Here is a 115186-nt window from a genome sequence, read left to right as displayed (position 1 = left end):
AGTGTTGGAGGCTATTTTGTTAATTACATCGCCGAAGTCAAGGATCGGTAGGATAGTCAGTTTTACGAGGGTATGTTTGGCAGCATGAGTGAAGGAGGCTTTGTTGCGAAATAGGAAGCCAATTCTAGATTTAATTTTGGATTGGAGATGCTTGATGTGAGTCTGGAAGGAGAGTTTACAGTCTAATCAGACACCTAGGTATCTGTAGTTGTCCACATATTCTAGGTCAGAACCGTTCAGAGTAGTGATGCTAGTCGGGCGGGAGGGTGCGGGCAGCAATCGGTTGAAGAGCATGCACTTAGTTTTACTAGCATTTAAAAGCAGTTGGAGGCCACGGAAGGAGTGTTGTATGGCGTTGAAGCTTGTTTGGAGGTTTGTTAGCACAGTGTCCAAAGAAGGGCCAGATGTATACAGAATGGTGTCGTCTGCGTAGAGGTGGATCAGAGAATCACCAGAAGCAAGAGCAACGTCATTGATATATACAGAGAAAAGAGTCAGCCCGAGAATTGAACCCTATGGCACCCCCATAGAGACTGCAAAGGTCTGGACAACAGGCCCTCTGATTTGACACACTGAACTCTATCTGAGAAGTAGTTGGTGAACCAGTCATTTGAGAAGCAAAGGCTATTGAGTCTGCCGATAAGAATGCGGTGATTGACAGAGTCGAAAGCCTTGGCCAGGTCGGTGAAGACGGCTGCACAGTACTGTCTTTTATCGATGGCGGTTATGATATCGTTTAGGACCTTGAGCGTGGCTGAGGTGCACTCATGACCAGCTCGGAAACCAGATTGCATAGTGGAGAAGGTACGGTGGGATTCGAAATGGTCGGTGATCTGTTTGTTAACTTGGCTTTCGAAGATTTTAGAAATGCAGGGCAGGATGGATATAGGTCTATAGCAGTTTGGGTCTAGAGTGTCTCCCCCTTTGAAGAGGGGGGATGACCACGGCAGCTTTTCAATCTTCGGGGATTTCAGACGATACGAAAGAGGTTGACTAGGCTAGTAATAGGGGTTGCGACAATTTCGGCGGATAATTTTAGAAAGAGAGGATCCAGATTGTCTAGCCCAGCTGAGTTGTAGGGATCCAGACTTTACAGCTCTTTCTGAACGTCAGCTGTCTGGATTTCGGGGAAGGAGAAGCGATGGGGGGGGGGCTTGGGAAAGTTGCTGCAGGGGGTGCTGAGTTGTTGGCCGGGGTAGGGGTAGTCAGGTGGAAAACATGGCCAGCCGTAGAAAAATGCTTATTGAAATTCTCGATTATCGTAGATTTATCGGTGATGACAGTGTTTCCTATCCTCAGTGCAGTGGGCAGCTGGGAGGAGGTGCTCTTATTCTCCATGGACTTTAGTGTCCCACAACGTTTTGGAATTAGTACTACAGGAAAGAAATTTCTGCTTGAAAAAGCTAGCCTTAGCTTTCCCAACTGACTGAGTATATCGGTTCCTGACTTCCCTGAAAAGTTGCATATCGCGGGGGCTATTCGATGCTAATGCAGAACGCCACAGGATGTTTTTGTGTTCGTCAAGGGCAGTCAAGTCTGGGGTGAACCAAGGGCTATATCTGTTCTTAGTTCTACATTTTTAAATGGGGCATGCTTATTTAAGATGGTGAGGAAAGCACTTTTGAAGAGCAACCATGCATCCTCTACAGACGGGATGAGGTCAATATCCTTCCAGGATACCCGGGCCAGGTCGATTTGAAAGGCCTGCTCACTGAAGTGTTTTAGGGAGCGTTTGACAGTGATGAGGGGTGGTCGTTTGACCGTGGACCCATTACGTAACGCACGCAATGAGGCAGTGATCGCTGAGATCCTGGTTGAAGACAGCAGAGGTGTATTTAGAGGGCAAGTTGGTCAGGATGATATCTAAGAGGGTGCCCATGGTTACGGATTTAGGGTTGTACCTGGTAGGTTCCTTGATAATTTGTGTGAGATTGAGGGCATTTAGCTTAGATTGGAGGACGGCCGGGGTGTTAAGCATGTCCCAGTTTAGGTCACCTAACAGTACGAACTCCGAATATAGATGGGGGGCGATCAATTCACATATGGTGTCCAGGGCACAGCTGGGGGCTGAGGGGGGTCTATAGCAAGAGGCAACAGTGAGAGACTTGTTTCTGGAAAGGGGGATTTTTAAAAGTAGAAGCTCGAATTGTTTGGGCACAGACCTGGATAGCCTGCAGAGTTCTGTCATACTATCTCTGCAGTAGATTGCAACTCCACCCCCTTTGGCAGTTCTATCTTGTCTGGAAATGTTATAGTTAGGGATGGAAATGTCAGGTTTTTGGTGGCCTTCCTAAGACAGGATTCAGACACTGCTAGGACATCCGGGTTGGCGGAGTGTGCTAAAGCAGTGAATAAAACAACCTTAGGGAGGAGGCTTCTAATGTTAACATGCATGAAACCAAGGCTTTTACGGTTACAGAAGTCAACAAATGAGAGCACCTGGGGAATGGGAGTGATGCTGGGGGCTGCAGGGCCTGGTTTAACCTCTACATCATCAGAGGAACAGAGGAGGAGTAGGATAAGGGTACGGCTAAAGGCTATAAGAACTGGTTGTCTAGTGCGTTCGGAACAGAGAGTAAAAGGAGCAGATTTCTGGGTGTGGAAGAATAGATTCAAGGCATAATGTACAGACAAGGGTATGGTAGGATGTGAGTACAGTGGAGGTAAACCTAGGCATTGAGTGACTATGAGAGAGGTTTTGTCTCTAGAGGCACCATTTACGCCAGGTGAAGTCACCGCATGAGTGAGGGGTGGAACAAAAGGGCTAGCTAAGGAATATTGTGCAGGGCTGGAGGCTCTACGGTGAAATAAGACAATCACTAACCAAAACAGCAATAGACAAGGCATATTGACATTAGGGAGAGGCATGTGTAGCCGAGTGATCATAGGGCCCAGTGAGTAGCTAGGCGAGCTGGAGACATGGTGATTCAGACAGCTAGCAGGCCGGGGCTAGCAGGCTAACAGATGGGCCTCAGGGGGACGTCGCAACGGGAGAGCCTGATAAAACCCCCTCAAACGGCTACGTTGGCAGACCAGTCGTGATGGATCGGCGGGGCTCCGTGTCGGCAGCAAAGGGTCCAGGCCAATTGACAGAAGAGGAATTGAAACCCAGGAATTGTCTGATGGATATCTTCGGCTAGCCGGGAGATGGGCCTAGCTCGAGGCTAGCTCCAGGCTACCTGGTGCATGCATCGGGACAGAGACGTAAGCCAGGAGTAGCCACTCGGATAGCAGCTACCTAGCTGCGATGATCCAGTGTAAAGGTTCAAAGCTTGCGGTAGGAATCCGTAGATGAGGTAGAGAAAAAGCAGTCCAATATGCTCTGGGTTGATATCGCGCTGTGCAGACTGGCAGGAATTGACCGGACTGAGGCTGGCTGATGTCCTAGTTAACGCTGATGCCCACTAGCAGTGGCTAACTGACTACTAGCTAGTAAGCTGGCTAGCTGCTGATGGGGGTTCCGGTTCTAAAGTATAAAAAATAGCAGATCCATACCACATTGGGTGAGGCGGGTTGCAGGAGAGTATGTTGAGATTTTTAATATTTGTATATTATATTTTTTATATATATGAAATATATATGAAGAAAACGATTATACATGGGACGGGACAAGACAGGACAAAGACGTCTGACTGCTACACCATCTTGGATGTTCAGTGACGTCCTACCCCGGCCAAACCCTAACCCGGATGAAGCTGGGCCAATTGTGCACCGCCCTATGGGACTCCCAATCAGAGCCGGTTGTGATACAGCCTAGAATCAAACCAGAGTCTGTAATGACACCTCTAGAACTGAGATGCAGTGCCTTAGACCACTGCGCCACTCAGGAGCCCCTGTTAAGTAAATGAAAGCTGAAAAGTACCTGTGGCCTGGCTTTGGCTCCAAGTCAGAGCAGGTCTGCCGGAGCCATGGCCCAGTGAGACACGAGTGCTGGCCTGCGTAGATGGAAAAAGAAAAGTGTGAGCCCTTTGGGTTTCTTGTGTTCTTAATTCTATTTCTTGTATGTTTATGTTCTGCTTTACTTCATAGCACTACTCTTATTGATTACTGCATTGCTGTAAAATAGCATGCAAGAAAGGCATTTCACTCTACATGTGCACGTGACATTAAAACTTTAGACATAAAACACTGGGGTTAAATAAAAAATGTGAATAAAATGTTATTCATCACATTCTTCGTAAACAACAGGTGTAGACTGACAGTGAAATGCTTACTTACAGCCCCTTACTTACAGCCCTCAATGCAGAGAGAAAGAAAATGGAGAAATAATAGAAAAGTACACAATGAGTAACGATAACAGGGTAAATCCTGTATGGAAATGCGCCGACAGACAGACTGCAGCGGTAGGTTTCGGTGATACTATCAGTGTGAGATCTGCCTTGAGCAATACTGCAGTTCTCACTGTGTGAAGGCTGATGACAAAGAGAGTGTGCTGAAGCAGGAAACTCAAGCACAAGCATCAGGTTACACGGCTGCTCACACTTGAAAAGGCACCTTATTACTAAGACCTGCATTTTTTTTATTTTTAAGAACAAATTCAGTTATGAACAAATTCTTATTTACAATGTCGGCCTAGCCCTGCCAAACCCCAACGACGCTGGGCCAATTGTGCACCGCCCTATGGGACTCCAAATCACGGCTGGTTGTGATACAGCCTGGAATCGAACCATGGTCTGTAGTGAGACCTCTAGCACTGAGATGCAGTGCCTTAGACCGCTGCATCTCATCTCATCCAAATTTGTATACTTGGACTTCGATTTAGATTTTCCACTCTTAGTAGCCATGTTTTACTTTATCAGTTTTGAGAAAAGTTTGTAGAAGAGAAGGGACTGCTGTGTAACGTAAACTACCGTGCTTTCACCTGAGAATGTACACTGTTGCGCACAGCTCTAGCATGATGGCTGTTTGTCTTACAAAGGGCGTTCACATACTGCTGGAAAGCCCAACTCATTGGTTATTTCAAAACAATAGGTGCTCATTGGACCAAGACACTGTCAATCAAGTGAACACCGCTCATCTCATTGGTGCGTAATGATGGCTGACCTTCATGGGCTAATTGACGTGTTGTGTTGCCAATACGTAATGTAGAATGATGAAACACGTTTGGTTGCCTTCTAGAGTGTCTGAGGATTTCCCCCTAACCAACAATGTAGTTTAAAAAAAATACAAATAAGAAATAAAAGTAACAAGTAATTAAAGAGCAGCAGTAAAATAACAATAGTGAGACTATATACAGGGGGTACCGGTACAGAGTCAATGTGCGGGGTCCTTAGCTTATTGATGAGCTTTGAGGGCACTATGGTGTTGAACGCTGAGCTGTAGTCAATGAATAACATTCTCACATATATCCAGACAGATTATCAGTAATACGTTTCCTGACTGCCACCTCACAGTCCTGCACTATGAATGCTGACCCAGTACGTTCTGTCCTTAGATCTTTGGAACCATCTGTGTAAATGGCCACAAAATCCTGATGCACAGTATCCAGACGTCTATTAAACAAATCAGATGGATCAACACCCTCCCAATCTTTCTGTAGTCTTTACAACACTTCTAGATCAACTACTGGAGGCGGGAGTAGCCATGGAGGATTTACAGGAATATCTACCGTTGAACTAAACTCCATTCAGTCCCCTCGCATGAGTATTACCCACCCACCCAAAGCTTGTGTTCTGTCCTTGCTCATGTTCCCAGCATGTCTGTAGATTGACCCAATAATTAATTGCCAGCTGATGTCTCCTAATCAGCAATGGCATGTCCTCCATCTCCACCTGTAGTGCAGCCACTGGGGAGGTCTGAAACACCCCACTACATATTCTGAGTCCTTGCCCCTGTATGACATCTAGCCTTTCCAATGAGGTCTGGGCTGCAGAACCATACACTTTACTGCTATAGTCTATTACAGATCAGATCAATGCAACATACATGGTCTTCAATGAGGAACGCCCAGCCCCCCACTCCTTCCCCGTCAGACATCACATTTAGCACCTTCTTACACCACTCTCTCAATGTGTTCTGCCCAGAACAGTCTAGTGTCAAAATATACCACAAAGAACCTGAAGGCCCCCACCCTCTCCAAGTTTCTCCCATATAACGTCAAGCATACCTCACCTTCCTCCTGGTAAACAACACTGTCTGAGTTCTCTTGAGAACATGAATCGCCACAACTCTACTTAATCAATTGCTTCCTGTACCTTTCTGACTATGAGCATGTTGTGGGCACCACATTACATTACTTCTATCCTGGCCCTCCACCCAGCACTTGTTTTTTTTATTTAACTAGGCAAGTCCAATTCTTATTTACAATGATGGCTTACCCCAGCCAAACCCGGATGAGGCTGGGCCTATAGGACTCCCAATCACGGCCGGATGTGATTCAGCCTGGATTCGAATCAGGGACTGTAGTTACGCCTCTTGCACTGAGATGCAGTGCCTTAGACCGCTGTGCCACTCGGGAGCCCTTCCTGGTCCAATATCTGTCAAGGATTATAGCAGTTCACTACCACTGGCACCCCTCCTCCCCCACATATTCCTGTTCAATACCTTTGCCTAGCATCCTGTAAGGAAATCCTTGCTTTATGAAGGCGGCACATCCCGCAACATATCCCTGTATGATGAACTCCACAGTCGGTTTGAGCCATGTTTCCTGCACACAAATCACATCTGGTTTAGCTGGCATATCCAGAATTAGCTGCTTGAACTCCTGCCCATTTAACCAAGTAAGTGCCACTGACTGTAGAAGACTAATTAATTGGTTTATCTCGTCGCTTGGTAGTTACTCTGTTGCAATGTGCTAACTAGCTTGTTAATTTGTTTGTTAGCAAGCACAATCGGAATTTGTGACTAGCCAAAAATGAGTTTGATCATCTTAGAATTTGAGGGTTTACAATTGTAGCAAGCTACATATAGTACACTGTTTTGGGTTTACTACGAAAGTAAATCTAGTGATCTCAAACAAAATGTAAACCCCTCAAACTAATGGACCTCCTAATTTGAAATACCAGCACATGACTGGGAAAAATGCAAGGGCTGCATCAGCGTTACATACTGGAGCCTGTATTAAGTATGGGGGGATCGATTAATCCCGTCCGGGCGCCCGTGTAGGCTTGTTATGCATTGTCTGAAAGTTAATTTGCATGCGATTTGGAACCGCCAAACCGGGCTGACTCCCGGGTGTGAGCCAGATGCCCCTTTCAAAACCCACGGGGAAGTCGTCGCAAAACAAAAGTGACGTAATTAAGCACTTGTAGAAATTACTATTGTTTTGTTCCCATGTAAAATGGATTGCTTTTGATAAAAACGCATTGACTTCTCAATTAAAACTTGCTTGAAAATTCTAACATTTATTTTTCCTTGTTGAAAAAATTACCGAGGCGCAGATTAGGCCTACTGTTCGATTGGAGAAGGGCACGCTTCCCTCCCCGCTTTCGCCCTATAACATGACGGGCCTATGCCCCGCGGCTCAGTATAATCGAATCCGTCCTGTCATTCAAAGTAAAGTTTCTGCATGAATGTGTGCAGTTAGTGAGCGTGTCCGGTCCAATGGACACATGTTGTGCAACAACCACAAAGCAGCCCCTAGTCCATGAAGTTGACTGAGGACAGGTGTGGGGTTGCCTCATCAGACAGACACACACAGTAGACCTTGATCAAACAAGATGAACAAAAACATAACTGCATTGTTGTATTACATGCCCTCTTTTTGAAGAAAAAGCGGATAAAAAACACTTAATTATACCTGTCAAAAGGATTCCTCTAAGCCTAAAAGCTCTAAAAGTGAGTTTAAAAAATATTTGTCCTGTAGACATAAGCATGAAGTGCCCCCAAGTGGTTCATTTCCAAATGTATCCATGTTCAGCGGCATCCTCTTCACAATGCAACAACTTCCCCTCAAACTCTGCGTCACTTGTGGGTTTGCTGTCACCTGGGTCCGTATAACGCTTATCAATGTAATGACCTAATACACTCGTTCAAATTGAACAATAAAGTATTAGTTTCAATATTTACATTTCTGTTCCATTCGTTTAAATTGAATAATATAAAATTGGTTTCAACTTCTCACTGGTTTTCAATTTTACGAGTGGATCAGTATGTATGTATATATACATACATATATACATACATACTGATCCACTATATATATATATATATATATATGGGAATGCTATGAAATCAAAAAATGATGGGCGGATACTTTTTTCTTCGATCATCTTGAAAAAATGAATAATTAAAATCTGGAACTCAACCAATCCTCCATCGTTAACACAATGGAAAGGTCAAATGCTTTATTATCTACATTTTGAAAGCGCATGGGCCGTGTATAAAATATATATATATTTTTTTTTTTACAAAACATACACAAACATCCACAACATCACCCGCCCAGACCCACCTGCTCACACCCCCCATCTCCAGCGCAGCATCACTTTCCGCCACACGGCGGAAAGTGATGTGCTTTCAAAATGTAGATAATAAAGCATTTGACCTTTCCATTGTGTTAACGATGGAGGATTGGTTGAGTTCCAGATTTTAAGTATTCGTTTTTTGATTTCATAGCATTCCCAGAAGGCATGGATTATTGAGTCATTGTTAGATTTAGTTTTTATTTCATAGCATTCCCAGAAGGCATGGATTATTGAGTCATTGTTAGATTTAGTTTTTATTTCATAGCATTCCCAGAAGGCATGGATTATTGAGTCATTGTTAGATTTAGTTTTTATTTCATAGCATTCCCAGAAGGCATGGATTATTGAGTCATTGTTAGATTTAGTTTTTATTTCATAGCATTCCCAGAAGGCATGGATTATTGAGTCATTGTTAGATTTAGTTTTTATTTCATAGCATTCCCAGAAGGCATGGATTATTGAGTCATTGTTAGATTTAGTTTTTATTTCATAGCATTCCCAGAAGGCATGGATTATTGAGTCATTGTTAGTTTTAGTTTTTATTTCATAGCATTCCCAGAAGGCATGGATTATTGAGTCATTGTTAGTTTTGCACTGAAGGAATGACTGCCGTTGTGCTGTAGAATTTGTACATTTTGTCTCTTGTGTAATACATTCTATACATTAGTTTACACTGGATTAAGCGTACATGTATGTTAACTGTACTTTCTTTAGTCATGCTCCAACATTCCCTCCATTTTATGCCAATATCAGTTCTTTTTAAATCTGGGTTCCAATCGTTTTTTTTTCTAAGAGATTGTCTGTTGGATAGGCTCTCTGAAAGGTTTTGTATATACAGTGTATCTGACCTATCATATGATTATCCTTATCTGACTCAAATAGGATACCCTCAGATTGTTCTGATGTCTTGATATGAAACTTTGTTAAGTTGCATGTATTTTGAAATATCTACATTGGTCAGTCCTAGTTAAATAAAATAAAGGTAAAATAAATAAATTGCTTTTTAATTCTGTCATTGAAATAAATGTATTTCATATTACCAAGTCATTTATGGTTTCTATGCCTTTAGATTTCCATGCAGACCAATTTATCTGTGAATTCTTAAAAGCTATCCAAGGATTGTTCCATAGGGTTGTGTTTTTAGGGAGTGATATTGGTTCTTGTAGAATACATTTAATTTTCATCCATATTATTTATACTGTTCTTAACTATGAAGTTGTTAATGTTCTGAGCTTTATCCTTTGAAAATAGACATTTGAAAAGATTCTGGGGATGAGCATGAGCAACTTCAATATGTACCCATTGTTCCTCTTTAGTGCATTTAACTAAATGTCGCAAATAAAAGCCTTGGGTAGGGAGTTGATAGAATTCTATGTCTGGAAGGTTAAAAACACCCTCAGACTTAGGAAGATGTACAACTTTCCTTTTCATTCTATGAGTTTTATTTTATTTGCCCTTATAAAATCTGTTATGAATGCACCCTGTTGCCCTGTAAGCAGCAGGTGTGTGCAATTGTAATTAAGGGTGGGGCCTCTAAGTAGGCCTACCTTGTGCACACAATCTTGGCCATTCAGGAGGCCCCCCTTCACCTTGTGAAAGTTATTCTGTGAAAGGAGGATGAGAGTGGGGGCAGTGTACTTTAGTCCAAATTCTATGGATCAAGATTTGCTCATCCAGAAGCGGCGCTCCTAGTGGCCGGGGACTTTAATGCAGGCAAAATAAATCAGTTTTACCTCATTTCTACCAGCATGTCACATGTGCAATCAGAGGAATAAATACTCTAGACCACCTTTACTCCACACACAGAGATGCATATAAAGCTCTCCCCCGCCCTCCATTTGGCAAATCTGACCATAATTCTATCCTCCTGATTCCTGCTTACAAGCAAAAACTAAAGCAGGATGTACCAGCGAATCGCTCGATACGGAAGTGGTCAGATGATGCGGATGCTACACTACAGGGCTGTTTTGCTAGCACAGACTGGAATATGTTCCGGGATTCATCCAATGGCCATGAGGAGTATACTACCTCAGTCATCGGCTTCATCAATAGGTGCATCGACGTCGTCCCCACAGTGACCGTATGTACATATCCCAACCAGAAGCCATGGATTACAGGCAACGTCCGCATCGAGCTAAAGACTAGAGCTGCCTCTTTCAAGGAGCGGGACACTAATCCGGACGCTTATAAGAAATCCTGCTATGCCCTCAGACGAACCATCAAACAAGCAAAGCGTCAATAAAGGATTAAGATTGAATCCTACTACCTCGGCTCTGACGCTGTCGGATGTGGCAGGGCTTACAAACTATTACGGATTACAAAGGGAAACCCAGACGCGAGCTGCCCAGTGATGCGAGCCTACCAGACGAGATAAATGCCTTTTATGCTCACTTCGAGGCAAGCAACACTGAAGCATTCATGAGAGCACCAGCTGTTCTGGACGACTGTGTGATAACACTCTCAGTAGCCGATGTGAGCAAGACCTTTAAATAGGCCAACATTCACAAAGCCGCAGTGCCAGACGGATTACCAGGACGTGTACTCAAAGCATGCGCGGACCAACTGTGTCTTCACTGATATTTTCAACTTCTCCCTGACCGAGTCTGTAATACCAACATGTTTCAAGCAGACCACCATAGTCCCTGTGCCCAAGGAAGCGAAGGCAACCTGCCTAAATGATTACCGCCCCATAGCACTCACTTCGGTAGCAAGGAAGTGCTTTGAAAGGCTGGTCATGGCTCACATCAGCAGCATCCTCCCAGGTACCTTAGACCCACTCCAATTCGCATACCGCCCCAACAGATCCACAGATGACGCAATCTCAAACGCACTCCACAGTGCCCTTTCCCACCTGGACAAAAGGAACACCTATGTGAGAATGCTGTTCATTGTTACAGCTCAGCGTTCAACACCATAGTGCCCACAAAGCTCATCACTAAGCTAAGGACCCTGGGACTAAACCCTCTGCAACTGGATCCTGGACTTCCTGACGGGCCACCCCCAGGTGGTAAGGGTAGGCAACAACACGTCTGTCACGCTGATCCTCAACACAGGGTCCCTCAGGGGTGTGTACTTAGTCCCCTCCTGTACTCCCTGTTCACCCACGACTACGTGGCCAAACATGACTCCAACACCATCATGAAGTTTGCTGATGACACAACAGCGGTAGGCCTGATCACAGACAATGATGAGACCACCTATAGGGAGGAGGTCAGAGACCTGTCAGTGTGGTGCCAGGACAACAACCTCTCCCTCAATGTGAGCAAGATAAAGGTGCTGATCATGGACTACAGGAAAAGGCGGGCCTAACAGGCCTCCATTATCATCAACGAGGCTGTAGTGAAGCCGGTCGAGCGTTTCAAGTGCCTTGGTGTCCACATCACCAACGAACTATCATGGTCCAAGCACACCAAGACAGTCTTGAAGAGGGCTCAAAAAGTTCTACAGCTGCACCATCGAGCGCATCCTGACCGGTTGCATCACCGCCTGCTATGGCAACTGCTCGGCATCTGACCATAAGTCGCTATAGAGGGTAGTGCGTGCAGCCCAGTACATCACTTGGGCCAAGCTTCCTGCCATCCAGGACCTAAATACTTGGCGGTGTCAGAGGAAAGCCCCAAAAATTGTCAGACTCCAGTCACCCAAGTCATAGACTGTTTTCTCTGCTACCGCACGGCAAGCGTTACCGGAGCACCAAGTCTAGGACCAAAAGGCTCATTAACAGCTTCTACCCCCAAGCCATAAGACTGCTGCACAATTAATGAAATTGCCACTGGACTATTTACATTGATCCCCCCCCCCCCTTCCCCTCCATTTGTCTTGTACACTGCTGCTACTCGCTGTTTATTATCTATGCATAGTCACTTCACCCCTACCTACATGTACAAATTACCTCGACTAACCTGTACCCCCGCACATTGACTCTGTACCGGTAATCCCAGTATATAGCCTTGTTATTGGTATTTTATTGTTACATTTTATTATTTTTTACTTTATTTGGTTTATTTGGTAAATATTTTCTTGAACTGCACTGTTGGTTAAGGGCTTGTAAGTAAGCATTTCACGGGAAGGTCTACACTTATTGAATTCGGAGCATGTGACAAATAACGTTTGATTTGATTTGAGTGTGCATGCCCTGGGATGTTGTCACTGTTCCACCCTTCTCCTCACTTCCCTTTCCCCTTCCCCCACTGTGGCCAGAGAGGCCAGCTGTGGGGAGTGTGTGCTCTGTTTATTGAAAAAGTGGTGGGAGAACAAGACAGTGGTTTATGGAGCAGCACAGTTTCTCACTAATCGAGGGGGTATTAGTTTCAGTCTTTTCAAAGTTAGCTGTTAGTCTAAACAAATTAGTTGCTGGATTTGTATTTACATTTTAGTGAAAGATTATTTTGTTTCAGATCTGTGCTCTCGTTGGCTAACAAATTCAATTGAAGTTGACAAATTCCTTCTTTGTATCAAACCTCATAAATTCACATTTTATACAGCCTGATCTGTGACGGTGATCATTTTCCAGAGAAACAAAGAACATTGTTTCATAGTAAGTTAACAATATATACCCTGATAATGTTTTAAGCCCTGTCATATAGTTCAATCGTCTTGTTTGTGTTTTGTTAAGTAAGATGAGTGGCCCCTCCCTTGATTCTCTGGTTTTCTGGAAGTAGGCCACCACCCACACCACTCCCTCTCCACCACTCCCCCTTCTCTCTAGTCACAGTCAGACACGAACAGACTGGTTGAGTGGAAACACACTACGAGAGGGGGAACAAATCTGTGGCAGCCCTAGCTAGCCTCCCTCTGAGCCTAGGAAGTGGGAAACGTGAGACAAGCTGCACCTATTCTCTGTGAGTAGTTCTGAAAGGAGCACAAGGGGGAAATACCATATCTAGAACATTGACTCCCTTCAAACCCCTGGAGCTGTGACTGTCCTGAGGAGAACTCTCCCCTCACACGTACTCGCCAACGGACCGTGGAGGTGTGAGAAGAACCGTGGCGATAAGCCGCTGATGTGAAACAGACGAAGAACAAGGAAAAGAGTAAAAAGAGGGGTAGGAGAAGAAAATGGAGGCCTTGCTTCCTGTGTTGCAGCGGCACCCTGGACTGTCTGTGTTGGTGTGCGCTCTGATGTTCCGGGTGGCCCACCGACTACTACAGAACCTGTCTGTGCCCAAAGCGGTGGCGGTGGATGACTTCCGTTCCTGGAAGTGGAGGAACCTCTCGGTCTCTATGGTCCACTCCCTCCTGACAGGGACTTGGGCTGTGACCTGGTGAGTCACTCTCTGCACTGGGACACCATTGTTCATTCATAGTGGATCCACATGATGTTATGTTATTTAAGGGTGTGTGGTGCAAAGCAGTAACACTCACTGGCAGGGGAGATGGAGGAGACAGGGGAAGGGGTGGGGAGACTAAGTCATTCTCAAGTGGGGAGTTAAATACCACAGTACAGCCTACAAAATGGCATCCTCAGGAAATAAATACTTGTTGAGCTCTGCAATACCACAGATAGAACAATGAGACAGATATTTCACCAAATGCATAAATGTGAAGCATCCGCTTCACAGAGAAAGCATTCCCTAATGGAAATATGCAAACGTATGCTAGAACACACCAGTAGGATCTCGCTAGCTCGTGCTTGGCTCTGCCCACCTCCTTGCTTATTCTGCCCACTATGACTAATTTGTTACCATTTGAAAACAACAGGCTGTGGTCTAGATGAGCAAGATGAGGTGTTAATGTCATGCTTGTAGTTTAGAGTAGCTGATTAGGGCAGTAAATGTTCCTCTTTGTAGTTAATAACCATCAATATGTGTCAGAGGTTAGCCAAATATTGAGTCAGCAACGATGGCGCCTTAATCAGATTCAGATTGTGGCAGTTTAGAAAGCACATCTGTTTTGACATAAGAAAAATGGCCTATTCTTGAGTATCCACTCAAGTCAATTAGCCTACCTTTAGCATCACGCCATAGACAAATGAATAAACGATCCAATCATAAGAGTGGTGAAGTAGCCTATTTCAAAGAGAGCAAGTAGGTGAAGATCAGATCAGAGCCAGTTTCAGAGCCATAAATTATTTAATTGTTACACACATTGTTTTTGTAATACAAGTATAATTTTTTTAACATATATAGCTATGCTACTTGTATAGCTAGCTGACTACAACACATGCATACATTGGCAGGCTACACAATATAGTATACTAATAGATGTATCAACAGTTGTTTCATAAGAAAGTGAAAGCAGCTATATTCAACAAGCTGCTTGGACAAGCTGTTGTTCATGTAGTTCACTGATTATTGCCATACACATGTTTACCCTGACCTGCTAGAAAGCACCAGGTTACTCAATAACAAGGGAATGTACTGTCTTACCATAGACTTTGCTATAGACCTTGTTAAGGCACGAATCATCTCGTAAAGAAGCAGGAGAATATGTTACCAGATAGTGATACTAAGGTGTGAGCTACAGGCTCACATGGTTTCCCAAACTCGGTCCTGGGGCCTCCCCTGGATGCATGTTTTGGTTTTTAGACTCAGGGGAGGCCCCAGGACCGAGTTTGGGAAACCATGTGCTACAGGAGTGAGCCATGTACGTCTGAATGAGAAGAACTCAGACCTAACTGTCCATAACCATGAATCCCTGTCCTCTCCAGTGTGATCATCTGGCCTGAGATGGCAACCAACATTCACTCCTTCTACACGGCCCCAGCCTACATACTCATCTGCATCTCATCAGGTCAGTCACTACCCCTTTAAGATGGCTGCTAAAAGAGCTGTGTGTGAAATAGTTAATTCATTCCCAGTTTACCTTTATTGAACTATGAACATTGACCACCACTGGCATGGGAGAGTAGGGTTCATCGTGGGGAATCTGATATGCTATTTTGAGGCTATCTCACTCCAATGTTGAACTTTGTTATAAAGGCTTCAGTCTGGCTTGATCAAATAAAAAAATAAGTTAAAAGGCATGGAATGAATTCGGAGCTCGTGCTCACACACAACACACTATACTATCCCCTCCTTCCCTTTTTCCTAGTAAAAGCTGGTATATCCTGGGAAACTAGATACTCTCCCACATTTCAGTGGCAACCAGATTGAGAGAATGAACAATGCAGATCCGCCCATCTCACCGGGCTTAAATAGGGGATGGGCCACACCCTCAGATCGCTATGGGCACCAAAACTAATCCCCTCAAGACCCAGCAGTCAAGAGCGCTGCTGAAATATGTGATGACAAGATGTGACTAGTGTTGGGTGTTATTATTCCGTGTGTCTCGCATGCATGCAGGCCTAAGGAGAGCCAGCCTGACAACCACAAACCTTCCATTCCATTGAGACAGTTTGGCATATATAGAGGTTCACACAACACTCATTTAGAAATCCAGTTTAAAGCGGTTTCCCTGTGTTTGCCTATCAAGTGTAATACATATGATAACTAGGATGGACTATGCCAGTACAGTCCAATATATTTCTCTACACTAATGTACGTAGGACAGGGAAGTCCTGACCCTTTCTTTCTGGTACCACTGTTATCAACCATTTAGATGGCCTCCATCTGTTGTTTGGACCTTGATAAGTAATCCATAGAAATAGAATCTCAGGCTCTGTTCCAATATCCATACTGCATAGAATTTGGAATGAAGCAATGTATTGGGCATGCATTCAAAGGGGTATGCTGGTATGCACATTGGAACGTGGCCTAATATTAGATACTGTATCTAAGAGCTATCTAATATATCTGCACATTGACTTGGTACTGGTACTCCATGTACAGTATATAGCCAAGTTATCGTTACTCATTGTGTATTTATTATTACACATTTTACTTTTCTATTGTTTCTCTATTTTCTTTCTCATAATTTTTTGGAAGGGCCCATAATGAAGCATTTCACTGTTAGTCTACATCTGTTCATGTGATGAATAAAATTTGATTTAGGGCACTCCAAAAGGCCTTGAGAGACTGAGGCATTGATTTTTACTCTCCTTTGACAGGATACTTTGTTCAGGATGCAGGTGACATCATCCTAACTGGACACGCAAGAGGATCCTGGGAGTTCTTAATTCATCATGTCCTGGTAAGATAATTTACTTTTTATTGTTTCAGTTTGTACAGTGGGGGAAAAAAGTATTTGATCCCCTGCTGATTTTGTACGTTTGCCCACTGACAAAGAAAGGATCCGTCTATAATTTTAATGGTAGGTTTATTTGAACAGTGAGAGATAGAATAACAACAAAAATATCCAGAATAAGAACAAAAATATCCAGAAAAACGCATGTCAAAAAAGTTATAAATTGATTTGCATTTTAATGAGGGAAATAAGTATTTGACCCCCTCTCAATCGGAAAGATTTCTGGCTCCCAGGTGTCTTTTATACAGGTAACGAGCTGAGATTAGGAGCACACACTTAAAGAGAGTGCTCCTAACCGCAGCTTGTTACCTGTTAAAAAGACACCTGTCCACAGAAGCAATCAATCAATCAGATTCCAAACTCTCCACCATGGCCAAGACCAAAGAGCTCTCCAAGGATGTCAGGGACAAGATTGTAGACCTACACAAGGCTGGAATGGGCTACAAGACCATCGCCAAGCAGCTTGGTGAGAAGGTGACAACATTTGGTGCGATTATTCGCAAATGGAAGAAACAAAAGAACTGTCAATCTCCCTCGGCCTGGGGCTCCATGCAAGATCTCACCTCGTGGAGTTGCAATGATCATGAGAACGGTGAGGAATCAGCCCAGAACTACACAGGAGGATCTTGTCAATGATCTCAAGGCAGCTGGGACCATAGTCACCAAGAAAACAATTGGTAACACACTACGCCGTGAACGACTGAAATACTGCAGCGCCCGCATGGTCCCCCTGCTCAAGAATACATATACATGCCCGTCTGAAGTTTGCCAATGAACATCTGAATGACTCAGAGGACAACTGGGTGAAAGTGTTGTGGTCAGACCAAAATGGAGCTCTTTGGCATCAACTCAACTCGCTGTGTTTGGAGGAGGAGGAATGCTGCCTATGACCCCAAGAACACCATCTCCACCGTCAAACATGGAGGTGGAAACATTATTCTTTGGCGGTGTTTTTCTGCTAAGGGGACAGGACAACTTCACCGCATCAAAGGGACGATGGACGGGGCCATGTACCGTCAAATCTTGGATGAGAACCTCCTTCCCTCAGCCAGGGCATTGAAAATGGGTCGTGGATGGGTATTCCAGCATGACAAGGACCCAAAACACACGGCCAACGCAACAAAGGAGTGGCTCAATAAGAAGCACATTAAGGTCCTGGAGTGGCCTAGCCAGTCTCCAGACCTTAATCCCATAGAAAATCTGTGGAGGGAGCTGAAGGTTCGAGTTGCCAAACATCAGCCTCGAAACCTTAATGACTTGGAGAAGATCTGCAAAGAGGAGTGGGACAAAATCTCTCCTGAGATGTGTGCAAACCTGGTGGCCAACTACAAGAAACGTCTGACCTCTGTGATTGCCAACAAGGGTTTTGCCACCAAGTACTAAGTCATGTTTTGCAGAGGGGTCAAATACTTATTTCCCTCATTAAAATGCAAATAATTGTATAACATTTTTGACATGCGTTTTTCTGGATTTTTTTGTTGTTATTCTGTCTCTCACTGTTCAAATAAACCTACCATTAAAATTATAGACTGATCATTTCTTTGTAAGGGGGCAAACGTACAAAATCATCAGGGGATCAAATACATTTCCCCCCCCCACTGTACCTACTACCTGGTATGATAATAAAAAAAGAGACCATAGGTAAATTGTTACAGCAGCTTCTGGTAGATTGTGTCTGAAGGTTAGATACACAGTATTTAAATGTTGTTTTATGGCCTTGTGAAACCAGACTGATCGCGCTCACACTTTGTTTCAATTCACTTCTATGGAAGTGAAACAATGTGAGCTGTGAAGGAATTTTAATATTGTATGGTGCTAAGAGATATCGCACTCCTCCTTGGGGGATATTAATGTGTCAGTAGTGGAATTTTAAAGGTGCCACAGCAAGGGCCTATTCTAAATGAATGCTCCTGTGTGCCTGTCCCCTGACTGCAGGGGAACAACACCCACCATTGTGTGGGGGGATCTGTGTTGTGTTGAACACAGGGCATCTTGCCACTGATCAGAGGCACACACTGAGCTTTGCTTCCCTGTGTCTCTGGTCAGTCAGTGGGCATGTATGTCCCAACTTCTCTAACATGGCACATACTGGAACACCTAAAGACCACTAGTTGGTTGATAGTGTTTTTTGGGGATCCATTAATCAATCATACAGTATATTCAATAAATTCAATATAAATAGTTTTTCCCCAGTTTTACTATTGCAAAGATTACGGTATCCCAATAGCCTTACTGCTGTAAGGTGGCAGAGTGTCATTGGTATATACTAACCCCTTTTTCTCTGTCCTTCCCTTCCTCAGGTGCTCTGGTGCTTCCTGTATTCTCTGTACTCGCACCTCTACGTGGCCGGTGCTGTGGTGGCTCTCTTTGTGGAGGTTAACAGTGTCACCCTGCATTTGAGGCTAATGTTGAAGCTAGCATCACAGCAGTCGTCCCCTCTGTACCAAATCAACAAGTTCCTCAACGTCTTCACATATGTCGTCTTCCGCCTCAGCGCACAGTTCTACCTCACGTATTACATTGTCCAGAACTACTCCTGGATGGACAAAGGAGGCTACTTCCTCGTTACCATGACCCTAATGAACACCATGATCCTGATCTACTTTTATCGTCTTCTCCGTGCCGACTTCTTCCCCCGGACCAGGCCTCGCATGGCGCAAAATGGCACCCACAACAACAACGTCAAAAAGTTCCTCACTGAATGACTCCGAGAGCGACATGGCTGTAAACTGGCGCTTGTGTTTGTTTTTTGTTTTGTTCGGTTACTGATATCATTCCTCATCAAGACGTCTCATCTGGTTGCATTGTCAAGCTGTGTCTTCACATAAACAACCATAACAAAGCTCTATCTCTCAACAGCTCGTGTTGTAGTGAGAGGCAGCCAGGAAAGGATGGGGACAGTGGTACAATCCCTATAGTGATGCTTCTCTACTGATGATTATGCCCACTGTGGCTGAAGATCCCTCACAGACACCCAAACAGGGCAGCATAGAGTTAGAGACTGGTCCATTCACACTGGCTGGGAGAATCCTACTAACTTACCTCCAGGATACTGTGGCACTTTTGCTTCTGATCATAGCTAATACATATATTTAAAATATAGGAATGTATGTGATTCATGTGGAATGCTCTTTAACAGGAAAAATACTTATAAATGCTAACATAATGTTGTGAATATATACAGTAAAGAAACTAACTGCCAGAGATATATCAGGCATCACCTTGGTGTTGTACATCCCACCCCACAAACTCTGTCAGGTGTAGCTTAGCAACATAGTTTTATTGAAATTTCCACTAATAGGATTTTGTTATATATACAGTATATACTATTCATAACTATAGTACAATCAATATTTTTGACTTTGTAACAAACTGTCAGACAACATCATTTTACTTTCATTCCTCCCTGCTTGGTCTCAACAGGTCAACACCAATACGTGGGTGACCAGCATTCTTACAACAGCGACCATTCATTCCATAAATCTAACATAGTGAAATGCATGTATCCCATTGAAAGTAGCTGAAGGTACGGTCAGGTCTACATTTTCTTGAGGTTACAAGAATCACTTATATTTCTCTTTAAATTATTTATCAAAGTGAACCAAACCAAAACGGACAGGTCCAGAGGATGGGTTAGCAACGGGTTTTGGTAAGTCATAGTAGTGCCTATACCACAGTTCCTTCTCAACAACCTTCCCTAGATAGCCCGTCCAGTATGTTTATAGATGCAGTGTTGGGGAAGATACCAATTACTTCACATTAGAAGTTAAGGTGGACTAAAGCTACCCTCAAGAAAATATAGTTTATCTAACTAAAGTTACTTTGAAAAAGTAGTACATTTTTCATGAAGTAGTTTAGATGAAGTTATGTAAATTTGAAATGTCATAGACTCTACAAATTGCAAGAACAGATGATCACTTTGGGGTCATATTGTAACATAAAGTGTAATTTAACATATTAAATGCAACAATGTTTCAAGTGTGAATGAGGCAGGTCTGATGCTGAAAAAGAAAGGAAATGATTGGTGAAGTAGGCAATCTTATATTTTTGCAAATAAAAGTAGTGTGTAGTTCCAGTTGAAGTTTGCATTCACCTTAGCCAAATACATTTAAACTCAGTTTTTCACAATTCCTGACATTTAATCCTAGTAAAAATTCCCTGTCTTAGGTCAGTTAGGATCACCACTTTATTTTAAGAATGTGAAATGTCAGAATAATAGTAGAGAGAATGATTTATTTCAGCTTCTATTTCTTTCATCACATCCCCAATGGGTCAGAAGTTTACATTACACTCAATTAGTATTTGGTAGCATTGCCTTTAAATTGTTTAACTTCGGTCAAACGTTTCGGGTAGCCTTCCACAAACTTCCCACAATAAGTTGGGTGAATTTTGACCCATTCCTCCTGACAGAGCTGGTGTAACTGAGTGAGGTTTGTAGGCCTCCTTGCTCGCACACGCTTTTTCTGTTCTGCCCACAAATTGGCTATAGGATTGAGGTCAGGGCTTTGTGATGGCCACTCCAATACCTTGACTTTGTTGTCCTTAAGCCATTTTTCCACAACTTTGGAAGTATGCTTGGGGTCATTGTCCATTTGGAGTACCCATTTGCGACCAAGCTTTAACTTCCTGACTGATGTCTTGAGATGTTGCTTCAATATATCCACATCTTTGTCCCTTCTCATGATGCCATCTCTTTTGTGAAGTGCACCAGTCCCTCCTGCAGCAAAGCACCCCCACAACATGATGCTGCCACCCCTGTGCTTCACGGTTGGGATGGTGTTCTTCGGCTTGCAAGCCTCCCCCTTTTTCCTCCAAACATAACGATGGTCATTATGGCCAAACAGTTCTATTTTTGTTTCATCAGACCAGAGGACATTTGTCCAAAAAGTACAATCTTTGTCCCCATGTGCAGTTTCAAACCGTAGTCTGGCTTTTGTATGGTGGTTTTGGAGCAGTGGCTTCTTCCTTGCTGAGCGGCCTTTCAGGTTATGTCGATATAGGACTCGTTTTACTGTTGATATAGATACTTTTGTACCTGTTTCCTCCAGCATCTTCACAAGGTAATTTGCTGTTGTTCTGGGATTGATTTGCACTTTTTGCACCAAAGTACGTTCATCTCTAGGAGACAGAATGCGTCTCCTTCCTGAGCGGTATGACGGCTGCGTGGTCCCATGGTGTTTATACTTGCGTACTATTGTTTGTACAGATGAACGTAGTACCTTCAGGCGTTTGGAAATTGCTCCCAAGGATGAACCAGACTTGTGGAGGTCTACAAATCTTTTTCTGAGGTCTTTGCTGATTTCTTTTGATTTTCCCATAATGTCAAGTAAAGAGGCACTGAGTTTGGAGGTAGGCCTTGAAATACAATAAAAATTAGTATATTGCGATTACAAACTGTGTGTCTCTGAAGTGTGAGGGTTGTAATTAATTTGCATCTGAGCTTATGGTTTCTTTATTTTCTAACCTTGATATCCACAGGTACACCTCCAATTGACTCAAATGATGTCAATTAGCCTATCAGAAGCTTCTAAAGCCATGACATAATTTTCTGGAATTTTCCAAGCTGTTTAAAGGCACAGTCAACTTAGTGTATGTAAACTTCTGAACCACTGGAATTGTGATACAGTGAAATAATCTGTCTGTAAACAATTGTTGAAAAATGACTTATGTCATGCACAAAGTAGATGTCCTAACTGACTTGCCAAAACTATAGTTTGTTAACAAGACATTTGTGGAGTGGTTGAAAAACGAGTTTTAATGACTCCAACCTAAGTGTATGTAAACTTCCGACTTCAACTGTAGCTTCACCGTTACATGGAAAAAGTTATAAATTACTGAAAACACTACATAGATTTGAATTTAGTTCAACTACCACCAAGCTGCTGCAAAATGTAGTTAAATTACAAGTTAAACTACATGTACACTAAACAAAAATGTAAACGCAACATGTGTTGCTCCCATGTTTCATGAGCTGAAATAAAAGATCCCAGAAATGTTCCATACAAACAAAAAGCTTATTTCTCTCATTTTGTGCACAAATTTGTTTACATCCCTGTTAACAAGCATTTCTCCTTTGCCACGATAATCCATCCAGCTGACAGGTGTGGCCTATCAAGAAGCTGATTAAACAGCATGATCATTACACAGGTGCACCTTGTGCTGGGGACAATAAAAGGACACTCTAAAATGTGCAGTTTTGTCACAAAAAACAATGCCACAGATGTCTCAAGTTTTCAGGGAGCGTGCAATTGGCATGCTGACTGCAGGAATGTCCACCAGGGCTGTTGCCAGAGAATATAATGTGCATTTTTCTACCATAAGCCACCTCCAACTTTGTTTTAGAGAATTTGGCAGTATGTCCAGCCAGCCTCACAACCGCAGACCACATGTACGGCGTCGTGTGGGCGAGCGGTTTGCTAATGTCAATGTGGTGAACAGAGTGCCCCAAGGTGCCGGTGCGGTTAAGGTATGGGCAGGCATATGCTTCAGACAACAAACACAATTACATTTTATCAATGGCAATTTGAATGCACAGAAATACTGTGACGAGATCCAGAGTACCATTGACATGCCTTTTTTTAAGGTATGCTTTGAACGGATGTGGGTGGGGCAATGTCTACATAAGGGTGCAAATTAAAAACACTCACAAAAGCTCTGATGAAGGCCTTGAAGCTGATACGTAAGGCTTAATAAAGAGCAGTGATACTAGCAAGAGCAGTGTACGGGTTTCTTCTTTTTTCTCTCATGTTATTCAATTGTTACCATGCACCTGCAACATAGATAACTCAAATGTGCGAGTGCCTTTTGCATTTTGAAGGTATCTGTAATTTATTTATTTCAATTGACTGATTTCTTTATACGAACTGTAACTCAGTAAAATCTTTGAAATTGTTGCATCTTGCATTTATATTTTTGTTCAGTATAGTTAGTTCACTACTCTCAAACACTGTATATATGTGACACTGGGCTGGCTGGACTGAATTTTATTTTACCTTTATTTAACTAGGCAAGTCAGTTAAGAAAAAATTCTTGAATTTGTCCACATCTTGAATGATGTGGACACAAATATATGTAGAACTGTGTACAATAAATGGTCAGTGCCTTGTTTTGTTGTTTTTGGGGCTCATGAGTGGCGCAGCCGTCTAAGGAACTGCATCTCAGTGCTAGAGGTGTCACTACAGACCCTGGTTCGATTCCAGGCTGTATCACAACCGGACGTGATTGGGAGTGCCATAGGGTGGCGCACATTTGGCCCAGCTTCGTCCGGGTTAGGGTTTGGCCAGGGTAGGCTATCTTTGTAAATAAGAATTTGTTCTTAACTGACTCGCCTAATTAAATAAAGGTTAAATAAATACAATTTAAAAACATTTTTTGAAGAGCTATATGGGCTTTTGGCAAATAGTAAAAATAATAAAAACATTGCAGAATACAACCAAACAGATATTGAAATGTAATGGTATTCCGTGAACATTTACAGAACATGCCTTATGGTTATTTACTGTAAAAAGTCTAATATAGCTTAAGATATAATAAATTATAAAGCAATTGAGTGACTCGAAGATGACATCTCTGATTTTAATTGTTTATTTTATGTGCCTTATTAAAGCTTTGTAAAAGCCATTGTTTTTTTAATGCAACTTCATGATCTGTTAAACAAATAAAGACAATTTGTTAAGGAAGGAATACATTGCCTAACTGTTTTGAATTATAGTCCCATTCATAAAGATAAAATATTTCATGGATCTATGCTGCCCTCTAGAGCTATTTTGTATGAACTAAAGCAGGAGTTGTTAAACTTTTTCAGCCTGGAACCCAAATGAGAAATTCTGTGTTTTCCTGGACCCAAGTTTAAGAAAATATGCAACTATACATTAATATCGGTACATTTCATTGCCCGTATGCCTAAAACAGATGCAATATAGTCAAAAACAAACAACAATGATATTAAATATCCATATAAATAGCTATTAATGTTTATTTTGCCTCCATTAAAAACACTTACATATCTGTCTAGGTTGGAACTGTTGCTGTTAAAATAAAATAAATAATTTTCATTCTGAACTGGAATAAATGGATTGATCACATCACACAGATGAAAAACAGAACACTCAGTTTTTGATAGTGCAACCCTAAGTAACAGTACAGATGAAATATGTTCAGGCCTACTGTACATGTTACTGTATAAATTATTGTTGAAAGAAAGTCTAGGTTGGAACTGTTGCTGTTAAAATACAATACATATTTTTTATTCTGAACTGGAATAAACTGATTGATCACGTCACACAGATGTAGACCAGAAAACACACACACAGTCCTAATGAGAGCATGTCTATTCTGGGCTCTGTTTTTGACAGTGCAACACTGAGGTTATGCTCAGCCTTGAAACGGTTTCTGTACTTATTTTTTAAATATGTCAGAGTTGAGAACCCTGACTCGCATATGTACAGTTGAAGTCGGAAGTTTACATACACCTTAGACAAATACATATAAACTCAGTTTTTCATAATTCCTGACATTTAATCCTAGTAAAAATTATCTGTTTTAGGTCAGTTAGGATCACCACTTTATTTTAAGAATGTGAAATGTCAGAATAATAGTAGAGAATTATTTATTTCAGCTTTAATTTTTTTCATCACATTCCCAGAAGTTTACATACACTCAATTAGTATTTGGGTCAAACGTTTCAGTTCGCCTTCCACAAGCTTCCCACAATAAGTTGGGTGAAGTTTGGCCCATTCCTCCTGACAGAGCTGGTGTAACTGAGTCAGGTTTATAGGCCTCCTTGCTCGCACACGCTTTTTCAATTCCGCCCACACATTTTCTATGGGATTGAGGTCAGGGCTTTGAGATGGCCACTACAAATACCTTGACTCTGTTGTCCTTAAGCCATTTTTCCACAACTTTGGAAGTATGCTTGGGGTCATTGTCCATTTGGAAGACCCATTTGCGACCAAGCTTAAACTAAAACGAGTTTTAATGACTCCAACCTAAGTGTATGTAAACTTCCGACTTCAACTGTATGTGGTGCCTAACTGGCCCAGAACATATACCGCTTTCTCAGTCAGGCAGGGACCGCTTCCTGCTGTAGATGAGCAACCCAGAACTGTGTGTTTGCCTCAAAAGCATCTTGCTTCAATCAGTTAATTCCAGTTAAGAATAACAATTATTATTGTATTTTAACAGCAACAGTTCCAACCTAGAGTAGTTTTCAACAATAATTTATACTGTAAGATGTACATTTTTCATCTTCATCTGTACCGTTACTACGGTTACGCTATCAGTAGCTAGCTTGCTTTGGCGAATGTTGGCTATTAGCTGTGTACAAGGCCAGCGGATTGTTTGAAAGAGAAACTCACATTTACTACTATGAGAGTTAGTTAGTACTCCCCTTATTTCTGCTTACCATCACCTGTTATAAAATGACAGCAATGGCTTACTAGCTAACTTACTTTTCCACTGTCGAAGCACTGTTTCCTGAAGCATTATGCCGTTTTGAAATAACTCCCAGAGTTTACCATCATACTGTGGATGTTTGGTCAAGACGTGTCGTTTTATTAATTTGTTCGTTAAGAGACTCATTACTAGGCCCTTCCACACACAAAACACATTGTGGGCGCTCTTCGTTATACGTTTGTATGAAAGAGAGAGAAATTCATCGCTGTATATGCGTTTCATAACAACTGAGCTCAGTAAGTCAGAACTTGTAGCTAGCATGAGTCCATTTGATGACAGCGGCGAGTGATGGCGAGTGGGAATGACAAGTCGATGGCAGACAGCGCATCATCTGCTGCTGAACCATAGAGCTGCATCGTGTGTGTGTCGCGGAGTGATCTTCAAGAAAACGGCAGAAAAATATCCGGTAAACCGCGCAAAGACCGCTGCTTAAGCAGAGAGCGCAGATGCACTTGGCTAAATCAATTCCAGTAATTAATGAAATAATTATACATTTACTCTCACTCGTCCGCGACCCACTTTAAGAAAAGCTGAACTAAAGAGTTTATGAATGCTGGTGCAAATGCAAGACGAATATACCAAAACTAAATGTACTGTATTTTGCAAGATTTGGAGTTAAAACCCTGCCTAATTGTAATTTTCCATTGGCTACTACTGGTAAGACACCCGTTACACCTCCCTGTATCCACGAGACAGGAAGTGTCGATGAGCATGGAATATAGAAAAAGTGGCAAAGCAACGTAGGTCTACAGTAAATATCAAAGGTCAGAAAACCTAGCGTTCTATCATCGGATAATGGTGCCAATGACTATAATGTTGGATTGTAGCCTACATGATTCTGTATAATAAACAATGTTGGCAAAAAAAAGAAAATAATAATGCATGTTTGTGCTACACTGTGTCCAATGATATCTGCCGCCAGGGGGACTCGACCCGCGCTGAACATACTTCCCAAATTCCAACGAGAACCTGGAGGTGAGTCAGAGTCAGTGGTCCGCCTAAAAAACAAAATCATTCGCAGACTACTTTTTCCCCACTCACTTCCGTAGATCGAGTCTATTTGGTGTAAACAAATACGGTGAGTGTTTTTGGAAAGATTTGGGTTAATTTATGTGAAATCCTCAAATCTAGAAACCAAACTAAAAGTCAAAGCATTGTTTTTATTGACTGAAAGACGCTTACTGCTCCGTGACGAAAGAACCTCATCCCGTCCCGTTACAAGGTATGTAGCTCCAGTGACATCCCAGTTTAGACTCTGTTCCAGTTAGCAGCTTTTTTATTTTGCCTTTGTAGACAAAACTTCGGTTTTGTTTAACCATCTTAGGGAGGTCATGTTTCAATGTGTCCCCGTGTTTTGGTTCTTGAAGAGCATGATTACAATTATAAAAAAGCAGCAAGACTATTTTTTACAATCTATTCTTGGTTCAATATGAATTAGCTATATTGTTGTAAACAGCTTCCAGTAAATATGTGTCTTTGTGCACAGAACAATAGGATTAAAATAGAGATTAGTGGATCATCTCCAGAATGTAGGAGTTACTGGCTACTGACTCATAGGCTAATCATGTAGTGGCTTGTCATACCACGTGGCATAGGCTACTCTTTCTCGTAATTGTCATGTTAATAAAATCTAAATTTCTCTCTCCCCTTATTTGTTTTTTACCCTGTAGGTCTCTTTGATCACTGTTATCTTGGCCTAATGTCTGTCCGAGTGCCATCCATGAGTGTTCTGCCTCCTGTTCGAAGGGACCGCATCATTGCCCAGCTTCCTCAGGTAAGCATCTTACATGCTAGCAGTCAAACAATAATTTGAATGTGTTAACCTTGTCTGAGATTGTAAAGCCGACACTCAGCGTCATAACACGTATGTCATAACATGTCATAACAGCTGACATAACTTGTCATAACCTGTAATAATATGGTCATAACACTATCATGACACATATTTAGACCTGTTGTGACATATTGTGTTATTTTAGGGCTGGTTATGACACCTACATAAGAGTGTCAAAACCTACCACACAAGGCAAACATTCCATTACACCATAGCCTATGTGTCAACAGTATGTTTATGTTATATATGTTTTTTTGCAATTGACCATATTAAATTAACATTGTAATTGTGCACACGTTGATGTCAGACATGCACCTACCCCAATGCTCTGTTGCTGATGAGTGGGATGAATGCAGGAGCAGATTTCAGGAGCAAGACCCAACACCCACTTTTAGACTAATAACTGACATAAGGGCATGTACAGTACGTAATAGGCCTATCTTTCTTATATGATAATGATGGTCATAATGCTTCTTGACAGTGTCATAAAGTGCATTTTCTACAAGTTATTTAAAATATGATGAAAAAAACATGACTGAAGAATTCATTACAACATCAACGAAACAAAGGATTTAAGAAACAAACTTTAAAACGAAAGGAAATGTCTTGGCATGGCAAAAACTAAATTGAATAAATGTGAGTTTTGACACTCTTATGTAGGTGTCATAACCAGCCATAAAATAATGCAACATATGTCACAACAGGTGTAAATATATGGGTCATGACAGTGTTATGACTATATTATGACAGGTTATGACAAGTTATGTCAGCTGTTATGACACATTATGACATGGTTATGGCCGTGTCATAATGTGCTATGACACTGGGTGTCAAGTAAAGTGTTACCAAGCCACCAATCTCATAACGCTGTGTTCATTATGTTCTAATCTAGTTTTACAGTAAGAAGGCTGCTGTGCATACTAAAGATGAGTTCAACTCCAAAGTGAAGACTGCCTGCCAGGAGCAACGCACTGGCACAGTAGGGTGGGTAGGCCACAAAACCTTTTCATGTTCAAGATATACAGGTAGTTCCCTTATGGCATTATGGGGATGAGGTTGGTATGTGTCTCATTGGGATCTTTGATTGTCTCTCTGTCTGTGTCTCCTTCTCCTCCAGTAGGTTTAAAATTGCTAAGGTCATAGTGGTTGGTGACCTGGCTGTGGGAAAAACATGTCTGATTAATAGGTAAGCAAAGCTTGGATACTGCTGATGCGTAGTAGTTGATTGCAGTATGAGTCAACTGGGCAGTTTTGGTGAATCAATAACCGGATGGAATGCACGGCGTACAGCAAACTTGAATACCGTAGGTTGTATTTTTTCTAGGTTGTTTGTAAGTACAGATTGTCAGCCAATTTTCCTAATATTTCACGCTTTTATCATTAGGTTTTGCAAGGATGCATTTGACAAGAACTACAAGGCGACCATTGGCGTTGACTTTGAGATGGAGCGGTTTGAAGTGTTGGGGGTGCCTTTCAGCTTACAGTTGTGAGTCTCTTTCTACTGGTGTGTTCTACAGTATTAATCCCCAGAGCTAACCTGTGTCCCTTCACTCACCAATATCTTTCTCCTCTATAGGTGGGACACTGCGGGGCAGGAGAGGTTCAAGTGTATTGCTTCCACATACTACAGGGGAGCTCAGAGTAAGGGGAGTTTCTCTTTTGACCAGTTTTTATGTTTCCATATCATTCATTATGACCTATAACATGTTGCCATGTTCTTTGGGACAGATGTGATGAGGTTTGAGTTTACTAATGAAGTTAATTTTGTTTTCCAGCTATTGTTATTGTGTTCGATGTAAATGATGTGGCATCTTTGGGCCATGCAAGGTAAAATACATTAGAATCACCTGACATGACTATGGATGTGCATTTCAGCTGCATGTGTGCTCTGTAAACTCTATTTAACATATCTGAATGTCGCTATGTTTATCCACAGGCAGTGGCTTGAAGATGCCTTGAAGGAGAATGATCCTACCAATGTCCAGCTTTTCCTGGTGGGCACAAAGAAAGACCTAAGTGTATGTGTTTACTCTTTTGATATACATTCTTCAGAGGCACAATTGATCCGTTTTAGTCTCTCCATTTCAAGATCATACTTCATGATGAGGATACAACTTAGCCACTTCTTAACCACTGTTCCAGTATTCACCTCTGTTCCAGTGGTATGGTGATGCTTTAGGGAAGGTCAAATATGGATTATTTGGATAAAGGCCAACGGCATCAAGTATCCATGTGTTATTAAACACCGTACCACAGGAATCCATATATACTGGATACTAAGATATTGAAAAAGCTTCTGTATAAATGCATGGAGTACTGTATATTATTATTATACTGTATGTTTGTTTTCTATTGGGTTTGTATTTTCCTCTTCTCTATGCTATTTCCTCAGTCTCCTGCTCAGTACTCTCAGATTGAACAGGATGCCATCGAACTGGCTGAGGAAATCAAAGCAGAATATTGGGCCTTGTCATCATTGACTGGTGGGTGGGCTAATACATCAGATCAATGTTGAGATTGGTAGCAATATGACAGGATGCAGCCTACTTGTTTATAAGGCGGTATTATCAATTATCATAAACTAATTGTTTAAACATCTGAGGAACAAATGTGACTTCATGTTTTTCTCCTCCTGTTTTTGTTGTAGGGGAAAATGTGAGGGAGTTTTTCTTCCGTATTGCATCATTGGCATTTGAGGCCAACGTTCTGGCAGAGCTAGAGAAGAGTGGATCAAGGCACATTGGGGACGTTATCAGTGAGTATACAGCTGTGCACTGTTAAAATATGGAAACAAGCGTTACAGTGCCTTGCAAAAGTATTCATCCCCCTTGGTGTTTTTCCTATTTTGTTGCATTACAACCTGTAATTTAAATTGATTTTTATTTGGATTTCATGTAATGGACATACACAAAATAGTCAAAATTCTGGGAAACTGGTCAGAATTAAAGGAATGATGGAGGGCGCTAAATACAGGGAAATTCTTGAGGGAAACCTGTTTCAGTCATCCAGAGATTTGAGACTGGGACGGAGGTTCACCTTCAAGCAGGACAATGACCCTAAGCATACTGCTAAAGCAACACTCGAGTGATTTAAGGGGAAACATTTAAATGTATTGGAATGGCCTAGTCAAAGCCCAGACCTCAATCCAATTGAGAATCTGTGGTATGACTTAAAGATTGCTGTATACCAGCGAAACCCATCCAACTTGAAGGAGCTGGAACAGTTTTGCCTTGAAGAATGGGCAAAAATCCCAGTGGGTAGAGGTGCCAAGCTTGTAGAGACATACCCAAGAGACTTGCAGCTGTAATTGCTGCAAAAGGTGACTCTACAAAGTATTGACTTTGGTGAGGTGAATAGTTATGCACGCTTAAGTTTTCTGTTTTTTTGTCTTATTTCTTGTTTGTTTCACAATAAAAAATATTTTGCATCTTCAAAGTGGTAGGCATGTTGTGTAAATCAAATTATACAAACCCCCCCAAAAATGTTAATTCCAGGTTGTATGGCAACAAAATAGGAAAAATGCCAAGGGGGGTGAATACTTTCGCACGCCACTGTATGTAACATTAATAACATCACTTCTCTCGCCATGTTAACCCTGACTAGGTTACAGACAGGCCGTTGCATGAGTAACATAAGAAACACATAAGAGTCTTTTTTCATGCAAGTTTATTTGTTTGTTTCAGAAATTAACAGTAATTCAAACAACGTGTATGCAACATCAAAGAAGAAACAGTCAAACTGTTGTCAATGAAGACAAACACGTGACTACTACAGTAAAAAGGTACCAAAGCAAAAAGCATAATTTCCTCAGAAGAGAAACTGAGAACCACGGACCACTCCCAGACACATGGAATTTGCAGTGGGAGCTAGCAGACAGGACAGCGACTTTTGGATTCACAGGCATTTGATTTTCATTTCTGCTGGCCCGGAAAGAACAGCTCCTTGGTTAGATGTGGATTCCTGTGGTGCTTGGTTTATTTTTGCCTATCTATAGTTTCGGAATGAAATTTATTCTATGTCATTGCACTCCATACTGTACAATTCCAGTTTTTGAGTGTTGACAGATTATCGCGTTACTGCTTAAATGGCTATGGAGTATGGACAATCATGGATGTCTTCAAATACCTAATATGGATATTTTTAAGACACCACCATTAGGCCTATTAGATTTTTTACAGTGTTGTTTTGTCTAGTGTTTGCATGCTATATGTTTTTTGCACAATTTGTAACAATAGCATACAGTGAGGGAAAAATGTATTTGATCCCCTGCTGATTTTGTACGTTTGCCCACTGACAAAGAAATGATCAGTCTATAATTTTAATGGTAGGTTTATTTGAACAGTGAGAGACAGAATAACAACAAAAAAATCCAGAAAAACACATGTCAAAAATGTTATAAAATGATTAGCATTTTAATGAGGGAAATAAGTATTTGACCACTTTGCAAAACATAACTTAGTACTTGGTGGCAAAACCCTTGTTGGCAATCACAGAGGTCAGACGTTTCTTATAGTTGGCCACCAGGTTTGCACACATCTCAGGAGGGATTTTGTCCCACTCATCTTTGCAGATCTTCTCCAAGTCATTAAGGTTTCGAGGCTGACGTTTGGCAACTCGAACCTTCAGCTCCCTCCACAGATTTTCTATGGGATTAAGGTCTGGAGACTGGCTAGGCCACTCCAGGACCTTAATATGCTTCTTCTTGAGCCACTCCTTTGTTGCCTTGGCCGTGTGTTTTGGGTCATTGTCATGCTGGAATACCCATCCACGACCCATTTTCAATGCCCTGGCTGAGGGAAGGAGGTTCTCACCCAGGATTTGACGGTACATGGCCCCGTCCAACGTCCCTTTGATGCGGTGAAGTTGTCCTGTCCCCTTAGCAGAAAAACACCCAAAGCATAATGTTTCCACCTCCATGTTTGACGGTGGGGATGGTGTTCTTGGGGTCATAGGCAGCATTCCTCCTCCTCCAAACACGGCGAGTTGAGTTGATGCCAAAGAGCTCCATTTTGGTCTCATCCGACCACAACTCTTTCACCCAGTTGTCCTCTGAATCATTCAGATGTTCATTGGCAAACTTCAGACGGGCATGTATATGTGCTTTCTTGAGCAGGGGGACCTTGCGGGCGCTGCATGATTTCAGTCCTTCACGGCGTAGTGTGTTACTAATTGTTTTCTTGGTGACTATGGTCCCAGCTGCCTTGAGATCATTGACAAGATCCTCCCGTGTAGTTCTGGGCTGATTCCTCACCGTTCTCATGATCATTGCAACTCCACGAGGTGAGATCTTGCATGGAGCCCCAGGCCGAGGGAGATTGACAGTTCTTTTGTGTTTCTTCCATTTGCGAATAATCGCACCAACTGTTGTCACCTTCTCACCAAGCTGCTTGGCGATGGTCTTGTAGCCCATTCCAGCCTTGTGTAGGTCTACAATCTTGTCCCTGACATCCTTGGAGAGCTCTTTGGTCTTGGCCATGGTGGAGAGTTTGGATTCTGATTGATTGATTGCTTCTGTGGACAGGTGTCTTTTATACAGGTAACAAACTGAGATTAGGAGCACTCCCTTTAAGAGTGTGCTCCTAATCTCAGCTCGTAACCTGTATAAAAGACACCTGGGAGCCAGAAATCTTTCTGATTTCCCTCATTAAAATGCAAATCAATTTATAACATTTTTGACATGCGTTTTTCTGGATTTTTTTGTTGTTATTATGTCTCTCACTGTTCAAATAAACCTACCATTCAAATTATAGACGGATCCTTTCTTTGTCAGTGGGCAAACGTACAAAATCAGCAGGGGATCAAATACTTTTTCCCCTCACTGTAGATGGAAACTCATGACTCCATCCTGGGAGGTTATATTATGCTAGCTAAGTAGTATCATTGCTTTGTTTGGATAGTCCTATTTTTAACAGCACAGAGGTGTTCATACAGTATGAGAGATGTGTATTAGTCAGATGTACCTCGTCTAGGTTAGATAGAGACAATAATATAACTGCGAATTGTTCATTTTGAATTATATGCGATATTTGAATGACTGATCTTATATTATCCCTCTAGTTGAATATCATTAGAGTGAAATGTGCATACATATGTCTAGTTATCCTTTTAGACAATAAAGATTATTTAAAAAAAAAATCTAATATGTTTAATTGCAGATGTAAGTTTTGACTCTATAAAGATATACTATATATCAAAAACTACTGCACTTAGCTCAAAATATAGATAAGCTTTAAAATCACTGCTCTATATCAAATCAAACTGCTGTTTACCGGTAATTAGACTAATTCAAAGTTATTATTAAAAGTTCTATATAGGATGAGTCACTAATCTGTTATTCAATTATGTTTTATAACTGTTTGTCATATTAGCCAGGGCCTCCTAATATGAAACAATAATACATATAGTCGCTAGTGAAAGTCTACACACCCGTTGCACAATCTTCACATTTTGCTTCCTTAAAATTAATACAAAACATTTATTCAATTAAATATTTTTTCCTGTCAATCTACACAACCTACTCCACATTTTCAAAGTTATTTTTGTTGTTGTTTCTAAATGACTAAGAAATACAAAATTAGGATTTTTTGTTGTTGTTGTATTTAACCTTTATTTAACTAGGAAAGTCAGTTAAGAACAAGTTCTTATTACGGGGGCTGGGATTAAATATATATATTTTTAAATAGGTATATATATATGACAAAACACAGATCACAACAAGAGAGACAACACAACACTACATATAGAGAGACCTAAGACAACAACATAGCTAGGTAGCAACACATGACAACACAGCATGGTAGAAACACAACATGACAACAACATGGTAGCAACACAACATGGCAGCAGCACAAAACATGGTGCAAACATTATTGGGCACAGACAACAGCACAAAGGGCAAGAAGGTAGAGACAACAATTCATCACGTAAAGCAGTCACAACTGTCAGTAAGAGTGTCCATGATTGAAGAGATGGAGATAAAACTGTCCAGTTTGAGTGTTTGTTGCAGCTCGTTCCAGTCGCTAGCTGCAGCGAACTGAAAAGACGAGCGAAGCAGGGATGTGTGTGCTTTGGGGACCTTTTGTAACGTCTGCTTCCATCTCACACTCTCAAACACATAGATCCCCTGAATGCAGCTCACTCTCCGGATCCCAATCACCTGAATTCTGATCACCTGTTCACACACACCTGTATGTCATTTACACACATTTACACACATGTGTCATTTACACACAAGCGCCCTGCGCTTGAAACCAGCACTCTGTCTCCCATCTCATTACACCTTTAACAGAGTGTGATTGGCAGAATGGGTGTTGTATGTGGAGGATGTGGGCTGCAGTAGATATCACAGATAGGGGGAGTGAGGCCTAAGAGGGTTTTATAAATAAGCATTAACCAGTGGGTCTTGCGACGGGTTTACAGAGATGACCAGTTTACAGAGGAGTATAGAGTGCAGTGATGTGTCCTATAAGGAGCATTGGTGGCAAATCTGCATTGATTGCATACTGTATGTTAATAAACTCCGCAAAAAAAGACATGTCCTCTCACTCAACTGTGTTTTTTTCAGCAAACTTAACTTGTGTAAATATTTGTTTGAACATAAGATTCAACAACTGAGACATAAACTCAACAAGTTCCACAGACATGTGACTAACATAAATGGAATAATGTGTCCCTGAACAAAGGGGGGGGGTCAAAATCAAAAGTAACAGTCAGTATCTGGTGTGGCCACCAGCTGCATTAAGTACTGCAGTGCATCTCCTCCTAATGGACTGCACCAGATTTGCCAGTTCTTGCTGTGAGATGTTACCCACTCTTCTACCAAGGCACCTGCAAGTTCCTGGACATTTCTTGAGGGAATGGCCCTAGCCCTCACCCTCCGATCCAACAGGTCCCAGACGTGCTCAATGGGATTGAGATCTGGGCTCTTTGCTGGCTATGGCAGAACACTGACATTCCAGTCTTGCAGGAAATGACACGCAGAATGAGCAGTATGGCTGATGGCATTGTCATGCTGGAGGGTCATGTCAGGATGAGCCTGCAGGAAGGGTACCAAATGAGGGAGGAGGATGTCTTCCCTGTAACGCACAGCGTTAAGATTGCCTGCAATGACAACAAGCTCACTCCGATGATGCTGTGACACACCGCCCCAGACCATGACGGACCCTCCACCTCCAAATCGGTCCCGCTCCAGAGTACAGGCCTCGGTGTAACGCTCATTCCTTCGACGATAAACGCGAATCCGACCATCACCCCTGGTGAGACAAAACTGCGACTCATCAGTGAAGAGCACTTTTTGCCAGTCCTGTCAGGTCCAGCGATGGTGGGTTTGTGCCTATAGGTGACATTGTTGCCGGTGATGTCTGGTGAGGACCTGCCTTACAACAGGCCTCAGTCTTAGCGACTGTTCCACAGGTGCATGTTCATTAATTGTTTATGGTTCATTGAACAAGCATGGGAAACAGTGTTTAAACTGTTTACAATGAAGATCTGTGAAGTTATTTGGATTTTTACGAAAGACATGGTCCTGAAAAGGGACGTTTTTTTGTTGTTGGTGAGTTTACTTAATGGAAGCACCTTTGGCAGCTATTACAGATGTAAATAATTTTTCATAAGATTCTACCAGCCTTACACAACTCTAGGGTAACATACTGTATATCCATTGTTTTTGTCAAAATTGCTCAAGCTCAGTAAATTTGGTTGGGAATCATTGATGGACAGCAATATTCAAACATTGTCTTGTTTTTCTTTAAGTCAGGACTGAGACTGGACTATTTAGAAACAGTCAACACCTCCTGGTAAGCCATTCTGTGCATATTTGGCATTACAATTTGGGTAATTGTTGCGCACAATTTTTTTTTATATATCCCGGGGTTAGGTTTTCAGAAGACTGAGGTAATGTAATGGGCTATGCTTACATTACATTTAAAAGAAAATCCTAACAAACTCCCCAGCCCTGCCAGTGACAAGCATACCCAACATGGTGCTGCCACCACAAACCTGTAGTTTATTTTTCAACCACTCTCATCGACAAGCTGTTTTCGCCCACAGGACTGTCGCTGTTGACTAGATTTTTTTTTTCTTTGTCGCACCATTCTCGGTGAACCCGAGACACTGCACTGTCGTGTGTGAAAAGCCCAAGAGGCCGGCCATTTCTGCTTTATATAGCAAGCCACGGTGGTGTACCTAGTAGGTCTTGGGCTTCCACCAAGTATTAACTCTGGGGTATGAAGAACATTTTTCTAACTTTCTTTCACTTTGAATTTGTGGAGGAGGTTGTGTAGATCTGTAGCAAAAAAATTAAATGTCATCCCATTTTAATGCAACAAAATGTGAAGACTGTGCAACAGGTGTGTAGACTTTCACTAGGCACTGTATATACAATATGCTTGTATAGAAGCAAAAAAGCATTGAATGCATTGCCACTCCAAGGCAATATATGATCTTCATGACTTCTTGGACAAAGCACCATGCAAGAGTAACATAGAATCCTGGTCAGCACAGTTGGAGATAGCCTACCCTACTCTGAATTGCGTGACCTTGAGTTTGAGCACTTAACTGGCGAAGCTCTTGAAGGAGTCAAGATATTGTTTGTCAATTTGACTCTGTAGTTCCTCCGGGATGCAGTGAGAGTGTTTGTATTTCTCCTTGATCCACTTCCCTCCCTCGCTGTTCTCAATGGCCACAGCAGCAACACCTGCAAATATGCATTACTTTTACTTGATAATAAATAAAGGAAGAAGAAAACTTTAAAGTATACAGTTGTGATTAAAGTATACATATTTTTTCACTTCTCAGTGATACAACAAGTTAAATTAAGTCTAGCAATGAGACACATTATCTGGCGCTGTGATTACACACTGACCTACAACAGTCGCTCCCTGCCTCTCCACCAGTTTGATAGCAGCCTTCATGGTTCCTCCGGTCTCTATCCACTGGTCCACTATCAGCACCTGGAGCCCTGAAGCACAGAGACAGACCAACTAGTGATTGTGTCTGTATCCCAAATGGCACCCTATTCCCTACATAGTGCATTACTAGCTCTATGGGCACTGGTCAAAATAAGGGAATAGGGTGCCATTTGGGATCTACACCGCATTTCTATTCAAACTCCTAACTCACAGTATGCACACTGGCAGTCCTACTGAGATACAGGACAAAACACATTCAGAGAATCACCTTGAAGGGCAAATGTTTCCTTAAATATTTGCTATACAGAGTAGGGCCCTTGGTTCCTGCACCAACACTAGAGGGCATTATGTCACAGGAAATAAGAGGGAATGAGGCCATGGTTGCATTCATTGAAACAAATACAGAGTCAGAGGCAAAACAGGCTATACTGCCTCTGCTTGTGGGTTCATTGAGCTTGTCTATCACACTGTATGTTGTCCATTGCTACATTCATGTTAATGAGTCTGTCTCTTTATCCTTCACCTCAAGATTTTACAAACAAGGCAGGACTCTTGAAACCTTAGACGAGTGGTGTCCGTTCATTGGCCATAGACTCAAAATGGTGACTTATTCACCAAGGACAGATATCCTGTCAGACTGTGATGGTGACTCACCTGGCCTTAACACATCCAGGCGAACCTCCACCATCTTCTCTCTGCCTGAGTAGTCACTGTACTCTTGGCTCTGGGTTTGTATGCACAGGTGTCCTGCTTTGCGGATAGCCAGAAAGCCCTTTCCAAGGGTGGTGGCCACAGCCGATCCTGAAAACCACCAAGATAAAAATTACATCTTAGAAACAGCACAGATAGACTGTTATTGTATTGATGAGATTGTGAGAGTTCATTTCACCAATCAATATTTTCTCTCAGAAGAAATTGAAGTGATTGAAGTGACAGCAGCATTCCATATAGATCAATCCATACAGATCCACTTCACACATACTGTGATTGATTTAGCAAGGCTTTTATTTTGAATTGCATGGTGTGATATCGTACTCTTAAAGTGTGTCCTTGGTGACGCAAATCCCCAAGCAGGACCTATGTGTACTACCCCTAAATTAAGTATCATTGCCAAGGGGGTTAGGTTTCCTGCCCTTTCAGTGGAGCTTGCTGGATATGAAATAAAATTAGTATCAAGTAAGTAGCATGGAGCCACACTTCAGCAACAACACATGAGCAGATTGGTTGAGATTGTATGTTTTCCTAAAACATTATTGACTGGTTGTTTACCGAGGATGAATCCCATTGCATCTATACCCACTACCAGGTCAATGGCCTCTTTCTGGAATGGATAGAGAAGGTCCTTCACACAATCTGACAGAGCCTGGATTAGAGACAAAATAAACCAGAATGAACCAGATTGACCACCCGGACTGCTATGGGTTTCCTTACAGTATATTTATGTATATGCACTTGGCAAAATACACATTTTACACACTGCAGGGGAAATTTGTTATAGTTATAGGTTGTACAGTGGGTATCATAAGTATTCACCCCCCGTGGATTTCTTCGTATTTTGTTTCCGTTACAAAGTGGGATTGAAATAGATTTCATCGTAATTTTTCTCATTGATCTACACAACATACTCCATAATGTCAAAGTGAAAAGAAAATTCTACAAATTTTTACTAATTAATTAATTTATAATAAAATAAAATAATTAAAATACACTCACCGGTCAGTTTATAAGAAAGAAGGGCAGTGCTTGGTAGATGGTTAACAATAACAAATCAGACATTGAATATATCTTTAAGCGTGGTCAAGTTAATAATTATGCTGTAGATTATGTATTAAACCACCCAGACATAAAAAATACAGTCGTCATTCTGAACTAAGCTGCAGGACAGGAAGGAAAAATGCTCAGGGATGTCACTATGAGGTCATTGGTCATTTTAAAACAGTTATAGAGTTCAATGGCTGTGATGGGAGAAAACTGAGGATAGATCAACAACAACATTGTAGTGACTCCACAATAATGACCTAAATGACAGTTCAAATAAGAATACAAATCTACAGAATAGAAATATTCAAAAACATACATCCTGTGCATATGCAACAAGGCACTAAAGTAATACTGCAAAAAACACGGCAAAGGAATACACTTTTTGGCCTAAATGCAAAGCCTTATGTTTGTGGCAAACACAACACATCACTGAGTAACTGCCTCCTTATGTTCAAGCATGGTGGTGGCTGCATCATGGTATGGGTGTGCTTGAAATCAGCAAGGACTGGTGAGTTGTTCAGGGTAAAAAGAAACAGGATGGAGCTAAGCACAGGCAAAATCCTAGAGGAAAACCTGCTTCAGTCTGCTTTATACCAGACACTGGGAGAGGAATTTACCTTTCAGCAGGACAATAACTTACAACACAAGGCCAAATATACACTGGAGTTGCTTACCAAGAAGACGGTGTTCCTGAGCGGCCAAGTTACAGTTTTGATTTAAATCTAATTGAAAATCTATGGCAAGATGTGAATATTGCTGTCTAGCCATGATCCGCAACACCTTGACAGAGCTAGAATTTTGAAAATAATAATGAGTTGCACAATCCAGGTGTGCGAAGAAGACTTGCATCTGTAATCACTACCAACGGTGTTTCTAACATGTATTGACTCACGGGGGTTAATACTTATCTAATCAAGGTATACAGTATTAGTGTTATATTTTTCATTAATCTTTATATAATGTTCAAATATTTCTTCCACTTTGATATGACAGAATGTTTTGGCTAGATCGTTTACAAAAAAAGGACAAATCCATCTTAATCCCACTTTGTAACACAATGAAATGTGAAGAAATCCAAGGAGGGTGAATACTTAGGATACCCAATGTATTGTTCAGTTACCACATCATCTTTTAATCCCTCTTGAAAGGCAAAAGTACTCTCCTGGGGAATACATCCCAAGAATTTGATGACCCAGAAATGTGAAATGCAACTGCTAAAAGCCACTCAACACTCACTCTCATCTTCTTTGGACAAATGGACCAGGAAACTAAAGGTATATCACTAGTACCTGGGAATTACAGTAGAGTCTTGATGGGTCCAACCAGGCAAAAGTTGGTCCTTTGGTGTTTGGTGCCATTAGGGAAAGGTACCAGCCTTTCCCCCTGTCTGTTGGAACAGCCAAAGCGTCCATTTGTAGTAACAGTCCACACAGTTATAGAGGCAGAGGAGCCTGGGCTGTGAATCTGTCTGCTGACCTCGCCACCCATATCAGGTTCCAGGGAGTGTGCCAATGTGCCACAGAGTACATACTGACATGGAGGTCTTACAGAGCTCTACTCATTATAATTAGTGCTAGACCCTGATTTGGTTATTGCAACGTTTCTAATATTTTTTTTACAAGTAATGCAACCTGAATGAAAAGTCATAATCCAGTTTAAATCAATGTCAAGACACACTTTAGATTGCAGAATCAAAATTCACATGTTGTCACGCCCTGACCTGAGAGGGACATTTTGTTTCTCTATTTTGGTTAGGTCAGGGTGTGATTTGGTTGTGCATTCGAGATTTGTAGTTCTTTGTTCTATTCTATGTTTTCTATTTCTATGTTGTTATGTTCTAGTTTTTGTATTTCTATGTTGGGTCTTGTTTGGGATGATCTCCAATTAGAGGCAGCTGGTCCTCGTTGTCTCTAATTGGAGATCATACTTAAGTAGGGGTTTTTCCCATCTGGGTTTGTGGGAGATTGTCTTTGAGTAGTGTATGTTTCACTGCTGCGTCACGGTTTGTTGTTTTTGTCATTCAGTTTATTTATGTATTGCATAGTTTCACAGTGTAAATAAAATGTGGAAAGACACACACGCTGCACCTTGGTCCGCTCCTCCTTTCGACAGCCGTGACACATGTAGTCTCCTTAGTTAAATTAAATACACAATTGGAGCAAAAGTTAATAAGATTGGTTAAAATTAAAATATAATCTTTATTGCAATAATATGGTGTATTCCGCTCAAATAGCACAGAAGATTACTCTAAAATATGGCAAAGCTATTTTAAAGTTTGCTGTTTTAAATGATATAACAAAATACAAAAATTATATATTTTTTTAATATTTAAATAGACTTACAACGCTGTCTTGTGGTGGATATGTGAAGATACTCTGCATACAAATAACTTTGGTGAATCCCAAACATAGATAATGATAGAAGCCTTTAGTGGCCAAAATGCAATTTTGGCATGGGAAGCGCCATTGGCTTCCACCATTTTAAAGTAGACAACTGGGTGGGGATTCCTATGGGTTGTGGCACTGCCCATGCTGTCACAGATGCTATAATGGCACAGATATAAAGATGTTATTCCTATCTCTATGATCCCAAACCAGCCCCTCTCCCTTACCAATGGAATGCTGTGTTTACCTTGCACACAGATTATCCGTTATATTGACCAGCTACTCATGTGGCTGCTCTAACAATGGAAATACATTTCTTCAAAAATGGAAGGCTTTCAGGAGGCAAAATCAGGTGGGACCATTCTAGCCAATGAGATGGCTGATATGCATGTGAACGACAGACACAACTCCGATAAAGTGTTTTTTTCTCGAAGTTGGCAGGATGTCACGCGTCCTAATTATATCAGTACACTCGTAACAACCTAAGCATTACGAAACGTATATTCGATCAAGTAAGTCACACCAAGAAAATAAACCATTACATGTTTATTAACCAAATTCAACATTCTCATTGACCAACAAGGAAAACAACATTGAGTCCCCTGACACTTATGAGGACTTTGTGCAACTGCACCGTCCGCAGTCGCAGGGCTCTCTAGAGGGTGATGCGGTCAGCCTAGCCGCATCATCGGGGGCACACTGCCTGTCCTCCAGGACATGTACAGCACCCGGTGTCACAGGAAGGCCAAGAAGATCATCAAGGACCTCAACCACCTGAGCCACGGCCTGTTCATCACACTACAACTACACCCCCGCAGCCCTTGTGAGGCAGGGGGGTTGGGGGCCCCCAGAGCCCATGCAGGGGTGTGTGGTACGCCAGTGGTAGTTGGGTGAACAGGCCGTGGCTCGGGTTCGCTGCATTTACGATAACATCTGCAAATATGTGTACATGACCAATAAACTTTGATTTGATTACAAAAACTCCTTTCTTGGTGAGCTTAATGACACCTGCTGGAGAAGCCAAATTTTGGGTCCAGTTATCGCTCTTGCTTCGCCTCTTCCTCTCTGCCTTGCAGCATTGAGTTGCAGAGGCAGTTGCAGTGCATTCTGTGTTCTGTGGGTCATAAGGATCTATCCAATGTATGCATCAAATTGTAAGCGTAGAGGTAACAGAAATAGTAGCAAAAGGTGAATGTTGAACTTTTGTTGAACACATCTCCAATAACAATTTTGGATTACACAATGAAAAAAGATTGACTTCAGAATTTATTACGCAGCATTGATGCAATTATGCTGTTGGTCTGATCGAAGCGTGACTGGTGTAAACTTTCTAAAGAAATGCTGGTATAAATGATTGGTTGCAATGCTGTATAAAACAGTTATACTGCACTAGAGTGAGAGAAAAAAAATTGATATTCCCAAAATGTAGCATGTCTTTGGAGGGGGACCTTACAAGATATAAATCTCAGTAACAGTTAAACATCTTAGGCTTGTGTGTGGCTGCTCGGCCATGGAAACCCATTTAATGAAGCTCCTGACCAACAGTTACTGTGCTGACCTTGCTTCAAGAGGTAGTTAGGAACTCTGAAGTGAATGTTGCAACCGAGGACAGATGATTTTTACGCACTATGTGCTTCAGCACTCGGGTGGTCCAGTTCTGTGAGCTTGTGTGGCCTACCACTTTGCGGCTGAGTCGTTGTTGCTCCTAGATGTTTCCACTTCACAATAACAGCACTTACAATTGACTAGGGCAGCTCTAGCAGGGCAGAAATGTGGCAAACTGACTTGTTGGAAAGATGGCATCCTATGACTGTGCCACATTAAAAGTCACTGAGCTCTTCAGTAAGGCCATTCTACTTCCAATGTTTGTCTATGGAGATCGCATGGCTGTGTGCTGGATTTTATACACCTGTCAGCAACAGATGTGGCTGAAATAGCCAAATCCACCAATTTGAAGGGGTGTATTTCTGTGTTTTTCATTTAACTAGGCAAGTCAGTTAAGAACAAATTCTTATTTTCAATGACAGCCTATGACCAGGGGCAGAACAACAGATTTTTATCTTGTCAACTCGATCTTGCAACCTTTTGGTTATAAGTCTAACACTCTAACCACTAGGATACCTGCCGTTGGAATAGCATTTTGCTCTGGAGCCTGCAGCCTTGCTGGCTTGGTCAGAGGCTATCGAAGGGCCTAATTAGCCCATACACACTCAATAATTTTCACTTCCTCAGCTTTGGGACATTTGTGCAAATGGTGGGGGCATGTGAACAAGCAAATGGAGGCCCGAAGTGCCTGGGGAAGGAGAAGGGGGTAATTTGGGACTCAGCCTAAATTCTCTTACTTATACTTTGGTTTAAGAATGTTTCATTTTCATTAATTCTAAAGTTATTAAGACTGCCAAACCACTTTTGGTGAGTGAACCAACCATCTTGCGTTTTTTTAAAACAGTAACCGCTTTAACTTTATCACACACATCATAAATTGATTATGGATGGGGGAAAGAGCAATCATATAAACTGTGGGGCAATAAGGTCAAACATATACTGACAGAAGTAACATTTCAAAGAAATGTATAAAAAATGCATTAACTGTCAAGCAACACTCATCTTCTCTCCGTTGTGTCAAGCAGGGTTGTATTAGTGAGGTCTCTGAGCTTTGAGGAGGAGACGCATCTGACTCCTCCTTGACACATCATGTCTTCATCTGGATGCTCAGGAATAGTCTGGACTTTTGGTACCTGCAATACCATGTGTAAATATACTGTAGGTCAAAACCATTGGTAGAAACGTGAAAATATGACTTAATGAAAATTGTAATGCCATAGAGATCCTATTAATCTACTAGATTGGCTATGTCATACACCCTCAAAGTTCTAGAATGGAGTGAAACTGGCAGCCGTATTGGTCAGGGAGAAATCCAAACCAGTCTAATTGGAATGAATGGCAGTGGAGGCATAATCCAGATTTTACTAATGCAGGGGGGAAACAAGTAAGGCGTGCGATATATCAGAAAGTGTGTCATATAATTATTGACACCCTAAAATATTGTCATATAATTATAAATACAGTTCATACAGGTTTTATACCAATGTTCTGTATAAATAGCCTTTATAATATACGTAAACAGGCCATAAATGTGTTTTTTTTTCATTCTTGGAACACTTTGAATGCTATTATACATTATACACTGCTCAAAAAAATAAAGGGAACACTTAAACAACACATCCTAGATCTGAATGAAAGAAATAATCTTATTAAATACTTTTTTCTTTACATCGTTGAATGTGCTGACAACAAAATCACACAAAAATAATCAATGGAAATCCAATTTATCAACCCATGGAGGTCTGGATTTGGAGTCACACTCAAAATGAAAGTGGAAAACCACACTACAGGCCAACTTTGATGTAATGTCCTTAAAACAAGTCAAAATAAGGCTCAGTAGTGTGTGTGGCCTCCACGTGCCTGTATGACCTCCCTACAACACCTGGGCATGCTCCTGATGAGGTGGCGGATGGTCTCCTGAGGGATCTCCTCCCAGACCTGGACTAAAGCATCCGCCAACTCCTGGACAGTCTGTGGTGCAACGTGGCGTTGGTGGATGGAGCGAGACATGATGTCCCAGATGTGCTCAATTGGATTCAGGTCTGGGGAACGGGCGGGCCAGTCCATAGCATCAATGCCTTCCTCTTGCAGGAACTGCTGACACACTCCAGCCACATGAGGTCTAGCATTGTCTTGCATTAGGAGGAACCCAGGGCCAACCGCACCAGCATATGGTCTCACAAGGGGTCTGAGGATCTCATCTCGGTACCTAATGGCAGTCAGGCTACCTCTGGCGAGCACATGGAGGGCTGTGCGGCCCCCCAAAGAAATGCCACCCCACACCATGACTGACCCACCGCCAAACCGGTCATGCTGGAGGATGTTGCAGGCAACAGAACGTTCTCTCACGGGCGTCTCCAGACTCTGTCACGTCTGTCACGTGCTCAGTGTGAACCTGCTTTCATCTGTGAAGAGCACAGGGCGCCAGTGGCGAATTTGCCAATCTTGGTGTTCTCTGGCAAATGCCAAACGTCCTGCACGGTGTTGGGCTGTAAGCACAACCCCCACCTGTGGACGTCGGGCCCTCATACCACCCTCATGGAGTCTGTTTCTGACCGTTTGAGCAGACACATGCACATTTGTGGCCTGCTGGAGGTCATTTTGCAGGGCTCTGGCAGTGCTCCTCCTGCTCCTCCTTGCACAAAGGCGGAGGTAGCGGTCCTGCTGCTGGGTTGTTGCCCTCCTACGGCCTCCTCCACGTCTCCTGATGTACTGGCCTGTCTCCTGGTAGCGCCTCCATGCTCTGGACACTACGCTGACAGACACAGCAAACCTTCTTGCCACAGCTCGCATTGATGTGCCATCCTGGATGAGCTGCACTACCTGAGCCACTTGTGTGGGTTGTAGACTCCGTCTCATGCTACCACTAGAGTGAAAGCACCGCCAGCATTCAAAAGTGACCAAAACATCAGCCAGGAAGCATAGGAACTGAGAAGTGGTCTGTGGTCTCCACCTGCAGAACCACTCCTTTATTGGGGGTGTCTTGCTTATTGTCTATAATTTCCACCTGTTGTCTATTCCATTTGCACAACAGCATGTGAAATGTATTGTCAATCAGTGTTGCTTCCTAAGTGGACAGTTTGATTTCACAGAAGTGTGATTGACTTGGAGTTACATTGTGTTGTTTAAGTGTTCCCTTTATTTTTTTGAGCAGTATATTTACAAAAGTATGTGGACACCCCTTCAAATTAGTGGATTAAGCTATTTAAGCCGTTGCTGACAGGTGTATAAAATCGAACACACAGCCATGAAACCTCCATAGACAAACATTGGAAGTAGAATGGCCTCACTGAAGAGCTCAGTGACTTTCAACTTGGCACTCTCATAGCATGCCACCTTTCCAACAAGTTAGTTCGTACAATTTCTGCCCTGCTAGAGCTGCCCCAGTCAACTGTAAGTGCTGTTATTGTGAAGTGGAAACGTCTAGGAGCAACAACGGCTAAGCCGTGAAGTGGTAGGCCACACAAGCTCACAGAACAGGACCGCCGATGTGCTGAAGCGCGTAGTGCGTAAAAATCGTCTGTCCTCGGTTGCAACACTCACTACGGAGTCCCAAACTGCCTCTGGAAGCAACGTCAGCACAAGAACTGTTTGTCAGGAGCTTCATGAAATGGGTTTCCATGGCCGAGCAGCCGCACCCAAGCCTAAGAACACCATGTGCAATGCCAAACATCGGCTGCAGTGGTGTAAAGCTCGCCGCCATTGGACCCTGGAGCAGTGGAAACGCGTTCTCTGAAGGGATGAATCACGCTTCACCATCTGGCAGTCCGATGGACGAATCTGGGTTTGGCAGATGCCAGGAGAACGCTCTCTGCCCCAATGCATAGTGCCAACTGTAAAGTTTGGTGGAGGGGGAATAATGGTCTGGAGCTGCTTTTCATGGTTTGGGGTAGACCCATTAGTTCCATTGACGGGAAATCTTAACGCAACAGCATACAATGACATTCTACACGATTTGTGCTTCCAACTTTGTGGCAAGAGCTTGGGGAAGGCCCTTTCCTGTTTCAGCATGACAATGCTCCTGTGCACAAAGCGAGGTCCATACAGAAATGGTTTGTTGAGATCGGTGTGGAAGAACTTGACTGGCCTGCACAGAGCCCTGACCTCAACCCCGTTGAACACCTTTGGGATGAATTGGAACGCAGACTGCGAGCCAGGCCTAATCTTCCAACATCAGTGACCGACCTCACGAATGCTCTTGTGGCTGAATGGAAGCAAGTCCCTGCAACAATGTTCCAACATCTAGTGGAAAGCCTTACCAGAAGAGTGGAAACTGTTATAGCAGCAAAGGTGGGACCAACTCCATATTAATACCCATGATTTTGGAATGAGAGGGTGTGTCCACATACCTTTGGTCATGTGGTGTATGATACAATATCAGTACTTGTTGCATTTACAACTTGTCTAAGTCCTATCATCAACTGATTTCAGCCAGTGTATGGCTGTGGATTGACTGCATTGTTTAAAATGGAATGTTGGCATATTGGCAGTTAATTTGAAAGATTTATGGAATCTTTCCTCTAAAACTGACTGGCTAGCTAGCTAACAAACGTGCAGTGCAGGTAAATTCTTTAAATTAATTATTTTACACAATATCACAGCACTGGCAAACCATGGTTGACCAACTCCCTGACCAAAATGGCTGACCTTTATGCCATCATAAGGTTCATGTCCATTCTAGTATTTTAGTAATTCCTAATTCTATGGCTAATACTATCTTGTCAATAATGTTCCCTCACCTGAGAAAATATCCTTTTGCGTCTCCATGGACAGTCCCTTATCAATCTCAACTCCTCCTCTCTGCTCACAGTCAAAGAGTGTCCTGAAGGTACACATCCCATTAGACTGTCAGAGTATGAGAAGAAGCTGGAATTCATTAACTCATTCATAAGTGGGTTTAGGTAGGCAGGTTGCACCTGTGCTATGCGTGTCTAGGTGAGACTACAGAGCCAAAAGGTAAGTGTCTCTAGGCCTACTCAGTTGTTTGCCTACTCTGTGACGCCATAGTAAGAATGGAGAAATCGACAGAACCTTCCATTTAATAAAATTACATTAAATAGAAAGATAAATAAATGTGTGTTGTCGGCAGATTGTATTACCGTGTCTCATTTGTTTGTTTGTAACAGTGCGAACGTTTTCTAATACAACGTGTGCGTATTAGTGTGAATAATTTCGTTTTATCAATAATTTCTTATTGTCACTTTCTATTTAAACTCTTATTCTGATAATACCAACTGTAACTATTTGCCTATTAAAAATGGATTATAAAGGCTTTATTATATAGTCAATGGAAAGGTCCCAAGGCTATCCAAACGGATTACCAGCATATAGGCAGACTTTTATCAATGTCAAAACGTAATACCAATGGAAACAAGCTATTTGATTTATAATATCTGGAGCACAGAAGAATTATTGTTTTCCACCCACTTAATCTTTACAGTAATGAGCATTCAATTAACCCAGGGGCTTTTCCAAGGTTTAGTCGAATGTTGCCTCAGGTGATTTTGCATCATTTCTCTCCACCTTCTAATAACAATCCGATTCCAGTGCATTTGCGGAGAATACAAAAGGCCTACGCCTATCCTGGAAGCTCATGGTAAATTCTGCCTTGTGACAAAACAGTGGGCTGATTAGAACTCACCGCCGATTTTTGTCTGGACTAGTGACTGCACATGCAGACCTAGCTAATTGGGTGAAATATTTAATAGTCCATAAAACCCAATAAAATGTTGCCAAAGAAGTATAGGTTGCAATATTTAAAATGCACAGTCCGTGTTTGTAAAATGAGTTCCATTACACAGTTAGCTACTTTAAGAGATGAATTACCTGCCCGTACCACCATGCAGTGCCAGTCCAAGTAAATTACCCCATTCGACACTAGGGCAACAATTACGGTTGGCTTGGACACAGTAGTGCACCCTCTGACATGACCTCAACCTCAACTCTCCATCCTCCATCGGAAGTAGGTTTCAACCCCCGAAAGAACATGAATTAAACCCAGGTTGCTCATACATGCTGCTGAGAGAGCGCGGGTTGCGTGCAAGATTTGCAAACCTTTCCATTCTAGAAAAAGAAAGACGTTTGTTCATTCTAATTTAGGTCACCACCAATGCCTTTTGTGGAATCTAAAAGATATCCAATCTCATGGGTTGGAAGAATCACGCCATCCTTTTTACCATGGAAAGCGCGAGAAGAACCTCCTCCTTGCTTCCAGCGTCACCAAAGTTAAATTTCGATTTTTTTTATGAAAAGGGGGATGGACGGGGAGGTAACTTGCGGCCTAGGCTGGCAGCAGTAGTTCACGCCATCCTATTAACCCTATCGGTTCTGCTTTCTTTGATTATTCGCCTATAAATAAATTGAATACGTATAAGAGACAAAGACGCACGCAAAAAAGTGCCTTGTTAATATACTTTCCTGTAGTTATTGTCTCATTTGGATGTAACGAAATTCAGGCACAAGTAGACTGATTATTTTCTTGTTGAACTGCTAGTAATTGTAGATTAGCCTTGTTTTTTTATGTTTAAATTACTAAGCATCAGTCTGCGCACATTCTGAAATTAGCCTGACCACACAGTATCAATGGATTCTGTTGAAATAATGGAAAGTGTTTATTCGTCCACTCAAGGGGTAAATTTTATGTGTCAGACCCCTCCCATTATTGGCAGTCATCGTATTAATAATCGCGCCACTAGAAGTGTCATTATAAAGTCGGTTTTGACGAGAGCCGGGGAAAACTAGTGTTGCTGTCTCAGAGCGCGTGGTGCTGAAAGTGCCATCTGAAGTAATGTGGTCGGTATTTTTTTTCTTTTTGTCTTATCTGGACAGAAATTTTGTCAAGGGAGAATTCCCCAATTATTCCTTAGATGCAGAGAAACAGAGTAAAGATGTGTTTTTCATGCTCAACAGCACTTTCTGTGCCAAAATGTCAGGCATGGGGGGAAATTGCTTTTACCAAGTGTCAGACGGAATTGAGGAGGTGCGCTCCCTGCGTGACCCGGCAGGTAAACTGGTGGATTGCTCAGTAACCATCAACCAGATGCAGGTGAAGTCATTCATGCATGTGTGCAGATTAGGACTGAATCACCAGAGAAACAACCCAGGAGATATGGAGTTTAGTTTTACAGACATGGCAGAAGCCAAATACAACTGTCAAGCGTTCCAAAGGACATCAAAGCGCACGACGGTCACCACGGAGAGGATAGCCGCGCCAACAGCACAGACACCGAAGGAGACGAGAGATAATTCTGTCCAGGAGGATGGCGAGCAGGTGATACGGAGATCCAAGCGAGGATTCACTTATCCTGGAACCCTGTGGTGTGGAGCTGGCAACATGGCTGATAATTACGACCATTTGGGTAGGTTGCGTGAGTTTGATATTATTCTGTATTTTAGATGCATGATTAACTATTCTGAACACATTTAGCCATTCAACTGTTACTCTGATGTTGGTTTGTTGTGTTTTTTAATATACACTCTCTATTTGTAGGAGAGTTCACAGCGACTGACAGTTGTTGCCGCGTTCATGACCACTGCCCCTACGTCATCCATGCGTTTTCCTCAAAGTATGGCTATACCAATTTCAAGTGGCATCCCCTTAGTCACTGTGACTGCGATAATGCGTGAGTTGCCTACATTATAGTTGGGACGCCTTTGTTTGTTTATGAGCTTCATACACTTGAGTAATTATGTTAGACAGTTAAAGGCTGAAACCAATTATATGATGTACTGACTGTCAAACCATCCAAACAGGTTACATACAGTAAGCTGGAGTAGCACATTTTCTCTTTGTCACACTGTCTGTGCAGGTTGAAGGAGTGTCTGAGGAAAGTCAATGACACCTCCTCCAGGGTGGTTGGCCAGGCTTTCTTCAATGTCATCGAGGTGCCCTGTTTCCAGTTCATATATGAAGAGCAATGTGTGGAGCGCCACTGGTATGGCGTGTAAGTACAGTATTGACTGTAGATTCCAATAATGCGCTTACAAATCAAATCAAAGTTTATTGGTCAGATACACAGATTTGCCGGTGTTATGGCAGGTGCAGTGAAATGCTTATGTTACTAGCGCCAACAGTGGACTAGAATGTCTTGCAAATACAATTAAAATGATCAAAAAAATCAAACAAGAAATAACAATCCAAGCATTTTTAAGTGGTTTTGTAGTAAACTACAGGGAGCACATCTTAAACATCTCTCCATCTCTGTTATCCACACAGGTGTAAAAAGTATGACAAGCTCCTGGTTGCAGTGCCTAGAGAGTCTATCCCGTATGATTTCGGAGGCATTGACGTTATTGATGTGCTGACTGTGGCTCCTCTGGTACAGAAAGAGACAAAGAAAACAGGCACAGAGCAGGACAATCCTGAAAGCACAACACAGTCCACTGGCCCCGAGGAGCCCTCTCTCAGCAACATGGTCACCGCCGCAGAAGACTTCATCAAATTTCTGGCCACCGTCTCCACCTCTCAGGGCTCGGCTACAGACACCACCAAAGGAGAGACACAGACCTCAGAGAAGAAGAAGAGGAAGAACACTGCAGGGAAAAATAAGAAAAATAACAAGAAGAGGAAAGGGAAAGGAAAAGGGAGAAAGAGGAAGCAGAAAATCGACTCAGTCTCAAAAGGAGCAGAGGAAGGGACTACAGTTAGTCCTACCAAAGCAGAGGAAGATGTCGACAAGAGTAACTTTGTGAATGAGCCTGAAAATGATGACCAGTTGAATAGAATTGTCAACAGTTTCAGTGATGGTGAAATAGATCGTGGAGGGAAAGAGGATCTTTCTAATGATGTCATGAGAGATGAACCACGTGTAGATGAAGAAAGTGCTGCAGAAGCCTCTGTCACCTCAGTCACTGCTGTCAAGAAGGAGCAGACAATGCTAGAAACCCCGGCTCTGATGGATCCCACAGAAACAGCGTCTCTCTCTGCAACCACTGGCACACCCATTGTGACCACACAGAAAACCAAAAGGCAGAGGTCAAGAAAGGGGGAAGGGAGGAAAAAACAGAGCAACGTAACGCCAACTGTCACCCCTAAAGGAGTTGCACACCATACCGCCATTAAACAGGTCCTCCCAACTTCCACAACGGAGAGCTCTGGCACCCAGACCGTCCCTACCAGCACTGCCATAATCTCTGCAGATCAGCCTGCGCAACAAAGGTTAGAGAACCACAGTGAAAAGGGCCCTGTTACGGCTACTGCCGGCACCCCCATTGTGACTTTTATCAAAAGCAAAAGGCACAGGTCAAAGGAGAGAGAGGAAAGAAATAAAAGGAGGAAAATCACTTCCACTCTTCCCATGGTGGCTGTTACTTTCGGAAATCCCACTGAAGAGGATCTGGCAGTGATCACTACTGAGAGCACAAGTGCTCCAGCTGTAACCACCATCACTACTGTTAGCACTGCAGGACAGCCAGTGTCCCACAGACCAGAAAGTCACAATGAGAAGAGGTCCAATACCACTATGACTGTAAGCTCGACTTTGAGTGAGACCAAAAGGCACAGGCCGAAAGAGAGAGAGGGAAGAAAGATGAGGGGAAAAATCATACCAACTCTTTTGGCTGAGGGCAAATCTCTGCAGAATCCCACTGAAGATGCCCTTCATACAGTCACTACTGACAGCACTGGTGTACTGAACATCCCCACAACCACCACTGTAGTCGCTGCAGAGCAGGCAGAGACACTAGCACCACAGAGCATAGGGAGTCACAGTGAAAAGGGACTTCTCACCACAACAGCCAGCATCCCCGTTGTGACTGGGAGAAGACAACAATCAAAAGAGAGGGAGGGTAGAAATAAAAGTAAAAAAGAGACCATAACCACTGTTGTCAAGGATGAGGTTCCTATCCATAATGACAATGAAACTAAACTTGAAGAAATAATGACAAGTATAAGTCTGACACCCTCAGCGTCACCAATCTCATCCAAAGTTGACGAAGTAGGAGAGTTCAATCTGCAGGAATCTGAGAACTACAGAGAACAGGCTCTCTTCCCTGTGCAGACCAGCACACCCACTATAAGTCCAATAAAATCCACTGTCCAGAAAACAGGAGAGAGACTAGGTAGAAAGAAAAGGAGAAAACCACCACAATGAGACTCATACTAACAATGTTTCTAGTATAGAATGAAAGAGTGAAATGATGTCCTAGATGACTAGTCTGGCTCTTGACTATCAGAAAAACCTGCTATGCTGACTCAGACGTAGGTGTATTATGTGTTAGTCGTCATCTTGTGTGTTTTGTCAAATCAACGTTTGTGCCACTATTCAACAGGAATTGTAACAAGTGCATGAAGGATCAGGATAACGTTTTGTAATAATGTATGTGCATTTAAACACCAATGATTAATAAAATATGGGAAAGAAGCATATATTGAGTGCAATGAATTCTAAAAGCAATGCTTTTATTAATAACACATTCCCTTTTGTACATGTAGGCATATACTGTACTGTACTCCCAAGACAGCAGGGAATATTTAATACAGAATAAATGAAAGAATTCCAAGTTCAGGGAGTTTGCCATTTCATCTGCTTACCCGTAAACTGCTTACTTGTACTTTTCTGCAAACAATGCTTGCCATATTCTATACACAGATGGGCTCCAAGCCAAGAAAGCTGAGCCTTCTTCCAGGTTTAAATACTATTTCCTTTGTTCTGTGTGGGACTTTGGACCTCTAGTCTCTTCCAATGCGATATAAGGCATTTTGATGAAAGGGGTCACATTCTTCAAAAAGGATTACGTGCTCACTGTGAACTCTATTCTCCCCACCTAAATGAGGGTTGTAAAGAACCTGTAACACTGAGGCTCAAATCCCTCAGCTGATTCTCACATGCTACTCTGAGGAGTTTTACAGAATGAGATTGACATATTTTACTGTAGCTTACTTTACAGAGTAGATACAGATGTTTAGAATAACTTCTGTAATCATGTCCAGCAGTTTATGGAAGGTGCACATATTTTTGGGTGAATTTCCCACTTAAAGAAAATGAACATAAACTGCTCTAGGCTTTCAATTTCTGTTTCTGTCGTTTGTTTTTTGTCTGTTGTTTCTTGATTTAATTGAGCTAATTTACAATAAATTGCCAGGATATGTTACAGACTGAAAACACCAGCTAGGGTAATAGTAAAACAGTTGGACACTTCAGTAAGCAGTGACTGGTATTCAAAGCTTAATAACAAAGGGGACTTTGATGCTACTGATGGTGTTCCAGACTGGGACTAGACCCAAGTATTCAGACCAGCTTGGTTTGGGGGGAACAGAATGTTTAAGCAGTACTGGCAATGTAGTAGGCTAGTTGGATCTGAGACAGTATAATCGTTACTCACCTCATACCACATAATATTAAATCATCTGCATTGTCCGTTTTTTTCTATGGTCTTTTGAATGGAATCATACTGTATTTTGTATGGTCTGACTACTTGTGAGTAACAATTGTTCTCAGTTGGCAAAGAAACAAGAGAGTCTTCTGTATTAAACATTTTTTTATGAAGGAAAGACATTCAACAATGCTAACATACAGCTTTAATTAGTACTGCAGGCTGGCACTGATAGATCTCTTCTTTGTTATGGACTCATTTTGTTAATGGATTACATGAGAACATGATGAATACTGAAAATGACTGACACTGTTCTTTCATGACTTTAACTCAATTACAGGAAGTGAATTTGATAGGTTTAAAATACATTCATATGGATTAAATACATTGATAGAGGATAACATTTAAGTGTACTGTATATTACGGGACAGTAGCTGTAATGTGAATATGCTGATGTAGCACAGTAAGCACAGACCACAACATGTTTCAGTCGGCAATGCATTTAAAAATATTAAAAACATTCAAAGTAAAAAAAAATATATATACAATTAGTAAAAGTGCTTGAGTTCCTATACCTAGTTCGTTCAACACTTCCAAGTAATACTGTCAATGTTCTTCATTGTGTTACACAGACTAGACATGAAGCTTGTATAGCTACTGTAGGCTAAAACCTAGAACCAGTCAGCTCTCATGCAATACACTAAGCAGAAACTTGATATGAATCCAGAAACTAACAAGATAGCTATTAAAATGGCCTAAGACCCATGTGACAAAGATAAAATAGTATACAGTAGATATAATATACATGGTACTAGAAATTGCCTTTTCGAACCCCTACTGAGAGATGGTTAATATTCATATAGCATGTTACAGTAACCTCGGATGTGATTCAGAAATACATCGTTTTCATTGGTTTTTGTTGCATCACATGCATTTGAAGTTAATACGCTTAAAACCTGGTTTAAAGAAGGCTCTAGTTTTCATTGTTTCCAGTACATTCCACTAAAATTGCAAGTGAGGAACAGTGCTTCCAAAGAAGTGATAGTCAACATTTACAAGCATCTTCTTTAGGTGAATTTGAAACAAACCACTGTTATCAAATACATTTTCCATGTGTAATTCAGTCATCCATGTTGGTCACCATCATCTTATCCTTCAATGTGACCAACTGAAGCAGTGAAGTGTATGCAGTATTATATAATGAGTCCAGTTCATATACAGTACAGTAGGGGTGAGTAACAGTGGGATCAGGAGAAAGAAAGTCTCCTCTGGACCTAGCGATCCATCTCATCCAGCAGCGGTGTGGCGTCTCCAGCGAGGGACATAGGCGTGCTCTCAATCATGGGGCTGGGAGAAGGTCGTTGGGTCATTCTGGGCCTCGTCTTCTTGCGCTCTGCCTCTTTCTCCTGGAGCCACTGCTCGGCCATCTTGCCCCAGTCCACTGCTGTGTGGGAAGTTGCCCTGAGGTTTGGGAGCATGGCGAGAAGAAAACTCACTATTTACTTACTCACTCGCAATCTAGCAGTTGTATGCTTCCTGGGGCAAGTCATTTCCGGTCACAACTTGCAGACTTGTTTACGTGCTGCTGTGCGTTTTGTTGCTAACTTTACTTTGCTACCTGACAACTTTACGGTTTTTGCTTTTAATTACCGTTTATATTTTTAGCTTTCCCTCACTCAACTTTTTTTACGTTTTGTTGCTAACCTTACCTTGCTACCTGACAACTTTACGGTTTTTATTTTTAATTAAAGTTTATATTTTTAGTTTTTCCCTCACTCAACTTTTTTTCATTCAACTTTTTTACTCCGGACGCTTTATCTGGACGTGGTTTGTCATATCTGTTGGAAAGATATCAATTTGTCTCTGTGGATGGTTTGTCCTCTAACAAATCAACTGTAAATTTCGGTGCTCCTCAAGGTTCTGTTTTAGGACCACTATTGTTTTCACTATATATTTTAACTCTTGGGGATGTCATTCGAAAACATAATGTTAACTTTCACTGCTATGCGGATGACACACAGCTGTACATTTCAATGAAACATGGTGAAGCCCCAAAATTGCCCTCGCTAGAAGCCTGTGTTTCAGACAAGGAACTGGATGGCTGCAAACTTTCTACTTTTAAACACAGACAAAACAGAGATGCTTGTTCTAGGTCCCAAGAAACAAAGAGACCTTCTGTTGAATCTGACAATTAATCTTGATGGTTGTACAGACGTCTCAAATAAAACTGTGAAGGACCTCGGCGTTAATCTGGACCCTGATCTCTCTTTTGACGAACATATCAAGACTGTTTCAAGGACAGCTTTTTTCCATCTACGTAAGATTGCAATTCTCTGTCCAAAAATGATGAAGGAAAATTAATCCATACTTTTGTCACTTCTAGGTTAGACTACTGCAATGCTCTACTTTCCGGCTACCCAGATAAAGCACTAAATAAACTTCAGTTAGTGCTAAATACAGCTGCTAGAATCCTGACTAGAACCCAAAAATGTGATCATATTACTTCAGTGCTAGCCTCCCTACACTGGCTTCATGTTAATAAGGCAAGGGCTGATTTCAAGGTTTTACTGCTTACCTACAAAGCATTACATGGGCTTGCTCCTACCTATCTTTCCGATTTGGTCCTGCCATACATACCTACACGTACGCTACGGTCACAAGACGCAGGCCTCCTTACTGTCCCTAGAATTTCTAAGCAAACAGCTGGAGGCAGGGCTTTCTCCTATAGAGCTACATTTTTATGGAATGGACTGCCTACCCATGTGAGAGACGCAGACTCGATCTCAACCTTTAAGTCTTTATTGAAGACTCATCTCTTCAGTAGGTCCTATGATTGAGTATAGTCTGGCCTAGGAGTGTGAAGGTGAACGGAAAGGCACTGGAGCAACGAACCGCCCTTGCTGTCTCTGCCTTGCCGGTTCCCCTCTCTCCACTGTGATTCTCTGCCTCTAACCCTATTACAGGGGCTGAGTCACTGGCTTACTGGTGCTCTTCCATGCCATCCCTAGGTGGGGTGCGTCACTTGAGTGGGTTGAGTCACTGACGTGGTCTTCCTGTCTGGGTTGGCGCCCCTCCTTGGGTTGTGCCGTGGCGGAGATCTTTGTGGGCTATACTCGGCCTTGTCTCAGGATGGTAAGTTGGTGGTTGAAGATATCCCTCTAGTGCTGTGGGGGCTGTGCTTTGGCAAAGTGGGTGGGGTTATATCCTGCCTGTTTGGCCCTGTCTGGGGGTATCATCGGATGGGGCCACAGTGTCTCCTGACCCCTCCGGTCTCAGCCTCCAGTATTTATGCTGCAGTAGTTTATGTGTCGGGGGGCTAGGGTCAGTCTGTTATACCTGGAGTATTTCTCCTGTCTTATCCGGTCTCCTGTGTGAATTTAAGTATGCTCTTTCTTTCTTTCTTTCTTTCTTTCTTTCTTTCTTTCTTTCTTTCTTTCTTTCTTTCTTTCTTTCTTTCTTTCTTTCTTTCTTTCTTTCTTTCTTTCTCTCTGAGGACCTGAGCCCTAGGACCATGCCTCAGGACTACCTGGCATGATGACTCCCTGCTGTCCCCAGTCCACCTGGCCATGCTGCTGCTCCAGTTTCAACTGTTCTGCCTGCGGCTATGGAACCCTGACCTGTTCACCAGACGTGCTACCTTTCCCAGACCTGCTGTTTTCAACTCTCTAGAGACAGCAGGAGCGGTAGAGAAACTTTCAATGATCGGCTATGAAAAGCCAACTGACATTTACTCCTGAGGTGCTGACCTGGTGCACCCTCGACAACTACTGTGATTATTATTATTTGACCATGCTGATCATTTATGAACATTTGAACATCTTGGCCATGTTCTGTTATAATCTCCACCCGGCACAGCCAGAAGAGGACTGGCCACCCTTCATAGCCTGGTTCCTCTCTAGGTTTCTTCCTAGGTTTTGGCCTTTCTAGGGAGTTTTTCCTAGCCACAGTGCTTCTACACCTGCATTGCTTGCTGTTTGGGGTTTTAGGCTGGGTTTCTGTACAGCACTTTGAGATATCAGCTGATGTAAGAAGGGGAAAATAAATACATTTGATTTGATTTGCTTCCTGAATAAATAGAGCTAAGTTATCTGCGGTTGGAAACTTCCGTAAGAAATGCTCTCTAAGTGCCCAGCTACATACATGGACCGTAGTCTCTCCATTTGAATTACCCAAATTAAAATAGTTTCTCTATTTGGATAATTCTGTCTAAGAGTTAGTTTTGAGAAGTGACTTACTTTGGTGTTGGTGTCCTGTGGTGGCGGGAAGAGGATGATGATGTTGGTGTGGAGGAGGAAGGGCGGTGTCCATGTCCTTGTGACCCGTGTGAGGACTGGGGAGTGTTGCTGGGGTACTGGGGTGTGGTGATAGTCTGCTGCTGGCCGCGGGTGGGGGTGGTGTATGAATAGCTGGGCGTCAGAAGGGGAGTAGCAATGGGCTGCTGAGCTGGTGTGGCAAACACCTGGGACAGAAAAAAGAAGGGCTCATGTTGAACAGAAACATGAAAAACTGATAGAGATGAAACTCAAAAAGTTTTGTGATGACAGTCAGATATACAGTAAGCGTCTGTGTATTCCAAACGTACGTGATAGGCGCTGCTGCTGCCCCCCCCCCACCACTGCTGTCCCCAGTGTAGCCGTACTGGCTGGATGCCCACCCGGCAGGTGTGGTGCTGGGGTTCTGGCCCTGGCCCGTTACAGCGGCAATGGCACTGAACATCTGAGAGGTCATGTTCTGAGGGAGGGCGTTCACTGCACGAGTCAGATCTGAGTGACAGAGACATAGGGCATACATAACACATACAACTTTATACATTAGGAGAAGATTAAACAGAGAAACTGCTTCTTAAAAGTCCTTAAAATGTTGATGATTCCAACCTTAGGATGCATGAAATGATAAAAACCAATTGAGGTAACATACAGTATATTATAGTCATAGAGATCCTGGGGAGTAAGTATACACAGTAACTGACCTAGGGCCTGGACGATACTACTATCACGATACACGTTAGTATCGTGGCAAGAAACAAAACACAAAGCGGATATAAGTTCTTTAGGAAAACAGCCCTGATGTTGGAAACAAACATCATGTTGTCATCCAGAGTCACATGTATTTATTTTCTAGCTATATCACACAATATTTTACATACAGGTTTTTAAAGGACCAAAGAGTAAGATCTGCTTTGTGTTTTCATTTTTGCCATGAAAAAATATGGAGATACAAGTATCATCCCGGCTCTAAACTGACCTGCAATGTTAATATTGGCTGGCGTGGCATTGATAGAGGCTGGGGTTCGTGTTGTACTGCTGCTGCTAGGAGTAATTCCTGTAGGAGAAATACCAAAAATCAGATAACAGAAGTGAATCTGTCATTAGAGCATGATTACCCTGGACTGTATGTTTAATTGTGAGGCATTTCTAAGGCAGCATTCTGTATATGCTCTGACCTGCCACTGGCTCCTGGAAATGGTCTTTGAACCATCGGAAAAGTCCATTGACTGTGGGAAAAATCTGTCCTCTGTATCTGAACCCCTCAGGCGTGACAGTCACAAACTCAACCCTGCATGCCAGAGAAAAGTCATGACATTCTGATTATGACATTCTAACAATAACACTACAGTGCATTCAGAAAGTATTAAGAACCCTCAACTTTTTCCACATTTTGTTCTGTTACAGCCTTATTCTAAAATGGATGAAATAGTTTTTTTCCCTCCTCATCAATCATCACATAATACCCCATAATAACAAATTCTTGCAAATTTAGAAATCCCCCTCCTTTACTCCATACTTTGTTGAAGCACCTTTGGCAGTGATTACAGCCTTGAGTCTTCTTGGGTATGACACTACAAGCTTGGCACACCTGTATTTGGGGAGTTTCTCCCATTCTTCATGCAGATCCTCTCCAGCTCTGTCAGGTTGGATGGGGTGCGTTGCTGAACAGCTATTTTCAGGTCTCTCCAGAGATGTTCCATTGGGTTCAAGTCCGGGCTCTGGCTGGGCCACTCAAGGACATTCAGAGACCTGATGCCACTCCTGCGTTGTCTTGGATGTGTGCTTAGGGTCATTGTCCTGTTAGAAGGTGAACCTTCGCCCCAGTCTGAGGTCCTTTTTTATCAAGGATCTCTCTGTACTTTGCTCCGTTCATCTTTCCATCAATCCTGACTATTCTCTCAGTCCCTGCCGCTGAAAAACATCCCCACAGCATGATGCTGCCACCACCATGCTTTACCGTAGAGATGGTGCCAGGTTTCCTCCAGACGGTACAAGTTCAATCTTGGTTTCATCAGGCCAGAGAATCTTGTTTCTCATGGTCTGAGAGTCTTTTAGGTGCCTTTTGGCAAACTCCAAGCGGGCTGTCATGTGCCTTTTACTGAGGAGTGGCTACGTCTGGCCACTCTACCATAAAGGCCTGGTTGGTGGAGTGCTGCAGAGATGGTTGACAATCTGGAAGGTTCTCCCATCTCCACAGAGGACCTCTGGAGCTCTGTCAGAGTGACCATCGGGTTCTTGGTCACCTCCCTGACCAAGGCCCTTCTCCCCCTATTGCTCAGTTTGACTGGGCGGCCAGCTCTACACTCTTGGTAGTTCCACACTTCTTCCATTTAAGAATGATGGAGGCCACTGTTTTCTTGGGGACCTTCAGTGCTGCAGACATTTTTTGGTACCCTTCCCCAGATCTGTGCCTCGACACAATCCTGTCTCGGAGCTCTACGGACAATTCCTTCGACCTCATGGCTTGGTTTTTGCTCTGACCTGCACTGTCAACTGTGGGACCTTATATACTCCAATCAAGTTGAAGAAACATCTCAAGGATATCAATGGAAACAGGATGCACCTGAGCTCAATTTTGAGTCTCATAGTAAAGGGTCTGAATACTTACGTAAATAAGGCATTTATGTTTTCGCTTTGTCATTATGGGGTATTGTGTGTAGATTGATGAAGGAAAAAAAATATTTTATCCATTTTAGAATAAGGCTGTAACGTAACAAACTGTGGAAAAAGTCAAGGGGTCTGAATACTTTCCTAATGAACTGTACATTATGTGACATTACAACACCACAGTACTGTATTTATGAAGGTTCACTGAACAGTGATGATTACTGTGGATAATGTGACAAACCCTCCTGAGCGAGTGAGAGAGAGGCAAGTAAGAGTTAATGTTTATGTTCATGTTCTGTCATGTCTCTAAGCAAGTACCAATAATCACTCTTGCTCTTGGCAACAGTGGCAGAGACAAACAGGCGCTTCATGCTTCCCCAACTCTCCTGACACACATTCTGTGTTTGGGTTTGGGTGGGGCAGTTCCATTTCAAACACAAGAGCTTTTTTCTTTAGGGTGTCAATTGCACATGGAAAAAAATAAAGCCAAGCGCATCTCCAGCATTTGTATTTCTATGCAAATTCATACATCCTATGAATGGGTGTTGATTTAAATGACAAAGGCAGCGGGTAGTGTGGTTGGCAGTCCTGAGGTAACCTTGGCTTTGTGCGGGGCTGGTAACCGAGCAGAAACTTCCCTGGCAGCTCTCTACAGGCAGACACATAGTAGGGGATGAATGTAGACTTCTCCTTCTTGCTTTTCACCAAGACCTCCTCCATTTTCTGCAATTCAAAAAACAGGGACAGCTGATGATCAATTGAAGAAAATTGAAAAGGTTTCTATCCCATATGTCTCTTTGTATCTCTTATTCCCCCCCTCTCTCAAACACACACAAACTGGCAGATAGACTGATGCACACATAAAAACATATTCATACACAATGATACTGTGAATTGAAAGAAAGTATATCCTTGTTCCTACCTTTCGGTCTCCACCATTGCATTCTTGAAAATACTTGTGACCAAGCAGATCGCGAGCAAACGCAGCCATTGGTTGAACGTATCTGGCTGTGATTTCATCCAGATCTTCAAATTCCTGAGAAAAAGGTCACACAACCTACTAAAAAAGTGAAACACATTGGTATCGTGCCAAATGGTGCACTATTCCCTACATTGTGCACTACTTCTGTGGATTATACAGGGAAAGGGTGCCATTTTGGATGCACATATTTTTATTCATACAGGCATATACTGCTTCATAATGAAGAAGCCTGTGGATGGAGCTGACCTCAGTGTTGATCCACAGGGTATGTCCCAGGCTGAAGGCGTTCTCCTTGCCCTCCTCTCGTACGTCAATGTGCTGGTAGATGCCATCGGCAACCTTCCAAGTAACAGTCAGGTGGTTCTCTCCCTTACTACTGGGCCTGATGATCACATCTCCCTGGTCCATGGACTCCATCATCTTCTCTGCCTGCTTGAAGTTGATGTTATGGAATGATGGGTGGGCTATCACCCTCTTAATGTAGGCTATAGGGAGTGGAAATCTGTATTTTAGAGTTTGGTATTATATTATTAGGGCTGGTTTCCCGGACACACGTAGCATAGTCTTGTACTAAAAACCACTTTAAATGGAGAATCTCCAATGAACATGCTTCTTATTCCAGGACAAGGCTTAATCTGTATCCTGGAAACGGCCCAAAAACTACTCTTGCTACAATTACCACAATCAACCAATAATAAAAGATGTATCCAAAATGTCATTTGATCCATTTATCAACTCCAGCTATGTTCTCCATCTAGAGATCTCAGACAGGTATACACTTGTTCTCTGCTGTTTCTTCTTGGCCTCCTCCTCCTGCTTCACATCCTCTGTCTCAGTGTCAAAGTCGTAGTAGGTGTCCTTGGGAAGCTTCCAGTCGTTGTTCTTATCCGACAGGTCTGATGTGCGACAGGTCAGATCCACACTGAGCTTCTCAATGTCAATCTTCATGATCCTGCAGTGCACTGTCATGCCCACCTACAGCAGGTTCAAGTTAAAGTGTTATATGACTGTTAGTTATACTAAAATTGAGAGATATTTTGGGGGAAACTACCGTGATACCTTAACCCTTTCTTCAGGGTGCTTGACCACTTTGTCACTGAGGAACTTGGTGGGGATAAAGCCGGTGACTCCGTTGTCCATGCGACAGCGGACCCCAATAGCTTGGCCAGGGCAGGAGCCACTGTCAAAATGATTCCACACCTGCCAGAGAGACCAGAGGCGACGTCAGACTTTGGTGATCAAAAAGACAGCTGTGGCCAATATAAATATAGCAACAAATACAAATCTAGGAATTTAAAACCCATAACACACCACTCTTCTGATTGACTGTCAGTATAGATTGCAGCAGAATATGGAGCATATATGATTCTCACCTCGCTGAGCTCAGGGAAGTTGTCCTGCTGACAGAAAGGACACTGCCACAGACCTGTCTCATCATTCCTTATGGCCTGGTCATAACTCTCCCCCTGGGGGCGCCGGTGAGCAATGCCTGTCACCACACTGGTGATAAGTTTACCTAGAGGCAGAACAGGACAGGACAGACAGTGTTGAGATTCCAGTAAGGGATTTATACATGTTTCCTACTATGTCAACTTTGGGGCTGTGACTCCCTACACCAAAAAAACAAAAAAACAGGCAGTGTGCGTATTAACACATCCCTTTGAAAGAGATATCAATAATGCCCTGATTGAGAAGAAACAGCACGGACCGATGTAGAATGTCTCTGGTGTCTCCTTGGTGAGCAGGTTGAAGATCTCCTCTGTGTTAGGTCCTCTGTAGGTGGACCTCAGGTCTTTGTACCTGCAGCTCAGCTCAGCACGGATGTCATACAGGGTGATGCCCTTGTTACCATAACCCTGTGGACACAGAGAGTTTCAAACAGTGAGCACTACAATGTCCTCAGATCAGGAGGAGTATGCAAGAGTAAGCAAGCTCTTCATAACCACCCAGAGTAGGACAACGGGTGTGTTTCAAATGGCACCCTATTCTCTACATAGTGCACCACTTCTAAAGCAGCCTACATCTCCCACACTGACCTGTCTTTCCAGCTCCTCAGCGAAGGCATCCAAGTCCAGGTCTTTGAGCCGCTCCGGGTTTTCCAGGATCTCCTCCAGTGCTCCGGCCGGGTTGGCGTCCTCCGCTGACTCATCGTACTGCAGAGCGTCCACGGCCATCTTCCTGGCCCACTCATAGGTCTCTGGGTGCACCCGCGACCCGTCCAGAACCTCAATATAGGAGTCAGTACTGCAGGTAGGGAGAGACACTTGATGTCAATGATTCAGTTATTTAGTGAATTGGCTGTGTGATGATGTCAACAAAAGTACTTTTGGCAAGTTATTCACTGTTACTATTATGAGTTGAATTTCGAATAGAAATATGGTTTTTAGTCTCAGGTATTTTCTGCACTATTGTATGAATGACCATGCCCGATGTTCTGAGACTAACCTATCTCCCAGAGAAGCTGTGTCAATCTTGATTAAACCAGCACAGTTGATGAAGACCTTGGGGCCCATGTGACACATGGTGACCAGTTGAGTGCGGTTCTCCAGACGAGTGTTATTTTGCTTCAGGATCTGGAAACAGAGAGGGATAAATGTACATGCAAAGGTATCTGTTCAGAAGTCAGTACAGTAGAGCAGTGGTTCCCAAACTATAGGGTTGTAATAGTAGAAGCACAAGGTGCAATTTAGATATAGGGAAGTGCATCATCAGTTTCTCTTGTCATGTCTGTCATTGCATACCTTAGAGAGCTATTTATAACTTGTCAGTTGACCAACTAGCCCATGTCAGCTAACGTTTTTAGCACATTTTTCTAGCTCATAGACTTTGTTGTAATGTTTGAGTCAGTCAGATATCACATGAATACACATTAGGCATGGAAAAATGTATAGATTTGCATGAAAATGAGCTTTAAACCTGCAAAATGTTCTCTCCGCCAACAAGAGGGGTGTGAACCGTTTGTGTCATGAACAGAGCTTGCACCCATAGAAATAGACATGGTGCGCGTGTGTGCAGAGGGGGGGCACGGGATGTTCCACAATGCTGGAAGGGGGCCTGAGTGAAAAAGTTTGCAGTAGAGTACTGAATTATTCTAAGATACTGTAATAATAAAAACATATAGGTACATACTGCTACTGTATATTGATAAATTCTATCTGGTAACACTTGGTATATTGTTTCTCTTATATATGTGTAGTAACACTGTAATTACATTGTATTAACATGTTGGCAATCTAGATGCCTCCAGTGATCTATGTCTTACCCTGAGCAGGTGGGATCCCTTCCTGGGCCCCAGGCCACAGACGTACTGCAACAGGCTCTGGGTGTAGGGGTGGGCCATGGCCCGGTTCACATCCACACCCACTTCATTCACCCGGTTGATAAACTCACAGTACAGAGCATTCAGCAGGTCCTCCTTCACTACATGCTCCTGTGTGGGAGGCAAACAGAGAACAGAGACTCACTCTTTACAGGCACATTGATTCACAGACTTTGATTCAAACTAGACTATGATTATCATGTACCGTCAACGAGACTTCTGCATTTGGGCGATTCCAAGCCAGCATTGCCCGAAAATATTTATGTTATCACAGATTTTTCTGGGAATTCTCACATAAAAACTTAATTGGGTGGAAAGATGTTTAACACACTTTTTACATTTGTATCACAAATATTTTTTTGGAACCATTTTAGTCCATTTTATGAGATATACCTGCCTCCTGTAAGACCCTATGGTCAGTGAACCATACATATTACAGACAACATCTTGGTGTTTGGAACAATATACTCATCAAACACATAACATTTTAAAAGTGCTCTGCTACTTTTGAAGAAATTATAAATTTTATACATTGACATTCTAGGTCATTAACCAATCACAGCCCTCCTGTAGGATTGCACATTCAGCAAGTCACCAGCAGAGGAAGTACACTTTGAATCCATTTTCCCATTCACTGTGTTGGCGGTGCTCATAAAATGTATCATAACTTTAACTCACTCTGGAAATGTGATGCACTTGTAGAGTATATTGTTTAAAACAATCTGTCTAAAAATGAACAAAATCAAAAAGGGTACTTTTGAGACATAAATATGAATAGTTATGTTTAATAAATTCACATGTAAAATTGTATTTCAGAATGTAGCAATACTCCATATTTTAGAGCACAATGTTAGGAGTATAATGACACCAAGATGTTGTCTGTATCATGTATGGTTCATGGATACAGTAGGTCTAAAAAGGGCCTAAAATGGCCACTTTCATGATTTTATAAAAAATGGTTTGTTACAAATCAAATCAAATTTGTCACATTCGCTGAATACAACAGGTATACCTTACCATGAAATGCTTACTTACAAGCCCTTAACCAACAATGCAGTTCAAGAAAGGGGTTTCTAAAGGATCTCTGTGAACCACCTGTGTGTTTTCATCAGAGCCGCCGCTCGGTGATGATGATCTCCCAACCATGCCTGGCCAAATGGAGACAAGGGTTGCGTCCTGAATGGCACCCTAGTCACTATATAGTGCGCTACTTTTGATCAGAGCCCTATTAGGAACTCATTCTGGATGATGTCATTAGTACCTGCAAAGGGTGCAACTTGAGGCAGAGGATGTCCTCGTCACTGCTGCACACCTGAGCATACTCCACCAGGGGGTCCTGGATCTTCCTGGCCACAGACACAGCCTGTCTCAGGAGAGGGGGGTAGTCCCAGAAATCTGCCTGTGGATTGGAGAAATAGAAAAATATGTAGAGTTAAGAGAAAATCAATTTAAGTGTCACTCACTCCACAAAATTACAGTCATTGGCAATAGATATTACAGATTTAAATCCGCATTGTGGACCACTCAGAGAGTTTTGGGAGGTACAGTATGTAGAATACATCCAATGTAGAACAAATTGAGATGAGGAAATATTTGTCTTGTGAGAATAAAAAAACATGTTTAGGGAAAAGAGGGCAGGACTTGACCTCTGACTTCTTGCTGTTCATGTAGAGCATGGCCAGTTCATTGTCAACCAGCTCCACCCCGATGGTGGGGAAGGAGGACTCCTGCTCCAGCTCACTGGCAGTGCGTTTAATGTCCTCAATCACCATCTGGGCGTCTCTGCACAAGGAGTGGAGGAAGGAACGTTACAAACATTCAGGATAAGTCCTAAATGGCACCCACGTAGTGCACTATATAGGGAATAGGATGCAGTTTGGAATACATCCTCAGTCATGTTAGTGACCTTCTTCAAACAGCAGTCTAAGAAGGCCACCGGTGAAAGCAAGCAGGAGAGGGTTGTAAACCTGTTCTCCCCAGCTATAGCAATGATGTGAGGCTTCTTGCTGTTCAGAAACTTCTTCAGGGTTTCAATATCGTGGATCTAAAAGTATGGTAGTACAAATATTAGAACAAGGACAAATATTAGTCAACATTGGATGGTATGGTTATCTGAGCTTCGTCAAAACTCTTGCCCTGTGTCCCAAATGGACCCTATTCCCTACATAGCGCACAACTTTTTATCAGAGGCCTATGGTATGAAAAAAAAGTATGAAAATGTATGCACTCACTACTGGAAGTCGCTCTGGATAAGAGCGTCTGCTAAATGACTAAAATGTAAATATAAATAGGGTGCCATTTAGGACGCACCTTTGGTTGGGTTTCATAAATACCTTTTTCTCCCTTTCATCCTCCCTCCATGCGTTCCTCCTCTTCAGGAAGTAAGGAAGCCTGAGGAAATCCCCCACTTCTCCGTCACCGTTCACCAGGGCACAGTACACTGGGGTGTCTCTGCGGACAAAGAGGTTTGCAGTGAATAATAACTAAGTCATAATCACAGAAATCGTATTAAATTACTAAAGGGGCCATGTCATAAACCCTCAAAGTTCCAGAATGGGGTGAAAATTACAGCCATATTGGCCAGGGAGAAATCCAAACCAGTCTAATTCGAATGAATGGCAGTAGAGGCATAATCCTGATTATACTTATGCAGTAAAAATAAAGTAAGGCATGTGATATATAAAAAATAGAGTAATAGAATTATTGTCAACCTAAAATATTGTCATATAATTATAAATACAGTTTTATACCAATTTTCTCTATAAATAGCCTCTAAAATATATGTACAGAGTCTTGCAAAAGTATTCATCCCCTTGGCATTTTTCCTACACTGTTGCATTACAACCTGTAATTGAAATGGATTTCTATTTGGATTTCATGTAATGGACATACACAAAATAGTCCAAATTGGTTAAGTGAAATGAAAAAAATTACTTGTTTAAAAAAATTCTAACCGTAAAAGTGGTGCGTGCATATGTATTCACCCCCTTTGATATGAAGCCCCTAAATATGATCTGGTGCAACCAATTACCTTCAGAAGTCACATAATTAGTTAAATAAAGTCCACCTGTGTGCAATCTAAGTGTCACATGATCTCACTATATATACACACCTGAGCAAGGTGCACCACCAAGTAAGCAGCACCATGAAGACCAAGGAGGAACAAAGTTGTGGAGAAGTACTGATCAGGGTTGGGTTATAAAAAAATATCAGAAACTTTGAACATCCCACAGAGCACCATTAAATCCATTATTAAAAAATGGAAAGAATATGTCACAACAACAACCCTGCCAAGAGAGGGCCACCCACCAAAACTCATTAAAAACGCATTAATCAGAGAGGCAACAAAGAGACCAAAGATAACCCTGAAGGAGCTGCAAAGCTCCACAGCGGAGATTGGAGCATCTGTCCACAGGACCACTTTAAGCCGTACACTTCACAGAGCTGGGCTTTACGGAAGAGTGGCCAGCAAAAAGCCATTGCTTAAAGAAAAAAATAAGCAAACACATTTGGTGTTAGCCAATAGGCATGTGGGAGACTCCCCAAACATATGGAAGAAGCTACTCTGGTCAGATGAGACTAAAATTGAGCTTTTTGGCCATCAAAGAAAACACACCTCCCATCACCCCAAGAATATCATCCCCACAGTGAAGCATGGGGGTGGCAGCATCATGCTGTGGGGATCTTTTTCATCGGCAGGGACTGGGAAACTGGACAGAATTGAAGGAATCATGGATGGTGCTAAATACACAGAAATTCTTGAGGGAAACCTGTTTGTCACGTCCTGACCAGTAATAGGGGTTATTTGTTATTGTAGTTTGGTCAGGACGTGGCAGAGGGTATTTGTTTTATGTGGTTCGGGGTTGTGGTTTGTTTAGTAGGGTATTTGATTTATGTATTCCGGGGGTTTTTGGGCACTGTTCTATGTTAGTGTATTTCTATGTTCTGTCAAGTCTTTTGTATTTCTATGTTTTGTTAATTGGGGTTGGACTCTCAATTGGAGGTAGGTGTTTTCTAGTTGCCTCTGATTGAGAGTCCTATATATACGTATGTGTTTGTTGAGTGCTTTGTGGGAGATTGTTCTGTGTATAGCCTTGTGCCTTACCAGCCTGTGAATAGTCGTTGTGTTTTCTTTGTGTACGTGTTTATTTTGGTTCTCCTTCTTGTCCGATTATAATAAAGAAGATGAGTGCACATTTCCCTGCTGCATTTTGGTCTAAATCCGACGACAGCCATTACACTGTTTCAGTCTTCCAGAGATTTAAGACTGGGACAGAGGTTGACCTTCCAGCAGGACAATGACCCTAAGCATACTGCTAAAGCAACACTCGAGTGGTTTAAGGGGAAACATTTAAATGTATTGGAACGGCAAAGCCCAGACCTCAATCCATTTGAGAATCTGTGGTATGACTTAAAGTAGCTGGAGCAGTTTTGCCTTGAAGAATGGGCAAAAATCCCAGTTGCTAGATGTGCCAAGTTTATAGAGACATAACCCAAGAGACTTGCAGATGAAATTGCTGCAAAAAGTGGCTCTGCAAAGTATTGACTTTGAGGGGTGAATAGTTCATCAAGTTTTCAGTTTTTAAAAATGTATTTCTTGTTTGTTTCACAATAAAAAATATTTTGCATCTTCAAAGTGGTAGGCATGTTGTGTAAATCAAATTATACAAACCCCCCAAAAATCGATTTTAATTCCAGGTTGTAAGGCAACAAAATAGGAAAAATGCCAAGGGGGGTGAATACTTTCGCAACCCACTATAAACAGACCACAAATGTCAAACATTTAGTTTTCTTGGAAAGCTTTGAGTGATCTTATATGATACTTGCTGCATTTAAAAGTTCTATCATCAACTGATTTCAGCCAGTGTATTGCTGTGGATTGACTGCATAAATACGGTAAAGAGGTCATTGTAACTCTACCAAAATAATAGAAATGCCATGGAAATACGTAGGGTGAAAGATGCCCTGGGGGTAACGGGAGTTTGCATAGCAGTCACTCAACACTTCTAAACCTGAGAACGAACTACTTCTCAATGTTAATGCACTATATATTATATACAAAAGTATGTGGACACCCCTTTAGTAGATTCGGCTATTTCAGCCACACTCGTTGCTGACAGGTGTATAAAATCGAGCACACAGCCATGCAACCTCCATAGACAAACATTGGCAGTAAATTTCCCTATACTGAACAGCTCTGTGACTTTCAATGTGGCACCGTCATAGGATGCCACCCTTCCATGAAGTCAGTTTGTAAAATTTCAGCCCTGGTAGAGCTGCCCTGGTCAACTGTAAGTCAAATCAAATCAATAGTTATTTGTCACATGCGCCGAATACAACAAACCTTACCGTGAAATGCTTACTAACAAGCCCTTAACCAACAATGCAGTTTTAAGAAAATTACTTAAAAAAATAAGAAATAAAGTAACAAATAATTAAAGAGCAGCAGTAAAATAGCAATAGCGAGGCTATATACAGGGGGTACCGGTACAGAGTCAATGTGCGAGGGTACCGGTTAGTCAAGGTAATTGAGGTAATATGTACATGTAGGTAGAGTTACTAAAGTGACTATGCATAGATAATAAACAGAGAGCAGTAGCAGAGTTAGAGGGTGGGGGGGGGGGGGGTTGGGCGGGCAATGCAAATAGTCTGGGTGGTCATTTGATTAGATGTTCAGGAATCTTATGGCTTGGGAGTAGAAGCTGTTTAGAAGCCTCTTGGACCTAGACTTGGCGCTCTGGTACAGCTTGCCGTGCAGTAGCAGAGAGAACAGTCTATGACTAGGGTGACTAGGGTGGCTGGAGTCTTTGAAAATCGCCTTTGACAACCGCTGGTGTCTTTGACACCGCCTGGTATAGAGGTCCTGGATGGCAGAAAGCTTGGCCCCAGAGATGTACTGGTGTCACGTCCTGACCGTAGTAAGATGTTATTTTCCCATGGTAGAGTAGGTCAGGGCGTGACAGGGGGTGTTTTGTGTTTTTCTATGTTTTGTATATCTATGTTTAGGTTCTAGTTTTTCTATTTCTATGTTTTTTTGGGGGGGATGATCTCCAATTAGAGGCAGCTGGTCCTACAGATCATACTTAAGTAGGGTTTTTTTCCACCTGTGTTTGTGGGTAGTTGTCTTCTGTTTAGTTTATGTACCTGACAGAACTGTGCGCTTTCATTTTGTCTTTGTTATTTTTCCTTTAGTGTTTTGAGTTATAATAAATATTCATCATGAGCAATCAACATGCTTATGTACAACAGCCGTTACAACTGGTCTGTACGCACTACCCTTTGTAGTGTCTTGCAGTCGGAGGCCGAGCAGTTGTCATACCAGGCAGTGATGCAACCAGTCAGGATGCTCTCGATGTGCAGCTGTAGAACCTTTTGAGGATCTCAGGACCCATGCCAAATATTTTCAGTCTCCTGAGGGGGAATAGGTTTTGTCGTGTCCTCTTCACAACTGTCTTGGTGTGCTTGGATCATGTTAGTTTGTTGGTGATGTGGACACCAAAGAACTTGAAGCTCTCAACCTGCTCCACTACAGCCCCGTCGATGAGAATGGGGGAATGCTCGGTCCTCCTTTTCCTGTACTCTACAATCATCTCTTTTGTCTTGATCACATTGAGGGAGAGGTTGTTGCCCTGGCACCACACGGCCAGGTCTCTGACCTCCTCTCTATAGGCGGTCTTGTCGTTGTTGGTGATCAGGCCTACCACTGTTGGTGTTGGAGTCGTGCCTGGCCTTGTAGTCATGAGTGAACAGGGAGTACAGGAGGGGACTGAGCACGCACACCTCAGGGGCCCCCGTGTTGAAGATCAGCGTGGCGGACGTGTTGTTACCTACCCATACCACCTGGGGGCGGCCCGTCAGGAAGTCCAGGATCCAGTTGCAGAGGGAGGTGTTTAGTCCCAGGATCTTTAGCATAGTGATGAGCTTTGAGGGCACTGTTATTGTGAAGTGGAAACGTATATAAGCAACAATGGCTCAGCCGCGAAGTGGTAGGCCACACAAGCTCACAGAACGGGACCGCCAAAGGCTGAAGCGAGTAAAAATCGCCTGTCCTTGGTTGCAACACTCACTACCGAGTTCCAAACTGCCTCTGGAAGCAAAGTCAGCACAATAACTGCTCATCGGGAGAGTCATGAAATGGGTTTTCATGGCCAAGCAGCTGCACACAAGCCTAAGATCATCATGAGCAATGCCAAGTGTTGGCTGGAGTGGTGTAAAGCTCACCGCCATTAGACTCTGGAGCAGTGGTAACGCATTCTCTGGAGTGATGAATCACGCTTCACCATCTGGCAGTCCAACGGACTAATCTGGGTTTGGCGAATGCTAGGAGAACGCTACCTGCCCGAATGAATAGTGCCAACTAAAGTTTGGTGGAGGAGGAATAATGGTCTGGGACTGTTTTTCATGGTTTGGGCTGGGCCCCTTAATTCCAGTGGAGGGAAATCTTAACGCTACAGCATACAATGACGTTCTAGACGATTTTGTGCTTCCAACTTTGTGGCAACAGTTTGGGGAAGGCCCTTTCCTGTTTCAGCATGACAATGCCCCCGTGCACAAAGCGAGGTCCATACAGAAATTGTTAGTCGAGATTGGTGTGGAAGAACTTGACTGGCCTGCACAGAGCCCTGATATCAACCCCATCGAACCCCTTTGGGATGAATTGGAACGCCGACTGCGAGCAAGGCCTAATCGCCCAACATCAGTGCCCGACCTCACTAATGCTCTTGTGGCTGAATGGAAGCAAGTTCCCGCAGCAATGTTCCAACATCTAGTGGAAAGCCCTCCCAAAAGAGTGGAGGCTGTTATAGCAGCAAAGGGGGGACCAACTCCATATTAATGCCCATGATTTTGGAATGAGATGTTCGACGAGCATGTGTCCACATACTTTTGGTAATGTAGTGTTTGACAAATATCCACTTTGTTTGATCAGATTTGTTGAATGTGTGCCAATCCATTGTCCTTCTATCCACCACAGTCTGTGTTCCATTGACCTCTTTACCACATCTATTGATTGAATGCAATGTTGGTATATTGGCAGTTCATTTGAAAAATGTATGGAATCATTCCTCTAAAACTTGCTGGCTAGCTTGCTAACAAACATACATATTTTATCACAGCACTGGCAAACCTTGGTTGAACAACTCCCTAACCAAAATGGCTGACCTTTATCCCACCATAATTAGATTAAAGTCCATTCTTGTATTCTAATTCCTAATTCTATGGTCACAAACACATTAAATAAATAAGTCATTCAATTTAGCTGACTGTACAAGTGGTAAAGACAATTTACTGAAGTTAAACCCTTTATTCCCTATATGGTGAACTACTTTTGCCAAGAGCCCCAAAGGGTCTAGTCAAAAGTAGTGCACTACATAGGGAATAGGGTGCCATTTGGGACACACACAAAGTGAAGTCAGAGACAGTGTGCAGTAGTCTACCTGCTGGATGAGAAGGCCACTCCCAGCACACGGATCCCTTTGCCCTGGGCCTCAGACATGAGCTCCTCGTCCTCCTCCACTTGTTGGTCGGGCCGATAGGGCGCCACCTTCAGCCAGTTATACAGCTTCCTGCTGCAGGCCTGAGGGGCGGGCAACCACTATCACAACACTGTAGCAGGCTCAACATACATCAATGCTCTGCTTTGGAAAGTCAATACCGGAATAAGAAAATAAGTAATCAATACCACAGTAGCAATGACGTCACATCAACGTAATGAAAAGAAGAAGAAAAATCGAATGAAATGTTGAGATAATAATAGAAGTTGCTGGAGAAGATTTATCCTCCTCCTTGGGTGTGTATGGGGGGTACCTTTATGATGTTCTCCTTTGCTTCTGCAATAAGTTTGTTCTTCAGCTCTTTCGCCATCTGCGGGTAAAGGAACTGTTTGAGGGAGCGCTCGATGGCCAGAGTGCGCTGTCTGTTCCACTCCTGAACCTGGTGGCTGAACTCATCTCTGTAGTAAAACTGCTTTATCTCCTCATAGTACGCCTGGTCACCTCTGTACCTGCTCAACAAACATAGTGGTATCATGGATATTTGACTGACTCAGGACAGTATACATGTAAACAGAGCACATTTTGGAACATGTTATTACGTGTTATTAATATGTTATTACATGTTATTACACATCATTAATATGTTATTACACAAAACTCAGTGGTATCGTCGCAAATGGCACCCTATTCCCTACATAATGCACTACATTTGACCAGAGCGTAGTGCACTATTTAGTGAATATGGTAGCATTTGGGATGCAGCCTATAATGTTATTAATATGTTATTACACAATGTTATAATAACAAGACCTCACCCCTTCACTCCAATCAAGTCAATACAAATGTTAATGGTGAGCAGGCCCTCTTCCTCTGCCTGGAACATCTTGAGGAACTGGTCTCCACTCAGCTCTTTTACAGGCTTGTTTTTCAGGTATTTAAAGGAGAAGCCATAATGGGCCTCATCCACATCCTACAGGAGAGATTAGACCACATACACGTATGGTAGAGTACTCTAAACTAGATAATGACATATTAATATATACACTAACTGTAAGTCACTCTGGATAAGAGTGTCTGATAAATAACTACAATTAAAAAATATGAGTCAATGAAAAGAACATAACTTGTTAAACTCATCTCTTCAGAAAGTATTCATACCCCTTGACTTACTCAACATTTGGATGTGTTACAGCCTGAATTCAAAATTGATTCAATTGATTTTGTTTGTAGACTGGGCTTTGGCTGGGCCACTCAAGGACTTTCACATTCTTGTTCTGAAGCCATTCAAGCGTTGCATTGTCAATTTTGAATTCAGAATGTAACAACAAAATGTGGAATAAGTCAAGGGGTATGAATGGGGAAATGGGATACCCAGTCAGTTGCACAACTGAATGCATTCAACCAAAATGTGTCTTCCACATTTAACCCAACCCCTCTGAGTCAGAGGAGCAGTTGTGTTGGGGTTAAGGCCTTGCTCAAGGGCAGAACGGCAGATTTTTCCACCTTGCCAGATCAGGAATTCGAACAAGCAACCTTGCGGTTGCAGTCCCAAAGTTCAAACCGCTAAGCTACCTGACGCCTCTGAAAGTACTGTATATCCCATGAAAGACCTAAATAAACCACTAATAAAACGAACAAAGAAGTGGCGGTAATTTCAGAATAGGGTTGCAAAATTGTAGCAATTTTCCCCAAATTCCCAGGTTTTCCAGGAATTGCTGGTAGAAAGATAAAGGACTTCTTGCTTATTCACTCCTGATTGCAGGAATCTTCCAACCAAGATTTCTGGAAAACCTGGGAATTTTTAGAAAGTTACCATGATTTTTTAACCCTATTGCAAATAGATGGTGTATACCTTCTTTCCCTTCTTGGTGGGTTTGATGTTGATCTTAGCTCTCTCCTGGAATGTCTGTCGGAGCACATGTCTGACTAGAGGCTCCCGGGCGATCTGCATGGCGACCATGTAGCGAGTCCCCTCCAGTACTGCCTCTGCTGTGCTGAACTGGCTGCACAGGCAGAGAGAACATACTATTATTAGTATTGTGGAAGGTATAGGTTTGCATCTCAAATGGTGCCACAAGTTTGCATATTCACCTCTCAACACCACCCCTGTTACTGCTAAAATGGTTGGGTTATCTTTATATGAAAGTGTATTCTGTATACCGTGCAATAATGTGTTGCTGGTTAACCTGCAGATGTAGTCCTTAGCCAGCTCCATGGGCTCAGCAGGAAACTGCTCCGTCTCGTGACGCTGGTAACTGTCACGTAGGTTCTCTCCAAACTGCTCTGGAGTCAGACCAAACTTCTTGGCTAGGCCATCTGATGAGAAAACCCTTTAAATGGTGGACTCAAAAACTGTTGCAAATATAGTCGGCTCATGATACAACAAGTGCACTTCGATTGGAAAACTCTGTTTAAGTACACTAGTCACAGTTTTTCAGTCGCACATTATTTAGCAAGTTTTGTATTATCACGAGCTAACTGTATAGACCTGAAGATGGCACACAAATCTGTTTGTAAAAGGTGCTGATAGTGACACCTACTGGACACACAATGATAAAGCACTCACCCAGTCCTGCACCCTGGCAGATGCTGTACATATCCCTGCGAGATGCAAGCTTCAGGTCCGGCCCCTTCGGCTGCTCTTCTTCTTCCTCTTCCTCCTCCTCTACTTCCTGCTCATTACCTGCAAACAGAAGACATGATAATTACTCTGATGAGGGCAAAGATCCACTGTGCTTTCACAATCTTACAATATATAATCTAAATCGTACCATCTTCATCCACTTCTTTGATCTTCTTCAGCTTCTTCTTGCTGGACCTGGCTGCATTCTGCATCTTTGGGATATCCCGGCCATAGTACAGCAGGAAATGGTTGTAGACGTCGCCCAGTTCATCACTAGACTGGACATCCTTCAGCCTTGTCAGACAAACATAATCAGGTCAGCATTCTGATACAACAAAGATAATAAAGGTGTCATAACATGACTAGCATACTGTCCAGGGGGTGTACTTGTACATCAAGGTGCCTCACACTACAGAAACAGGAGATTGGCCCATAGGGCAGGAGCCTTTCTGGCTCAGACAAGGCTTATTTACAAACATGTTGAACATGACAAGCCTTACCTCTCTAAATCTGAAGTGTCTAATGGTCGAATGCCATCAGCCAGTGGCTTATCTGGGTCAGCTGAGATCTGTTCAAACTGGTATCCCTGCATCTTCTGGAACAGGCGTCTCAGGTTCTGTTTGCGGGTTTTCAGCTGGGTCCACTGAGGAGGAAAGAAAGTCCCAGATTAAACAGTAATTAAACAGAGAGAATAAATTAAGGGATGAAGTTAACAAAAATCCAATGCTACAGTATATTACCTTCTCATCCCACTGCCAAACTTTCCACAGATCATTGATATTGAGTTCAGGTTCCACATACTCTTTCCTATAGAACGCTATGAATGGAACCTTGAGGTAAAACAACAAAGACAGTTGTATTAACTAACTGTGAAAAATGATATGGAAGAACTCAATATTACATACAGTGATAGAGGAACTGTAACACCTCAAAGTGTTGGTTTCTCATGAAATTCAAAGCCTCTTTAATCTTCTGGATGGTGCTGGGGCCTTTTCTGCTGAATGTAGTGGCTGGACCTCTGTCCAAATAGTCTGCATTCTCCTGAAAACACAGAATATTTGATTTAAAAAACACAAGCATTTTAAAAACAGACCTACAGCCTTATTCTAAAATGGAATAAATACATGTTTTTCCTTATCTATTTACACACACCATACCCATAATGACAAATCGAAAACAGGTTTTTAGAAAAATCTGAAATACCTTATTTACATAAGTATTCAGACCATTTGCTATTACACTCTATATTTGGCTCAGGTACATCCTGCTTCCATTGATCATCCTTGAAATGTTTCTACAACTTGATTGGACTCCACCAGTGGTAAATTCAATAGATTGGACATGATTTGGAAAGGCACACACCTGTCTATATAAGGTCCCACAGTAGACAGTGCATGTCAGAGCAAAACCAAGCCACGAGGTCGAAGGAATTGTCCGTAGAGCTCTGAGACAGGATTGTGTCGAGGTACAGATCTGGGGAAGGGTACCAAAACATTCCTGCAGCATTGAAGGTCATTAAGAACACAGCGGCCTCCATCATTCTTAAATGGAAGAAGTTTGGAACAACCAAGACTCTTCCTAGAGCTGGCCGTCCGGCCAAGGACATACTGAGCTCTGACAGAGCTCTAGAGTTCCTCTGTGGAGATGGGAGAACCTGCCAGAAGGACAACCATCTCCGCAGCACTCCACTAATCAGGCCTCCATGGTAGAATGTCCAGATTGAAGCCACTCCTCAGTAAAAGACACATGACAGCGCACTTGGAGTTTGCCAAAAGGCACCTAAAGGACTCTCAGACCATAAGAAAAGATTATCTGGTCTGATGAAACCAAGATTGAGCTCTTTGGCCTGAATTCAAAGCGTCACGTCTGGAGGAAACCAGGCACCGCTCGTCACCTGTCCAATACCATCCTCACGGTGAAGCATGGTGGTGGCATCATCATGCTGTGGGGATGTTTTTCAGCGGCAGGGACTGGGAGACTAGTCAGGATCGAGGGAAAGATGAACGGAGCAAAGTACTGAGAGATCCTTGATGAAAACCTGCTCCAGAGCGCTCAGGACCTCAGACTGGGGTTAATATGCACCTTCCAACAGGACAACGCAGTAGTGGCTTCGGGACAAGTCTCTGAATGTCCTTGAGTGGCCCAGCCAGAGCCCAGACTTGAACCTGATCTAACATCTCTGGAGAGACCTGAAAATAGCTGTGCAGCAATGCTCCATATCCAACCTGACAGAGATTGAGAGGATCTGCAGAGAAGAATTGGAGAAACTCCCCAAATACAGGTGTGCCAAGCTTGTAGCGTCATACCCAAGAAGAGTCGAGCCTGCAATCGATGCCAAAGGTGCTTCAACAAAGTACTGAGTACCAATTTAAACCAATTTAATCAATTTTAGAAAAATGTGGAAAAAGTTAAGGGGTCTGAATACTTTCTGAATGCACTGTAGACTGTAGCATCAGCTTTAACTAATTGTCTTATGAGACCCAGCTAAAATATCCTCACTCCAGTACCTGCATGGAGATGGTGAGAGTAGAGAAGGCATTCCTATAGATCCACTCAGCCTCCTGTTCCAACTCATCATCCTCTGCAGGCTTCACACAAGTGGAGCGCAACTAAAAACAACAAGACCACACACATAGAAAAGGGTATGGGCTACAGCAGTGGTATTCAAAGTCAATGTTATTCAAAGTCAGTGGTATTCAATGTCAGTGGTATTCAAAGTCGGGATCGTGGGGGAACTACAGTGAGGTCGACCTAAAAAATGAAATAAGTACAGCACCAGTCAAAAGTTTAGACACACCTACTTAGTCAAGGATTTTTCTTTATTTTGACTATTTTCTACATTGTAGAATAACAGTGATGACATCTAAACTATGAAATAACACAAATGGAATGTAGTAAACATAAAAGTGTTAAACAAATCAAAATATACTGTATAGTCTTCAAAGTAGCCACCCTTTGCCTTGATGACACACTCTTAGTAAACATTTAAATAAACCCTTGAATGAGTAAGTGTGTCCAAACTTTTGACTGGTACTATATATATATATATAATTTCTTTTGAGGGGGGGGGGGATTTTTTGTTTCTTTTAATTTTGATAAGAGATTAAAATGTTATGAATTGAAGGTTATTTGTTGATGTAAACATCAAAGTGTGCCAATTTTAAGGTTGTGTCATTATATTTGGGGTGGTGTGGGGTCACACAAAATTACTGTGAAAAGAATGTGGTCCCCAGAAATTCTGACTGAAGAAATAGTTTGAATACCACTGGGCTACAGAGTCAAGCCCATAACAGTTATAGGTGAATTTCAGGTGCTCACGTGTCCCTATGACTATGTTCCAAATGGCACCCTATTCCCTATATAGTGCCCTACATTTGACCAGAGCTCTATGGGTCCGAGTGCCATTTGGGATGGATCCTATAGAAGTATACACACCTGGAACCTCTCTGGCATGTCAGTGGAACGGATCTCATTGTCCTGGTCCGTCATGTGACTGCTCTCCAGCTCACTGGGCTCATAGATCTCAGATACTGCGTCGGCCCACCCTCTTCTTGGTCTGCTTCTTGGGCCGGTCCCATGACTCTTCATCTGCATCCTCCTCCTCCTCTGCATCTTCATAGGCTTCAGTGTCAAACTCGGCAAAGTCAAAGTCCCCTCCGAATATCTCCTGGGCCTCCTGCAGGGCTCTGTAAAAAAGGCGTGGTGCTCAGTACTAAATACTGCAGGTGAGTAAAGGTAAACATGTGTGCATCCCAAATGGCACCCTATTCCCTTTATAGTGCACTACCTTTGACCAGGGCCCATAGGGGAATAGAGTGCCATTTGGGACAAACTTAACATATCAAATTCTATTACACAGATAGGACTTCGTACTTTCGAGTGAGCTTGCAGGTGGAGAGGCTACTGCAAATTGAGATCTAAGTGATTCAATTAAATGTCAGAATCACTTACGCATCTGTATATCCTGGAAGCTTCTTCCTCCACTTGGGTTTCTTCAAGGGCTGTCCGTCATCATCCACAATAAAGTCATCGATATCTGAGAAAAAAAAAAAAATACCTATGACTCAAATATTTTCAAATGGCTTTTTAAAAATCTGCTAACTCATAACAATTCCACTGTTTATAGATGAAGCAACTAAAATGTTTCAAACCAGACTCTTCATCGTCCTCCTCCTCATCCTCCCCAGGATGCAAAGGCACATCCAATGCCTCGCCCTCATCCGCTCCCGTCCCCATGAAGATCTCATCCGCTATCATGTCCTTCTCATGGGCCTCCCTGATGTCATCATCTCCCTCCTCATCCTCATCGTCCGACATGTCTCGCAAACGACGGAACTTTTGCTGTTTATGGGGATAAGGAAGGAGCAGAGGTATCAGGAAAACATTTTAGTCAATCTCCTTTTACATACTATTTTTAGAGAGTGGGACTGTGGGACATGACATGAGACCTTAGCGGTGTGCTATACAATGTCCATGATGCCAATGCATTTTGCTTGCCATAATGGCATCAAAATACTTACCCTTTTCACTTTCACTCCCAAATTCTCCTCAATGAGATCAATATCATCATCATCCAAGCGGTCGTCAAAGCCTGTAGACAGAAAACACAAGATACTCAAACACCAAAGGTGATTGTTGTTGGTATGCATGGTTCTGCTGCACACTGTTAGGTGTCACAAATCAAAATAGAATCAAAGGGTTTACGCCATTATAGTTTATTCAAAGACTGAAGAAACAGCCTACAACGTGGCTAGGAAGCAATCACAGTGCAGCCCAGACAGGAATAAATACAGGAACAATTTATGAATGACCACTTACTTCTCTTCCTCTTATGGCGTCCAATTTCCTCCCCAGAGTCACTATCTCCTTCTTTATCTTTCTTCCCTTCCTTCTCTTCCTCTCCTTCCCCTTCATCCACACCATCATCAATCAGACCACTGAGGTTTCCATCCTCATCTTGGTCCTCGGTATTCTCCTGTTCCTCCTCCTCATCTAAGTCACAAATCAAGAAGTTGTACATCAGGTAAGATGACACATGACATTGTGTGCAGCCTGCACATTGTTACCATGGTTCTTATTTAGAGTAGTTGTGAGGATAAACTCTGTCAAGGGACAACTGAAATCAAATCAAAATTATTCACATGCTGTACTCCCAAATTCCTGCTCAGACTCCTCTGCTTCACTCTCGATGAAATCCATGTTTAGGGGCTGTTGAAGAGATAATAAACAACAGGATTTTCATTAGCTGTTTTTGTGTCAAAGAACAGTCTTTGGAAATAATGTTATGGGACATGACATAGGACAATATTATTCCATAATTTTAAATGTTTAAAGTATGGCTATGTCATAAGAAAATCTTATTGTAAACAATGAAATATTAGTCTACAATAAACTATGATGATAAAATGCTGCTGTCTGCCATGGCTGACTGGGAAAGATGCAGAACATTATTATAGCCAGGGGGCGAGGACATTGCTAGACATCACAGGTTTAGCTAGTTAGCGAAGATAAAAATGCATGACTTTGAAAATAATCAAAGGTAGCCTTAGCTATCCAACGGATAACAGGCTAGAGATGCAGGTGGCAATCTTCTTAGCTAGAACAAGATAGCTAGCTAGCATAACAACAATGGAAAGAGATGGCTACCAAGCTAGCCACATCTATTGTAGCTATCATACAGCTGTATTGTCAGAAACAGCTGGCTTACTCCCATTGCCCATAACCGTACATACGTGATAGGAGTCAGGACGGGCTCCTTTTTAAGTTGACTGATTAGCAAAGCGGGATATGGAAAATAGATTCATTTCACAACGACCAGAATGTGTTAGCTAGCAAGGCGCAAGTAAATTTACAAGACTGGAACACAGATAAATCCCTCAAACTCTATGAAGGCGAGGTACGTCACAGATTTACATAGCTCTCCTTGGATTGTAGAGTGCAATCATTGCATTATACTTCGTGTATTCTTTTATTAGTGTTTTGGTAGGCAACATAAGACATTTTGTTTTTGCATTACTTTTCAATGTCTTATTTTTGTAATTTTTTTTATGGAACTTAGAACATGTTATACAGTTTAATTGGACCTTGTGTTTACTGTATTATATAATTAACTCCAGAACCCAAAATTCACTTCAAATATAACTTTTTTTTTAAAAACACATTCATAAAAAAATATCTAAATACTGATGGAAAATTGTAATAGTATTGTTCCACAATGTCACAGAAAATGTACTTTATTTTAAACTCATAATCTCAAGTATCAGATTGTAAAGGGGCTGTAGTGTAGCCTACAATAATTTTCATGGCAAATATTCATTTTCAGATCAGACCCAAACTCACAATTCAAAAACTCCACAATGCTACTGCTTTAAGACATCTTTCAACCCTCTTTGAGATGATCAAGGTGCATCAGATTCCACCTGCAGGACTGCTTTATGACACTTGCTCCACAGGTCGCATTTGAACATCTACAATCAAGATATGCCAAGACGGGAGTACAGTAGTTATCATTTGTTAAATTATGGTAAACTTTTCCCACATTCATTCAAACATTGATGGAAGTGATGTGCAGAGAATACTGAGACAGATATAAGTTAGACAAGTGTCCTACTTACGTGAACATGTGGCGGGATGTGCCTAAGACATCAGTTACAGCACTGGCAATGTCGACTGCTTCCAAAAACTGTAGGAAGGCAGTAGAATTATAACGTACACATTCAAAAACAATCGTATGCACAGATATTATTGTTATTGTTATTATTCACCTTCATACTGTCGTAGGTATCAGCAGCCTTCTCTGGATGGAGGCTGTGAAGCCACCATACCAGGAGATATACACTGTCCAAAGGAAAACAGAAACACTGGGTTAGTGTCAGTTTTACATTAGATGGCTCTAACGATTACATTGTGACATAGCTAGATAAATATGTTGATTTTAAGCATCAATGTGGTCTGTCATGAGGACACAATGGCCTGCTATTGTGAAATGTTGCCAATAATAGAACACCATTGTATTCAGTAGAGTACCGTTGGTGCATTGTACTCACAGTATGATAAATCAGCACAATTCAGTGCTGGGTGGCTATGAACGTTTGGTCATCTCATTTACAATAGAATGAGATATTTTTAATAAGAACACTAGGAATCAATAACTTACCGTGGCTCGAATGTGGGTTTTAGCCCCTCGCAGCTCTTGCCTCAGCCCCTCTGTCAGGGCAGTCACAGCTGTTTATGTCCATCATCCACCTTTCTCTCCTTCGTAGACTGGTATGCCTCACGTGTGCGGATAGACAATGTAATCAATCAAATAAATCAATCAAATGTATTTATAAAGCCCTTTTTACATCAGCTGATGTCACAAAGTGCTGTACAGAAACCCAGCCTAAAACCCCAGACAGCAAGCAATGCAGGTGTAGAAGCACGGTGGCTAGGAAAAACTCCCTAGAAAGGCCGGAACCTAGGAAGAAAATGGCCAAGATGTTCAAATGTTCATAGATGACCAGCAGGGTCAAATAATAATAATCACAGTGGTTGTAGAGGGTGCAACAGGTCAGCACCTCAGGAGTAAATGTCAGTTGGCTTTTCATAGCCGATCATTCAGAGTATCTCTACCGCTCCTGCTGTCTCTAGAGAGTTGAAAACAGCAGGTCTGGGGCAAGGTAGCACGTCCCGTGAACAGGTCAGGGTTCCATAGCTGCAGGCAGAACACTTGAAACTGGAGCAGCAGCACAACCAGGTGGACTGGGGACAGCAAGGAGTCATCATGGCAGGTAGTGCAGAGGCATGGTCCTAGGGCTCAGGTCCTCCGAGAGAGAGAGAGAGAGAGAGAGAGAGAGAGAGAGAGAGAGAGAGAGAGAATACTTAAATTCACACAGGACACCAGATAAGACAGGAGAAATACTCCAGATATAACAGACTGACCCTAGCCCCCCGACACATAAACTATTGCAGCATAAGTAGTGGGGGCTGAAACAGGAGGGGTCGGGAGACACTGTGGCCCCGTCCGACCATCCCCCCGGACTGGGCCAAACAGGCAGGATATAACCCACCCACTTTTCCAAAGCACAGCCCCCACACCACTAGAGGGATACCTTCATCCACCAACTTACTATCCTGAGACAAGGCTGAGTATTACCCACAAAGATCCCCCCCACGGCACGAACCCAAGGGGGGGCACCAACCCGGACAGGAAGATCATGTCAGCGACTCAACCCACTCAAGTGGCGCACCCCTCCTAGGGACGGCATGGAAGAGCACCTCAATATTGGGCTAAGATAGTAGAAAGTCACAGAGCAAATAGTAGCAACAACAAATAGGCTACACTAATGCTTTAAATCACATCACACGGCCACAGCCGACAACCTTCATGCAGTGCTGGACAAGAGCCTTGTAAATAGCCGCTCCGATTCCAACAGAACCCCCAGTAACAAGCGCCACTCTACCTTTCCAGCGATCCATAGTCTATCAACACAACTGGATGCTGTTTCCTAAAGTTGATCAATTGTATCCCATTCTCAAATCATTCAGAATTTTGCAGAGTAACAGCTACTTTGTATCCACTAATAATTCACACAAACTCCCTAACTTGTGGCCAATGAAACTCAGGCCGAAACCCTTATCCCTCCCACATGATTGAATATTCATAAATGACTGATCGCTGTTCGAGCCCTTCCTTTTCCTTTCCTTTCATGTCTCCTTCCCTTAATCCCTTCCCTCCTACAGCCCTACTCTAGTAAAATGTAGTGTATTTAACCGGCTACGCTCTCTGTCTGCCAAAAAAAAGATATGCGTTAACTTCAAATACATTTCTGAGAATACAGGACCTGATGGTTTCACAATTTTTGATAGGCCTATTGACCTGAGGAGAGTTGAATATGTAAATCCCTTTGCAAGAAACTGGTGGTAACTATAAAAGATGCATCCTGTAGGCTAAATCATGTTTATGATCAGGGAAGGGAAACAATATAAGGACATAAAGAGCATGTTGGCAAATGACAGTGGTGGAACCACTTCACACAGGTGTCTGTTTCTTAACAAGTCATTATACGCTCTTAGAAATAAAGGATGATATCTAGAACCTAAAATTATTATTTCGCTATTCCCATAGGTGGGTTAGATGATAACATCACAAAAAACGATGTACGCGCTTCCATGGGACGGATGTCAGTGTGTTGTTGTGATTCTGGATGGCCAGATAGCTAGTAAGAATGACTAGAAACTGCCATGTGAGGAATCATAAGTGTCTCGTTTCAAAAATTGTTCTATGAACAATATTATTAACAATCCTACCAGTATTTACACAGAGTATTTATTTACAACATTCAAGTGCTACTGTAATTGTCTTTATTCCACTACTGAAGAATCATGAATTAAATCATCTACTCATATTTCAAACATCCAGTGTGACAAAGCACATTTTTGTATTTTTCCATGCCTCACCATTAAGTTAATTATTGCCAAAACATATTAACAACCATTCAGTTTTGATATTTCATATTTACATTTCATGGGACATTTAGTAATAATCATTATGAATGCAACCGATGGAGAATTTATTTGTACATTTATATTGTTTACAAACAATGGGGTAAAATAAGCTTATATTTTGGGTTGGACATTAAAATCCTATTCTTATTCTTTTAATGGCATCAATATATTGGAAAACCAATGAACTGACCAATCAACCAACTCTTGCAAAACCAGTGAACAAATATGTGAAAAATTAACACATATCTTGGTCCATCTTAGTATGAAAAACAGTATACATTCAGTATGTATCTTCCACCTTATTGAAATTGTGCATGGTATGTACTCTGAGTGTACAAAACGTTATGGATATGTGATCTTTCCATGACAGACTGACCAGCTGAATCCAGGTGAAAGCTATGATCCCTTATTGATGTCACTTGTTAAATCCACTTCAATTAGATGAAGGGGAGGAGACAGGTTAAATAAATATTTTTAAGCCTTGAGACAACTGAGACATGGATTGTGTGTGTGCAACATATGCAGTCGCTTAGGTCCCCCGGCAACTTGGGTGTAGAATTGCAGAAAACTTGCTTTAAAACTGTAACATTTTCTCTACGGCCCATGGCAAAATGTGTATAATTGCAAGAAATGAACAAAATACATTCTCTCCACAGCTCAAGAGGGGGGCCACTAAAATGTTTTGGCGCGAGGTGTGAGCCCCCCAACCAAATCTCGCTTAGGGCCCCCAAAAGGCTAGTGCATACATCTCTTGGGTGGTGACTCTATTTATGCCTCAAAGGTCAGTACCCAGCTAGCACATAACGTTCTGAGAACCATATGTTTCTTCGAGCTTGGGGAGAGCATGGTTGTCCTATGGTTATTTTGCATGCAACTTTCCCACAACTTTCTGGGAATGGTGCAGGATAGTTCCTTGGCTTTGGAACATTCTCAGTACGTTTAACCCCTTTTTTTTACATATATATTCTGTTCCCAGCATCAACAAAACTCTCTCTATCCTCTATCTTGTCAAGTGTGTTCAGGTTTATTGGCCGCACTCACTAATTGGCCACACCTGATCTTAATAAGCGCTTGTTTCCTTTGAAATGGGGTCTGTTTGAATAGACTAAAATAAACATCTTTGTATGTGTAAAAAAACATTGCATGCTAGCGCCATCCTGGTGTTGCAGTGGACTAATTACAACAGATAGAAAACAGAAGACTACGTTCGAATCTCACTGATGCCATGTCACAAGAAGAAATACATGTGTTAGCATGATTAATGCCTAAGGAAATACATTTCCAAGTGTCCTATCTGTGCTTGGAGTTAAACAATTATTAAACGTTTTATTGAAACATTCAGTGAAAGTTTTAAGAAAGTTATTCAAAAACCTCTAAATAACCTATCATTTCCATTCTCAGAGCGTTAATAAAACCTCCCAGAGTAAAACGTTCTCAGAACTTCCCTGCAACCAAAAAAAAAAACATTCCCAGAACCGGCAAAATGTTCACTTACATTCTCAGAACGTTCAAAAAAACGTTCTGTTTATCAGTCAGGAAACTTATGGCTTCGTTCCCAGAACCAATGGGAAACCAAAAGCATACGTTCCCACAACTCCCAAGGAACTAAATGTGCTAGCTGGGTACTGTTTACTCCTCATGTGAGAGTACACCACATCTCAAATCATAAAATTATATGCCAACTATCTAGTCAGAGTAGTACTGAGGAAATAGCCAACAAGGAGTGTCTCACTAATATATTCAATAGTTTTGACTCATATCTGTCTATAAATCACTGTTGACTGGGGTAATTGACATTTGTTAACAAATGCCTATCAATTTATAGATACAAACAGCCCTATGCTATGTAAATAAATCTTATCAACAGGCATGGATACAACCTAGTGGGAGAGGTTACCTTTTCTAGAGGAACTTTCCACCCAACATTTATGAACCAGGTGCTCTGCTTATTGGCATCACTTAGAAAATAACTGAATCCATTTGAAAGTTGTGAAGATTCAAGGGGAAGGTGAGTTTGTTTATTTATTTATTCAATCCTAGTAACTAAAATGGGTTGAAACGTTATGTATTTGTTGTATTTGTGTGTACTTGCATTGGGTATACAATGTTGGGGAAGCTACTCTGAAAATGTAGTTAGCTAAGTTATTCATTTTTACGTTAAACTACAGCACAACTATGCTTGAGTGGAAAGTAACTATCTAAATATACTACAAACTACAGTAAGCACTTGGTACTTTGGAATTTCACAACAAATACCATAGAAATACATTAAGAAAATAGCAATTCTGGCTGAAATGTAACACAACAAAGAACTGATGTGACTCACAGTAGCAGATCAATCAGAAGGCAAAATGCAGTGTGTAAAAAATATAAATTGTCAATTATAGAGACATGATCAGCCCAACATCCTGCTTATTGAAAGGAAATATGTAATGTTTGCTCAAGAAATACACTGGAATGAGAGGGAAATCATTACATTTTTTCAAACCTAGGCTTACCCCACTATGTGGTGATGAAACTACAGAATTAGACACATGATTTTTAAATTCCACCACTTTCTCAGAGAATCAAATGTTCTGAATATACATTTCTATCAACTACGTACAGTTAGTGACGTGCACTTGCGAACATAGCTAACCATGGACAGCAAATATTGTCAACATAACTAGACAAACAAAAACACGTGACATACCTAACAAAGAAACAAACATCCATAAATGAAGTGTTGTGCTGCCTTTACGCACCAATTCCTCTGAAAGCAGGTAAAGCTTTCAAAAGTTCTGTCAAACGCAGTGAACTTTACAAGACATCTTTTGATATAATTTATTTTGAATGTAGGAAGTGAAATGCGATTCATGATGTGCTTAAATCCCTTCTGTAGATTGGTGCTACCAGTCCCAAGTTACATGTGGTGGCAACTGCACAGGTAAACCATATACATACAGTGCATAAGTGACCGGTGTAAATTGCCTCTGTGTTGTATGCTGATTGCCAAACAGACGACTGGAGGATCAGGCTTGGTCTAATGATGTTTTATTTTCTGATGAAGAAAAAAAAACATTCATAAATTAAATCTTGTGCTGCCCTTATGCACAAATTGCTCTGTAAAGTATAAATTAACAACAGGGGACATGAACAGCCTGAATAGCACAATGACAACATGTACAGAGAAAAGTACAATAACTAGCTAGCATGTGCAGCATTCACAAATCAGCAAATAAAAAGTTAATAAATGCATAAAATCACAATATACTGGTAGAAGAGGACCTAACTATTACAATGTCAGTGACTATATGAACTCAATATCTGTGTTTTAACATATCGGATTGATGAGGATTTTCATGGGACAATTTTACACAAACCTCTTCCACATACAGTAAAAAGGGAAGAAGTAAGAGGGGCAGGGATTGTTTATGAGGGGGAATACAGAAGGAGAAGGAAATGTGCAACATTAAAAAGGGCACTTACAACAACAAAGGGAATGTACACTAATATCAGGCATGGGAACTATTCAGATGTTGTGTAATTATAAAACATGAAATTCAACACTTGTTACACGTAGATTTGCTAAAATACCCATTGGAATCAAAGTTCTTTAAACACAACCAATGTTATGTCTCGTTATTCACTGTGAAGGACCTGATGGTTGGGCAACCATTGTGAGGAGAAGAACTCTACCAGACGGATGCCTTACACCATGCAAATTCACTGGGTACCAAGATGCCTTCCACAGTTTCATCACAAACATTCACAAATGGTCACACTTGTAAGATTCTATATAGACGCTGCATTACATTTGCAGTACAATGTCTCCCTGATAATGATACAGTATATCAGCATGGCTTATTGTAGTTGTATTAAACATGAATAGCAAGGTCTATTCACCCTTCCAAAGCCTTGATATTTCACAGATCTGATCTAAGCTCAAAGCTACATAACATAGACTTAACATTACAATGGTACAGTACATGCAACGTTTATGGACTCCACATATTTCCTTTTACATGGACTAAAGCTTTCATCTCTCTGCAGTTCAAGTGGACCTGCCTGCCACAGCGAAGATTCACGGTGGAGATCTAGCGGTGCCATACAAGGCAGTACAGCTCCACCTGCACTTGGGCAAGGATGGAGGTCCTGGATCAGAATACACCATCGATGGAAAACTATATCCCATGGAGGTTTGATGACCAATAGAAAGGAAACATTCACAGTACATTTTCATAATCTTGATTTGTGTAGTTTATATATATATATATATATATATATATATATATATATATATATATATAAAACCTTTATTTAACTAGGCAAGTCAGTTAAGAACCAATTCTTATTTACAATGACGGCCTAGGAACAGTGGGTTAACTGCCTTGTTCAGGGGCAGAATGACAGATTTTTACCTTGTCAGCTCGGGGATTCGATCTAGCAACCTTTCGGTTACTGGCCCAACACTCTAACCACTAGGCTTCCTGCCTTAAGAAAGTAGTCACACCCCTTGACTTTTTGACATTTTTGTTGTGTTACAGCCTGAATTTAAAATGGATTAAATTTAGATTTTTTTTAGACACTGGCTTACACACAATACCCCATAATGGAATTATGTTTTTTGAAATGTTTACAAATGAATTAAAAATGAAAAGCCGAAATATCATGAACCAATAGGTATTCAACCCATTTGTTATGGCAAGCCTAAATAAGTCCAGGAGTAAAAATGTGCTTAACAAGTCACATAATAAGTTGCATGGACTCTGTGTGCAATAATAGTGTTTAACATGATTTTTTGAATGTCCATCTCATCTCTATACCCCACACATACAATTATATTTAAGGTCCCTCAGTCAAGCAGTGAATTACAAACACAGGTTCAACCACAAAGACCAGGGAGGTATTCCAATGCCTCCTAAAGAAGGGCACCTATAGGTAGATGGATAAACAACAAACAGACATTGAATATCCCTTTGAGCATGATGAAGTTATTAAATATACTTTGGATGGTGTATCACCCAGTCACTACAAAGATACATTCATCCTTTCTAACTCAGTTGTCGGAGAGGAAGGAAACCGGTCAGGGATTTCACCATGAGGCCAATAATGACGCTGACAGAGATGGTCGCCTCGCTTCAGGTCCTATGGAAACTATGCAGTAATTCGTTTTTTTAATGTATTATTTCTTACTTTGTTAGTCCAAAAAATCTCAAGTGTGATTACATACAGCCGGGAAGAACTATTGGATGTAAAAGGGACGTCAACTTACCAACATTACGACCAGGAATATGACTTTCTCGAAGCGGATCCTTTGTTCGGACCTCCACCCTGCACATGGGATCTTATCCCAGAGGCCGGTCCAAAACAACGCGGTCGCCGCAGGAGAGGCGCTTCCAAGCATATTATTCGCCAATGTCCAATCTCTAGACAACAAGGTGGACGAAATTAGGGCATGAGTTGCCTTCCAGAGAGACATCAGAGATTGTAACATTCTCTGTTTCACGGAAACATGGCTCACTCGGGATATGTTGTCCACCCGGTTTCTTCACGCATCGTGCCAACAGAAACAAACATCTCTCTGGTAAGAAGAAGGGCGGGGGTGTATGCCTTATTATTAACGACTCATGGTGTAATCATAACAACATACAGGAACACAAGTCCTTTTGTTCACCTGACCTAGAATTCCTTACAATCAAATGCCGACCGCATTATATACCAAGAGAATTATCTTCGATTATAGTCACAGCCGTGTATATCCCCCCCCCCCCAAGCAGATACCTCAACGGCCCTGAAAGAACTTCACTGGACTCTATGTAAACTGGAAACCATATATCCTGAGGCTGCATTTATTGTAGCTGTGGATTTTAACAAAGCTAATCTGAGAACAAGGCTTCCTAAATTCTATCAGCATATCGAATGCATGACACGAGCTGGTAGCATTCTGGACCATTGCTACTCTAACTTCCATGGCGCATATGAAGCCCTCCCCTGGCCAAATCTGACCATGACTCAATTTTGTTGCTCTCAGCCTATAGACAGAAACTAAAACAAGAAACGCTCGTGCTCAGGTCTATCCAACATTGGTCTGACCAATCGGATTCCACGCTTCAAGTTTGCTTTGATCACGTGGACTGGGATATGTTCTGGGTAGCCTCAGACAATAACATTGATGTATACGCTGACTCGGTGAGCAAGTTTATTAGCAAGTGCATCGGTGATGTTGTACCCACTGTGACTATTAAAACCTTCCCTAACCAGAAACCGTGGATTGAAAGAGCGAACCACCGCTTTTAAACAGGGCGACTGGAAACATGACCGAATGCAAACAGTGTAGCTATTCCCTCCGCAAGGCAACCAAACAAGCAAAGCGTCAGTATAGAGACAAAGTAGAGTCGCAATTCAACGGCTCAAAACACCAGATGTATGTGGCAGGCTTTACAGTCAATTACGGATTACAAAAAGAAAACCAGCCCCGTCACAGACATCGACGTCTTGCTCCCAGACAAATTAATCAAGTTCTTTACTCGCTTTGAGGACAATACAGTGTCACTGACACGACCCGCTACGTGTAAACCCTCGCAAGGCTGCTGGCCCAGATGGCATCCCTAGCCGCGTCCTCAGAGCATGTGCAGACCAGCTGGTTGGTGTGTTTATGGACATATTCAATCAATCCCTATCCCAGTCTGCTGTGCCCACATGCTTCAAGATGGCCACCATTGTTCATGTCCCCAAGAAAGCTAAGGTAACTGAGCTAAATGACTATCACCCGTAGCACTCACTTCTGTCGTCGTGAAGTGCTGGGTCTCGACCTCGCCCTGTGCAACTGGGTCCTGGACTTTCTGACGGGCCAACACCCAGATGGTGAAGGTAGGAAACAACATCTCCACCCCGCTGATCCTCAACACTGGGGCCCCACAAGGGTGCGTTCTCAGCCCTCTCCTGTACTCCCTGTTCACCCATGACTGCGTGGCCATACACACCTCCAACTCAATCATCAAGTTTGCAGACGACACTACGGTGGTAGGCTTGATTATCAACAACGACGAGACAGCCTACAGGGAGGAGGTGAGAGCCCTCGGAGTGTGGTGTCAGGAAAATAACCTCTCACTCAACGTCAAAAGAACAAAGGAGATGATCGTGGACTTCAGGAAACAGCAGCGGGAGCATCCCTCTATCCACATCGACGGGACAGTAGTGGAGAAGGTGGAAAGTTTTAAGTTCCTCGACGTAGACATCACGGACAAACTGAAATGGTCCACCCACACAGACAGCGTGGTAAAGAAGGTGCAACAGCACCTCTTCAACCTCCGGAGGCTGTAGAAATTTGGCTTGTCACCTAATACACTCACAAACTTTTACAGATGCACAATCAAGAGCATCCTGTCGGGCTGTATTACCGCCTGGTACGGCAACTGCTCCGCCCACAACCGCAAGGCTCTCCAGAGGGTTGTGAGGTCTGCACAACGCATCACCGGGCAAACTACCTGCCCTCCAGGACACCTACAGCACCCGATGTCACAGGAAGGCCAAAAAGATCATCAAGGACAACAACCACTCGAGCCACTGCCTGTTCACCCCGTTATCATCCAGAAGGCGAGGTCAGCACAGGTGCATCAAAGCTGGGACTGAGAGACTGAAAAACAGCTTCTATCTCAAGGCCATCAGACTGTTAAACAGCCATCACTAACATAGAGTGGCTGCTGTCAACATACAGACTCAAATCTCTGAGCATTTTAATAAGTTTAATAAATGGAATTAATAAAGGTATCACTAGTCACTTTAAATAACTCCACTTTAATAATGTCTACATATCCTACATTACTGATCTCATTTGTACAGTGCCTTGCAAAAAGTATTCATCCCCCTTGGTGTTTTTCCTATTTTGTTGCATTACAACCTGTAATTTAAATATATTTTTTATTGGATTTCATGTAGTGGACGTACACAAAATAGTCCAAATTGGTGAAGTGAAATTAAAAATATAACTTCTTCTTCAAAAAACTTTTTTATGGAAAGGTGGTGCGTGCATATGTATTCTCCTCTTTGCTTTGAAGCCCATGAATAAGATCTGGTGCAACTAATTACCTTCAGAAGTCACATAATTAGTTAAATAAAGTCCACCTGTGTGCAATCTAAGTGTCACATGATCTTTCACATTATCTCATTATATATACACCTGTTCTGAAAGGCCAAAGAGTCTGCAACACCACTAAGCAAGGGGAACCACCAAGCAAGCGGCACTGTGAAGACCAAGGAGCTCTCCAAACAGGTCAGGGACAAGGTTGTGGAGAAGTACAGATCAGGGTTGGGTTATAAAAAAATCTCAGAAACTTTAAACATCCCACGGAGCACCATTACAGCCATTATTAAAACATTTTAAGAATATGACACCACAACAAACCTGCCAAGAGAGAGCCGCCCACCAAAACTCACGGACCAGGCAAGGAGGGCATTGTTCAGACAGGCAACAAAGAGACCAAAGATAACCCTGAAAGAGCTTCAAAGCTCCACAGTGAAGATTGGAGTATGTGTCTGTAGTAGAGTGATGTTGTTCCCCTAGATTATGCACCAAGTTGCGCACAAGGACAGTTCAAGTAGGCCAGGTCAAGAGGGGATGTTAATAAGTTAATAACAATAATAATAATTCAATGTGTTTTCTTTATTTAATTACAGCAGCATAGTTAATGTTATTTTTCAGTGTACAAACATTTTTTGATATCTATGTTGTAAATACACCTAATTGTAAAAGTTTGTATATTTTGGTTTGGTCCATCGCGGGTTATCCGTACTTACGTACCCTTTTATCGTTCTCTTTTGCCGGACCTTCAGCTAGCAAGGTGCCCGAGAGCTGTGACTGCACCGAGGGCTAACATATTGTGTGTTGTCTCTTCGTGTGCAGGTCGAATAAAAATGATTCTACCAACAGAATTCCAGTTGTGGCAGTGTCCTAAATAAAAATACACAACGCAGAACGAACCACGCTACAAACTGGTGCCGTGACCTGCCGACTGGTCAGCTCAAGCCGACCCCCGGGAGCTGTGCATGTGGCTGAGGCGCACGACCTGCGCATGCGCATTTGTTGATGGTTTGCTGTAAGCTAATATATACTGTAAACAGTGAATGTGAGTGTAGCATACTCATTAGATACAGGTATTCGTGCTTATTTGTATGTTTTTGATGAATTTGTTTATTGCAAAAAAAAATTGTATTTGAATGCAGTAAATTACATTGTATTTTAGTGCTCTGTTGAGCCATGGAAGACTCTCAAGTCCACAAATTTAGTTATGCTGGGGATTTTAGTGTGGGTAGAGGGAGGGGTGTCCTTGCATTTACACCACTTGTACAGTCAGCTCCTGGGAGTAGAGCGTTTGCTAGTCCTGAGTTTGCAAGCGCTGGGAGGGGTAGGCTGTTTGTTCCACCTGACCAGGGTATCCCACCTCTGTCTTTTGATGTACCGTCATCCACAGTCCTCAGTGATAATGGGACGCCTCCGAGTCAGCTTAGTGACATTATTAAGCAGATTGGTTCAGAGATAGGTGAATCTATCAGAGCGAGTTTACTGCAGTCTGGGGTTTCAAGTCTTGCTCCTGCCTGTCCCCCTCACCAACCCCAGCAGTTTCCCCTGCCTGAGCAGTGTGGGTCAACCTTTATTGATGTGTCCAAGCTGAATCTGGTTGTGAAGTCCGATGTTAGTCCTCCACCTTTCTTTAGGGGTGATGGCTCAGATAAGTACTCTGTCCTGGAGTGGGAGGAGTTAATGGGAGTCTACTTAGAGAAGAGGGGTTACACTGGGTCTGAGAATGTTGGGGAGGTGATGTCTAGGCTCATGGGGAGGGCACGGGATGTGACCAAAGTCTGGATGCGTAACAACCCTGTTGTCACAGATGTTAAGGCGGTGTTCAGTGTTCTCAAGCAACACTTTGGGGATACTGTCTGCTCAGGTATGCCATTAGCTGATTTCTATTCAATCAAACCATATGCTAATGAGGGTCCAATAGATTTCTGGATTAGGCTTAACAAAGCTGCAGAGGCAGCCAAACAGTACCTTGTGAGTGAGGGCAGGACCCTACCCAATGAGTGCTCAGAGTTGGCAGTCATGTTTGTACGCAACTGTCCTGATAAAGAGTTGGCCCAAGTGTTCAAGAGCAAACCCCTTCGTGACTGGACAGCCAGTGAGGTACAGAATCAGTTGGATGAACTGTTAAGGGAACGTAAAGCATGTAGGACACAACTTTCACAGCAGGTGGCTGCCGTCTTTGACTCCCCCCAGGAGGGAGTGGGTCCTGTGAACAGACCTAAGGTGTCATCCTTTTCTCAATGTGGCCGTGAACCAGACCAGGCACCATCTATATCTGAGGGTGAGACATTAGAGAAGGTTTTGACTTTGTTAGAGAAGGCTCTGGTCAGCAATACTCAGTCTGTGAACAGAGGGCCCTGTAAACAGTTCCACAAACGTCAGCGTGAGTGCGCCGTCTGTGGAAGCACTAATCACTGGACCAAAGCTCACTGTCAGATGCACCAGCTGTGCTTCAAGTGCTTCTCTCCGGGCCACATGAGCTTTGACTGTAGTGAGGCTGGGCAGCGACAGAGCCCTGGATGTGGACAGACTGGCAGGTCTCAGGTAAACTAGAATGCCTCCATTCTGAGGAGGGCAATGTGGGGCAGTCTTGTTTTTCCTCCACTGATGATGATATCGAATCTGTTTATTCTTACTTTTGTGAGTCAGTACCCAAGAACAACACAGTCATTTTTCAGAACACAATGAGAATTACTCAGAATGACAGTTTGTTTTACACCTCTGTGCTAGTACAGGTTAAAGTTGAGCTGAAGGGGATGTTAGATAGTGGGTCCATGGCTACTACTCTGCACGCAGATATTGTACCTCGGTTGAGGGAGGCAGGAGTGATAGAGGGGAACTTTCTAGCTCCTTCAGATATCATCCTGGTGGGTTGTGGTGGGAAGCATACTAGCCCAGTGGGCATGTGTGATTTAAAAATTCAGCTTTATGGCTTCAGCTATGTAGTCCCAGTGCTTATTGTAGATGGGCAGGTTGATGAACTCATTGTGGGCACTAATGTGTTGAAGTCTTTGATTAGACAGTTCAAATCAAATGACAGCTACTGGCGGGTGGTGGGTACACCAGGTTCCTCTAGCCAGTGCGATGACAGCCACTTCCTGCGTCTCCTGTCAAATCTGGAGAGATGGAGAGGAGACTCCATCCCAGATAAAGTAGGCACCATTAAGTTGAAGAGAGCAGTAACGCTCCAACCCATGAGTGAGCATCTGGTGTGGGGCCGCCTACCCCCAAAGACAAAACTCTCTGTGGGCAGTACTGTTGTTGTCGAGCCCAGCACGTCTCGGTGTGTGAATCGACACATACTAGTGGGGAGAGTAGTTACGCCTCTGTGGGGGGATGGATGGCTACCTGTGAAGATAGTGAATCCAACAACATCACCAGTTACCCTGAGACGAAATGCTAAAGTGGCGGATGTGTATCCTTGCATTGCATTAGAGGATTTTGATGATGTCAAGCAGCAAGCAGCTTACCAGAACGTGGCTAAAGTTCAATGTGACAGCTCACACGGCAGTCTGACAGCTAAGAGTTCAGTTGGTGGCAGTGTAGTTCATGGCAACAGTACACTGAGCAATCTTGGACTTCAAGGCCTGTCTGTTGAGGAGTGTCCAGTTTCACAGTTCTGGAAGGATAAACTTGTCAATTTAATTGGGAAGTATGACACAGTGTTCTCTAGACATAGCCTAGATTGTGGTGAGGCAAAGGGGTTCTGCCATCGCATACGGCTGACTGATGACCGCCCATTTCGATTACCTTATCGTAGGCTTTCTCCAGCTCATTACCAAAAACTCAGGGAAACACTGGATGATATGGAGGAAAAGGAAATCGTCAGAAAATCCAGCAGTGAGTATGCCTCACCTTTTGGTGCTGGTATGGAAAAAGAATGGGGACTTGCGCCTATGTACTGACTTTAGGTGGTTAAATGCACGCACTGTAAAGGACGCTCATCCCCTGCCTCATCAGGCTGATGTACTGGCCGCGCTGGGAGGTAATGCCTTCTTCAGCACAATGGACTTGACGTCAGGGTATTATAACGTGCCACTGCATGAAGAGGATAAGAAATACACTGCCTTTTCCTCTCCTTTAGGTCTGCACGAGTACAATCGGTTGCCTCAGGGCCTATGCAACAGCCCGGCTACGTTTATGAGAATGATGCTGACCATCTTTGGTGACCAAAACTTTCTAAGTCTCCTTTGTTATTTGGATGATCTGATGGTTTTTGCTAAGACTGAGGAAGAGAGTCTGCAGAGACTTGAGATGGTTTTTCAGCGGTTGCAGGAGCACAATCTTAAACTGTCTCCGTCTAAGTGCAAGTTTTTGAGGAGGTCTGTTAAGTTTTTGGGTCACATCATTTCTCAGGAGGGTGTAGCCACTGACCCTGCTAAAGTTCAAACTATTTTGAACATGACTGAGAGCGAGATGATGGAAGCTGATGGTGTCACTCCGTCTCCTAGCAAAATCCGTTCTTTTCTTGGTATGGTAGTATACTATCAACACTACATTGAGAATTGTTCCATGGTTGCTAGGCCGTTGTTTCAGCTAACTACAGGTCAGAAGAAGCCTAGGAGAGGCAAGGGTAGGAGGAGGCCTGGTCCCTCTCGCAGGCTCACTGCTGCAGACTGGACTGCCGAATGTCAACTCGCTTTTGAAGCTTTGAAATCAGCACTAGTTGACCAGGCACTGCTGGCTCATCCAGATTTTTCTCAGCCATTTTTACTTTCTGTGGATGCATCTACTAGTGGTTTGGGAGCTGTACTATCCCAAGTGCAAGATGGGACGGCAATAGCCAGGCCAATAGCTTTTGCTAGTAAATCTCTTAATCATGCACAATCCAAGTATCCTGCTCACCGGCTGGAATTTCTAGCCATGAAATGGGCCATTCATGATAAATTCAGCCATTGGCTGCGAGGGCATAAGTTTACTGTGTGGACCGACAACAATCCACTCAAATATATTCTTACAAAGCCGAGACTTGATGCATGCAAGCAGAGATGGGTCGCAAAGCTGGCACCCTTTGACTTTGATATCCAGTACATACCAGGTCCCAAGAATGTCGTTGCTGATGCCTTGAGCAGAGAGCCATTTGTTCGCTCCACAGTTTTGCACCGACTGACAAGAATCCCATATGATGTCCTGCTGGAGGAAGCCAGAGGTCTTCGAGTGGGTGATGTTCAAGACATGTTCCGCCTCTCCTGTGAACAGCCCGAGGCTGGCTGTGGAACGTCTATGGCTCCTGGGAGTGAGTTAAGTAGAGCTGGAGACGATGTCAGTGGGTTGGTTTCCTGTGAAGAGGTGTCTGCTGTCCTCCATGCTCACCGCCGATGGGATGATGGTGCCACGGGGAGGGCCATTTCACATGCGCAGCACCTTGAGAAGTTGATGTCCATGGGTCAGAGCCCTTTACCTGTCTTTACACACAAGGAGCTGTATGATAACCAGTCACTGGATCCTGTCATCAGCAGAGTCATGTTCTTTGTAGATAGAGGCCGGCGCCCATCTAGGAGAGAGCGAGTCCTTGAAGCTAATGAAACAGTTTACTCTAAGACAGTGGGGAAAACTCACCACGCGGTTAGGGATTCTGTATCGTGTCTCAAAACACCCAGTGAGTAAGAAGAAAATATTCCAGTATGTTGTACCTGTGTCTTTGAGAGGCCTTGTGTTGAAGGGAGTTCATGATGATGCTGGTCATCAGGGTCAGCAGCGCACATTGTGGCTTACGAGACAGCGGTTTTACTGGGACTCTATGGAAAAGGATGTCAAGGAATACGTGGCCCACTAAGAGATGCGTGTTGAGTAAAGCACCTGAGCCTGAAGCAAGAGCTCCACTTGTCTCCATTGTGGCAACGGCACCTTTGGAACTTGTGTGTATTGATTTCTGGACTGCAGAAGATTCAAACAACAAGTCTATTGATGTGTTAGTAGTGACTGATCACTTTACTAAGCTGGCATGTGCGTATCCGTGTCCAAACCAGTCTGCTGAGACTGTGGCTCGTGTTCTCTGGAATAATTTCTTCTGCGTTTATGGGTTCGCTGATTGTATCCATTCTGACAGGGGTGCTAACTTTGAAAGTTCACTTATTGCAGAATTACTTCAGTTATCTGGTGTTGGAAAGTCCCACACCACACCTTATCATCCCATGGGGAACGGTCAAGCAGAACGTCTAAATCGCACGCTGGGTGGGATGATTAGAGCTCTGCCAGCTAGGTCCAAGGCTAAATGGCCTCAGATGTTGAACACATTGACATTCTCCTATAACTGCACTGTTCACGAGACTACTGGGTTTCCGCCCTTCTTCTTGATGTTTGGACGCACCCCTAGGCTGCCAGTAGATGTTATGTTTGAAAGTGTGCTGTTGGATGGGGACACGGTCGATGTGGATAAGTATGTCCAGTCTTTGGGTGAGGATCTGAGAGAAGCCATGACATTGGCTCAGCAGCATGCAAGTAAGCAACAAAAGAGACAAGCCGAGGTCTACAACAGACGGTCGAAGGGTCATTCGGTAGAGAAGGGAGACAGAGTTCTACTTGCTAACAAGGGAGAGAGGGGCAAGAAGAAACTGGCTGATCGCTGGGACAGTGCGGTGTACATAGTTGTTGCGAAGAACAGCTCACTGAACACATATCGTATACAGCACCCTACCACTGGACGCATCAAGACGGTGCATAGGAACCTGATTATGCCAGTCAACTTTCTGCCTTTGCCTTCTTGGGAGGAACCTGAGAGTCACAGATATCTATCGAGTGGTGACGTGTTCTCTGAGATGTCTGCAGCGTCCAGCAAAATGGATGGGAGTGACGCAAGGACTGTCCACTGGGTAGCAAGCCTTCCTGAGTCTTCTGGGAGGATATTCCAAGAGGATGGTGTAGTCCCAGTTGATGGAAGTGAAGTGGAACGGCCATATGACGTCCCCTTGAGTGAGGTGTGCTCAGTAGAAGTGGACCAGAGAGAGATCCCCAAAGCCTACAAGAGTTCTGATGGCGAAACTCCATTCAGTGGGGATGGTGCTGTAACAGATGTTGTTAACTTGGTTGAAGATGCTTTGTCAGTGTGGTCTGTGGCAATCTACCAGGATTCTGATCAGTCGTCTGACACTACTAGTGTTGAGTCTGTAACTGAAAGTGTGCTGGCTCCGGATAGGCCGAGTTGTAGTATTCCCCAACCTGAGGTTAGACCTCTGAGCACGGTTAGTGCTGTCCGTGACATTCCTGCTAGGTTTTTGGGTGAGGGTGTTCGGACTAGACTAGGTAGATTTATTAAGCCAGTGAATAGGTTAATCCAAACTATGTCTACACAGGAAATGAAACCGTTCTTGGTTTCTCAGTGACGGTAGGATATTGCCTACCTTTTCATTTTTTGGGGTCTATATGGTAATCTAACTGGGTCTTAGAGTGATTTGTGGGTTGGTCTAATATTTTTGACAATTCATGTAACTTTGTGTGTAGTTCATCAGCATAAAATGTATTTGGCATTTTTTGTATACGTTTGAATAAGGGATTAGCTACCTCTTATTTTTCCTAATCCTTCGCGGGATAGCTTTCCAGCTGATCGACCATTTGTGGGTCTAGACTTAAGGGACTACACTGGGTTACTCCGTCGCTCTGTGGGTGTGAATTTCTTTTTTTTCTTTGCTTTGTTACCTTCGAGGTAATGTGTTTTGTTTTGTGCCTATAATCTAGTGTAAAACAGTGGGGGTGAATGTAGTAGAGTGATGTTGTTCCCCTAGATTATGCACCAAGTTGCGCACAAGGACAGTTCATGTAGGCCAGGTCAAGAGGGGATGTTAATAAGTTAATAATAATAATTCAATGTGTTTTCTTTATTTAATTACAGCAGCATAGTTAATGTTATTTTTCAGTGTACAAACATTTTTTGATATCTATATTGTAAATACACCTAATTGTAAAAGTTTGTATATTTTGGTTTGGTCCATCGCGGGTTATCCGTACTTACGTACCCTTTTATCGTTCTCTTTTGCCGGACCTTCAGCTAGCAAGGTATGTTGTCCTTGGCGCCGTAATTTGGCAATATAAAACTGTGGTAAAGTTACATAAAGTGCTGTTACGCAACTATAGGTTTTGTTACAATGTGAACAATTATAAAGATTTATGTTAACAACTTTCACCAAGCTCGCTAATTAGGGTACCTATTGTAACTTGGGAGTATTTGGGACCGTGTTTGAGTGAGTTGCTATGTGCTCACACAGGTGCCCGAGAGCTGTGACTGCACCGAGGGCTAACATATTGTGTGTTGTCTCTTCGTGTGCAGGTATGTCTTTTATTTTGTTCTGAATATGTTGTATATCATTTTAATTGTATAGTGTGCTGTTGGGCACTGAATGTATGTATGCAGTTCCCGCTCTTTTGCCGGACCTTCAGCTAGCAAGGTGCCCGAGAGCTGTGACTGCACCGAGGGCTAACATATTGTGTGTTGTCTCTTCGTGTGCAGGTCGAATAAAAATGATTCTACCAACAGAATTCCAGTTGTGGCAGTGTCCTAAATAAAAATACACAACGCAGAACGAACCACGCTACATGTCCGTAGGACCACTTTAAGCTGTCCACTCCACAGAGCTGGGCTTTAAAGAAGAGTGGCCAGAAAAAGCCATTGCTTAAAGACAAAAATAAGCAAACACGTTTGGTGTTCGCCAAAAGGCATGTGGGAGACCCCAAACATATGGAAGAAGGTACTCTGGTCAGATGAGACTAAAATTGAGCTTTTTTTGGCCATCAAGGAAAACGCTATGTCTTGCGGAAACCCAACACCTCTCATCACCCCGAGAGCACCATTACATTTACATTTACATTTACGTCATTTAGCTGACGCTCTTATCCAGAACGACTTACAGTAGTGAATTTCATACTTTTTTTTCTCTTTTTTTTTCATACTGGTCCCCCGTGGGGAAGCATGGGGGTGGCAGCATCATGCTGTGGGGATGTTTTTCATCGGCAGGGACTGGGAAACTGGTCAGAATCGAAGGAATCATGGATGGAAACCTGTTTCAGTCTTCCAGAGATTTGAGACTGGGACGGAGGTTCACCTTCCAGCAGGACAATGACCCTAAGCATACTGCTAAAGTAACACTCGACTGGTAATAAGGCAACAAAATAGGAAAAATGCCAAGGGGGGGAGGGGTGAATACTTTCGCAAGCCACTGTAGCTAGCTAGCTCTGGCACATGGCGTAAATAGTACCTAGCCAGCTCTGGTCCAGGGCATTCAGACTGACTCAACTTAGATTGCTTCAATAAAGCTTTATGCTGCAATTTACCACAGTCACTAATAATACCAGTACTATTGCATTAACTACCACAACTACTACCACCACCACTGACACAGTCACCACTACTTAGTCCATCCAGAATTGCTCAGTGATTGTTTGTGATATTTTGAGGGCAGAAATTGTTGATTTTGCTGCGGCAACTGACATTTTGCATGGCAATATGTGATGATTTTGTAAAAATGTTCACGAAAATGGAACCTAAAAGAGTTCTTCAAAGGGTTCTCCTAGGGAGACAACCAAATAACCCTTTTAGGTTCAAGATAGCACCTTCTTTTCTAAGAGTGTACCACTACTATCACTACCACTACCATTACTATAACCCACTATAATAACTCTACAAAACCACCCCAAAATAGGTCACTATACCTAACCTATTAAAACCCTATTACTACCATTAGTATTACTACCATTACTACTGCCGTCATTACCACTACAATGTATTTAATTACCATGAAAAACACTTAAAGAGGAGCAAGCACAACAAAGTTTCTTCAGGAAATGTCCTTTTCTATTTTATGAATTCACTTCTATGGTATTTGTTGTGCAGCTTCAAAATAGCAAGCATTTATTTTGTAGTATATTTAGCTAGTTACTTTCCACATAGCTTTGCTGTAGTTTAACTTATTCCAATGAGGAATAACTAGGGTTAATAACTACATACCAGTACTTATTTTGAGAAGCTGTTTACCCTCACGTGATGAGTAAACAATAACTATTTAAACTGTGATGAATACTACTAGCTATGATATTTCCCAGATTTTACTGAAGGATTGATTCATCACCAGGCTAAGCTACTCTTTAGAAGTAACATGTCATATGTAGCCTATGGGCCCAAAAATTAATAATTGACAAGGTCACCTGAATTCTGTCACAAGGTTTGCATCACACACCGTTTTACTGCACTTAGGCTTATTATAGCTTACTAGAGTCTAATGACATTGACACCTCTTGAACTTGGGACTATAAGGTTCTGTGACTTTTTCCTCAAAAACAAGTCATTCACATAGGGTCCGATTCAGACCAAAGTTATACGCGCATAAATGCAACTTAATTCCCTTTAATGCACTTTTGTGTGGCAGAGGTGTGTCTACAGATATGTTGTATTCTGACCTTGACTTAATTCCCTCATAAATCCAACACCTTAACGGGCCATGAAACAATGAATAGTCGAGAGTTGAGCAACCTGTCGGTTCCAAGTGGAACAGTGTCTACTTTCTTTTCCCCGATAGAAATAACACCATTCTCCATGCACTGTAATTTACAACTTGATAGGAGCTATTGATAAGATCTAGGTAAAAGAGTAAGCCATTTGGATAAATATAAATTACAATTGTTTTAGATCAATTTTACATTGTGATCGCTAGAGACAAATGTGAAACCAGTCATATAGCAACAAACTGAAGCCTATCAACATTAAGCATACCTCTGTAAAGTTTATGAAATGCTGGCCTTATAACTTGCAGGGGTGAAATTTGGAGACAAAAGCTATAGGCTTCTGTAGCCATGCACAAATGACAGGAAAGTGCCAAACCTACAAACCTACCGAGTGTACTTATGTTTTCTATAATGTTTTAATTAAATGCCCAGACTTTTCACAGTATTTTTTAAAATTTGTATTGGTGTTACATATTAGCCAGTATCGGTAGCCACTGTCAGTTATACCCACACACATTTATAACTGTCACTTGTTATTTAACTTATATTTTGCCTCATTCCATTCCATTGTCAGTTTACCTTTCTTTCTATTTGTCACGTTGATCTGGTTATTCCTGAGGATGACTACAGTAGCAATAGTGGATCATAGTAGGCTAACGTATTACAACTTGTGCAATAATTTGGAATATGTAGCCTATTTGAATCATTATGGAACACAGACCAAATGAGTGAGGATTGTTAGGGTAGATTTATAGGACTACTGTTCAGCCCCTATTATAGACTTTTCTAACTTTCTAATTGAACAAGTGAATATGACAACTTTCAGGATGAAACAAACCACTGTATTTTTGATTCAACAATATATTTTGTATGTAAAGGCTCTCAAAACCTATTTTTGTATTATTATTCATGAATACTTTCCTAACCTTAAATAACATACACATCTATTGGTGCTGAAAAGGAAACAAATATGTGTGCATTTATTTACATGGCTTTTATTCATTGATCCTTAATATTCTGAACCGTTCTCTCCATATATTATAGTGAGTCTGTTGAGAAAATGTAAATTAAAGGTACACCACATTTAAAGGGATGGCTTTAGATAAATGTACTGAAAACCCTATTGAATGAAAACTTGACACGAAAATATTGGCCAGCAAGTGGGAGGGTTTTCAGCAGTTTAATTAAATGTATTCAGAGCACGTAAGGGAACCACACCTGCAAAGCCCGTTACGGTCCTGCATAAGGTAAGTCTGAATACCAACTACTGAGAAGTGCGTAGGAAAGGCGTACATAGGAAAGGGCCAACCAGATAGCTAGGTCCAGCTGGCAAGATAGCTAGGTCCGGCCGACCGACCAGCCAGATAGCTAGGTCCAGCTGGCAAGATAGCTAGGTCCGGCCGACCGACCAGCCAGATAGCTAGGTCCAGCTGGCAAGATAGCTAGGTCCGGCCGACCGACCAGCCAGATAGCTAGGTCCAGCTGGCAAGATAGCTAGGTCTGGCCGACCGACCAGCCAGATAGCTAGGTCCAGCTGGCAAGATAGCTAGGTCCGGCCGACCGACCAGCCAGATAGCTAGGTCCAGCCGGCAGGATAGTTAGGTCCGGCCGGCCGGCAAGATAGCTAGGTCCGTCCAGCCAGACAGCTAGATAGCCCAGTTGTTCTTTAGGTGGTCATTTACATGTGAGATATGTCAGATTTTTTTTAAAGGAAAGTAAAACTCAGAATGTTCTCTCTGCGTAAACACTATTAAACTTGGTGGTATCAGGTTCTATCTGCAATCCAATCACACAATGCTGGGTTGTCAATAAAACATTATTGAATATAAGGTGATATACAGTACTTATTGATTCATGAAAGAGGTGCTCCACCACTGCTGCTCGATCATCCTATTTTTCCAACTTAATTGAGGAGAATAAGAACAACCCCCCCCCAAAAAAATGTATACTGTCAAAAAGCTAACTTAAAAGCAGCATTCCTCAAGAGAGTATGGCTTTCACTTCAGCAGTGATAAATTCATGAACTTCTTTGACGAAAAGATCATGATCATTAGAAAGCAAATTCTCTTTAAATCTGTGTGTTTCTCTAAAACGCAGTTGTCCTGAGTCTGCACAACACTGCCAGGACCTAGGATCAAGGGAGACACTTAATCCTATATCTCTTGACACATTCATGAAATTAGTCATGGCCTCTAAACCTTCAAGCTGCATACTGGACCCTATTCCAACTAAACTACTGAGAGTTGCTTCCTGTGCTTGGCCCTCCCATGTTGAACATAATAAATGGCTCCCTATCCACCAGATGTGTACCTAACTCACAAAAAAGTGGCAGTAATAAAGCCTCTCTTGAAAAAGCCAAACCTTGACCCAGAAAATATAAAAAACTATCGGCCTATATCGAATCTCCCATTCCTCTCAAACATTTTTGGAAAAGCTGTTGCAACTCACTGCCTTCCTAAAGACATACTGTATACGGCACGCTTCAGTCTGGTTTTAGACACCATCATAGCACTGAGACTGCAATCGTGAAGGTGGTAAATGTTGATGGTTTGTCCAAATCAACTGTAAGTTTTGGTGTTCCTCAAGGTTCCGTTTTGGGCCACTATTGTTTTCACTCTATATTTTAACTCTTGGTGATGTCTTTCAGAAAACATAATGTTAACTTTCACTGCTATGCAGCTGTACATTTCGATGAAACACGGTGAATACTCAAAATTGCCCTCCCTGGAAGCCTGTGTTTCAGACATAAGGAAGTGGATGGTGGCAAATGTTTCACCTTTAAACTCGAACAAAACAGAGATGCTAGTTCTAGGTCCCAAGAAACAAAGAGATCTTCTGTTGGATCTGACAATTAATCATGATGGCTGTACAGTCGTCTCAAATAAAACTGTGAAAGACATTGGTGTTACTCTGGACCTTGATCTCTCTTTTGACGAACATATCAAGGACAGCTTTTTTCCAGCTACATAACATTGCAAAAATCAGAAATGTTCTGTCCAAAAATTATGCAGAAAAGTGAATCCATGCTTTTGTCAATACTAGATTAGACTACTGCAATGCTCTACTTTCAGGCTACCCGGTTAAATCACTAAATAAACTTCAGTTAGTGCTAAACACGGCTGCTAGAATCTTGACTAGAACCCCAAAATTTGATCATATTACTCCAGTGCAAGCCTCTCTATACTGGCTTCCTGTTAAGTCTAGGACTGATTTCAATGTTTTACTGCTAACCTACAAAGCATTACATGGGCTTGCTCCTACCTATCTCTCCGATTTGGTCCTGTCGTACATACCTACACGTATGCTACTGTCACAAGATGCAGGCCTCCTTATTGTCCGTAGAATTTCTAAGCAAACAGCTGGAGGCAGGGCTTTCGCCTATAAAGGTCAATTTTTATGGAATGGTCTGCCTATCCATGTGAGAGACACAGACTTGGTCTTGACCTTTAAGTCTTTATTGAAGACTCATCTTTTCAGTAGGTCCTATGATTGAGTCTTGTCTGGCCCAGGGGTGTGAAGGTGAATGGAAAGGCACTGGAGCAACGAACCGCCCTTGCTGTCTCTGCCTGGTTGGTTCCACTCTCTCCACCGGGATTCTCTGCCTCTAACCCTATTACGGGGGCTGAGTCACTGGCTTACTGGTGCTCTTCCATGCCATCCCTAGGAGGGAGTGGATTGAGTCACTGACGTGATCTTCCTGTCCGGGTTGGCACCCCCCTCGGGTTCATGCCGTGGGGGAGCTCTTCGTGGGCTACAGTATACTCAGCCTTGTCTCAGGGTAGTAAGTTGGTGGTTTGAAGATATCCCTCTAGTGGTGTGGGGGCTGTAATTTGGAAAAGTGGGTGGGGTTATAGCCTGTCTAGTTGGCCCTGTCCGGGGGTATGGTCGGACGGGGCCACAGTGTCTCCCGACCCCTCCTGTCTCAGCCTCCAGTATTTATGCTGCAATAGTTTATGTGTCGGGGGACTAGGATTAATCTGTTATATCTGGAGTACTTCTCCTGTCTTATCTGGTGTCCTGTGTGAATTGAAGTATGCTCCCTCTAATTCTCTCTCCCTCTCCCTCCCCTCCCGGAGGACCTGAGCCCTGGGACCTTGCCTCAGGACTACCTGGCCTGATGACTCCTTGCTGTGCTCAGTCCACCTGGTCATGCTGCTGCTCCAGTTTGAAATGTTCTGCCTGTGGCTATGGAACCCTGACCTGTTCACTGGACGTGCTACCTTGTCCCGGACCTGCTGTTTTTGACTCTTTCTCGCTCTACCACACCTGCTGTCTCTGAATGCTCGGCTATGAAAAGCCAACTGACATTTACTCCTGAGGTGCTGACCTGTTGCACCTTCTACAAGCACTGTGATTATTATTATTTTTTGACCCTGCTGGTCATCTTTGAACATTTGAACATCTTGGCCATGTACTGTTATAATCTCAACTCGTGCACAGCCAGAAGAGGACTGGCCACCTCTCAGAGCCTGGTTCCTCTCTAGGTTTTTCTTAGGTTCCTGCCTTTCTAGGGAGTTTTTCCTAGCCACCATGCTTCTACATCTGGATTGCTTGCTGTTTGGAGTTTTAGGCTGGGTTTCTGTATAGCACTTTGTAAAAAGGGCTTTATAAACATTTGATTGATTGATTGATTGATTGAAGACATCACAAAACAGTTCTGAGATCTGGGACTTGAAAAATTCTCAAAATTATACATTTTGCAGATAGAACCTTATAGTCCCAAGTCCTTGACTATTCATATCATAGGTTCTTGTACTCTTTTTAAATTACTTAGATTTTTTTTCACCACTTTTTCAGAAGAATGGCCGTAACGTAAACTTTTTATGGTAAAAACAAATAAAAACAAGTGCCTTAGAGTATGTTTAAGGCCCGTAGCAGAGGCATTGCTGTTTTTGTCTTGTTCTATATCGATATGAAAACCTCCATGGAAGGGGTATTTCACTAAAAATACAAACTTACCACATTTCATTGATAACTAGCAAGTAGATTACTGACGTTGGGTGTCAGAGAACAGAAAAACATATTAGTATAGTCATCCAGAGCTAAGCTTTAGCAATGTTGCTAGTTATCCATAGGATATACAGTAGTGTCATTTTAGGGAACTATCACTTTAACAAATGTGTGATGAATATGAATTCATATATTTGATGATGTAATTAGAAAGAAGGAAGTGTATTCTCTATATTTAATAATTAAATGGCTGCACTTTTCTGAAATTGAAAGAATTTTAACATTCTGTGGCAGATAGAACCTTATTTAAATAGATTGACATTCCAGAGGCATAAGGTTCAATCTGCGATTGCAACCCCCTAAAAAAACGGATTTACAAATGTCTTAGGATTTTGATATTCACACTTTAGGTACCTTTACGGTGAGGACCTTAATGGATTATGAAAGAAGAACTGAGATGTGAGAATCTGGGATGTGAAACGTAAATGCTCAATATCTCAGAACTATGCGTTGCGCAGATAGAACCTTATAGTACCAAAGTCTTGACTTGTTCTCTGTTTTTATCTCAAAATGTTTAGATAGTATCGACATTTGAAAAATTAATTGGGTGGTGGGAATGGGCTTCCATATATAATCATTGACAGTGACACCTACATCAATCATCGTCCTCTAGCCATCGGTTTTGCCATTCTGCAGTGACTCTGGATGGGCCAGGCCAGCTTTGTTCATGCACACATCCACATAGGTGCCCCTGTGCCCAGCGCCCTGACACTCAGCTGCCAGTTTCTAAAATCAAGTTAAGAGGACTTCATGCACAACGTTCCATAGGTTAAAACACCATGGTGAAACCATTTGAGAGTCATTTACAAATGTGCTTCATTTGACACAGAATGTTTTCTACAAGATCATATTCTACTGTGAGGAATGTGGAGCACATCATAAAAGTAATTAAGCAGTTTGCAAAGAATACTTCACAAATGACATTGAAACCTGTTCTATGTCATTAGACTGTAGTTAGCTATAATAGGCCTAAGGGCAGTAAAACGTCCTGTGATGCAAACCTTGTGACAGAATGCAGATGAAAGTCAATAATTAATTTTTTGGCCCGTAGGCTACATATGACATGTTACTTCTAAAGAGTAGCTTAGTGGTGATGAATCAATCCTTTAGTAAATTGGTGAAATATCATAGCTAGTTGTATTCATCACAGTTGAAATAGTTACTATTTACTCATCATGTGAGAGTACACCAAAGTCATAAAATGATATGCCAACTCTCTGATCAGAGTAGTGCTGAGAAAATAGCCTACAAGGAGATCTCACTAATATTTAATATTAACAGGTATGGATACAACCTAGTGGGAGGGGTTGCCTTTTCTAGAGGACCTTGCCACCTAACAGTTATTTACCAGATGCTCTGCGTGTGGCATCATTTAGAAAATAACTGATTGAGTTTGACCCAAGCAAACATAAATCACAATGCATTTACTTATTTCATTTTTCTTCGCCATCTTTGTGAAGATTCAAGGGGCAGGTGAGTTTTGTTATTGTTTGATTTATTCAATCTTAGTACCTAAAAGGGGTTGAAACTTGATGTATTTGTTGTATTTGTGTGTACTGGCATTGGGTATACAATGTTGGGGAAGCTTCAGTGAAAATGTAGTCAGCTAAACCTTAAGTTATTTCTAACTGAAATGAATTAAACTACAGCAAAGCTATGCTTGAGTGGAAAATAACTAGTTAAATATCCCACAAACCAAACGCTTGATACTTTGCAGCTTCACAATAAATACCATAGAAATGCATGAATAAACTTGTTATGTTCCCCAATACGAAAAACATCATAGCTCAGAAATAGGGAACTAACAAATAAGCCACGGCAACCAGAACAAAACAGGTGGGGTTTTAGGAGGGATTCTCAAAGACACTCAAGGGGGTGTCCACTAAAAATTGACTAGCAACAATAATCTGGGTCCTAAAAGAAACCCACCATAAGTGCCCACTAAATCCCGCCCACACCCCCCCCAAAAAAACAACACACCAATTTATAGTATTTGTGACGATCGTCTTAAGGAGAAGACCAAGGTGCAGCGTGATAAGTGTTCATATTTCTATTTTATTTAACTCAGAAACTAAATAAAAATAATAAACAACGAAAAATGAACGTCACGTTCTGCAGGCTTACTGAGCTGTACAAAAACAAGATCCCACACTAAAGGAGGGAAAAAGGGCTGCCTAAGTATGATTCCCAATCAGAGACAACGATAGACAGCTGCCTCTGATTAGGAACCATACTCGGACAATCAACAAACAGGACAACATAGAAATATAACACAGACTGCCCACCGCACACCCTGACCTAACAAAATAGAGAAATAAACCGTCTTTCTCAGGTCAGGGCGTGACAGTACCCCCCCCCCCCTAAAGGTGCGGACGCCCGGCCGCAAACCTGAACCTATAGGGGAGGGTCCGGGTGGGCATCTACCCATGGTGGCGGCTCCAGTTCGGGGCGTAGCCCCCGCTCTGCCCGCTGATCCCTCTGCTTTTGTGCCACCGGACCGTGGGTCATCGTCGGAGGAACCGGACCGTAGATCATCGCTGGAGGCTCTGTGCTGCGGGCCACGGCTGGAGACTCTGGGCTGCGGGCCGCCGCTGGAGACTCCGGGCTGCGGGCCCTCTCAGGAGGTTCCGGACTGCGGGCCCTCTCAGGAGGTTCCGGACTGCGGGCCCTCTCAGGAGGTTCCGGACTGCGGGCCCTCTCAGGAGGTTCCGGACTGCGGGCCCTCTCAGGAGGTTCCGGACTGCGGGCCCTCTCAGGAGGTTCCGGACTGCGGGCCCTCTCAGGAGGTTCCGGACTGCGGGCCCTCTCAGGAGGTTCCGGACTGCGGGCCCTCTCAGGAGGTTCCGGACTGGGGACCATCGCTGCAGGCTCCTTGCCATGGGGCACCACTGGAGGCTTTGTGCCATGGATCATCACTGGAGGCTTCGTGCCATGGATCATCCCTACAGGCTTCTTGCCATGGATTATCACTGGAGGCTCCGGGCCATGGATCATCACTGGAGGCTCCGGGCCATGGATCATCCCTGGAGGCTCCGGGCCATGGATCATCACTGGAGGCGTCGTGCCATGGATCATCACTGGAGGCGTCGGACCATGAATCATCACTGGAGGCTTCGGACCATGAATCATCACTGGAGGCTTCTTACGTGGAGCCGGAACAGGTCTCACCGGACTGGGGAGATGCACTGAAGACTGGGTGTGCAGAGCAGGCACAGGGTATACTGGGCCGTGGAGGCGCACTGGAGGTCTGGAGCTTAGGGCCGGCACAATCCTTCCTGGCTGAATGCCAACTCTAGCACGGCCACTGCGGGGAGCTTGCACAGAGCGCACCGGGCTGTGGCTGCGCACTGGAGACACCGTGCGCATTACCACATAACCTGGTGCCTGACCAGTCCTACTCTCCCCACGGTAAGCACAGGGAGTTGGCTCAGGTCTCCACCCTGACTCTGCCAATCTCCCCGTGTGCCCCCCAATTTTTTTTGGGGGGGGGGCTGCCTCTCGTGCTTGCCTCGTGGTTGGTATAGTGCCTCGTAATATTGCCGCTCCTCTTTCGCGGCCTCAATCTCCTCCCTCGGACGGCGATACTCCCCAGCCTGACTCCAGGGTCCTTTCCCGTCCAGAATCTCCTCCCATGTCCACTGGTCCATACCACGCTGCTTGGTCTTATTGTAGTGGGATCTTCTGTGACGATCGTCGTAAGGAGAAGACCAAGGTGCAGCGTGGTAAGTGTTCATATTTCTATTTTATTTAACTCAGAACACTAAATCAAAATAATAAACAACGAAAAGCGAACATCACGTTCTGCAGGCTTACTGAGCTGTACAAAAACAAGATCCCACACTAAAGGAGGGAAAAAGGGCTGCCTAAGTATGATTCCCAATCAGAGACAACGATAGACAGCTGCCTCTGATTAGGAACCATACTTGGCCAATCAACGAAAAGGACAACATAGAAATATAACACAGACTGCCCACCCCACACCCTGACCTAACAAAATAGAGAAATAAACCGTCTCTCTCAGGTCAGGGCGGGACAGTATTGAGCTAAAAGCAAGTGGAGCAAACCAGCACAGGTGAAACTAACGACTGACTAACGAGGTGACAGGTGCAACACATCCTGACCAACGAGGATGTTTCCAATCAGAGCAAGCCACACCCAAACAGAACCAACCTTGAAATCAAAAACTACATTGTGCAAAACCCCAAAGCCTATAACACCTTTCCAGGTAAGACAGCAAATATATCCCATATTTTTACCAACAGAAAACAACTTCCATTTTAAAATCAACTTAAATGTATCGCTTTCGCCAATAAAAACATGGTGATAACTGGCGGTCTCTCATACAAGACAAAACAGATCTCTTCTTTTTTATACATTTTGATAAATATACATTTTTCTATAACTTTTTTTCATTTATTTATTTTTATATAGCTACCTAAAAATCTGACATTTTGAAGAACAGGTACATTTTGATGTTTGTACGTTTCTGTAACTCTCATCCCCTTTTGACGAGCCCAACCGAAACAAAACCCGTCTCCATTACGCCAAAATGTGCAGCCAAAACAAAATGTGTGCCAGAGCTACACACTGGCTAAACACAAAACACTAAACTTATTGACTGCCCACCCTTGAAAGACAATCAGCAACCAAGTTGTCCTTATCACAGACATGTCTGATTTCAGGGGGAAACTCCTGAAATATGAGACTCTAGCAAAGGAGTCGATGATTCGTGGAGCGCGTCTTTCGCAGGAAAATAAGAAGGTTATGATCGGTATAGACCACAAGAGGGGTAGAGACCAATACATAAACGTCAATGTGCTGAAGAGCCAGTGCCAAAGTTAGTGTCTCCTTCTCGATTGTCAAGTAGTGTTTCTGATATGAGGCCCATTTCTTTGAAAAGTACCCCACAGGGTGCTCGATATTGTTGTACTCTTTCTGTGGAAGCACCGCACCTGCTCCTACGTCGCTGGCATTGGCGTTCAAAGCAAATAGACAATGGAAATCCAGAGCAGCTAGCACTGGTGCAGAGACCAAAAGAGTCTTTGTCTTCTTAAAAAAGTTTCCTGACAGTCTGGGCTCCAATGGAAAACGACGTTCGGATTCGTCAAAACTGTTATTG

The 115186-nt window shown here is 42.6% G+C and overlaps 5 protein-coding genes and 1 pseudogene across 15 annotated transcripts in view; 4 read left to right on the top strand and 2 right to left on the bottom strand.

Annotated features, from left to right (window-relative positions):
* Positions 1 to 13096: 13096 nt before the first annotated feature.
* LOC106612796 (TLC domain-containing protein 1) lies at positions 13097 to 20604 on the top strand. Its single transcript, XM_014214301.2, has 4 exons — positions 13097 to 13669; positions 15055 to 15137; positions 16393 to 16475; positions 18830 to 20604. The coding sequence occupies exons 1-4, from the start codon at positions 13464 to 13466 to the stop codon at positions 19232 to 19234; spliced, it is 777 nt and encodes a 258-aa protein (XP_014069776.2). The 5' UTR covers positions 13097 to 13463; the 3' UTR covers positions 19235 to 20604.
* A 5409-nt stretch (positions 20605 to 26013) lies between these two features.
* On the top strand, positions 26014 to 32148 carry LOC106612797 (ras-related protein Rab-34). Of its 11 annotated transcripts, XM_014214310.2 has the most exons (14): positions 26017 to 26388; positions 26645 to 26746; positions 26905 to 27060; positions 27157 to 27204; positions 27653 to 27756; positions 28709 to 28800; positions 28934 to 29002; positions 29201 to 29302; positions 29393 to 29457; positions 29592 to 29643; positions 29753 to 29834; positions 30209 to 30299; positions 30464 to 30571; positions 31500 to 32147. In XM_014214310.2, exons 5-14 carry the CDS (start codon positions 27682 to 27684, stop codon positions 31565 to 31567), a joined length of 804 nt encoding a protein of 267 aa, XP_014069785.1. In that variant the 5' UTR covers positions 26017 to 26388; positions 26645 to 26746; positions 26905 to 27060; positions 27157 to 27204; positions 27653 to 27681; the 3' UTR covers positions 31568 to 32147. The 11 variants fall into 11 exon arrangements, with proteins under 11 accessions (XP_045580564.1, XP_014069783.1, XP_014069785.1 ...); XM_045724608.1 differs by lacking the exon at positions 27157 to 27204 and having other exon boundaries at positions 26014 to 26388; positions 26645 to 26957; XM_045724610.1 differs by lacking the exons at positions 26645 to 26746; positions 27157 to 27204 and having other exon boundaries at positions 26905 to 26957.
* Positions 32149 to 36856: 4708 nt separating this feature from the next.
* zgc:174895 (purine phosphoribosyltransferase family protein) lies at positions 36857 to 41185 on the bottom strand. Its single transcript, XM_014214313.2, has 5 exons — positions 40775 to 41185; positions 38994 to 39087; positions 38379 to 38525; positions 37679 to 37774; positions 36857 to 37510 (listed from the first exon to the last, which is right to left on the bottom strand). The coding sequence occupies exons 1-5, from the start codon at positions 40895 to 40897 to the stop codon at positions 37368 to 37370; spliced, it is 603 nt and encodes a 200-aa protein (XP_014069788.1). The 5' UTR covers positions 40898 to 41185; the 3' UTR covers positions 36857 to 37367.
* Positions 41186 to 50195: 9010 nt separating this feature from the next.
* On the top strand, positions 50196 to 54197 carry LOC106612799 (uncharacterized). Its single transcript, XM_014214316.2, has 4 exons — positions 50196 to 50832; positions 50964 to 51096; positions 51283 to 51417; positions 51690 to 54197. Exons 1-4 carry the CDS (start codon positions 50262 to 50264, stop codon positions 53563 to 53565), a joined length of 2715 nt encoding a protein of 904 aa, XP_014069791.1. The 5' UTR covers positions 50196 to 50261; the 3' UTR covers positions 53566 to 54197.
* Positions 54198 to 54934: 737 nt separating this feature from the next.
* On the bottom strand, positions 54935 to 84243 carry LOC106612800 (transcription elongation factor SPT6-like; annotated as a pseudogene).
* Positions 84244 to 111366: 27123 nt separating this feature from the next.
* LOC106612801 (carbonic anhydrase 4) overlaps positions 111367 to 115186 on the top strand; it is a 17008-nt gene continuing 13188 nt past the window's right edge. The window contains exon 1 of the mRNA XM_014214317.2: positions 111367 to 111540. Within this exon, the coding sequence (XP_014069792.1) occupies positions 111486 to 111540 (55 nt within the window). The 5' untranslated portion in view covers positions 111367 to 111485. The remainder of the gene's footprint in view (positions 111541 to 115186) is intronic.

The sequence above is a fragment of the Salmo salar genome, chromosome ssa09, assembly GCF_905237065.1.
Source record: "Salmo salar chromosome ssa09, Ssal_v3.1, whole genome shotgun sequence".
NCBI classification, from domain to species: Eukaryota; Metazoa; Chordata; class Actinopteri; order Salmoniformes; family Salmonidae; genus Salmo; species Salmo salar.
Note: the sequence above shows the minus strand (reverse complement) of the source record. Positions and strands in the feature narration are given on the sequence as shown.

What these genes read in the sequence shown, in the direction of transcription:
- LOC106612796 (XM_014214301.2), top strand. Translation starts at nt 13,464, where the DNA reads ATGGAGGCCTTGCTTCCTGTGTTGCAGCGGCACCCTGGACTGTCTGTG. An exon ending in GGGACTTGGGCTGTGACCTG is followed by an intron (nt 13,670 to 15,054) that starts GTGAGTCACTCT and finishes TGTCCTCTCCAG; the next exon opens with TGTGATCATCTGGCCTGAGA. An exon ending in ACTCATCTGCATCTCATCAG is followed by an intron (nt 15,138 to 16,392) that starts GTCAGTCACTAC and finishes CTCCTTTGACAG; the next exon opens with GATACTTTGTTCAGGATGCA.
- LOC106612797 (XM_014214304.2), top strand. Translation starts at nt 26,861, where the DNA reads ATGCATGTTTGTGCTACACTGTGTCCAATGATATCTGCCGCCAGGGGG. An exon ending in ATTCCAACGAGAACCTGGAG is followed by an intron (nt 26,958 to 27,156) that starts GTGAGTCAGAGT and finishes ATTGACTGAAAG; the next exon opens with ACGCTTACTGCTCCGTGACG. An exon ending in TCATTGCCCAGCTTCCTCAG is followed by an intron (nt 27,757 to 28,708) that starts GTAAGCATCTTA and finishes GTTCTAATCTAG; the next exon opens with TTTTACAGTAAGAAGGCTGC.
- zgc:174895 (XM_014214313.2), bottom strand. Translation starts at nt 40,897, where the DNA reads ATGGACGCTTTGGCTGTTCCAACAGACAGGGGGAAAGGCTGGTACCTT. An exon ending in GACTCTACTGTAATTCCCAG is followed by an intron (nt 39,088 to 40,774) that starts GTACTAGTGATA and finishes TCTCTAATCCAG; the next exon opens with GCTCTGTCAGATTGTGTGAA. An exon ending in TGCAATGGGATTCATCCTCG is followed by an intron (nt 38,526 to 38,993) that starts GTAAACAACCAG and finishes GGTGGTTTTCAG; the next exon opens with GATCGGCTGTGGCCACCACC.
- LOC106612799 (XM_014214316.2), top strand. Translation starts at nt 50,262, where the DNA reads ATGTGGTCGGTATTTTTTTTCTTTTTGTCTTATCTGGACAGAAATTTT. An exon ending in CACTGTGACTGCGATAATGC is followed by an intron (nt 51,097 to 51,282) that starts GTGAGTTGCCTA and finishes CTGTCTGTGCAG; the next exon opens with GTTGAAGGAGTGTCTGAGGA. An exon ending in GAGCGCCACTGGTATGGCGT is followed by an intron (nt 51,418 to 51,689) that starts GTAAGTACAGTA and finishes TTATCCACACAG; the next exon opens with GTGTAAAAAGTATGACAAGC.